At 37.9% G+C, this 121,896-nt stretch overlaps 5 protein-coding genes and 1 pseudogene across 6 annotated transcripts in view; 1 reads left to right on the top strand and 5 right to left on the bottom strand.

Moving 5' to 3' along the window:
* Positions 1-1,088: 1,088 nt before the first annotated feature.
* Positions 1,089-76,908, bottom strand: LOC100915670 (inhibitor of carbonic anhydrase). Its single transcript, XM_031959758.1, is given in 27 exon segments — positions 1,089-3,098; positions 7,380-7,434; positions 8,025-8,161; positions 13,748-13,830; positions 14,968-15,045; positions 15,880-15,974; positions 20,618-20,784; positions 20,786-20,849; positions 29,782-29,795; positions 31,608-31,801; positions 35,384-35,568; positions 39,050-39,117; positions 41,994-42,141; positions 43,874-44,029; positions 48,808-48,864; positions 49,402-49,492; positions 50,574-50,725; positions 52,876-53,047; positions 56,982-57,160; positions 58,531-58,586; positions 60,109-60,253; positions 61,704-61,892; positions 64,189-64,297; positions 68,181-68,344; positions 72,078-72,221; positions 75,958-76,021; positions 76,780-76,908. Coding segments are annotated over 25 exon segments (3,015 nt in total). The 5' UTR covers positions 72,121-72,221; positions 75,958-76,021; positions 76,780-76,908; the 3' UTR covers positions 1,089-2,884.
* Positions 22,963-25,689, bottom strand: NDUFB11 (NADH:ubiquinone oxidoreductase subunit B11). Its single transcript, XM_031957245.1, has 5 exons — positions 25,626-25,689; positions 24,716-24,964; positions 24,371-24,609; positions 23,321-23,451; positions 22,963-23,133 (listed from the first exon to the last, which is right to left on the bottom strand). Exons 1-5 carry the CDS (start codon positions 25,687-25,689, stop codon positions 23,007-23,009), a joined length of 810 nt encoding a protein of 269 aa, XP_031813105.1. The 3' UTR covers positions 22,963-23,006.
* Positions 76,909-78,153: 1,245 nt separating the features above from the next.
* Positions 78,154-81,339, top strand: LOC111719704 (annotated as a pseudogene).
* Positions 81,340-87,804: 6,465 nt separating this feature from the next.
* Positions 87,805-98,995, bottom strand: LOC111719703 (casein kinase II subunit alpha'-interacting protein-like). 2 transcript variants are annotated; one of them, XM_031959755.1, is made up of 4 exons: positions 98,708-98,995; positions 92,011-92,063; positions 88,904-90,367; positions 87,805-88,027 (listed from the first exon to the last, which is right to left on the bottom strand). In XM_031959755.1, the coding sequence occupies exons 2-4, from the start codon at positions 92,042-92,044 to the stop codon at positions 87,849-87,851; spliced, it is 1,677 nt and encodes a 558-aa protein (XP_031815615.1). In that variant the 5' UTR covers positions 92,045-92,063; positions 98,708-98,995; the 3' UTR covers positions 87,805-87,848. The 2 variants fall into 2 exon arrangements, with proteins under 2 accessions (XP_031815615.1, XP_023354862.1); XM_023499094.2 differs by having other exon boundaries at positions 87,805-90,367.
* A 6,713-nt stretch (positions 98,996-105,708) lies between these two features.
* LOC116422380 lies at positions 105,709-116,373 on the bottom strand. Its single transcript, XM_031959739.1, has 3 exons — positions 116,092-116,373; positions 113,098-113,147; positions 105,709-111,462 (listed from the first exon to the last, which is right to left on the bottom strand). Exons 2-3 carry the CDS (start codon positions 113,126-113,128, stop codon positions 105,752-105,754), a joined length of 5,742 nt encoding a protein of 1,913 aa, XP_031815599.1. The 5' UTR covers positions 113,129-113,147; positions 116,092-116,373; the 3' UTR covers positions 105,709-105,751.
* Positions 116,374-120,305: 3,932 nt separating this feature from the next.
* LOC116422382 overlaps positions 120,306-121,896 on the bottom strand; it is a 7,402-nt gene continuing 5,811 nt past the window's right edge. The window contains exon 2 of the mRNA XM_031959754.1: positions 120,306-121,896. This exon is cut by the window's right edge and continues 2,836 nt beyond it. Coding sequence (XP_031815614.1) covers positions 120,798-121,896 — 1,099 coding nt within the window. The 3' untranslated portion in view covers positions 120,306-120,797.

The raw sequence follows: 121,896 nt of genomic DNA, 5'->3' as shown, positions 1-121,896 counted from the left end.
AAGAAAGGGTTGAATACTAAGTAATGTATTAAATGGTATCCTACCCAGACTTCTGATAGAAGTAAAACATTCAGAATTGAGTGAGAATCATATTGAGTAATTTGTTCCATTTGTTTGAATTTTTTTTTAAAAGGGATGTGGATTTAATCTGAACACAAGCAGTTCAATCATGTTCTCTGATTGCAAGAAACCATCTGTTCTCTGTCTTCACTGAGAATAGAACAAGAAAAAATTCATCTGCGTTGAACAATATTCACTTTTATACAAAACTGAGTGCTGACAACCATGGTTGAGAAAATTAGGGAAAGTGTAGCTTCTCCTTTTGTGAAGAATACTATTAATTGTGCACATAACCTTTACAAAAAATAATCTAGCCCTGACTACTTTATACTGATCACGAATTCTTCTATGGAAACATATTACTGCTTAAACCAAATTATGTAATGAAACAAACAGGCACAAGCCACAGGATTTTAAGTCCTATGATCATCTAAAAAAGAATTTATGTAGAGTCTGATGGCTATGAAATTAAATCACAGACTTCAGGAATTTCCTTCATTCATTAACTAAATGGGTATCACTGAAGTTATAAATTGTTGGTCTGCTTGGCTGACAAAGATAACCAAAGATTGCCAAGCCCTTAGCAGAAGGGTTGAAAGAGAAGACAGAAAAGTCAAAGAAACCCTTTGAAAAGAAGGATGAATAGGAGCTAAAGGATGTGGTCCATAGTACCCAATCACCTGCAGTTTGCCAAGTGTCCTCTGGACCAGCTAAAGGCTTCCATTTTGGTAACAGACAAAAATCACAGGCAGAACTTATGATATCTAACAACAATGGGCACCCCCCAATATCTGTTCCCTGTATCATGAACAGCATAGGTGTGAATCTGCACAGTACCCATATGAAGTAGGTCCTCTATACAACAACAGAGGATTGCTTTTATGTAAAATCAGAGAGAGAGAGGGTCAGTCAATGGTATAAGAAACCTGCATCCCAATGGTGAGAAACGTTTCAACCAAAAGCTCCAAAGTTCACAAAAACAAATATGACATTTGGACTGCAATCATACAAAAGTTAACACATCGAAGAAACATTTGAATTCTTTGCTTTTACTTTATGAAAATTGTTTCAAGGGTCCCAAGGACCAAACATCATAACCAGAGGCTGCTCCAAAACAGATAAGTCAATGATACAACATATTTTAACAGCATACTAAAAAGTCTGACTGTTTGATCCTATAGAGATAATTCTGTAAGTCGTTCAATTAATATATTTTATGCTTTCTCCACTGGAAAAATATGAAGATATTTTTAAATTACTGTTTATTAAATGCTTTCAAAATCTCTGTTTGTAAAATCCCTCAAATGACACATTCCTAATGGCAGTATATATTCATTGCAGATTTCCTCTTTCTCCACACTGTGAATTAGTTTATGTCATAAATAGCCAGTTTCTCTGCCCTTCTTTAAACCGCCTTTGTTGTGACATTCTATTACTTCTGTTAAAGGGGTGAAATACTGGCTTAACACATAATTAAAAAAATAAATAAACCAAGAAACAGAATGAAACTAAATGGGAAATTTTGTGGGAAAGAAAACAGACTGAGAAAATATGTCATTTAACAGGTTTTTCAAGTAACTGCTTGAACACCTCCTCCACTTGGGGGTCCATGTTAGGTCACAGTGACTTTTTAATTTGCCAAATTGCACAAACATTAAACAAAGAAGCTATAATGACATACATGACCACATTAAATTTCTTTTTATCAGTTTTTTCCCTACTTTTGTTTCCCTAAGCTGCCTTTACTGCTAGCAAAGGCAATCCATAAGACTAAATATTAGCAGTAGAGACTTTCAAATCAGAATCCTGACATGAGACATAAGAAAAGTCCTTGTCAGTTCCAGGTTTTACTCTTTCACATACAGAGATGGCACTGCTAACCTACAGTAAGGTGTACAGACTGAGCCATTTTTCGAGGCAGTCTGTTAACTGAAAACTAACAAAGGTAACAGAGATCCAACATGACCTTGGGTCTCACCATCCTCTTACATGCCTGCTAAAGTCATGCTGGTCATATTATTTACCAAAAAAATGTATCATTTAAAAACCACAAATGTAAGAAACCAACAATTTCATTACAAAAACATAGATATTCTTTAACACTGTTGAGTTTGCACCCCAAAAAACTTTGCTAGGAATCTGCTATTTGTTCACCACTTAGTTTTAATAAAATTAAGGGATCAGAGTAAGACATAATCTAGTATTCTATGAAAGTGGCTCTGACTGGTTCTGTCACAATGAATTCAGCCAATCTAAGAATCATACTGTCATAGGCTATGAAAAATTGTGAACTGTGAGCACACAGTTGAGATTGCTTAAGAAAAACCAAGGGAGATGAGAGAGAAAAAAAAAAAACAAGAGCAATCTGCAACTAATTAGGCTTCATGAATGGATACATCTGATTCCAGAGTAAAACTACAAGAAAACATCAAATCAGAAAGGATGAAAACTCTTCTTGAAATAAAAATGCTTAATAATAAACCTTTCTATTTGGAGTCTGATGGAGATAGCAAAGTCCTTTATCTTTCCTGAGAGTAAGATCAAACTTTACAATCTCTATTACAGATCCAAGGCAGAAATGAAAACCATTGTACTTGGCAATGGGATGATAAAGAAGAGCTGAATTATTTGAAAAAGAAGCTAGGCGGCCTTTAAAAAACCCCCAAGCTGGTTACAGTACATTTATCCTTAATATCCTCACAATAATTTCTTTCCACAATAAACAAATATTTCAATATATTTTTCACCCCTTTTCAATTCACTACTAACCCACCCCTTTACATGTGTCAGGGTCAGACTTCTGTTCTGTTCCAGCTCTGCCTCTTCAGGCCACCCGAGCCAGCCACTTCTCAAAGTCCTGGATGTCAGCAGAGCCATCGTCCCCCATAGCTCCCTTGGCACTGCACTCCAAAAATTCCACCTTCATCGGCAATTGAGAGAATTCAAATTCTTTGCCCTTCTTTCCAAGCTGAGTGATAACAGCACCTGAGCTCTCCAGTGTGCTGGGGGCAGCAGTACGGGTAACTCGCAAGGTATTACTGTCAGACAAAAGAAAGACATATCAGAAAATGTAAGAAAGCATCCACAGTCTAAATTTATAGCCCTAAAGATCCTTAGAAAACTAGAATATTTCAGACGTCTCTTATAGCATTTATACTCTGTGTACATGATGCTATAATGAAATTTCATTTTGAAACTTTTTTAAATAAAAGAATAATTTTACCAATTATAATTTAACTTTTTCTTTCTGATACAGATGTAAATCTTAAGAAGAATCCTTTACATGTTATTATTCTATTTGCCTTCCCCCCAGAACTTTCACATTTCTCTCTTTGTACAATAATACTATGAGGTAAGAAAGGGGAATAATATTATCTTCATTTTACAAATAAGGAAATTGAGACATGAAAAAAGGTGAAATCACTCATCCACATTTATATTCCTAGTCTTGCCCTTCCCACTAGATTGTACTTGCTCCCCAAATGTACCAAATCATTTTAGTGCCATCTACTGGCTATTAAATGGAAATATACATTGCTCCAAATTATTCCTCTTAGGTGGTAAAGTTGGAGACAAAAAGCTTGTCACTCTTTTTTCTAATGATTTATTTACAACTAAAGTACAGAATAAGAGTTCTGATGAAAAACTCAAGCAATTACAAAAAACTTTCACAAATAGATGAATGAAAAGCATATATTAATGCTATGTGCCAATTGAGCAGTCAAAAATACATTTATTAAGTACGTACTATGTGCCAGTTCCTGTGGCTACTGTGGGAGAAGCACTGGGCATACAAAGAAAGGCAAAAGATAGGCCTTGTCCTCAAGGAGCTAGCTCGCAATCTAATGGGGAAAATAATATGCAAACAACTATGTTCAAATAAGCTATATAGTAGATAGGTTGAAAATAGTCAAAGAAGGAAGGCACCAGAATTAAGGGAAATAAAAGCTTCCTAGAGATGGCAGGGTTTTAGGAGGGAGCTGAAGGAAGCCAGGAGGAAAAGACAAAAAGGGAGAGCATGCCCAGCATAGAGACAGCCGGTGAAGCTGGACTGCAGAGCACGTTGGAGTTGGGGATGGGGGGAGGAAGATGACTGAAAAGATGGGGAAGGAACAGGTTATGAAGGGTTTTGAACACCATGATATTTTACATTTGATGTTCCAGTGACGGTTATTGTAATTTACTGAGTACAGAGGTGACACGGTCATCCACAACCATTAGGAAGATCACTTTGACATCTGGATGAATGCCTGGCACCTGGAGAGTCTTGTGGCAGAGAGACCAGTCCGAATGCCGGGAACACAAATATAAAAATGAGATGGTGCCTTCCCTCAAGGATCTAAATTAAAACTCAAGGAAACAATGTGGAGAAGGGAATAGGAGAGAGCATTTTGCTCTGAAATGTCATAGGGACAGTGGATGACCCATGGAGCAGACACGACAATGAGCCCTTGGTTTAATAATTCCCAGAATGTGTGTGTGTGTGTGTGTGTGTGTGCGCGCGCACGCGCACACGCGCTCGTGCGTGTGTAGGTAGCTGGAATTGGGGCTGCAGGGAAGCTGACAAAAAGACAAGACTGAGAAGATGGCTGATGAATGCAAAGAACAGGCTGTTCTGGGGCTGTTCTGTGAGTTTGCTCTCATTCACTCATTCATAGGGACATATCAGCCCAGAAGTTCCAAAACTGAATGGATTACCTCTGCTAGGACTTGGTCTCTAGAGTTTCAGTTTGGTGGGTATAGAAGCACCCAATTAATTATTTCTGTAGCCATTCTTTAAAGTATCTTGATGAAAAACTCAAGACAAGGCAGTATCTCCTGTCTAGAAACTGAAAGCAGTTTGGTTTAATGAGAGGGAATACCAAATCTAGAGCACAGGGAGGCTCTGTCAGGGAGGCTCTCTCAGGGAGGCATCACTGTCTCAAAATTTAAGAAAGGAAGATTTTATTCCATGTTGGGGGAGGATGGGAAGGGGAGAGAAGATGGAGAAAGGAGAAATTGTCCTTTTCCCACCTAGATGGTATAATCATAGAAAGCAAGGGGAAGATAATAAAAGTTGCAAAGTGTTCATTATGTCAAACTAAGTGTGAAAATATGTCTGTGCCCTATTATCCATCTGCAAAGTGTTAAAGTACAGTCCCTGAACAAATTAGAAAAGTAACCGGCTATGTACAGATTAGCCAAAGTTTGGCCCTGTTCTTGGTGGCCTTTAAAAAGCTAAGCCTGACAGTCCCAAAGGACTCAGAAGCAGGTAGCAGCTGTGTTGGATGCAGGAGAGGGGAGGGTTGTCTTTCCTCTCTGTTCTCAGAGGCCATGATGGCCTCTGCCACCCCACCAGGAGTAGCAGTGAGAGCAAGAGAGACAGGGAAGGTCAGGGATGGATGATCAGGATTTTGGGCAACAAGGAAGAAGCCAATTACAGACTGAAGCCCACTGTGGTGGAGGGAATCATTTAGGACTCACAATGTACCTTGAACCTGATAATAGTAGCTACTCTCTAGTGAACTCAACCCATGAGTATGAACGCTAGGTTTAGAGTAATAAATTTTGCAGACTTTCCTATGTAATTTATAGTTAGACCTATAAATTGCTCATTTAATCAATTAAATCTCCAATCCTCAACTAAAGCACTACTCAAATTACTTATTGTGGCCCAAAGAAAACCTTGCATTTTTGAAGGCCTTTCCAATGGACTGCAAGTTGGGGTGATTAAGGTATTAAGCAGAGCCCAGAGAAAGGCTGCCTCTGTCCTCAAAGTCTAACTTAGAAAAGTACAATTTCAGCACTAGAAGGTTGGGACCCTGCTAATGACTCCTTTGGTTCATTGGTGCTTCAAAAGAATTCATCTGCTAATAAAAGATAAGTCTAAGGGAAGACTACCCAGATTAATACAAACATAAAGAAAAGTAAGTGCATAGTAAAGAAATTGCTTGATTTTTTAATGTTAACATCAGACTCAAGTTTCATGTTAATCTAGATAATAGAGTTAAGGTGAGCTTTAAGACTAAAGATGGTAAGGTGTAGTGAATTTAGAACAAAGATCTCAGTTCAACTCCTGGAGCCTACATTTACCACTGTGTGAATATGGGCTTTAACCTCAGGCTCAATTTCCTTTTTTGTGAAATGGAGATAAAAACATTTGAACTATCTACATAATAGGGTAGATGCATGGAAAGAATCCTGTAAACCATAAAGAAGTATATAAATGTCAGCCATTAGTCTCATTCTTCCCTTAATATTCCAATCCAATCCACTGTAGCACAGTGACTCGGGTGTCATGAAGAGCAGACCAGAAAAGTGACAATTCCACAAAGTTTCCAATATATGTGCTGCCTGAGGACCAGCCTACTAAAGTCTGAAGCACAGCAATAGATTGGCCACAAAACTGATGAATTTTTCAGCTATAGTAATTCTTGAAAACAATCTATGCAGTCTTAGAAAGGATGTAATCTATGTTGGTATAGGAAGTACTGACATTTTTTTAAAAAGCTAGGCCTTTGATTTCATGTATGTGGACCTCCTGGTGTGGAAACTTGCCCTCACAATGCAGATCAGCAAATGATTTATGAATTTGTATTTACTGTGAGAGCTGCCTTGGGCACAGGGATCAAGTGATATTCTCCTGGGTCACACAAATACTTATAATAATAAATCACATCTAAATATATTAAATATAATAAGCAAAGAAGTATGCACAAAATATTTTGTGTTCCAAATGGTAACTTTAGATTTGTTACAGGTTCTAAAAGTATGGCATTTTTTTTCAATCTTTCCAAAAATTTATTTTAGGAAAAAGTTTCTAATGCTTAAAAGTTTCCAAAAATCTCACCTCTAGATTGTTAAAAATGAATCAATTGTTAACATCATTTCTGTACATATAGGATGTTTTTCAAAATGTAAGCTAATTCTTTCCAATCAGAGCAAAAGATTCAACTATACAACACTTAAAATCAGGAAATCCTTTCCACCAACATAGGTGGAGGCTCCAATGTCTCAGCAACAAGCTGAGAAACTCTGGCTAAGTTACCTCTGAGTCTCAATTTCTCTTTCTAAAAAATGAAGATAACAATGTGTTACCTCCCTCATAAGGCTGTTTTGAAAAAAACTCACTATATAAACCTTGAAATTATTTTTATGTATATACACAGAGACAAACTACATATACGTATGCGTATATAGATAGACAGACATATAGGTATATAAATATGTGTATACATAAAAACATGCATAAGTGCATATATCTCAATGATTTAAAGTCTTTATAATATGATACCCAATTTATAAATAAACTTTATTCAAAACTTTAGATCCATACTCACAGTTCTTTTTCTAGCTGCTGTTGAATTAACTTGGCAGATTTTGCCATTGTGAGATCTAGAAAGATGAAGATATTATCATTGGTTTAAATCAGGAATGACATTAGTAATAAGCCCTTCTATACTGAGATACTTTCATGTCTGACCAATCTTTTACAGTTTTCCTTTTGAAAAAGGGTAACTTTTATTTTCTTCCCTTCTCCACCACATATATCTACATCCTACAAGTTGTTTTAAACAAAATTTCTATGCTAGACAAAAGGGGCACAATTTTAAATATAAAGTGAAAAGAATTTAGCAACTCTTAAATGCCTTATTAAAGTAAAAATGATTTACAGACATTTTCCTTTGTTCATCCAAAAAAAAAGGTTAGTAAGACCACTGAGGCAGAGCAAGATCACAAAATGAGATAGTCATAGAGCTAAAATCAAGACTCAAAATTGCTGAATTTACACTGTTATTCATACTTGCTTTCTCTTCTAACATCATTACTAAATGCTCCTCTTAATCACAAAGTTGAATTGGCTTTTGCATCACTCAGGGAACATTGTCAAAATGTACGAAAATGTCAAAGAATGAGAGTAATTATGCCAAAATGGTATCGCATCTGAAGATGTGCCGAGATAATCTTACCAATATGATGATTACCTTGCTTATTGCAGGCTATCAATAAAGATGGTGCATTCTTCAATACCATGCTGTCAATAAGGACCTGATACAGAAATTCAGCTACATCTTTTACCTCCCGCTGGAATGTTGCGCTATCCACCACAAACACAATTGCTCTGAATAAAATGAAAAAACAAAATAAGAGTGAATTGTCAAAATGAACTATGAATTCTGAACTAAATCATCTACAGTATCTTCAAGGCCTATACTATAGGCCTTTATTCCAGGCATGAATCAGTAAAACAAATGAATGCTGCTGGTGAACAAAGATCAGACTCAGGTTTGGCACTCTTATCAGTGTATCTGCAGGTTCTAATCCATAATTATCCTTTTCAGTCACTGAGACTCCTGGAATCCATTGATAAATTTGAAAGCACAATATGAGACCTTCCATAGGACATATTCTCTACTCAACTCAATTCTTACAGATGCTTTCATATTCTCTTTTCTAAAGAATAAAGTATATGAGTGTTAAAGATTCAAAAAGAATGCCTCCAAAATAAAAATCATTAATATCATCCTACCACTTTTTTTAAAAACAAAAATCAACTGAGCAGAAACTGAAATAAATTAAGCAATATTTTAAAAGACTAAAGTTCAAAGTCAAGATAAAAGGCCAGACACCACTACTGTTCACTTAATCTTGACCTTCTCAGCACCAAATCTTGAAATTAAGGAAAATTCAATAAGTAGTAGCTGAGAGTAGTCCTCTACTCCGGATTCCTGAAACCGTCTAGGTGCCAGAAGCTGAGATAATACAAAATACAGGATGCTGGCCTTGGCCCCCAGGATATATAGATAAGAAATAAGGAGATGAAGGTGAATAGCCTTCTCTCAAGGGGAAAAATCAAATGCAATGGCTTTTTCAGTCACACCTTCATTCCCTGAATTCATGATATTGTATATTGTCCTTCACTAGCAAACATTTCTCATGATCCTTGATGGTTTTTGTTTCTAATATTCCTAAGTATAAGCTTTCCCTAATGCTCAATTCTCAAATCAATTCTCTTCTATCCTGATACTATTTTTTCTTAGAGCTCTCATTCTCCCATATCAATAATCATCTTTGTGCAAATAACACCGATTATTTCCATCTCAGTCCTCACTGCTTACTCTCAAACAGCAGTCCTACTTCAGATATCCCAACAACCCCTCAAATTCAACATATCTAAAACAAAATTCCTATGCCCACTGGAGCATGGACCTTTTGACATGTTCCCTAAAGAATACATAAACTCATGGCCAATGTGCGAGTTTCACTTCAATATGCATATTTGTTCTAAGAGTTTTGGTTTTTTCTTTTGAGGTGGAAGAATGATGTCAAAAGGAGATAAAATAAATTATTTTAATTGAAAAATTGAAAAGAATATGAGAACTCAAACTTTTGATTAATGGAAGGGAGAATGGGCAGGATCTATGAGTTCCTGGATTTCTATTAATAACACCAATATTCTCCAAGGGATCCAAGTTAAAAAACTCAATCATTCTTCAGTCCTCCCCCTGCCTCCCTTCAGTGTCTATTAATTCTTCCTTCACAGTCTTTCCACTTATATTATCATCAAATTAGTTCAGGCCTACCTTTACTTGGACTATTACACTGGCTTCCTAACTAATTTTCCTGCCTTCAGTCTCAGTCCCTTTTCCCTAAGGTCTATCTTGTACAAACCACAAGATCAGCTTCTCAAAGTACCCTTTGGATCAAGTTCCTTCTGCTAAGTTTCAAAAGTTTACTACTGGCTACACAGAGCCACAGCATCATAGACTTACAGCTGAAAAGGATCCAGAGACCATTATTTTGCCTAACTCCCTAATATTACAGATGAGAAAATAGAAGTGCAGAGACATGAGAGACTTGCTGAAAGTCATACAGCTAATAAGTGGCAGAGCTGAGATTCAAGCTCCGGTCCAAGTCATGGTAGCATGAATATTACCTGTCATATGCGTTATGTGCCATGGGAGGGATGGTCTCTTCCTTTGATAACCTTCAGTTTATAAGGAGAGTTAAGACACATTCAAGAGTGATAGAAATAAGGTAGGAAGCCTATAAATAGTATAGGAATAAGATGTTCTTGGAGTTCAGGGACCATTTCTGGTAAGGGTAACAAGGAAAAGCTTTGTGGAAGAGAAGGCATTTTTGAAAAATGGTCTTTGAAGAGGGCAGTTTCCACATATAAATGTGGGAGAATGCATCACAAGCAGGAGAAATGTGAGCACATCACCAACATGAGATGAGGCAGGGCCAGGTGTGCTCAGGACAAAGCAGAGCAGTTGGGCTTGGTGTAAGACTGATACAGGAGAACAATGGAAAATAATGCTAAAGAAACTGGGGCCAGGCAGAGGAGAACCCTGAAGCTAGCTAAAGTAAGGTTTGTGAAAATGTGGTACAATGGAAAGAGCAATAGATTTGGAAAAGATTTAAAAAAAAAAAAAAAAAAGATAGAAAAAAGCACAGGAAGATTTCTATGAACTGAAGCAAAACCTAAAAACTACACAATGGCAGTGGAAAGAGTGAATAAGTGACCAATGGCAGTGAAAGAGCAATAAAATGAAGTTGATCACTGTGAGATGAAAATAATCACACTCAGTTCTAAGACCTTAGCCCTTCTTTGCAGAGGTGGGGAATTAGGAATAGAATACTGTATATGCTCTCAGGCTACAGAGGCATCTGATATAGCTTTGTTGAATGGCTTTCGCCCTCCCTCTTTCTATACTGTTAAAAGGAATGGCTCCCTAAGTAGGGAGAAATGAAAGCTATTTATAGAAATAAATGTAATGTAAAAAGCAAAAGACAGCAATAAAAATCTTATAAAAGGGAGCTATTTCTTTGAAAGAACTGAGAGGATTCCTCTTCTATAAAATGAAGAGTATGGACTAGCTAATGTCTGAGACTTCATTAGCTCTGAAATATTATGATCCCAACTCTGAGAGGCAGAGCATAATGAAAAGGAAAGCTAGATCCTGATCTTTAGAGAAGAGACCTTATGAGAAAGAGGCAGGGATGGGTATTGATTTCTGAAAGGGAAGAGGTTAATTTGGCTTAGCACTAACAGCCGATAGTAAATTATACAAATGGATAATTATAGCAGTAGAACAAGACTGTAACTATGTTAAGATATAACTGAAAAACCAAAAAAAGGTAAAACCAAAGATAAAGATTTGAGAAAATATATAAGTGCAAAGTACAATGATTAGAAGGGGGAAAGTGAGACACTGAAAACAAGTCACACAAAAAATATATACATAAAAGGAATGAGATAAACTATTCTAAATTATGGCTAATGCCAACCTCAGTTGTTTTCAATAAGCCAAGGACAAGTTCTAACTAAAGCACTTAAATCAATTCAACCAGCGTTTTTATCAAGCATCTACTCTGTGTAAGGGACTGTGCTAAGATGCAGAGCCAGAAAGACAAAAATTATTTCTTTACTTCACAAAGTTTATAACTCTGTGTGAATACAAGATGGACAGAAGTAAGTCAATATAAGATAGCTGACTAGGAAAAAACATAACAAGCTGTGGTAAGTACAGAGAACAAGGGCAGAGAGGCTTCATGAAACAAGTGGTACCTAAGTTGGGCACTGATTGAAGGGCTTCTGGTTATTAGCAGCGATGGGAGTTGGACTTAAGAGGCTGAGGTGAATTTTTCATTTTAGGCTGATGAATTTTACTTTGAAAACAAGGAGACAATGGAAGATTTGAGACTCAGAAAAGATATGGTTATACTGATCAATAGGTTTTGGGACCTGTGCAAAGGATTGATGGGAAAGTCTGGGAACAGGAAGACCAGTTAGGAGGCCTCCATGAAAAACAGTAAGGGCCTGAAGTACAGTGATGGGTGTGAGGAAGCTTAGAGATCTTCTGAAGATGAAAGTGACAAAACTTGGAGAAAGGGAAGTGCCAATGAGGACTTTAGGCTTCTAAGGCAGGGTGGCTGGAAGAATGGCAGCACCCTCAAGAGAAATAGTAAAGTCTGGAGGAAGAGCAGATGGAGAGGAGGGGTGAACACAATGAATTCTGTTTTGCCAAACAAATACTCGGATTACATTACATACTAGGAGGACATCTATACAAACTGTAACTCCTGGAGTTTGTGTATGAATTCCAGTTACCAGATAAACGCATCAACTTATATGTAACACTTTTCTACAACATTTCTTCTGTGAAACTCCTGTAGCTTTTGTATTTGCATAATGAAATTTTCTATAAGAGTCAAAAATAACAGACAATGAAAGGTCCTGTAAAAATGCTGGGGGGAAAAATTGACAATGACTACTGAAGAGCAAGAAAAAATTTGTGACTAATAAGGTAAATGTGAAGATGTTCTCAAGGTAGTAAAAGACAGGGACCTGAAGAAAGTCATTCCAAATTTCAATATTATGTTATTTGAAATATAGAGCAAGATCTTGCAAGAAACAAAGGGGAAGATGTGATCTGCATAGATGAATTCATACTGATGAGAGAAAAAAATGTAAAAGAAAAGCAGAAGGATGAGTGGCTTCACTGGGTCTCATCACTAGAAAGAATAAAAGAATCAGGAGTAGTGATGGCTATGCAAATATTTCTCTCCTGAAAATCAGGAAAGAACATGAATCTGAAAAGTATAGAGTGGTGTTACTAAAATTTTTTAGTAACTGGTAGAAAAAATTAGATTACCCCAAAGAGTGCATCTAAGTAGCCAGATTCACATCTATATAGGAACTAAATGAAGGAACTAAAACTATTTTCTTCTAGGAATGCACTTTTCTGAAATGAAATCTTTTTCGTTAAAATTAAATTTCATTACTTCTGAAATCTACCCATTTTTTTGTGGAACATAAGATAGGTACATTGTGGCTTCAGCAAACTTCCCTCATTGACTTGATTTGTGCTTCATTTGAGAGCATGAGAATTAGTCATGTGTTTTGTTTTGTTTTTTTATCATTTCACCCAGAGTAAGATGTGTAGGGAATGAATGAAATCCAAGAACAAAGGACAACCACCAACCAATAAACTCTAGAGAACTTACTTGTTAATGATTTTCCTATTTTCCAACTCTAACTTCTGACTTGTACAACAAAACTGGGTTTGTTTTAACAATAATACCACAGGAAAATAGTTTTTAACTGTGACTCTCTTCCTCACAAAACAATGCTTTTTGGAAATTTTTAAAATATCACTCAATAGCCATTCTCTTTCTCCTTGTCATATATTTCCCTTGAAACATACTTGAGGGAAACAAACATACTAGCCATTTCTGACCACACAGACCTCATTCTGGTCCCATGAACCAAAGTGCCTCTAGAGTATGTTTCATTTTCACCTCTAAAGTCAAGACTGGTAACGTCATCCATCAAGAGTACTGATATCTTTCAATGTTATTTTCCTTCACTATACAGTGCTTCAAGAGACATTAGCAGTAAAACAGAATCCTGACATTTTCACAAAGGAAAGAAAAAATCTTATTACTTCTCCCATTGGAGTGTGAGACCTTTCTCATTTCTTAGAGTCTATCCCAAGACTTTTTTTTTTTTGAAGTTTGGCATTCACTGAAATATTTTCATGCAATGAATATAACTAAATAACAAATACTAAATATAGCACTATCAGAAAAGTATTCAATAACAATCACATAAATAAACAAAACCAAAAACAAAACATTACCTAAGTAGGGTCAATTTTTGTATTTTCTATAGGATTATCAATATTACACCTCTTTTACTTACCTGGCTGAAGCCTTAAACCGCTCTAAGAATTGAAGCCTCAAACTCTCATGACCAGGAAGATCAATCAAAGTCAAACTATTACCCTAGAAATTGACAATAACATAAAATTAATGTCCCAACAAAAACACTATTATGGAAATTCCAGATTCAGAAAAGAGTAAATTTATTCAATGAAAAGCAAGTGAGGGCAAAATACCAATATGCTATTTTAGAAGTAACTTATTTTCTCAAATTAGTAATTATTTAATACTTTATTAAATACTTTAAGTATTCAAATTATAATATGTGGGCAAAAGACCAAAAAAATATGTGGAATTAATCAACAGTTATTTATTAAATAACTACTAAGTATTGTTAGGCTCTATGGATAATTTTAAAAGGCAAGGTTCTTCTCTCCTCAAGAAACTTACAATCTAGTTGAGGAGAGAGGGAAAGAAGAATAAAATACATCATGCAACAGAAAACAAGCAAATACTAAGTGTTTGATATAAAGCTCTGAAGGAATTCAGAAGAAAGGGGGATCAGTAAACACTAAGTTAAGAAAGGCTAGTCTACATGGGTCTTTAGATGGCTCTGGGAGAGAAAGGATCTGGATTAGGGGGCAGATTACAGAGGGTAGAAGGGAGAACAGGTAATGGAATCCTACTTGTAAGAACTTGTCTATACTGAAATACTTTAAAAGATTAACAAAAGAGAGGAAAAAAGTTGATTTTTCAAATGGAAGCTACAAAAACATGGAAAACAATACACAACAGTGTAAATGAAAAGATCACCATCAGGAAGTCTAAGAAACTAGAAAATCTTTGTCAAAGAGACAAGAGAAATGAGGGACTAGTAGGGCAGAATATTACATATACTGATATGATGTGGTCACTGCATGGGATATATTATTTATTTTTCAAGTATCACAAAGAAGGTTTCAATCTGAAAGGGAAGAAGGTTCCTTAACTCTAGAAATGAGTGTGATTTAAAGACAAAAAGTATGAATAAAATATTCTTGTATAAAAATAATAAAGTGAAGGCTGGCTTTTGAAAAAGTAAAATAGCTTCCCAAATAGACTCATAAGAACCAAACTGCTCTTTAAAATAGTTTTTATGGAAAAATGAATTCTAAGTTATAAGCAACTGATTTATAACTGAAACCCACTTGTAAGTTGAGGACTCCCACTATGCTCGTGCAAATAATAATATGGATATTCTAGATTTTGATGAATCCTTACCCTGTCATTGTTGACTCGGTACACAGCAGAGCTATCAGTAATAGATGTCTGGGTATTTCTGTAAAGTCCTGTTAACAGCTATAAAACAAGCCAAAAGATAAGATTAAATTAATTCTCAGACTCGCTAAGCATGAAATTCTTTCACCCTCTAACAAGCTAACTAAGTTCAACAAATTGACTAGCGGCAAAATAAAGTATCAAAATTATTCTTCTTTTCAAATGATCAATCCTGCTAGGGATCACTCAAAATAGGACATTTTTGATCCCACACTTCCAAAACAATTTGACACACAACTTTCAGTTCAAGAGAGAAACAAAATTACATTTCAAAAGAAATTAGTATTAATAACTTGAATGTATTCATTTGTCATAAATGCTATTTTTAGTTTTTTCTACTTTTAAAAAGAAATGGAGAAAAGGAAAAATTTTACTATAAGTCTGTAAAATTAACTATGAAACAACTCATTTCAAAAGAAGCCCAATCATTCTAAAATGCCAAAGAGAATAGCTATCATGAGAACAGTCTTACCAATGTTCACTGAGAAGTGTGCCATCTTTATAACTTTTTAACATGATTACTACAATATTTCTGCTCCTTCTACCTCATTAGTTGTCTTAGAATCTTCAGTAATCAGATGAAAAGAGCAAAGAAAACTGCTAAACATATTTTCTAACATCCAGTAAAGAACATTCATATCAGTTCTGGTACCACATGAAAACTGAAGTGCTCAAAAGTTGGCAGCTTATATGCTTTCCAAGATCCCTTTTTCCTACCCAAGAGGGTAAGAATTATTTCCAGATATTTCAGAATTAATGTAAAATTTTCTACAAAGCAACCAATGGCTCAAAAAACAATTGCATATCTCTCATATTTATCACACAACTCTATTACATGACAATAAAAACATTTACCCTGACAAAAAGTAGTGTCTTCCCTGAATCACACAGTCCAACCAGAAGTACAGCCCTTCGACTGCTCTTCCTGCTCCGAATGAGTTTCCAGCATACTGTGAAAGTGAAAAGAAAAGATAACAGAGCCAGGACTAGAACAAGTCTTCTCATTCACACTTTATTCAGACAGTGAGACCTTAAGAATCAGAAAAACCTGACTGAATCCAGACACTCATAAACTGTGTGATCCTAAATCATAACAATAGCACCTACCTCACAGGATGGCTGCGAGAATCAAACGAATCAACATCTGCAAAGTACTTTGCATTTATTATATAAATACTACTATTATTATTTATTGATATATAAATTACTATTATTAATGAACACCAGATAGATAGAAAAGTTTTTTGTAGTGGGGAATGTATACTAAAGATATCTTAATCCACTATATTTATTGTGAAACCAGTATGAAACAATACCTAATATAAAGGTAAATGCAAAATATAAACTAGTAAATACAAAGTAATTTGGGAGTGGGGAAGCACTATCAGCTGGGAGATCAGGAAAGGTTTCAGAAGAAAATGGCACTTAAACTGAGCTCTGATGGGAGCTAAGGGTTCTCAAGAGCAGGGATGGGGGGAAGGAGTGCATCCTCAGCACAGTAATGGTACAAGCATGGGAGATGGGCTGCATATAAAGAAGCAAGCAAGTCAGTGGGCCAGAACACAGAGCAAATGAAGGGGAGTAATATGTAATAAGCTTGGTAGGCAACTATGAATAGATGATGAAGCTGTATTTTGCCATAAAGGCAAAAGGAAGCTACCAGAACAACAGTTCTTAAGCTGGTTCTGTGAACTTGTGTTTTTTAGAAATATTTGAAGCAACCTTTTTTGTAGTGGCAGGGAACTGGAAATTGAGTGGGATGCCCATCAGTTATGGTATATGAATGTAATGGAATATTCTATAAGAAATGATCAGCAGGATGATTTCAGAGCAGCCTGGAGAGACTTAATGAGCTGATGCTAAGTGAAGTGAGCAAAACCAGAAGATCAATGTATATGGCATCAGCAAGATTATACAATGACCAACTCTGATGGACTTGGCTCTTTTCAACAATGAGGTGATTCAAGGCAGTTTCAATAGACTAGTGGTAGAAAGTGCCATTCCCATCCAGAGAGAGAACTATGGATACTGAAAACATATTTTCACCTTTTTTGTTTCTTTCTTTCTCATTTTTTCCCCTTTTGATCTGATTTTTCTTGAGCAGCATGATAAATGTGGAAATATGTTTAGAAAAACTGCAAATGTTCAATCTATCTTGAACTATTTGCTGTCTAGGAGATGGGGGAGATGGAGGAGAAAGAAAACTTTGGAACAAAAGATTTTGCAAACATGGATGTTGAAAACTTTTTTTGCATGTATTTTGAAAAATAAAAAAATTAATAGCTTAATAATAGTATTTTTAATATGATTGGTTTTCTCTGTAATTCTATGTGTTTTACTTTATGTAAAGAGATCCACCAGACTGCCCTAGGGGGCCATGGCATAAAGAGAGATTTAGAATCCAAACACTAAAACTTTCTTAGGAGGGGAATCAGACCCATGCTTTAGGAATATTAATGTGATATGTGTGTAATGGATGTATTGCAGGTAACAAAAATGAGATAGGAAGACTAATCAGGAAGTTATTCCAACATGCCAGAAAAAGGGGATGAAGACCTGAATTAGGATGGTGTTATAGAGAGAAAATGAATGACTTAACAAATGACTGGATATGAAAATAAAAGAGGAGAAGAAGTATGGGCAAATCCAAGTTTTTGAATGTGAGAGACCAGAAGAATAGTGGTGCCTTCAACAATAATGGGTTAAGGAAGAAGACTGGGTTTGGGGAGAAAAATAATAAGTCCTATTTTAGACATGCTATATTTAAGTTTCCTACAGGACCTCCAGTTCAAAATATCTAATAAGATTGCAGTCAAGGTCTCCAGATTCAAAACCAGTGTTTTTTCCTCTGTCTGACATGGATTCAGGGATCAGAGTGGGAGAGTGAAGTTGATTGAGAGAGACAAAAGCAATACCATTGATAGAATTAGAGAAGTCAGAAGAGGGAGCAGTTTCAGACTTGCTGAATCCATGATATCAATGGAACATTCAGGAAATGTTCATAAATAGGCTTAGAATTAAGGTGAAGAGATACCAGAAATAGCTGAATAGATGTCATAGTACAAATCTGCTGGAAGAACAGTGACTGGAATAAGAGGACCTGGGTTTAAATTCCACTTCTGACACTTTCTACTTGTGTGATCTCGACCCTCCTGAGCCGTAAACTTACATAGCTCATGTAAGTCTTTCCAGGTTTTTCTGAAGTCAGCCTGCTCACCATTTCATATAGAACAATAATATTCCATTATTCACATACCATAACTGATGGGCATCCCCTCAATTTCCAGTTCCTTGCCATTACAAAAAAGGCTGCTACAAATATTTTTGCACACATGGGTATTAAACAATTTCTAAATATTTCTTCTGCAGAGGAAGGTATGGAGACCAAAGACAAAATACAATGCTGGGGAATCTTCTGTCAGGATGTGTATCTGAATAGAAGCAGGCAGCCAACCTTCTCCAGTAGAGACCTAAAATCATAAAAAGACTGAAAAATAATCAAGAGATTCAGGGGAAAAAATACAGTATGGTACTACTTCCATGAAGAATGGCACACGAACCCAGTCAGAAGCCTAGGCACCATAGAAAAGAGGGGCACCTCTAGCAAAATCAGCGGTAGCACAGAAAACAAGCTAGAGCCAGACTTCCCACATTCCCAGAGACATGCCAGGAAACCTTATGGGCTGCAAGGCCATATTCTGAGGTGACCAGTGTAGAGGATTCTCCCAACAAAGTCCCAGCATGAAAAGAAACACACATGGTGAAGTGAAGCTCCTAGAAGGGCCAGTGGCCAGTTCAGATGATCAATGTTCAGGCCTGAATACCACAGGCCCAGGGCCATCAAGTCCCTAGAATTCTGTCCATCATATGATACCTGAAAGATCCAGGGGTGCAAAGTTGAGGTCAACATGGATGCTTGAAAACAAGCAGAGCTAACCACCATACTCAAAAGCACAGCAGGAATTGGAAACCTATCCTGTCTGAGGATTTCTAGAAGGGAATGAATAAGGAGGGCAAAAAGATCACACTAGTTCAGAATTGATACCAAGAATAAGAATTAAAAATAAGATTAAAAAAAAAAAAGAGGGGTTACTGACATTTTTAAAAGTATAGCAGCAAGTTCAGAAAAACAGTCATTTCTGAAAATAATCATAATAATTAGGTGCTTTTTGAAAAGTTGTATGGAAAAGATTCATTGATTTATATGTAATTTTCTTTTTTGTGTTCTATTTTGAATGCTCTTTTTTTGTTATTGTAAGGTTCCAAAGGAGAAATATGCTTTAAAAATTCTGAACCTAACAATCCCAAACATATAAATGTATATTCATGTGTCTATTATATATATATATGTTTGCATGTATAAATGGAAAACAGTACAGTACGGTACAGTACTGTTCTAGGAAATTCCGGGTTTGAATTTTATCTCTGACAGTGTGTCAACTGAAAAAAATTTGCCTGGTCTTTGAGCATATTCTTACAATTCTGGTCCTGAGTCCCAATTGTTTGATGTCAAACCTATTAACCGTGAATGTCCTCCAAGGCTCCATCTAAGGCATTTTTTCCTTTTCTCTCTATATTCTGATTTGGTGATCTCATCAACTTCCTTTGGATCAATTATTATCTGTAAACTGATGATTCCTAAACCAATTTATCCAGTTCAAAACTCACTGCAGAGTTCCAGTTGCATCTGGACATTTCAAACCAAATGTTCTGGAGACAATTCAAACTCAACACGGCCAAAACAAAATCCATTATCTTTTCCCCTCAAAAACAGACCCCTTTTTCCAAAATTCACTATTACTGTCAAGGGCACAACCATCCTTCCAATCACTAAGGTACAAAAGTTTTCTTTCATTCTCAAATCCTCACTCTCAATCCCCAACCCCCCCCCCCTCCCCCCATGTATTTCTGCCTTCACAACATCTCTAGCCTAACTCTTCATACAACCACTACCCTAAGGCTGGCCCTCAGAATTTCTTGCGGGAGATAAGAGGGGGAAAGAGAGCTCTGCACGGGGCAAGTGTGAGCAGTCTCCTTGGCTCCAATGGCAGGTGTAAGGCTGGACACAAGTCGGATAAATGTTACGCGAGATAGCTGCGCGGGTCCCGCGGTTCCCAGGAGCCCGCTGTGGGGCCGCTGGCACGCCCTTGGTGCAAGGAGGGTGGGAAAGCCCGCGGCCCCTAGGTACGAGCGCCTCTTCTGCAACGTGGCCAGCAGTGGCACTGGAGGCCTGGAGATCTGCTTCAGGGGGAGGGACTACCCTCCTGGGTAGGACTGGGTCCCTTGGGAGTATGTATACACCCTGTCTTCCTGCCCGAGGGGGGGGGGCGGGGGGGGCGGGGGGGAGGGGCAGCGCGTCAGACTACCTGACCCGTAATTTAGGACAGAATCTGTACAGGGCCGAGGAAAAGGGCAAGCTCCTGGATTTTCAGGAAATGCCAGACTGGGGAACTGGAGAACGTACCGCGCAGATGCGGGGCCCACCAAGAAAGGCGTCCCTCCCTACCAGGCGCCCCCATGCCCCCCAAGCTTGCGCTCTCGAACCCCTCAACAATCCAAGCGGCCCTCCCCGGCCGCTGGGGCCGCCCCTCACCTAGAGTCAGCAGAACGACGAGCAACGCCACGAGCACGGAAAGCATCGCCGGGTCTCTTTGCTGCAGCTCCTGGCGCAGGGAGTCCAGGTACGGTTGGAAGGTACCACCTCCGCCCCCCATCTGCTCAGCTTCCGCCGAGACCATCATTGAAGAGTGGCGCCGCGCTAGAAAGACGTGGCCCTCGAAGCTTTACGCAGTCGTAGGGATGCGGAGCATCATGGGAATCGTAGTCTTCCGGCCTCCTTCCCCAAGCCGGTAGTGGACAAAATGTATTTCCTGAAACGAGCTTTCTGGGAGTCGTAGTTTTTTCTCTTCCTTCCCTTCCCTACATACCCTAAAAGCACCATTTATTTTGGCCGCGAAGTAATTATTAAAGTCGATGAAATGTCCACACTGAGAGAACTTAATTCTAGCCCGTGCTGTCAAAAATCTCAAGTTCTAGGCAAGTAATTCCTATTATTGTACAATCGGTCCCCCAAGTAACAATTCTGCACACTCCATGAAAATTTAACTCGTTAATTCCAGGACTTTCACAAGCTTTTTTACCCTCCCACAAAATGAAGTCTCTCTAAATCTAGGCAAATAGTACTTGGAAAAGCTCGTGTTAATGATCCGAGTTCCCTACAATAGGAAAAGTTTCTCGTGCGGGAGAGGGTCACACATTTCCAAGCTGAAAGAGACTTTCGAGGTGGGGTAAATTGTGTAAAGCCCTGCGCAATCTGAAAGCTCTATATCAATGCTGATGGTGGTGGTGGTGTTAATGAGGATGATGCATGCCTGTGGAAACTAAGACCCAAAGGTTAAGTGACTTTTGTTGCTCAGACCTTCTTCAGTTGTATCCAATTCTTGACAAAAATACTGGAATGGTTTGCCATTTCCTTTTCCAACTTATTTTACAGATGAGGAAACTGAGGGAAAACATGCTTAAGTATCTCACCTAGGGTCACACAACTAGTAACTATCTGAGGCCAGATTTGAATTTAGGAATATTAAGTCCCGACTCCAAGTCTGATCCTCTAACTAGCTGCCTTTTAAGTGACAAAAGTCACCCAAATTTTAAAGTCGTCCAGATGGACCCTTTATACTAAGGTTGATAAATATAACAGGCATAGAAATATAGAGGTATTAAATATCTAAAGCAAAAATATCATGTTTTGTTGAGAAGATGCCTTTAAAACTAGACTTGTCCTACATTACAACATTCCAGCTTCGTTCCAGGAGACAATGGAGTGATTAAGCAAACCCAGTATTAGGGGGTTGGTTTTGGGGGCAACTTTTTAAATTTTACACTTAAAAGAAAAACAACCCAAAACATTGCACATACACAAGAGACCATAGAAAGGATTCAATATAAAACGAATTTCCATTTCAAACAATACTATACATTGTTTTCAAAGCTGCCCAGCTCTTCTTTGCTTCCTTGTTTCTTCTGTTTTTTGCTGTGCACTTTTTACTTTATTTTTTCTCCCTTGCCTCCCCTCCCCATCCTAAAGATTACAATTAAGCATGGATATATATACATACAGTCATGTAATACAAATACATGTACACATATATAAAACAGTACTCTGCTCATTTCCTCCTATTGTTTCTTTGAAGATGGATAGCATCTTTCTAGCCATCCTCCTAATTTTAGAGATGAGAAAACAGGCTCCTACAAGATTAAATGACTTGTTCAAGGTACACAAGTAATAGGCCGTCAAAAGAGAAACTGATTGCAGTGCCCTTGACTCCAAGTCTAGGACTCTTTCCATACTGCTTCCTCCCAAATGAATCTATAAAATTCTCTCATACAACGCCCCCACCTAATCATCCATTAGCAAATAAAGGCACAGATATACTTTATTGCAGATAATCAGCTATAGGGGAAATGAGATGTGTATTTGCAAACTGAAGAATACTAAGAGTTAATCAGGATTTTAGTTTGTGTTACAGTGAAAAAAGAGCAGATATTAGGATTATATAGTTATACTATATAACTATATAATTATATATATATATAGCATATAGATATATATAGTACATATATATAGCTATATAACTATATATAGTTCCCACTGTACTGATATCTAATTGTATGGTCTTGGACAACTTAACCATCTTGTTACTTGAGAATCAGAGAACTAGGGATTCAGAAGCTATCTGTTTTCAAAGTCCTTATTTAAAGTTGAGGAAACTTTACAACCCACTGAAGTTAAATTAAGTGAACCCAAGTGACTTGCCCAGATCTAGTCTTTTTCTGTGAGCTAAAAACAGGAAAAAAACACAGAGACAGAGACAAAGGCAGAGAAAGACCCAGAGATTCTCCTATCCACTTTTAACATTCAATACGCACACCAAAAGGTACTAACAGAATTAGAATCACTTTATTCATTGCTGGGGTTTACTTTAGTCCTCATCCTCAGGTAAAATGATCTTGCTGGGGTCAAAATAGTTGGAATTCAAAAGGGGAAGACCCTGAGCTTCCCGTAGCTTCACCAGGTACTCGGCCTCCCTCCTGGCCCATTCCTTCATCCTGTGGAAGAGGACAATGAAAGGAAAAGAATAGTGAGGACCAGAAGAAGTCACACTGGCACCAGCACCAAACTGCAAGGACAAGATGCAGGTCTGAATCCAGTACCCCACAAGTCAGATAACTAAAGAAGAAGGGACCCCAGACTGACCCCTCCTCCTCATCTTCTTCTGCCCCAATCCATACTCACTTGTGGTCAGGAAGATAGGCCACAAAGGTGGAGCCCAGGACAATGGCAACAGAAATGCCAAAAAAGAACACGAGCCTCATGTTCCACAGGTCTATGAAAGGGTCTTCATCAAAGCCGTGGGACTCCGGATTCTGCGTTTGGAGGATGCAGTCAGTTAGAAGGCACGTACATTTTTCTAAGGCGCATGCTGCACCAAGTGACACAATGCGTGCTATTTTAACCACAAGGCATAGAGACAGGAGGAACATTTTTGAGAGCAAAATTACATCTGCTTATAGTTACATGGATTTAAAGTATATCTGCACATCCTGGGTTATTTCTACCTTCTAAATCCCATTCTCCCTGAGCAACAAGAGAACTGTTCGGTTCTGCACATATATATTGTATCTAAGATCTACTGTAACCTATTTAACATGTATAGGAGTGCTTGCCATCTGGGGGAGGAGTGGAAGGAGGGGGGGAGGGAGGGGGGAAGAAGGGGGGGAGGGGAAAATCGGAACAGAAGTGAGTGCAAGGGATAATGCTGTAAAAAATTACCCTGCACGGGTTCTGGCAATAAAGTTATTTAAAAAAACAAAGTATATCTGCACAAAGAGAAGTGATAGTATATAGCCAGAAGGCATAGACAGGATTGAACATGCTTGCGAGCAAAACGGCATCTGCTTGTAGTTACGTGGATTTAAAGTATAGCTGCAAAGAGAGAAGTGATACTATAGGGCAGTAAAAATCACAAAAATTGTTTGTAAAATTCTTGCATTAATTGACCCGACTGGTCCTTGATTAATTAGTTGATTTTAATGTGGTTGGTCGCTATCACTGTATTAGAGTCGCGTCAGTGTCCGACTATGGCTGATCAGACCAATTGGAGCTTTTAATTTTAGGAAATTAAGGACCCAGGAGGAGGAGGGATGCCCGACAAGGGAGGGCACAAGCCGCGCGTAAAGATCCCGGGGACAGAGTAGGAGAGAAGGCTACAACGGGGACGCTAGCTCTCAGCCGCCTTAGCCCCGCCCCTAGGTCTCCTGCAGCTCCCTAGCCCCGCCCCCTCACCTTCTCATAAAGGTTGACATCTTCTTTATCTGGGTCTTCTTGCCAGTGGACCTCAGATACCCGGGACGGTTTCTCCTCCGCCGGCGGGGCAACCACGGATCCGGGCGTGGTAGAGATCCGGCGGAGAGAAGCGGCGGCCGGCATCCTCCGGGCCGCCCCGAGCAGGCCGCCATGAGCTTTTAATTCTAGGAAATTAAGCCCGAGTAGCCGATCGCGGCCGCCAAGGGAGGAACTAACCGCTAGGACGGGAGAGAGGAGGAAGGAGACGGGAACAGCCTACTGCGCAGGCGCCTTGCGCCCCCGTCACCCACTGTCCCCGCCCACCTCAGGCTCATTTGTCAGCGCGTTTGATGGGCGTGGTCCCGCAACGACGTTGCTCGAGTGGGCTGTAATCATCCGTTCTACGCAAGCTGCGAGAGTCCGTGTCCTTGGAGGGCGAGGGCGTTTTGGCGGAGACTCCGGAAGCCGTGCGCAGAGCTACGTCCGTGCCTCCTGGCCTCCGGGAGCTGCTTCTTCCCGGGGGTCCTTCGGGCGTCCTGGCCAGCGGGCTGGAGGCGGCGCGGGGGTCTCCCTTCTGGGGGCCTTGGCCCTCACCTGTCCCCGCCCCCCGCTCTCCCTTAGGGCGCCAGCCTTCCGATGGGCCTTTATCCCTCCCTCCACCTCGCCTGCCTGGGGCAGCGCTCCTTGCGACTCCGGACCTCCACTCTCCCCTCCCTAGCCCGAGCCTCTTCCCGGTCCTTCCCCTCCGCCCAGCCCTGGCGCCTTCCTCCCAGCTCCCTAGCCCAGCGGGCTCCCTTCGGGCTTCCATTCCCCTCCCCCGCTCCCTAGCCCAGCCTCCTTTCTTCCCTCCCCCCCCCCCTCCCTAGCCCAGCCTCCTTCCCTCCTTCCCCCTCCCCCCCTCCCCTAGCCCAGCCTCCTTTCTTCCCTCCTCCTCCCCCCTCCCTAGCCCACCTCCCTTCCCCCCTCCTCCTCAGCTCTCCCTAGCCCAGCCTCCTTTCTTCCCTCAACTCCTCCCCCTCCCTAGCCCGCCTCCTCTCTTCCCTCCCCTTCCCCCTCCCCTAGCCCAGCCTCCTTTCTTCCCTCCCCTTCCCCCTCCCTGGCCACCTCCTTCCCCCTCCCTCCTAACCCAGCCTCCTTCCCCCTCCCCCCAGCTCCCTAGCCCAGCCTCCTTCCCTCCTTCCCCCTCCCCCCAGCTCTCTAGTCCCGGGCAGCAGAGCCGGGTAGCTGATCCAAGGGGCGTTAATGACGGACTAGCGTGTGCCTTTAGGATGCATGAGCTGGTCATCATCTTCCCGACAGTTGCGCTTACACATCTGCATTCTTTTGGCCGTTCTAACTGGGTTCAGTAGTGGCGGATTCTTTGTGATCCTGTTTTCCTTGCCATTTCCTTCTCTAGCTCATTTTACTGGGCAAACAGGGTTAAGTGACTTGCCCAAGGTCACAGCCATTAAGTGTCTGAAGTAGGATTCGAACTCAGAAAGTGAGTCCCCGAACTCCAGGCCTAGCGCCTGCATCTCCTGTGCCATCCAGCTACCCACACACATGCACATACAAATGAAATGTATGTATATATATATATACACATACATATATATGTATATATATATGGATATATGGATATATATACACATATATAAATATATGTGTATATATATATACACATATATAAATATATGTGTATATATATGTATATATAAACATACATGCACATATATCCATACTTTAATATTTGTATACATTTTTATGTATAAATACTTGCATACATATACTATACTGGGAGGTGTATATCTATATTATACAAATATTAGAAAATGAATAAATACAAATATGTAGAGCGTCCCCAAAGTCTTAATGCAGTTTTAATCACTAAGACTGAAGATATCCAGTAGACAAATAGTTAAATAAGAGGTCAGAAGAAATAGTAGAAACTCCAAGAGGAAAGTATTAATAAATGCCTACTATGTGTCCTATAAGTTCTGGTAATACAAATGCAAAGCTTGAAACTCCACTCTCAAGAATCTTGCATTCTAGTGAGATAATAAATACATATTAAAATATACAGCATAAATATAAATCAAATAAATACAAAAACATAATACAAATAGTTAAATGCAGACTAGTTCGGAAGGAAGGCCCTAGACGTGGCAAAGTATACGAAGCAAAGAAGGGAGCTTGAACACATGTTGAAGGGAGAGGAATTATGATGCGGAGGAGGAGGTTCTGTATTTTAGGCATGAATAATAGTCCAAAGATTTGGACATTAAAGATAATGTACAAGTCTATATACTAGGCTGGTTGTCTGAAAACTAAACAGAGGAGTTTATATTTTTTCCTCCAGGCCATAAGTGGCCCTGGGAATGTATTGAGTAAAAGAATGATCTCCTGCCCTAGCTTATTTCAGAGAGAAAGGGATATTGGGATAAGGATTACCAGACTAAATCAAAAACAATAAATAATGGTAAATGTCATACAGCAAAAGCTCGATAATTAAACTGGTGAATTTATGTTAACTGAGACATAGTAGTAAACTACAAAGGTAGTTTACCTTTGCTTAATTAATAATAGGGTGAATTAGGTTGCAAGAAGGAAGGCTTATTCTATTTCAGAGAAAAACATTTAAGAACTTTGGGCATTAATCAAATAAAATTAAATAAAGTGTCTAATGAGAAAAGTGATTTTTAATAACCGATGATTTGGGAAGATCTAGGGTACCCCCTTTTTCTAAAGTCTTAAAAAGAAACTCAATTGAACTAACTGAAAGTTAAACTAACTTTTTCCTCAATCCTGATCCCATTCAACCTTATAAGGAATCTTATCTAAAATAAATTTCTGCTTAGTTTTTCCAAGACTGGGAGTAGTCTTGGTATAATGATGGTCTCTTTATCCAAGAGTAATGTTTGGGGCAATTGCACCTACCCAAACTGACTACTCAGGAGTCACTCCAAATGATGTACAGAAAGAATTTATTAGAATCTCGAGAAGCGGACCGTCCTGGCCTGTGGGTCTGAAAGGACAGCAAGGATACCCACAGGAGGAGTCTCATTCACTTGAAGATGCTTACAACTTTTATACATTTCAGACAAAGAACCCCCAAAATCCCACCCTCTATAGGTTGTGATTGGTTACATAAACCTTTATCCCCCATTTGGTCAGTGGAATGCAGTGAAAAAGGTGATATATAGACAGCTTCGGCCACTTAATTCCTTCTTTGGACAACGGAATGCAGTCCAGGTCTTATCTAAAATCATGTGACTGGGGCCTATAGGCCTGAGTTACTTTAGTTAACAGTGTCTGATCAATATGTGCTTAATCTGTAAATTCTTCACCTTTCCACAGAGTAACATAATGTCTCTCAATCCCTCATTGGAGTGAGCCTATTTCTCACTGTAATATTCTCTAATTAGTTAACCTTACTTTTTTTCAGGTATATAAACCATGAGACCAGTCACCATGATTTCTTTGACATTGGAGAGTGCTACTGACCTTTTTTTATTACTGAAATGATTACCATTACTAGTAAAATTTTTATTTACTCAGAAATATCTGTCAAAAATGTTAAATATCACATTAATATATGCTAGACATTGTGCTAGACAAGCAAAATTGAATATGTTAATTATTCCTACATTTTTGTTAATGTAGACTGCAAATGATTTACCACATTTATATGGTGACAACTTCTCAGAATCATCCTGAAAAATAAGTGTTATAAATATTATTACTATTGCTTTACATATAAAGAAACTACTTTGTTAGAATACTTTCCCGGCTGGGAGTTCTTGTACTAATGGAAATCATAGGTTTGGACTGAAGTCCAAACTACTAGAAACTACCTATTATTTTATTGTCAAACTTAAATGCAGATGATTTTAGTAAACAAATTAACATTGCCTATGTTGTATTATGTTTTAAATTTATTTTATTAACATTCCACAATTAGATTTTAGTCAAATTTGGGCAGCCATTGAGTTTTGCCTAGAGTACAAATTTAACACCTCTGAATACCATCTCTCAAGAATCACGTAGTTAAGTTTTATGCAGGTGACTTGATTGGGGTACTCTAGCTTCCACTGTAAGGGGTGATGAAGGGAAAAATCCACAAAATTCTGAGGAAGGCCCCAGTTGTACAAAAATATAGAGTTCAGTGTGGGGATTATAGTGGTTTATAGTGGAAAACTTAGAAATGAAGAAACTGTAAAAGATGAAGAGACACACTGAATGATATTCATTTACTTTATTTCTTGCTTAAATGACAGCAGATAAGCATGAAGATTCATGAAGTTAGCCTAGATGCCAATCTGGAATCATCTTTTAACAAGGAGTAAGAGAGAGGCCTCCATCACATTTGTAATGAGGCATTCTGGATTGTAAGCCCATCTGGAAGATTGTCCCACTTTTCTGGTTTCTAAGGATTAATGAACTCGCAGATAGTCAGGAGGTCTGTGGAACAGAAATGGGCAGAATATTATTTATATTATACTATTTGAATACTCTAAAAGTCTTCAAAGAATTAAAGTCATGAGTTACTCAAAGAATAATGGAAAGGAGCTTAGTGGACACTAATGTTACAATATATTATGTATAAACATATATACAACAATTAAGACTTGTACAGTAGAATGAATAAATGAAAACTATTAAGTACCCACAATGTACTATGCATGAAGAAATAGAAAATAGAAAGAGTTTTTGTTCTCAAGGTACTCATTATAATAATAATATATAAAGCAATTTAAAGGATGTCATCAGAAAAAAATATAACTACAAAAAAGAGACGAACTTGTCATGAAATGAGAACAATGAATAACTCAGTTTCATTGGTAATCATAAAATGCCAGGATTCATAGAGGCAACCCCAGCATGATGGGTGAACTCCAAGTTGAAAATTTATAATTAGAGTGGTATAAGAAGGGCAGTTCTATGTCACATGTTGATAGAGCACAAGGTTTGAAATCAGGAAGACTCATTTTCATGAGCTCAAATTCAACCTCAGACACTAATTGTATGATTCTGGGCAAATGACTTAGATCTGTTTGCCTCAGTTTCCTCATGTGCAAAATGAGTTGGAGAAGAAAATGGCAAATCAGTATGTTTGCCAAGAAAATCTTAAATGGGTCACAACGAATCACTTATGACTGAAAAACGACTGAACAAAAAAAGGAGTGATGCAAAATGAGAAGATATTGATGTTTATAGACAGGATATCAATGTAAATCTCCATCTGCCTGATGCCTTTTGTCTCCACAGAGCCAAGGTGATGACGGATAGCAATGTAGACCAGTGGTTCTCAAAGTATGGTCTAGAGAATCCTGGGGATCTCTGAAACCCTTTTAGAGGGCCTACAAATTCAAAAATAGTTTTTATTTCCAATATGGTAAATGTCTATAAATATAATCCAGATAAACAAAAACTCTTTGGAGAGATCCTCAATAATTTTTAATAGGATAAAGATACTGAAAACAAAAATTTGAGAACCACTGATCTAGACTATTGGTGGGATACTCACATCAGTAAGATCACAGGTGCACCAGAGAATAGAAGTCTTCCTTGATTTTATTTTCTGTACCACCCAATTTAGCATTTTTTTATGTATTTTCTTTTATTCCCCTTAATTGTTTCCATTTCTATTGCTTCCTCTACTAATCTACAAAGTTCTTTCAGGCAAAAACCATATAGATAGTCCCCAGTTTGCAAATAGGCTGTGCCCAGAAGTTCATATCAGCTGTTTAGAATTCAGAATACATTTAGTTATTAGTCAATAAACATTTATTAAGAACTTTTTGTGTGCCAGACACTGTGATAAGCCCTACGGACAAAATACAGTCTCTGGCCTCAAGGAGTGCAAAGGAGGAGACAACATGCAAACAACTTTGTTTAAATAAGCTACATATAAGATAAACTGGAGATACTCAAGTAAGGGAAGCACTAGAATTCAAAGAAGTAATGTTTTACATGACTAACTTTGGAGATCAGCCTGAATTAACTTCAGTACTTCTAAAGTATATTCTGCAGTATTTCATATTTTGTGGAACAGTGATTCTAAAGGAAGGTACAATCTAATTTCCAGCTTGGAGTACCAAGAATACTTTCCTTCAACAGTGGAATCTGAGACTCTTTCCCCCTGTCCCTCTTTTGCTGGTCAGTTGTACCAGGATTCTTCCAGCTCTAAGTCATTGGTTTTAGCTTTTATAATTTGGGTAGTGATTCTCGTTGGGTTAAGGCTTGGCCTAAAATGTGTGTATTTGAGTGTGTGCGTGTGTGTGTGTGTGTGTGTGTGTGTGGTTTCAAGAGTAAGTTATAGTCACAAGTATTTTATAAGAAGATAAAACCCAAGGTACCCTTCTATCCAACTCCCACCCAATTAAAACTGGGAAGACTTCTGAACTAACACATCCTTTCCTCTGAAGTCCCCCCAAATCAATCTCCCTTCTTTTCTTTTAGTTGTAACACTTGTGGCTTTTGAATCAAAATTTCTCTTTTTCCCTATCTTACTATTGATAATACATAAACATACAGATCTTTTGAAATTCCCTAAGGATTTTTTTTCCTCTTGATGGTAGTGATGGAGGAAACAAAAAGTAAAGAAAAAGGGAAGTCCCTCCCCTTTTGTTCACTTCTTTATCAGGAAAAGAATCCTGCAGAAACAATAATGAGGATATTTAAGTTCTGAAATAAGTTGTTTACATTTCAGAGGAAAAATTCTGAAATCTATATTTCAGGTTTTCTCTCATTTTCTCTTAGAAGTTTGGAGGTCTTGAGTAAAGAACAGGATGAATCATCTGCATTTGGAGTGTGAGGAAGTGAATGTGAGAAGGAGTTGCCAGCAAAGTCAGTGATGTGGAGATAGGGAATGAATAAAAAAGGCATATCTTTAGAGCTGAGGGGTTGTAACTCACTTTTCTTTCCTATTATCCCTCTTCCTCTATAGCAGTTCTGCCAGTACAAATCCAACTAAAGGACAACCTTAGGGTAAACTGAGAAGCAAGGGTTCAGTAGAATTGCTTATTCAGAAGAATAAGCAAAGGATATGAGGAGGGCCAGTCAATCTCTGTCGTTACCAGGTATTTTCCAAGTATTATATGTAAATTTCCATCTGTTTGTTTTCACTACATCTAATATACTGTTGGGCTCAAAATAAATCTTCAAAATACATTTATTTTGCTTAATGACATCCATGCTCCTTCAGGATCCATTTGTTTGTACATTCCTGATTTTCTCCCTTGAGTTTTCATTCTACTTACCTGAAGTATCTGAGCATTTTCTCAGCGATTCAATGACCTTGATATATTCTGGTCCCAGATATTTTTCATAGGTTCTTTTGTCTGGAACATTGGACAAGCATTCAGTGTTGTCTGTAAACAGGACATCTTTGGTTTTGGATTGGAACATCTGGAACATCTGCCATTCTGTTCCATTGGTCCCAAAGAGGTCCTGTATCAAATGGACATACATATGGGTGAGTGTCCATGGGATTAAACTAATGGGAAATTTCATCTAATGTCTCTCTTAACCTCGTTATAACCTTTTCCCCTTCTCATTCCTACCCAGTTAATTTCAGGTCTTCCTTCTTCATTCATAAGTATGTTGGAGTCTCATGTGATGTCTCTTACTTATAGATACTAAGTCTTCACCCAGTCAGACTTGCCTGCCTTCAATTTTTCTAATTTTAATAATGCATCACTTATAATGCAATCTCAATAATGCAATCTCCATCCTGTCTCTGACAGCCAATCCACCTTTTAAATGAATGCTTATCCCACTCAGAGGCATTTTAACAAGGCTCTCCTAGAGACAAAATACCTTATTCCAAAAGGACTGAATGATAGAATTAGACTGGGCCAACATTATAGCAAAGACTTATTTAGTGCAGAGAGGCTTTTTAGATGATCCTTCAATCATCTCCTGTAAACTGCCCCATATAGTTGGAATATACTCCTCCTTTACTTTCTGCCTCATAGAATCCTTCTTCTCTTTTAAGATGTAACTTAGTATTTTCTTTTGCATGAAGCCTTTCCTAATCCTTGACAGTTGGTGTATACCTCTCCAAATAACCTTGTTTTTAATGACTTTATATATATTTGTATTTATTAGCTAGTTATGCTTTATATATTTTATATGCATTTCCTCCTCCCCAATTAAAATGTAAGTTCCTTGATGTCAAGAATTATTTTATTTTTCATATTTGTATCCTCAGTGCCTAGCATACTGCCTTATAGTGTTTAACAAGAACTTAATTGAAGAATTTATTGATTAATAGGCAGACTGATTGGTTAAATACTCTGAGGTATAAAAACTACTCTTGGATTTTTGATGTAAAAAAATGTTTCAGAGATATAATTTCTGGATAAATTATGGCTAGCAAATAATTAATAAAAGGACTGTTCATTTGTAGCTCTTATGAACCAACAATGGATCATGGCAGCTTCTTGACACTTATATGCCCTTAGAAGAATGAGTTTTCCCAAATGACTTGGTTAACAATGAGAATTATGGATAACATAATAAGAGGTGAACCTATTCTAATGAGAGGCTAGAAGACCTCAGATTATTTCCTTGTTTTTTTCTTCTTTACCCAGACCACCCCAACCTAGTATTCTAGACCAAGGATCTACACCTAACCCCCATTCTCAAGCCTGAATAGAACACAATGGGCTTTCCCTTTGAGTGGGGTTTGAACTAGATTAAGTAAAAAGTTAATACAGTATCATTATCATTAATGTCTGTTCACATGTTGGCTGAATAACCTGCCAAGTGGCTGATTTCTGCATGAGGAAGTAGAACGGGGAAAACAATCCTAACTCAATAATTGGTCATTAATATGAAAGAAATAATCATTTTTTCTCAGAATAGTCGTTCTAATAGTTGTTAAGAAAGATCTCAGATTACAAGGGTTTTAGCTTTTCCATGCTAGAAAAATGTTATCTGCCTATAATTAATTATAATTATATAATTAATATAATTATAATATAATTAATATTATATTAATATAATATAATTATATTATATTAATTACATTAATATAATATAATATATTATAATATATAATATAATATAATTATAATTAGAATATAATATATAATTATAATTAATTATCAATATTAACTATTTGATTAAAAAACAGATCAGAAAGGATAACCACACTTATCACAGCCTCTAGCAAGAAATTAGGCACACTGCCCTCATATATATTGGGGAGGGACCTAATGATTAGAGGGAGACCTTAGATGAATTTTTCAGTCTTCCAGCTAGCTCAAGCCAAGAGAGTGATGGAGATGCAGTGCCCCTCTGCTCTCTAGTTATAAAGGTAATTTTCTCTTTGTACATTTAGAGACAATTGCAATCTTTGTTTTCAGGCTTAAGTAGGGAAAAGTCTATATCATTGGGATTGTGACCTGTTAACTGATTTCAATCTCATTCATTTATAAAGTGGAGGCTGTAAGAAGTTTGCTCCTGAAAAAAAATCAGGAAATGAAGGAATGTCACCTTTTTTTTTTTTTTTTTTTTTTTTTTTTTTTTTTTTTTTTTTTTTTTTTTTGCTGAGGTAGGGGTATATAACATATACTGTCAAACTCAATTGTATAGATTGGTTTTGGTCAACTCATTTTCTCTCTCTTTTGTTTTTTTGTTACATGGGATGACTTGCTGGGCAGGAAAGGGAGAGGAGTATACTAGAAAATGAAGATAATATAATGATATAAATATATATATATATATATTTAATTTTTAGAATATGGGTTGCTGCTGAAGAGAAAGGAAGAACTGCTGAAATAAACATCCTTCCCTGAAACCCATCCCTCTCTATCAACTATGGCCCTAAGTAACATGAGAATTCCAGGGCCCTAGACCTCTCAGAGACTGGAATTGGAGACCTTCTCTTGCCTTCCATTTTTGAAGGATCTACCTATTCCACTTGTAGCATAATATAATGCTTTCCATTAATACCTGAAAAGAATAACTATTCCTCAGTTCTTCATTACCTTCATGCCTTCTAAAATTTACTCCCTTCTCTCCACTAATTAGATATCACCCTAATTCCAGCCCTCATCACCTACTTCTCATTTGAATTATTGTATTAACCTCAGCATTTCAAGTCTCTCCCCTCTCCAATCCATCCTCAACATAAATGTTAAAATGGTCCCCCAAGCTAGAGGCTGGTCATGACACTTTTCTCAAAGACAACTTTCCTTGCTCCGTATTGTTTTGACAATAAAACTATAAATACTTTAGCCTGGCATTAAGGCCCTCTACAACCTTATTCCAACCAGTTATCTTTCGATCTTGTTCTGCTATTTTGCCCTTTAAATATTCTTCATTTGACCCAAATCAGATTCCAGTTTCCCAAACTAAACATTTCATTTTCTTCCTCAGTGCATTACCTTAAGCCACCCCTTATGCTTAGAACATATTTCCTTCTTAACTTTTCCTTTCTGACTCTATATCTTCTTTCAGGGCTCACCTCAGGTACCACCTCTTCTGTGAAGACTTTTCCAAAGACTGGCTAGGACTCAGTCCCTCCATAAAGTACCTTTTACTCATTTGTGTACATATTTTATCTCTTCCCTAAAACAGAATGGAAGCACCTTGAAAGTAAGTGCTAAAATCTTTTTATCTCTAGAAATGAGTACAATGTCTGTCCCACAGAGGGTACCTGATAAATATTTGTTGAATTTAATTGAACCTGAATTTAAGCTGCTAAGTGGTTCAGGGAATAGAGCACTGGACCTGGAATCAGGAAGTACTGAATTCAAATTTGACTTCAGCCACTTACAGGCTGCATCTGGACAAGTAACTTAACCCCCTTTTGCCTCAGTTTCCTAATCTGTAAAATGGGGATAATAATGGCACCTATCTCCCAGGATTGTTACAAAGATAAAATGAGAAAATATTTGTAAAGTGTTTTTCAAACTTTAAATATATGAATATTATTATATATTATGTTATATATACACATTATATAAAAAAAATATTATTCTTATTGTTATTGTTGTTGTTGACACTCTAAATTCCACACACCTGTTGGTTCAACAGTATATGGCGAACAAAGGCTGCCTTGTCTGGCCGTGAGACCACAGCATGATTTGGGACCTGAGCCAGATGGCAGTTTTTAGCCTCTCTCACAGGCTTCCGTTTCCCGTCTAGGCATAATAGCTCAAAGTCCCCACTCTTTAAGTTTTGGGCCCAGCTTTCTTTGTTCTGGCCTGTAGAGAGAATGGAGTTTATGATTAGCAAAAATCTCAGCTCTTGCTCTCTCGAGGAAGGAGTCTATAGGGATGGCATGAGTGATAATCAGTACCTATGCATGGGACATACTGGGCCATAGAAGTCCATATATTTGTGCCAGATCTAAATTGCAAGTTATAGAATAAGAGTTACAAGGAAATAATTTCAGAAGCAATCTCCTCCAACTCTCTCATTAAACAGTTCATTACCAGTAAGTCATCTATCTTTCTACTTCTCCAGTCCCTATATAAGTTTTGTCATCTCAGTAACTTACAGTTTATCTAGTCAGGGGTCCTCAAACTACAGCCTGTGGGCCAGATGGGCAGCTGAGGATGATTATCCCCCTCGCCCAGGGCTATGAAGTTTCTTTATTTAAAGGCCCACAAAACAAAGTTTTTGGTTTTACTCTAGTCCGACCTTCCAGTAGTCTGAAGGACAGTGAACTGGCCCCCTATTTTAAAAGTTTGAGGACCCCTGAAGATCATTGGGGAACTATGAATAGAATTGCTGCTCTTAACTCTCCTTATTGTTCACCCATTTCTTTCCTTCTGTCTTCTAATATACTACACCCTTTACCTTTCTTTCCTCTCCTATCAAAATCATCCCCATACAATTGTTCCCACCTGAAGCTCTTCTGCTCTCCTGAGTTAGAATGTGCATGTGGCTTGCTTAACTGCAGAAATTCCTGGTACTTTCAATAGTACGGGGACATTAGATATGGTTTGAATTGTGTCTGTAGGCCATAGATTCATTGAGCCATGAAAAAGAGAGAGTAAACCTATACCATTATATAGAAGTCTGGTGGGACTGATGGTTGTCTTCAAGTCCCTTCAGGGACCTCATTCAGAAGAGGAATTGTGTAAAATTGTTCTGCTCAGAGGGCACCCTTGGGAACAATGGGTAAATATTTGCAGGGAGGTCAATTTGAGCCTTGTATTGGGAAGAGCTTCCTAATAATAATTAGAAGATTAGAACAAACTGGAGGTCTGTCAGTATATGCTGGGTGATGATTTGTTTAAAGGATGTTTGTTCAGATATGGGTGGGATTGGATAATCTCAGTCCCTTCCAATGCTGAGATTCTGTGTTTGAGAGGCAAGGTGGTATAGTGGATTGAGAGATGGGTTTGAAGTCCTAAATACCTGAATTCAAATCCTGTTTGAGATGCTTACTAGCTGTGATTCTAGGCAAGTCACTTAGTCTCTCCTCGTTTTTAAAATGAAGAGGCTGGAACCTTGAAGGTCTATTTCAGCTTTCAATCTATTCTCCTATGATTCTATGTGGGTGAGTGGTTAGTGCAGTGATGCTAATGATTGTGCTAATTCTCACTTTCATGTATGTCTCTAGAGACTACTAGGTGACATAATCTATAAAGTCCTGAACCTGGAGACAGGAAGACCTGAGTTCAAATGTAGCCTTATATATTTGTTAGCTGTTTAATGCTAGGGCAAATCACTTAACATCTTCCTGCCCAAATTTCCTCATCTATAAAATGAGTAATAATAGGACTTACCTCACAAGGTTGTGAGGATAAAATGAGAGATTTTTAAGGCAGTTATCTGAGTGTCTGCATATAGAAGGCAGTTATCTGAGTGTCTGCATATAGAAGGCACTTTATAAGTATTTCCATCTATCTATCTCTTTCCTAGGCTGGAACTGTATGGGCTACATATCTAATTAGCACAGAAGTTTTACTCTGTTTCTTATCTTAGCTAGTTTACATCTCATAGACAATTTTGTGGTTCATTCCCAGGGATTTACTATTTTGCTACCAAATCTTGTAGTCATATCAAATTTACAAAGCCTACTACCTCAGTTAAGAATTCTCAAGCTCAAGATATTCACCATTTTCAACCTCTCTGGTAGCTAATATTACAAGTATGCACCACCATGCTTGGCTCATTTATGTTTTAACACTCTTCTAGAGTACAAGCTCTAGGAGGAAAAATTTCTTATCCAAGCTTCATACATCATAGAATCATAATATTAATACTAGAAGTGGTATTAAAGATGATCTAGTCCAACCCATTAATTTTATAAATGAGAGATGAAATAATTTGCTCAAAATCATATATAAGTATATAAGAAAATAACAGAGCCAGAATTCAAATCCAAATCCTCTGTCTTTGGTTCCTTTTTTCACTCTATCATACTGTACTCCTTGGGACCTAGGAAAGTGCTCTGTTTAAAGAAGGTATTTAATAAATGCTTGCCAAATAGAATTTTAGAAGTTTCATGTAGACTCATGGAATCACAGAATTTTAGAATTGGTAAAACAACCCACAGTCTAACATGTATATCAGAGAAATTCCTCCTATCACATATCTGCCACATATAGTTTCTACTGGAAGACCTTCAAGGAGAGAGAAACTACCATCTCTCAAATATATTATTCCACTTTTGGGCAGCTCTAATCCTTAGGAACATTTTCCTTAGATCAAATCTAAATTGACCTACTTGCACTTTCTACCTATTGTTCCTAGTTTGGGATCAAGCAGAACAAGTCCACCCATATCCTCTTCCACATGAGACCATTAAAGTTCTTGAAGACAATTATCATGTTTTCCCTGGGTCTCTTCTTCTCCAAGATGAGTATTACTACCTTGAATCAAACCTCATTGGACATAGACTCAAGGCCATTTTTAAATTACTTCCAATTTATCTTATCTCTTATTTGTACATAGTTTTTTGCATGGTGTCCCCCTCATTATACCATGAACTCCTTGAGGTGAAGAACTTTGAGTTTGGGGTATATGTGTATATGTTTTTATGTCTCCCAGTGCTTAATAAATTGTCTATTACATATTAGGCATTTGACTTGGTTTGGCTATCTTGGGTGATCTTTAGGTATTCTTTAGCTGTTTACCAATGTCTTTTTCAAATTGTGGTGTCCAGAACTTACAAGATACTTCAGATATAATCCGATAAGGACAGAGCACAGAGGAGCTATCACCTTCTTAATCCTGGAAATTATGCTACTCTCAGTGCACCCCAAGAATGAGTTAGATTTTTCAACTGCCCCATCATACTACTGATTCATATCGACCTTGAAGTTAACTAAAACTTCTAGCTCCCTTTAGAACAGCTATTGTCTCACAATGTCTCCTTCCTCAATTCTTTATTTGTAAAATTTGCTTTTTGAACTAAAGATAATTAGATTTATCCCAGTGCCCTAGCTCTTCAAGACCTATTTGTATCTTGACTCTAATCTAAGTGTGATAACTATCCTTCTTAGTTTAATCTGTAAATTTGCTGATCTGTAAATAAGATCTATACATTTATTGAACACGTCATCTAGGCTTATTATTGTTTGCTTTTTTCAAGAAAAATGTTGGTGCCTAGAACCACAAAGATGAAGAATTCATGAAACTTTCTCATATACTTAACTGACTTCCACAGAGATCAATATATTTTGGATAATATGATTCTAGGGGCAGGTAAAAGTATAGTCAATGACATACCATCTGTATTTTCCAGGACAGTGCTGTGTTTCACAAAGGCAACATCTCCTTTATTCTCAGCCAGACACCTATAGAAAAAGAAGAGAAGAGAGGGGAGGAGAAAGAAGGAGTGGGGGAAAAAAAGGAAAGTATATTAGAGGAGAGAACAGGAGAGAAGAGAGGAGAGGATCAAGTAAAAGAAAGAGAGAGAAAATCAGTGTTAGGATGTTATTTTCTTTCCTTAAAGAGCAATTCATTTTAGGATCATATACCTTTCATTTAAAGGAACCATTTTGCACATGTAATGCTTTTCATCTTCCTAGCAATAATAAAAACAATCCAAGACTGTCACCAAAAATAAAGATAAAAAGGAAAAGTTTCCATTAAGCTTTTTAGATTTAAAAAAAATTCTAAAATTTTTGCAGTCAGTAACTTATACTTAAATAAAAATTTGAGGTTTATATTTGGCTTTTATATTGAAATCTTTAAAAAATATATCAAAAATGCATTATTTATGACACATTTCTATAATAGTTCATTGTATGCATGATTTCATTTGTTATGAATGCTCACCTCCATCACTGTAGAGAGCAATTTAAGCATAAGTTTTTTTTTAATTTTATGCAACACTTGTCCATGGTCCTTCTATAATTTCTTCACAAGGATTCTGTCCAACTATCTGAAGACTTTCCTCTTGATTTCTTAATATTACATGGAGAACTGATATCATCAGGTCATCAATTGTATTTCATTCTTGTACTTTGCTGGTCCACTACCTTTTCCATCCTTATGTACCCTAGATATCTTTTATGCCTTTCATCATTCATTATATGCTCTATCTTTTTTTTTTCTCCATTATCCTTTGGATAATCTATAGTTTTGATCCTTCAGACACGAGAATTCCATGATTCATAGTCACAGAGCACTTCTAGAGAGCTCTGATACTATAAAATTGTTGGATTTTATTTCAAGAGGAAATTCTTTTGGAAGAGGAGGGGAGTAGGCAGGGTTATCAGAAATACTGCACAATTTCCCAAATGAAAGTACAGTCTCTCTCTTTTCCTCTTAAATTTAATTTTTATAAATCAATATATTACTGATGTTAATTGAGAGACTAAAGGCATATTGTCTGGTTGATTTATAGACTGTGTTAAAGTTTGCAAGAAAAATAGATAACCTAATTCTTAGATTTCTATCAGAATCCCTGTTCCTGTACAATAGTTTTATGAGGAATGAAATGACATTCTTGGTGCTGTTAAAAATTAATATGAGACATAATTCTTAGTTTTTTCTTCTAATAAATGCAGGTTTCATTAGGAGCTATTTTTTGTCATTCTTTCCATTTGAAATATTTATTCAATGACATCTTTACACTACTTTGTGGTAGCCAAAATTCAAAATATATGACCCCTAAGCACTGGGAGATTCTGATTAGTAAAACAAAATCAAATTATGTCTTTTATAGATTTGGTATTAGTTCTGTTTTCATGGCTTCCAATTCTTTAGATTAAGGAATAATATTCTAAAATCAAAGAAGTGGGGATGTTATTCCATGAAACATTGTTCCTTTGTGTGTGGCTATATTTAAGTGTTTAATTTTTATTTCTTCTCGTGCTCTCTCTAGTCTGTATTTTCTTTGTTTCAGTCTCTATGTGTCTGTCTCTCAATGAATTTTGTTTTTTCCATCTCTCTTCCCAACCCTATTTCTTAACTGACCATCACAATGACTGAAGTTATTTTCATTATTTATTATAGTAATTGTAATAAGGACACATCATTTTTTGTTGAAAGAATACTTTCTGTTCTTAATTTAAAAGATTGGTTGCTAAAATGTTTAATATTTATCTCTCAAAAACAACACTGAATGTGTTTGTTTATTTCTTATGTGGGAGCTTTAATGGATTTTTCCTAGGGGTTAATGGACTTCATTTGGGAGAAAGTACAGTAAGACATAGTAGATAGACCACTAGACATACAATTAGAAAAACATGATTCAAATTTATCTTCAAACACTTGTTAGCTAGTTGTATAACCCTAGGCAAGCCATTTACTCCTTCTTAACCTCAGTTTCCTGATCTGTAAAATCAAATAGTTGAACCACATGCCTTCCAATTTTTCTTCTAGCTTTAAATCTGTGATCATATAATTAAAAAAAAAATCCCATCCCTTTTGGAAGACAAAAAACATCTATTCAAAGCTACTTCTATCTTTACAGGTTAAGAAGCAGGTTAAGAAGTTAGCACTGATTTCTCTACATTGTGATAATATAGGCTTCTTGAAATTGGAATAATGACAAGAAAAATAAGATAATTATTAGAAGTATGCCAAGAAAATAAGGAACAGAAACTGTTGCTGTTGGTGATGGTGAAGGAAATGGAATTTGATTTATCAGAGGTAGTGGAGCATAGAGGTGGGATAGTGTGAATTTGGGAAAAGTCAATTGAATTCTCAGTGCTCTAAATCAGGGGTTTCAAATGGATCCTTGCAGGCTACATATTAACTTTAAAAATCACAAGTTGATATTATCTATGATTTATTATTTTTAATTTATTAAATATTTCCCAATTACATTTATAACAGATTCTACTTGCATATAGTTGCATACTTCAAATTTGACACCTCTTCTCTAGATAACTCTTTGACACTAGAAGTACTGACCTGTATTGGCAGAAAAAACTTTCCTCACCTAAAAGTTCCCTATTCTCATGAAACCACAAAACCAGGCCTTAAGAAGAGGTTAAGAACCAGTAGTCTAGATCATATAGAATATATGACTCTAGAAGATATATGAGTCTATATAATATAGAATGGAGGGAACATCCCTTTTCTTCAGGTAATTCTTTATTACTCATTTATTAGAAGAAAGGTATAGAAGAAAGGTCAATGTCTATTGACCTGGTAAAAGGTCAAGAAAGGAAAATAAATAACTTTTTATCTGAACACTAATTTTCTCTGTCACACTTACCTGAAAGCCCCTGTGTAGCCATAATATTTTTCTTTGCTATTAGCAGCACATTTGTTCAAATCCCCTCTCCCTGGACTCCCAACACATAAGGCACAGAGGCTAGAATTAACATCAGCACCAGGAGCACAGGATTCACTGAAGTATTTATCTGTAAAGAGCAAAGATAGTCATTCTACCAGAATTAATATAGAAGTCCTATCCTTTACAAGAGCAAGGGGATGATCAGAGCATTCTTCAGTGGCTTTGATGAGTTTCCCCCAAATTGACCTTGTTAAATTATAAGGGCATGAGTCTTATTTTAGAAACAACTGAGGGACCATTCTCCATGGAGTGTTGGTATTCCTACTAAGGAATGGATAGATTTTGAAGGAGCTATCCTTAGTCCCCCTCCCCACTCCCTCACATATTCTGAGAATACAGACAAGGAAAGAACAGAACAGACCTTAATTTTGGGAGTGGGAGAGACTGTGTTCAGTTTCTTTACTCCGAGGCTCCAAGCAATTAATGACAATTTTGGATCCATCTCCAGACCCTGCCTTTATGCTAGCTGTCCCCCAAACCTAAAATGCTCTCCTACCTTTCCCCTAACTCCTAATTTCCATTACTTTCTTCAAACCTCAAATTGTATCCTTTCTTCAGGAAATCTTCCCTCAGTTTCTCCCACTCTCACCCTCACCCCTGCTAATATCTTCCTCAGAGATTAAATGACCCAAGCAGCATTATCCTGGAATTTAATTTGCTAGCCAGAGAAAACAGATTTCTTACACAGCAGCAACTTTGGGAGATGCTTCCTAGGTAAACTCAATTTTTTTTTTAATAGCCTTTTATTTACAGGATATATGCATGGGTAACTTTACAGCATTAACAATTGCCAGTAGGTAAACTCAATTTTAAGACTTCACAAATTTAAGGATTCTTAAAATTTTAAGAGTTAAGGGATGAGACCTTCAAGATCAGGGTTTCTTAGATTCAAGATTAGGGTTTCTAGAGCCTACAGATCTCTTGGAGATCTGTGAACTTGGATGGGAATTTATTTTCATATCATATATGTTTTTATTTGATGCATTAAAACATTACTCTGGAAAAGATTCCCTCTATAGGAAACTGATAAAGGATTATATGACAGAAAAAAGGTTATGAACCTTTAGACCAGAGAAGTGCAATATGTTTGTTGGAGAATGAAGAGAAACAGTATAGTTCCTAAAGCTCAGTCCTGCTTTGTGATTGCAAAGGCCTGTCCCAGCACAAAAAACAGACAGGAAAAAAAAAAAAGAAAAGAAAAATTTTAAAAGAAAAAAAAGGAAAGTCTACTCCCAGTCAACGGATCATCTTGTGCTACTTACATCCTCTTTATAAAGTACTAGTGAGCACACCTCTACTATGCCCCTTTGATGTCCCCAAAGGTTAAATGGACAACTCATCAAATTGATCTGAGATTCTCCGATCACCCCCTACTCCTCTCACCATGTTACAAATTTCTGTTTTAATCTTCACAATTGTTTAAATTAAGTAGGGGCATATGGTTATAATATTAGAATCTGAAATAAATTTGAAATTTGTAAAGAACCTTTGAAAAGTCTATGAGCAATTAAGGGGTTCAGTTCAGGGAAAGAAAATAAATTTTTAAATTTTTAAAATAAATTTTAAAAAATCTAATCTCCTATATATAGAAAGTTAGCATACAAACTCCACCATCACCCAGGTTCTTTGGTTCTTCAGGAGACTCTTTGTGTCTATTTTAACCTGATTTCATCTGTATAATAAAAATGTTTTGTGTATGGGAGCAGTATGACTTTATACCAAGATTTGCAGACTCTATCCCACTCCTTTTCCAACTCCTAAAAAGCCCTGTTCTTATTTGTTTCAGACAACCACCTTACCAAATTCACAGGAGTTGGTTTGATCATGTATCAGGCTCATAGGAATGTTCCAACCAGCAGCTCTGTTAATCCCTGTATGGCAGGACTTTTTGCCTTGCAGAGAGCCCCACTTGAGATTAGCATCTGATTTCTTAACAACTGCCACAGCATAATAGCCTTGTAAGATACATAGAAAAGCAAATATTAATGCAAGGCCAGGAGAAATCCTTGAGTTAGGTGTTTCATCAGGTGCAACTAGCTTCTGCCTACCCAGGTCTTCTCTTCATTTTGGGGAAAAGCAAGATTTCCCCCAATTCCTATATCTCTTCCCTCCCTTTATAGCTGTCCTCCCTTCCTTTTCACAGGAAGAAATTGAGGATCAGAATTCAAATGATTTACCTGAGGTCACACAACTCTTAGGCTCAGTGTAAGAGACTTGTCAGAGGTACAGGTGGATTGGGTTCCCCTGGGAAGTAGTTGGTTCTCCCTTTATGGAAATCTCCAGCAAGAAATGAAATAACTATTTGTTGAGTAAGTTGCAGGTAATTTTTGCTTAGATAATAAACAGATTATTTTTCAGGTAGGCCTTTTCCCATTATGTTATAATGCCACTCAATTTAGGTATAAGAAACTTACCAAGAACTCCACAGGCTCACTGATGAATGAATGCAAGAAAGATTTATTTTACATTCTTGCAAGAATGTAGACATACCTCTGGTTCTCCAAAGACAGCATTTTATTTTCTGTCCTTAAGTACAAATCCCTCTTCTAATTCCCCATTAACTGGATGTTACAGAAGTTACATAACGTGGATCTCCACCCCTCATCTGCCCACAATGAGTTTACATTCTAGAAGGGGGAAAGTAACAGAGGAGGACTGAGGGCAAAGAACAAAAAATTCTTTTCAAATCTCACATTACCGTCCCTGATTATGAAAGCCAGACCCAGCCCCCAAGGAGCTTACATTCTTTTAGGGGAAGATAAACTCCACCCTTAATTATTCCTTGATGTCCTCTTAGGCTTCAGTTTTCTAATTTAAGTTTAATTTCTCCAATTTAATTTTCATAATTGTGGAAACCAAATGCTCATTCATTTCTCATATAGGTTTTCAAATCTTTTTTATAGCTTCACTTTTTTAAAACACATGGAACAAAAGTTATCATCTGTTTTTCTTAAATAACTACATACTTTAAAGCTTATAGGTTTCTCCTGCTCTAGACCTTTTTTAACAGAATCTTTACTGAGCTGTGGCTGAGCTCCACAATGTGTGCAGACTTTCTCCAGCAATGGATAAAGCTTATTTTGGGTATATGTATCACTAAAGCAGCTGACAATTTTCAAACAGTTTTGGAGCTATTTGGGGTTGCTATAGAATTGTTAAAATGAAGAAATTAAGATTGATTGATATAATATAATTTTATGGTCCCCTGATTTTAGGGGGATTTCTATTCTAACAATAAGTCAGTAATCCTAAATCTTCTAGCTTTGGAATCTGCCTCAAGAAACTCCCACACCCAGCCCTCTTTGTAGTGGCCAGAAATTGGAAACTGAGTAGATGCCCATCAATTGGAGAATGGCTGAATAAATCGTGGTGTATGAATATTATGGAATATTATTGTTCAGTAAGAAATGACTAACAGGATGATTCAGAGAGGCCTGGAGAGACTTATATGAACTGATGCTGAATGAAATCAACAGGACCAGGAGATCATTATATACTTCAACAACAATACTATATGATGATCAATTCTGATGGACCTGGCCATCCTCAGCAATGAGATCAACCAAATCATTTCCAATGGAGCAGTAATGAACTGAACCAGCTACGCCCAGAGAAAGAACTCTGGGAGATGACTAAGAACCACTACACAGAATTCCCAATCCTTATGTTTTTGTCTGCCTGCATTTTTTATTTCCTTCACAGGCTAATTGTACACTATTTCAGAGTCTGATCCCTTTTGTACAGAAAAATAATGGTTTGGACATGTATACTTATTTTGTATTTAAATTATACTTTAACATATTTAACATGTATTGGTCATCCTGCCATCTAAGGGAGGGAGTAGGGGAAGGAGGGGAAAAATTGCAACAAAAGGTTGTCAATTGTCAGTGCTGTAAAACTACCCAGCTGTAAAATTACCCAGCTGTAAAAAAAAAAATTAATCTCAAGGAGCTTAACAATTGTGTTTTTCTTTTCTTTGTATGTACAGGGGTTTGCTCACTGCTTGACACAGTAGGTGCTTTCTGTGTTTTCAGTTTTCAGTTTCATAATTGCCTCTGTCTCTTGTTTAGTTATATCTCCTATCCGAAAGCCACGAGAGGCATATGATCTGCTTCTTTTCTAATTTTTAAAAATAATATGATCTTTAATATTAAGTATGCATAACAATATAGCACTGCATTTGTATAGCACCTACTATGGCCAGGCTTTGGATCAAATGCCTTACAATTATTACCTCATTTGATCCTCACAAGAACTCTGCAAAGTAGGTGTTAATGTTATCCTTATTTTACAAGTGGGGAAACTGAGGGTAAATAAAAATTAAGTGACTTGCCCAGGGTCACATAGCTAGTAAGTGTCTGAGGTCAAATTTGGACTCAGGATTTCTTAAGTCCAGTTCCAGCACTCATCTACTGCACTACCTAGCCTCCTCTAGCAAATGCTTAATATTTATTTACTGTTTTGAATTTAAGGACCTGTTTCCAATGTACCCTTTTAGCCTTATTTTCCTATATTTCCTTTCACATTGTATAAGCCAGACAAAATGGCCTCTTTATTACTATTCACATATAATATTCTGCTTCCCCGTTTTTTCCTGTGTATGTACATGCTTGGAATGCTCTCCTTCTTCAGCTCAGCTCTTCAGTCTCTAGATTCTTTTCAAGCTTAGTTCAAGCCTAGCTTCTAAATGAGGCCTTTCCTGATTGCCCCATCTGATAGTGCCTTTGCTCAAATTTTACTTGTATTTATTTTTTAATCTATTTTTTATTAGAGGTAGCTCTGGTATAAGAGCTGGTTGAGGAACCATGAAGACCTGTGTTCAAATGCTGCCTTTGACACATACTTACCATGTGACCCTGGACAAATTACATAATCTCTAAGTATTCTAGCCTATAGCTTCTTAAACAGCCCCTCGTAGAAATGAATGTGGGGGTCATGAAATTATGATTTATTATCAGTAAATTTGTATTTGTACACCTAATTTATATACTTGGGGTCATGTAAAAGTTTCTTGGGTGAAAAGAGGTAGCAAGTAGAAAAAGATCAAGAAACTCTGCTCCTAGGCAAGTCTCTTAAGATTCTGAATTGCATAGAAGGTGCCAGCTTACATTGGCAGGAGGAGTTTTCTCATGTGGGAGTTCCCTAAATTAGTGAATCTGATCTGATTCAGATACTTTAATATATTCATTTATGTACATTTTTTTCTGCCCCCAGTAGAATATAAGCCCCTTGAGGGCAAGGACCCTTTCCATTTTTATCTTTGTAGTCCTAGAACCTGGAATATAATAGATACTTTAAAAATATTTTTAAAAATTGATTTATTGATCATTGATGGAGCCAGCATGACACAGCACTAAGAGATCCAGAATCATTCTGATTTTGCCACTAATTCACTATATGATTTTTAAAAATCATATGGCCTTTCTGTGCATCTATGTCCAGAAATGAGATTGGCTCTAGAAGTGATTTCTTATTTAGGAAAGGAGTATGGACCAGATGAACTCATATCCCTTCTAATTCTGAGATTCTGGGATTTATGAAGATCCCTTAGTGTACTTAATGCCCTAATAAATGAGTGTTCCAAGGTGTTAGAGCTTTTTCCCTTCAGGATCCTTCCTTCAAGGAATAGTTTGGATGTTTGGGAGAAGTTTTAAAAAAATTAAACCATGATGGCATCTAAAAGAGCTTTTAAGCTGTAAAGTATTGTATCACTCCAGATATTGTTATAATTAGTACTATTATAAGCATAGGGAAATTTATATCTTTTTCTTCAATACACATTCCATTCAACAATCATTTATCTAGTTATTTTTGGTTCTGACCTATGATGTCATCTTTGTAGGGAAATTTTCTTTTTTTCTTTTTTCTTTTTATTTGCATAGGGAAAATTTCAATGAGAAAACTCCTCATTGTTTTCTGGACATTGAGACATTCCCATGTGTTTTGGACCTAGTTATCCTGACTTCAAAACTGGCTCTCTCTTCCCTACACAGGACTGCTTCTTCAACATGCATTCTAAAGCACTTACTACATGCTAGCAGGATAGCTGGGTGGCTCATTAGATAGAGTGTTAGGGTTGGGATCAATAAAATTCATCTTTGCTGAGTTCAAATCTGGTCTCAGACACTTAGTAACTTAGTGGACTTAACAAGTCACTTAACCCTGTTTACCTCAGTTTCCTCATCTGTAAAATGAGCTGGAGAAGGAAATAACAAAACACCTTAGTATCTCTGCCCAAAAAAACCCAAAAGGGATCACAAAAAGTCAGACATGATGGAAAAACAACAACAAATGTACTAGTAAGCTCTTGGGGCACTATGATAGACAGAGGGGGGAATGTACAAATTAAGATGGAAACAACTACTGCGCTCAAGAAGCTTGCATTCTACATTCTTCTCCTTCTACGACTCTGAGAATAATTCATATTTCTTAGAACTAGATATAGTAATTTCATCTGGGCTGGTAGGTTTCATCATAATCAAGAAAATTTCTAAAAAATTATTCATGTATTCTTGATTTTAATCTGACCTTAGGCTAATAATGCATAGTCCCTGACCTCAAGCTATGCCATATCTAGAGAACAATGTCCACAGAAGCAGTCATCTAATGACTCTTGAACATTTTCAAAACTGAACTTGACTTCCTACAGACTCATTGAGTTTCTTTATAGCTTTTTTTCCCCTCAAGTATTAAAAATTTCCTTCCTCTCTCTAAGTTACCAATGTAGACTCACCTTCAATAGGTTTAATGGGACAAAGAGGCCCTTGCCCATGATTGGAATCCTTAGTCTCTGAAAATATAAGGATAAATGAGATGTCATCTTTCATTAGCATTTACTGAGTTAAATATCAGGATTCTTTAATAATAACTGTTTAATGTCATATTCCTTTGTTTTTTCCATAATTTAGCATAAAGTGAATTAAAAAAAAAACTGATTGAATTCAAACAAGGCTCATTTAGCTATTATCTGATTATGTAGCTTGTAGACAATCTTTTTTCTTTTTCCTTTTCCCACCTGTTTTTTTTTTTTTTTTTTCTTTTCCTTGTGGCCATTCTAGCACTTATTAGATCCTCTCTTCTGTGGAGAATGGGCAGGGGTGGAGAGAAGAACTGAAACTTACTCCTTGGTATGATGAAAGAAATTTAAAATAAATGATTAAACTAAGATATTTTGATGAACTCTGAACTTCTGTTGACCCATTCTGTTATCCTTACCATCTCTGAATTCCAACCCTGCAAATAGTCCAATAAAATCTATTTGTAAAATATCATTTTGTCATGAATAAGATGGGAGTCAGTTATCAAGGGAAGATCTCATTCAACTTACTGTAATTCTCTGCCAGGACAATCTCCAGACCACATTTGCCAGCAATATAGATAAATCCTCCATCCAAGCTCATGGCTTCAGCTTCCCCTTTCTACAATGGCAAAACAAATATTAGAGAGAAGAATGGATGGAATAAGTATTTATTAAGTACATACTATGTGGTAGGCACTGTGCAAAGCACTTAACAAATATTATATCATTTGATTATTAGCAAAATAACTGGATCATTTCCTGTCCCATCTTTCTTATAGCTCGCCATAATTTCATTGCATACAAGATGACTGCTGGCAAATGGAGGCCCAGGACTAGATTTTCTGCCAGATACTATTCAGAGAATACGCCATATGGAAGGGAGATGTAGAAAAATAATAACAGTAGTAACTTCTGTCTATATACTGCTTTGTCCATATACACATCTACAAAGCATTCCTATGCAGATCTTTACCACAATGAATGTGTTTTAGTTTGCAAGAAAATGAGCACAATGTTTGTGGGGAGAATATTGGAATTGCTAGTACATTGCAATTTAATTAAATGTCCTTGAGACAAATAGCATGATGGATAGAGAACATTGAGCCCGGAGTCAGAAAGATCTGAGTTCAATTGAGTCCTTAGACACTTCTTACCTGGGTGATCCTGTCCAAGTCATTTAACTTCTGCTTCAGTTTCTTTAATTATTAAATGGGAATCATAGCAACCCTACTTTTCAGGGTTGTTGTAAAAATCAAATAAAATATTTGTAAAATGCTTATTCCTCTCTTCCACCCACTTTGTTATGAATTTAGGGGTTTGTGACTGACTGATAAAAGTAAATATAATTGTAGGTATTTGGGACCAAGTTTTTGAAGAGGACTGGGCCCAGAGTGATCAGGCAGCTACATATTCAACTAATTCATGTGTTAAATCATAGTATTACAACTTAAAGATCATCAGCTTTAATCCCTCTAATTTATAGATGAGGAAACAGGCCCAGAAACATTGTGAGACCCTGAAGTCCACATAAGTGGTAAGAGGCAGAGCTAATTTAAGATTCTAAGGCAAGTCCTCTGACTTTAAATACAGGATTCTCTCTCCTGAACTATCCTGTCTGGTAAGTAGTAGAACTAGGATTCAGATCCTAGGCCTGAAGAACCCAAGAAAGATGATGCAGTTTCAATATGGTGGCTCCGTACCATAATCTTGTCAATGCATTCTTCTGTGGTTTCTGCCACAACACATTCAATGGCTAAACCGCTGACCATACTCCACTCACGGCACTTCACCTCTTCATCTTTGCTCACTGCACACCAGCTCATTCTTCTGGGCATCAGGGGAGAAGTCTTAGCTAGAAGCAAGAAGGAAAGGTCAGAGTTTGTTTGTCTGTTTGTTTTTTAACGCTGTAGGAGGAGAATGCTAATGTTTCTATTGAAACTTGCCAACTTTAAACATAAGCTTCTATCCAGTAGTAGCAGCCATTTAATTTCCTTGAAACATTCTGAGATAATTTCATTCCACTTAACCCTATTAGATGGCTAACACACATTTATTTTGCACCAACTCTGTGTCAGGTACTATGCTTATCACTGGAGAAAAGAAAAAATAGTCCCAACCCTATAGGAATTCGATTGTAATGGAGAAGATAACATATAAATAATTAGGCACATACAAGATATATATAGGCAAGAGAATACTGCTAAATATTTAACAACTCTTTCAGAAAAAAAGTAGTAGGTTCAAATTAAATTTAATTTTGTTATTTATCAGCAGTTTTTCTATCCCTTTCTTAAGTCTAGACAATCTACAACACAGAGAATCAGAGTCTAATTTATAGCCTTTGCTGATTTCTGAGGTGTAAATGCTCACACTGAAAATTTAAAAATCAGTTTTTGTGAGCTGGTTTTAAAAAGGCTACTGCATATCTTTGTGTAGATGAACAGTAACCTGAGAGGGAAAGAGGGAGGAGAAAAAGGTCACAAAAATTTTCCTTGCAGAATGTGAAATTTAAGTCTTAAAACGAAGCCAAAGAAATGAAGAAACAGAGATGAGGTGACAGAGCTCTCTAGGCATTGGGGAACAGATAGGGAAAAGGTGTTTTCATGGAAAGACTCTGTCAGCCTCCTTGTCCACATCTAGAAAACAAAAGGATTGGACCAGATTCTTTCTGTCCCCATCTCTCTGCTTCTGTATCTCTTTGTCTCTGTCTTTCTTTCTCCTTTCATTTGTAAAATGAAGGGTTGAAATAGATGACATGTAAGATTCTTCCCAGTTCTGCATCTATGATCCTATGATCTAGGGTCAAATATTAATGCTGTTACATAGGACCTTAAGCAAGTTATTCAAACTGTCTAGACATCAGTTTCCTCATGTGTAAAATGTGAGTTTTTTTGTGATAATTTCTGAAGTCCCTTATAGGTCTAAGTCAATGAACCCCTGGATTTACAACCAATTTTAACTATCTTACTATCTAATTTCACTATCTGGATCAAACAGTCCAGATTTTCACCAGGGACACAATATCAATGTTAATTCAATATGATGTCAGCATTCAAGCACAACATATTGATGCTAATATCTTGATTCATTTTGATGACACAGATCAACAAAATCCAAAACCATTAATTAAAAAAAAACAAACTCCTTATGATTTTCTAGAAAGGAAATCTAAAAAAGTACCCAGAAATGAATTCCTTTCCTATTCAGCGAGACTCAGAAAGTAGAAACAGCTAGTGAGGGAGAAAGGTTAGTTTAGAATGTTGTATTTCCTCAGTGGTGACAGGTTGAACTGGGAAACAAGAGAGATTTCCTGTTCTGCTAGATTGAAGAAGGAAATTTCACAGCAAGAAATTGGAAGGGATGTTTTGAAAACTGGTGGTGGTGGGAGGCAGCATGAAGACTCAGCATGGAGTTCTTGAAATCTGTGTGCTTGTGTCCTACAATGGTACTAAACTGTCCAGTTCTTAATCTGGGGTCTGTGGGTTGACTGCAGGAGGTCTGGGCATTTCATTTGGAAAAAGAAAAACATCTTTATTTTCACTAATTTCTAGACAAAATCTAGCATTTCCTCCAATTAGAAAATTTTATTTTAAAGCATTTTGAGGAGGGGTATATAAGTTTCACCGGAATGCCAGAGGAGCCCATAAGGCAACATAGATGGAGAAGCTGGTTGTGTCTAGTGATTCTCCAGACTCATAAAAAAGATACTGTACAGATCAAAAATCTGTGAGTCAGGAGTCTGTGAAAACATGCAGGAAAGGGGTCATTTAAATCTCAATGTTAGTTCCCATGGCTGTTTATTTGTCAGAATTAATCTATCTATTTACTTAACTGTCTGTCTGTCTACCTACCTATATATTCATTCATTCATTTTAGGGAAGTGTTTTGGTACAAAATATTAAGATGTCTCTCAATGCCTGCAACGAAACTAAGGTTATTATGGATTGCTCCCATCAGACTTCCCCAGCCCTCTCTGGCGTGATCCATGATCCAGTTGCTTACATATTGTCAAAGTCTTCACAGCCTTCATATGCTTGTAGCCCAAGTACTGTTCGTGATCCATCTTAGCAGGGAGCCTCAGAAACCTGTTAGTTGAGTCTTTAAACAGCAGGTCCTTTCCATGATGGGAACCAAAGAGTTGGAATATCTCTGATTTGCCCTTGCCAAACCTTTTCTATTCAAGGGAAAAGAGAACCATGAGCAAGAACAGATGACTTGGGAGGAAATAAATTAATGTTTAAAAGGACAAGAAAATGATACCACAAAAGGAGAATCCTTGGGGCAAAAGGAAAAAGACCAAAAGGGGAAAGGAATTTTTGAATAAAATAGATCCACAAAAGGAAATATGGATGTGACTGGCTAGAGTGCTCGTGGTGGATTTCTCCTTCGAAGGCCCTCTCATTTGACTGTTCTCAATACCCTTTCAGCGGTCTGTCAGATCAAAACTACTTTCAAAATAATACTAAGATGTCATTTATTTATTAAATATTCCTCCTTTTCCCAACTACGCATCTGTATGAGGCTAGATTTTATTTATATATTTCATTTCAACCAAATGACATGTCACCACAGATTAAGTCCAGAGCAGCAGTGAGAATCCAACTGTCTTCTATTGACACATATTAAAGAGATTTGTAAAAATACATAAAACAATGCCACTCTTCACACTAGTTTTTTTTTTTTTTTTGGAAAATATTTTTTTCTTTTAAAATGTTATTTATGCTAACATGCAACAGGTTTGTTATTTTAAAATGAATTAATAAATAAATATTTTAATTATAATCAGTTTTAATTTCCAGTATAGTAAATATTGATAGATATTAGCTGTGAAAACATATATTTGAGAACGGGATCTTCCATAATTTTTAAGCATATAAAGAGATGCTGAGACCAAAATGCTTGCAAACTACTGCATAACTTAGCACAGGTAACGGGCTTGTGAAATTCTAATCAATGAGTCAGCAATGCAGGAGGTAGCTTTCATGGGCTTTAAGATCTGTAGAGACTCATGAGACACCAATGGCAGATGACATCACTTTTTAAGAGAACCACTGAAGTGATCAAACTTTGGTGACATCTGATATTGAAAGTGAGGCTGAAGAGTTATTGAGATATATAGCCTCTAAAGAACAGTTTTTTCCCCATGGATATATAGAATAGAATGAAATTTGAACAGTTATAATGCTCAGTGGTATTTGGAGGTAAGGATACATTTCTTGACTTGTTTTTCAAAAATTAGTTTTTGTTTTATCTCAACATGATGGGGTTTGAATGCTCTCAATTCCTGGTGGTCAAGAAGTTAGTGGCAATAAAAGAGCTGTTAAATATCCCCTTTAAATGGGCTGAAGGTTTAGGAGTGAAAAAATTCACTCGTTTCTGAATCATTAGTTGCAAAATGAAAGTTTATTGTTGGATAGAAACCAGTTTACCAAGGGGCTGACTTCTATGGTGGCAGAGTTTTATTTGGAAGTGGAGTTTTGGGTGCTGAGAATGCTCAGTGGGCAGGGTCCTAGCAAAGTGCATCTGTAAAGACCTTAGTTGAGGGAAGCTGTTATATTGGGTATCTTGATGGGGGCTGGGACAGCCAGCGCTTATCAGACCAAATTCTTGGTGGGGGCCAGGACTGTCTGAGCTGATGAGATCAGGATTCCTTAATTGAATGAGAATTTAGAATTTCTATGGGAGTTGATTAGCCTCTGAATAATAATAATATTATTATATATAATTATATATATATTATGTATAATATATTATATATATATATATATTATTATTATTATATTGCTTCTCTTATCCTGGGAGAATGGTCCTCTGTCTTACACTCTTTGGAGCCTTGGAGATCCTGATCTCTGAGATCAGAAAAAGGGACACAATCTCTAAGAGTGTTAATCTCAAAGGGAACAGTTCCCCTCCCTCTTCATTTTCACACACACAAATACACACATACATACACACACACACACACACACACACACACACACTCATATACCTATCCTGATCTTGCCTTTTACTTCATGGATTATTGATTTGTTTTAATTAGAGTAATGACACTCCAATTACTTTTGTTTGAGTTATGCTGATTCAGATAAAGACACTTCATACAAGTATTTTGCCTTTGCCAAATATAAACTTGGAGGCAGGACCTATTTCCTTTTTGTCCTTTTGTCCAGTCCCTAGCAAAGTGTATTGCAAATATTCGGTGTTTAATGAATGTCTGCTGACAAAATTAGAAGACCTGGCTTCTACTTCAAGTTCTGCTTATTTTCTAAACCTTGGTTTTCTCATATGTAAACTGGGTGTGATATCAGCACCACCAATCTCACAGGGCTACTGTGGGACTCAAAGGATAAGAATAACTTATAATGAAGTGGCAGAGTCCTTCAAGACCACAAGGCACCGAAGCATCTTATATGCTCTGTTATTATTCCCATTTTAGAGATGAAGAAGTCAATGTGTGCAAAGTGGAATGAAATACTTGAAGCCATTAGAAGGAATGACAGAATTTGAACCCAAGTCTTCAGAATTCCAGTTAGTTTTCCATACTTTTTTTTTTAATAACAATGTAGGGTAGTGCACCTGAAAGAGTCTTATGAATTAGAAAGTGCTTTTTGTAGGTGATGTGTAATTATTTTGTAGTAACAAATATTTTGTTGGAACTCTAAGATACCACTACACACCTGTCAGATTGGCTAAGATGACAGGAAAAAATAATGATGATTGTTGGAGGGGATGCGGGAAAACTGGGACAATAATACATTGTTGGTGGAGTTGTGAACGAATCCAACCATTTTGGAGAGTAGTTTGGAACTATGCTCAAAAAGTTATCAAACTGTGCATACCCTTTGATCCAGCAGTGTCACTACTGGGATTATATCCCAAAGAGATTATAAAGAAGGGAAAGGGACCTGTATGTGCACAAATGTTTGTGGCAGCCCTTTTTGTAGTGGCTAAAAACTGGAAACTGAATGGATGTCCATCAGTTGGAGAATGGCTGAATAAATTGTGGTATATGAATATTATTGTTCGGTAAGAAATGACCAACAGGATGATTTCAGAAAGGCCTGGAGAGACTTACATGAACTGATGCTGAGTGAAATGAGCAGGACCAAGGAGATCATTATATACTTCAACAACAGTACTATATGATGACCAGTTCTGATGGATCAGGCCACCCTCAGCAACGAGATCAACCAAATCATTTCTAATGGAGCAGTAATGAACTGAACTAGCTTTGCCCAGAAAAAGAACTCTGGGAGATGACTAAAAACCATTACATTGAATTCCCAATCCCTATATTTATGCACACCTGCATTTTTGATTTCCTTCACAAGCTAATTGTACAATATTTCAGAGTCTGATTCTTTTTGTACAGCAAAATAACGTTTTGGTCATGTATACTTATTGTGTATCTAATTTATATTTTAATATATTTAACATCTACTGGTCATCCTGCCATCTAGGGGAGTGTGGGGGGGTAAGAGGTGAAAAATTGGAACAAGAGGTTTGGCAATTGTTAATGCTGTAAAGTTACCCATGTATATATCCTGTAAATAAAAGGCTATTAAATAAAAAAAATATATATATATATTTTGTTGGGCAGATTAGAGTCGGGAGAGGTATATTCTAGAATTAAAAAGTATTTAAAGAAGGGAATGTAAGTAGTGCTTTTGATAGAGCACAAACCCTGGAGTCAGGAGGATCTGAGTTGTAGTCACTTAACACTTATTAGCTGTGTGACCCTGGGCAAATCACTTAGCCCTGATTGTATTACCAAAAAACAAAAAGTATTTAAGGGAAGGGGGGAAAAAACATACATTAAGCACCTACTATGTACCTGGTATCTCACTAAGTGGCTCACACATATTTCATTTGATGATCATAACAACCGTGTTATTATTCTCATTTTACAGTTGGAGGCTCTCAGGCAGCTAAAAACCAAATGATTTGTCTACAGTCTCACGGCTGGGAAGTGTCTGAAGCAGGATTTTAATTCAGGTCTTCCTCCTCAGCCGGAATCTACTGTACCATCCAGCTGCTTAAAGAAGGGCAGACAGAAAGAGAAGGAAAAGTCCTCAAGAGCCCAATAAGGAAAACCAGGCAGGGAATACCTGTGCCTCGGAAAGAAGATTCCAAATCAGATCCTCCTTGCTGTTCACTCTCCGGGACACAACAGCATTAGCAGATACCTTGCCTAGGTGACATTTTCTGTATTCATCTATGGGCAGCCTGGTACCATCCTCACAGAGCAGCTCAAATTTGTCCCTTTTAGCTGCAGTTGGGAGTGTCTCTGAAAGAGTTCAAAATAAAACAAAAGCAAAATGAGCACAGTTCTAAGGGAAAAGCCCCCACCCCCCACCCCCCATGTTCTCCGGCCTTCAGTTCAGGTCATGTCTCATGATCTCTTCCTGGGAGGTTAGAACTGACCAGAGCTTGTCAGACCAAATTCACTGGGAGCCAAATTAGTAAAAACAAGAACAATTCCACAAAAAAGCAGCAGATGGCACTGGTGGCTCAGCAGAGAAACTACTTCAGCAAGAAAACCATTCAGCAAGAGCTAGTGATAGGGTGCCTGGGCTCTCAGGCGTCAATTGACAGCTCTGCAGGCAAAAGTATTCTCCCCATGGCAAAAGAAATCTCTTCCCCTCACCTAAATCCAACTCACTTGCAACCCATTGGCGACCAACTGGGACTGGTCAGTTGGGAAACTCCTTCCTCCCTTCCTCCCTCCTTTCTTCCCTTCCTTCCTCCCTCCCTCCCTCCCTTCTTTCTTCCCTTCCTTCTTCCCTTCCTTTCTTCTTTCCTCTCTTCCTTCCTTCCCCCCTCCCTCTCTCTCTCCCTCTCTCTTTCCCTCCCTCTCTCCCTTTCTCTTCCCTCCCTTCTTTCCTTCCTTCCTTTCTTCCTTCCTTCTTTCCTTCCTCCCTTTCTTCCTCCCTTCCTTCTTCCCCCCTCCCTCTCTCCCTCTTTCTTTCCTCCATTCTTTCCTTCCTTCCTTCCTTCCTTCCTTCCTTCCTTCCTTCCTTCCTTCCTTCCTTCCTTCCTTCCTCCCTTCCTACCACTTCTATCTTCTTTTTATGTATTATTTCCTCCTACTAGAATATAAGCTCCTTGAGGACAGGGATTACCTTACTTTCTGTTTGTATTTGTACTCCCAATACAAATTTTAAACATGTACACAGTGTAAATATTTAAATTTTTTTTGACTTGTTGACTTGGCTTTTTGACTTGTTCCCATTGGGATGTGATTCTTGTTGTCTATGTGCATTTCCTCTCCTACCAGTAGCATAGGAATCTATGGGAGGGTATATCCTATGTTAGAGAGAGGAGGGAATTTTTTTTTATATCCTTAATATTGATATTCTGTTTGATTAAATGCCTTTGTTTTGAGTTAACATGTCCCTAGGTATGGTCTGGTAGGAAAAAACTGGATCGGAGCTCATAGCCTATGGTTTTGAATGCTACACTAAAAATTGCTAGGAGCCTGAATATAATTTTCAGAGGAAGAAATCCAGGTTAAACATAACATCATCACGAAGAATTTTTTTCCCTTCCCTGGAGGAAGAACATAAGGATAGGAAACAGGGTGAGTAAGATTGGGGATGGGAAATATTCAAGACTGAGCTCAGAGGTGAGTTGGGATTTCTATTTATGGTAAATTACCTAAAAGGGTTGTATGCTCCATAAAACTCACATCCCCAACACCATCCTTCAGGCACCTAAGGAAAAGGGAAACATAAGAATGGTTAGAGTTTAGCCATCACTAATGCATTTGACCTCCTGCAGTAGTCATAACTGGGGAAGTTCTGATTTGGAAGGGACACCAGAGACCTCTCATTCAATCCTCTTCTGAGGTTCTGAAGAGTAAAGTGAATTTCCTGAGGTCATACGAGTAGTAAATGAAAGAGCTGGGAGCCAGGACTAGGTTGCCTGATTCTAAATCTAGGAGTATTTCCACTATACCATGAAGCTATACCACATAAATCATCACTTTATTATATGTACTAATACTTAGTTTATGGCAGCAAGTGGGCTAGTGGGTACAATTGGATTGGAAATTAGGAAAATTTGAGTTTGAATTCCTCTAGGGACAGTTGTGTGACTCTGGAAAAGTCACATAACTTATCTCAGCCTCAATTTCCTCATCTGTAAAATAACAGCATCTGCTTCACAGATTTGTGAGTTTTAAATGAGATAAAGTCCAAGAGTTGTTTGGTTGTTGTCCTTTGTTCTCAAAGAGCACCAAAATGATCTCACTATGTTGGAGTCAGGTTCCAGGGTCTAACTATGTATGAGCTTAGAAAACTCTGTCGCAGGTGGGGAACACGTGGGGTGGAAATGTCTCTCAATGTGCACTTCTCATGTTTCTTTTGAGCTCCTGCAATTTTGCTTTGCTCATAGATCACAGCGCCTTCTTTAATGTGGACATGTCATGCTGTGCCAGTGTCTCCCATGCCATGCAACTAATTCCAAGTTCTCCAGAGAGACTTTGATAGTTTCCTTGTTTTTGCTTCTTCTGGCTTCCATGTAAGTCCCTTCCTTGAGTGAGTTCTCTATAAAATAATCAAAACTGGCATTTGAACAATTATACCAGTCCATTGGAATGGTGCTTTCTGAAGTAGAGTCTGAATGCTTGACAGTTTGGCTTGAGAAAGGACCTCAGTGTTGGGCACTCTATCTTACTGGGTGATCTTCAGAATCTTTCTGACAATTCAAGTGGAAGTTATTCAGTTTTCTAGGATTCAGAGGATTCACAGCATGCAATAATAGGGTCAGCACAACAGAGTGACTATAACAATGTAAATGGAAAAAACAATGTCATCGTAACAAAATCATAAGGATTAATAGGACTTGGATGAAGAGACTTGAGAAACTCTTGATCTACCACTTGGTGGATGTGGGAGGTCCGTAGGTGTCACACATTGTCTATGTTTTTAGACTTTTTCAATGTAATGATCACTTGTGCTGATTTTTTTTTTTCCTCAAAAAAAAATACTATTTGTCATAAGGGGTGGTTCCGTGGGAGTACTTGGGGTTATTATGATGATTTAAGAAACAGAAAATTAAATAAAAGCTAAAAAGAAGAATAAAAGGGAAGCACAACTTTGTGTTTTCTTTCTCAGTGGGAGAAGATATAGAAAGCTTTCTTGAAGCTAAGATAAGACCAGAATAAATGTATAAGAAATAAAAAAATGTTCACAGGTCCAAAGATGTCTAAATTGCAATTAGAGTCCCACTCACTTGAGAGCTCCTGAGCTGCCAAAGTAAGGTTCTCTGTCTGAGCAGGCACACTGGTCAGGCCCTGCTCCAGTGCAGAGGTGGCACAAACGAGAATCCGTCCAAAAAGCACAAGGCACACAGCTGTCAGAGAAGAATGTGGCTACCTCTGCATAAGGGGAGAACAAGTCGTGAAACAACTGAGGCTGTATGTGCACAGGAAGGCTGGCAGTGTGTGGTGGGAGTATATCCGTGTATACGTGCATGTGTGTGGTGTGAGTATATGTGTGTATGTGCATTGTGTATGAGCTGTGAGTATATATGTGTGCATGTGGTGTGAGCATTCTGCATGTGTGTTGTGAGTATATGCATGTGTGCATGTGTGTATGGTCTGAGTATATTGTGCATGAGCCGTGTGCACATATCTGTGCATGCATGGATGTGGTGTGAGCATGTGTGCATGAGGTGTATGGTTTGAGTATGTGTGTGTGCGTGTGTGCATTGCATATGAGCTGTGAGCACATATGTGTACATGTGTTCATACATGTAGTGTGATCATGCTTATCTGTGTGGTCTGAGTATATTGCATATGATCTGTGAGTACATATATGTGCATTGTACATGCACATTGTGTAAGCATGTGCACATTTATGCATAAGGTGTTAGCACAGGATGCATGCACAATATGGCATGAGCATGTATGCGTGTATGTTGTGAGCATATGTGTACATTGTACATGCATGCATGGTGCGAGTATATGTGTATATTGCATTGTGTGCGACATGAGCACACATGTGTGAATGCATGTAGTGTGAGCATGTGTGCATGGGAGTATGGTGTGAGAATGTGTGTATATCCATTGTGGATATGATGTGAGCATGTGTATATGTGTGTTGTGAGTATATGCATATGTGCATAAGAGTTTGAATAAAAATCCAAAGCTTTAAAAATGCATCTTTTACAAAATAGAACTTTTATTCACTGAAAAGTTCATTGGTTTACTCTCACGGGGCCAACATACATTATGTCCATTGCTTGTTCTTATCTATCTAGAATTTAAAGGTTCTTAAGACTTGTTTTTAAAATATTTTGATCACCATTTTTCACTATTTTAAAACTATTGAGTTTTCTTTGTAATCATATTTTATTTTATGTATTTTAAAGTAGTCTTCTGGGAAGGGTGCACAGATTTCCCCTGACTGCCAAAGAATTCAGCAAACAAAAAAATTCTGAGTCTCTGGTCTAGATAATCTTTTACCTGAATATCTAAGTTCATACATTGCTTATCATGTGTCCAAAGTTCACACACACAAATACAAGTAAAGACTGCTTGCTTCATAAAATGTAATTTTGAAATATATTTGTTTAATATTACAATTCCCCCCAACTATATGTAAACTAATTTTAAAATTTGTTTTTTAAAATTTTGTTTCAAATTCTCTTCCTCTCTCCCCTTCACCCTCATTAAAAAGGCAAGCAATTAGATATAGGTCATACATAGGCAATCATGCAAAATATATTTCCATACTATCATAAAAGCATCATTTTAAAAAATATAGTTTCAGGTCACCAGAAGCTACTCACTGTATTCAGTGCTTTCATTCTGCTTGCCAGCTTACCTTTCTCAATAGGATCATTGGTATTGTTCCAGTTCAACACGCCAAGTTCCACAAGTTTACCAACGGGGATGATCCACCCAGCTGACATGCCCAGGCCAGTGTGGCAGGACTTCTTGCCTTTGAGATCTTTGAGTTGGAAATCAGTTCCTTTCTTCACAACAGCCACAGCAAAGGAGTAAATTTGCTGTTCTGTAAGAAGCAAAAAATTAGGGAAGGTACTCAGGGTAAAAGTCTCAAGGGATAGGGCGATGCCAAAAGATCTTGGAATCTTCACTTTTACCTGATAAGTAATGGGAGAAAGGATCAGGAAACTTTTCCTTGACTTTCAGGACAAAGTTTTGAGGAGTGAGTTCTTAATCTCATTAAAAAGGATCTCCACAATCAGGTGCCAGGCATTTTTATTTATTTTTTTTTAAAGCTTTTTATTTCCAAATCATTTGCATAGATAATTTTTCATCATTAACCCTTGCAAAACCTTGTGTTCCAATTACCCCTCCCTTCCCCCACCCTTTCCCCTAGATGGCAAGTAATCCAATATATGTTAAACGTGGTAAAATATATGTAAATCCAATATATGCATACATATTTATGCAATTATCAAATTCTATAAAATCAAATCAAAAAGGAAAAAAATGGTTCTGCTCATTTCACTTAGCATCAGTTCATGTAAGTCTTCCAGAGAATTTTTAGATTGATTATAGATGACAGAGACAGAGAGATGACACAGTGGACAATAGGGTGCTCCTGCCTGGAGTCAGGAAGATGAGTTCAAACCCAGCTTCAGCTCCTTACTAGCTGTGTGACCCTGGGCAAATCACCTATTTTCTGCCTCAGTTTTCTCATCTATAACATAAAGATGATAATAAGTAAGACCAAAGGGAACTCACTACATGTGTGGTAGGTCTCTACCATCCATGTAGTGAGTCACCTTTGGTCTTACTTGTATATTTTACTCATGAGAGCACCTTCCCCTATGTAAATACAGGTAAGTAACCATAGCCAGGTTATGAGGTTCAAGTGAGATATTTATAAAGTATTTTGCAAATGCTACAAAAATGCTAGCTATTTAAGACACTTTCCCTCACAGCCCCTATGTTCCAGTCAAACTGCTTTACTTTTTATTTTCCATAAATGACATTCTACCTCTTTCCTTCCTACCTTTGCAAAATCTGCTCCATATGCTTAGAATGCTTCCCTCCCCACTACTGCCCCTTAGAATCTCTTCTCCCAACTATTAGTGTTCAGAAGGATCGTCATTTATTTTCTCTGGATCTCAATTTCTTCTTCTGTAAAATAAGAAGGTTAGACTAGATAAACTCAAGATATTTTCTGGTTCTAAATGTATGATTCTATGAAACTATATTAAATGATCAGATATTATTTATTCATCTATGTACATGTTTATACTCTTCTCCCTCTCCCTCCTGCCTTTCTCCAATAGCAAAATGCTAAGAACTGTTGCCTCTGTTTCCCCAGAACCCACGACAATACTCTGAACACAGTAGGTATTTAATACACACTTGTTGAATTTTAGAATGCAAGAGATTTTTTCCCCAAGGCTCCACTTAAACAAATGAAAGAGTTATAAAGTCCTCCAACTGGCAGTTGCATAATCTCTGCAGTCTGTTTTAGGAAATTTTCTGACTAGAATATTTTTTTAATCACTCCCCATGATATCCCTGTGGATTCTTCTCTTTTCCTCTTACTTTTTTAAAGGATATGGAGGGGTCCATTCCCCCTCCCCAAGATAACCATATAAGTTTTATAATTATTGAATCAATCAATCAAAAATATCAACTAAGGGCCAATAAGGTATTAATCAGTTTGCTAAGTGTGAAGTACTTGGATCATTAAGTAAAATCAGGAATGCTACACATTAGAATTATTTGAAAGAATCAGTCTTAGAACTACTTCTGAGACTCTGTGTGTGTGTGTGTGTGTGTGTGTGTATGTGTGTGTGTGTGTGTCTCCAATATTCTAACCAGAGAGAGTATGTATGTATATACATACATATATATATATGTATGTCTCCAATATTCTAGCCAGGGAGTCCAACAAGACAGTCTGAGGATGGTAAGGGAATCATGCTTGGAGGGGTGGGCAAGTATTAATAGAGAAAGAGAGAGAGAGAGAGAGAGAGAGAGAGAGAGAGAGAGAGAGAGAGAAAGAGAGAGAGAGAGAGAGATTTCTATTTTTTTTTTTTGATTCTCTATCATCAAAAATGTGTATCTAATAGGCACAAAGAGGTGGCAATATAGGTGGGTGAAGTTTATTAGTTGCATCAGGGTTTCTGTCCCCCAGGACTTTTCCAGCAATTTAGGAGTATTTTTGGTAGAAACCCCATTCCTTCACTTTCTAAAAGATCTTTCCCGGTGCTAAAGTCAGCCTTGATTTCTGAACAGCCTAGATTTGTTCTATAAACATTCCAACAACCATGAGATCTTCTGACAAGTGAGTCAGTAGTTTCACATTAGAGAAAACCCACCTTTTTCAGAGCCATAGTCTTCAGCTATGATAGGTTTCAGACCAAAGGGGGCTGCAACTGCTTCATAGACTAAGCCACCATCGACACTAATGGCATCAGCTTCGTTTTTCTGCAAGAGATGAGTCCGAAAAGTTGGAATACATGTAAGGTTTGTATTAGATAGAAAATCAGTTTGAGGATGAGAAGAATCTTCATAAGATCATCTAATGCATGGCTCCGTCTTTGGACACAAAGCACATAACCATGGTGGATGGTTCTTTGTCATTAAAGAAGAAAAAAAGGTGACCTTTCTCTTAATCTTCCTTAGTAATTCATTCTAGTGTCTCACAGACCTTATCAATGGAAATGTCTTTCAAGAAAATATAAATCTCCCTTCCTATAAATTCATATAAAAGTTCACCACTAACTATTAGAGTAAGAATCCCTACTCAACAAAACCGCCAGAAAAACTGGAAAGCAACTTGGCAGAAATTAATCTGAGATTAACATTCTATACCTTAGACCATAATAAATTCCAAATGGTTATTTGGCCTAAATATAAAAGATCACATCTTAAAATAATTAAAGGAAAATGGAAAGAGGTATCTCGCATAAGACACAATTAGGAAAAGACTTCCTTACTAACCATGAGATACAAGTGATTATAAAAGAGAAAATGAACAATTTCAATTACATAAAAGTTTTTGCAAGAGCAAAAAAAAAAAAAAAAAAAATAAATCAGTGCTGTTAGAATTAGAGGAAAACTAATTGGGGTAGAATAAAGCTTTACAACAAACATTTCTACTGTCTGTTTTCCAAGATGCATAGGAAATTGATATAAATATATAAGAACAAGAGCCATTCCTTATTTTTATGAGATCAAAAGAAGCAGTTTTACAAAAAGGAATATAAGCTAGCAATAACTCATACTCATTAAATTGGCTAAGATGATAAAAGACAATAAATGTTGGAAGAACTTCAGGGGAAGACAGGCATAGGAATGCGGTAGAGATATAATTTGATTCAACAATTCTATACATAATTTGGATTTATGACTCCAATGTCACTAAACTACTAACCAACATATATACCCTTTGACCCAGTGATACTTCTACCAGGCACATACTCCCAATGAAGTCAAAGACAGAGCAAAATACTATATTCATTTATAGCCATATTTAATATTTTTATGAATAGTTTTTGTTTATATATCCCTACAATTACTACTATATATCCTCTCTGTTTCACAGAAAGCCATTTCTTATAAAAATAAAAAAGAAAAAAAAAACACTTCTTCAAAACTAGTCAACACATCAAAAATTTAAATTTTTTTTGATAAAAATCTAAATTAACTCTTTGATATCCATAGTCCCTCACTTTTGCAAAATAAGAAATGAGTTGCCTTCTCATATTTCTTATTTCAGTCCAATCTTAATCATTATAATTTTGTCTCCATTTCATTTTACATTTTACCCTACTTGCTTTAAAACTCTACCAATATAGTTATAACATATCACACATTTTTCTTTCCTCCTTCTCTCCTTCCTTCCTTCCTTCTTCCCTCTCTCCCTTCTTTTCCTCCCTCCCTCCTTCCTTCTTTCTGTTTTTCTGTCTCTGTGTCTTTGTCTCCATCTCTGTCTCTCTCCTTCCTTCCTTCCCTTCTCTCTTCCTCTCTCTTTTTCTTCCTTCTTTCCTTCCTCCCTCCTGTTGTGCCACAGTTTCCTTTAATTGCCCTGCATCAGTTTCTCTAAATTGTCCTGCCTCAGTTTCCCTAAATTGTTCTGCCTCAATCCCCCTGGTTGCAACGCCCCCCCCATCCTGACCATTAGGACTGATATAACTTAGGGCTAGCTCCTCTAAGGTTATAAATTGTAAATTTCTCTAATCTCTATCTTGCCTCAGTTTCTCCGGCATTACACTCCCTCCCTCCTTTCCTTCCTTCCTTCCTTCCTTCCTTCCTTCCTTCCTTCCTTCCTTCCTTCCTTCTTTCCTTCCTTCCTTTCTTCCTTCCTTCCTTCTTTTTAACAGTCAGCCAAGAAGCTTTTATTAAGCACTTATTATGTTTCAGACAATGTTTTAAGTGCTGAGGATACAAAGACCAAAAAATGCTCTCTGCCTTCAAGGAGCTAGTGATTTAATAGTGGAGACAATATGTAAATAACTAGGTATATACAATATTTATATAGAGTAGATGGAGAGTAATCTCATAGAGGAAGGCACTAGGAGCTGAGGATGCAGATGAATTGAGAAAAATCTACTCCAGAAAGGAGTACTACTAGTTGTGATTTACACAGTGCTTTAAAGTTTGCAAAGTGCTTTATAAAGATTATCTCATTTTATCATCACAACAACTCATTTCACAGAACAGATGGAACAAAGGGAACTTTGTTAAGTGACTTGCTCAGAATCACATAATTATGAAGCATCTGAAGCCAGATATGAACTTGAACTTGGTTTTCTTGGCTCCAGATCCAGAATGCTTATCTGCTGAACCACTTAGGAACTTCATATGAGTATATAGAAAATAAAAGATAGATTTGGTGGGGAGGCACTAGCAACTGGAAATTTTAGGAAAGGCCATCCTATTAAAAGTGACATTAGAGCCAAACTTTGAAGAAAACTAGGTATTCTGATCAATGGAGATAATGAAGGAGTGCACTGAAGACCTGTACAAAGATATGGAGTCAGGGCAGAATATTGTGGATGAAGAATAGCAAGAAGACTAGTTCGGCTGGATTTAGAGGGTGTGAAAGGGAGACCATTCACTCCCCAGGATTTTCTTTTCTCTTAATCTTTTTTCTATCCTATCTCCACCTATTTCCCTTTTGATTTTGTTGTATTTCTACAGCAAACTGTGTTCAACCCTACTTTACCCATTTAAAATAAGTGAGCTTCTTCTAATGTCAATTCCCCTACCCTTTCCTCCATTTTTGTATATTATTTTTCTCATGAATCCCAATTATGTAAGTAGTATGGTCCACCCCATTATTCCTCCTTTCTATTCTAGTTTAGTTCTTCTTTTACTTTCTATCCTCTTCTGTTACAACCTCAGAACAGAGCCAATAAAATCTTCTTTTTCTTTTTTAACTCACAATTTCTTGGAAGATGCTAAGAATCTGAAGGGATGCTTGTTTCTTCTCCCTTTATTTAATCATTAGTAAAATACCATCACATGGCTCCATACAATCATTCAGGCAAATTTACTTTTCTAGGTTTCTCTGAACACTTGTGTTTGTATTTTAAAATTTCCCTGGCCCTTTTATCAGAAATGATTTAAAGTTCTCTATTGCAGTCCACATTCAAAAGCTTTCCATCTTGGGATTCCCTGGCAAAATTTACCCTCCATTCTCAAAGTCTTAATGAGTCCTTCATGCCATAACAAGGCAGCAGAGGAATTTCTATATGCATTTACATTTAAAAACAACATGAAAGCCTTTGCAGTGATTTTTCTGGATTTTAAAAAGTCTTCCATTTTTCTCTACTTTTAAATGTTTTGTTTTTTTTTTTTTGTCTTGGTACTGAATATTCTCAATGCATCATCAATGCTTCCTGTGGGGAGCATAATTTTCTAGAATTATTGAGTATCAGAAATATTCTAAATATTAGGATCATAGATTTAGACCAGAAACAGAAGTTCAAGAATTTTGAGTCCAAGTCTTCTCATTTTAGAGATATGAAAACAGGTTGAGAGATGCTAAGTGATTTGTGTAGGATCAAAAATCTATTAAGTATCTGAGCTAAGACTTGAATTCAGTTCTTCCTGACTCTAAATCCAGAATCCTGTTCACTGCTCAGAGGAAGATATATATTGAAATAGATAGGGATACCAAGTGGTACAGTGGATAAAACACCAACCTGCAAGTCAGGAAGACCTGAATTCAAATCCAGCTTCAGAGACTTGATATTTACTAGCTATGGGATCCTGGACAAGTAAATTAACCCCGATTGCCTCACTCCCCCCAAAACACATGAGAGTGGTGGAATACATCTTCCTTCTCCCCCAAGATGCTTACCCAGATGGCCCTGAAACAGTCCTTGTAGGAAATTTTCTTTACACACGTCAAACTTGGGCTTGTGGTACCTTTCAGGACCTCTTTAAGCTCATTACATTTCTTCTGCTCATTTTCTGATTGGACACACCATCTTACTTGTTGCTCTGCAGTAGCTAGGCACAACTCTAGTGGGAAGAAGGCAGAAGGAGAGAGGGAGGAAGTTAGTGATCCATAATCTTTGTTGAGAGAGATGTTTGCTTGCCACAAAATAAAGCCAGTCAGAACTCTTAGCAGGATCATTTTGAGGAGCACAGCAAGGCAGTTTCCATTTTGATAATCCATAATTACACATAAAACAGGTAGCTGTGCCCCTGTTGGGCTCTGGGAGAAGATGAGTAAGAGGAGACTTTGTTTTATGGTCATGTTTTGATTTTCCAGACTAGTTAATTTTATTCTCCTGACATTTTCCTAGCTCTACTACTCTGCTATGATTCTCTCCTTCCCCCCCCGCCCCTCTCTTTTTAAAACCCATAATTTCTATCTGGGATAAAGAAGGCCAGGGGAATTAAAAAAAAAAAAAAAGAACTTCTTTTATATTAGTTTCTTTTCCACTAGTCTGCTTTTTAAATTACATACTTTTTTAAAACAATTCTTACATTTCACTAAAGAAGGCATCACAAAATCATTCATTTTACAGACATCTTATTACCCTATTGCTGCTAAACTCAGAATTAACAAAGAAATGCAACTCACATTATATTCTTGTCTTTGACAATCCTTGATAATTGATACAGGTTTTAGAAAAGTATATTCTAGGTGGGGCAATTTTCTCTTTCTTAATCTGTTTACACACTGATTTTCCTTAGTTATTTTCCTATTTGATGCTATAGAAATCAAGGATTTCCACTTCATTTACTAAAAATGCAACATGTCTCCCTATTATTCATCTCCAGGCTAGATGAATTATTTATTAAACATTGTTTATTTTTTTAAAGTTATAAGACCTATTTTTCCATATGAATTTGTCTCTTTACATATTTAAAACTCTTTAATATTCTAGGCTTAAAAAAAGTAATTGACTATACTCTTTCTTAAAAAAAATCTGAAATGCTTCATTTTTTCTTTATATTTTCTTTTCTATTACTTTTTTCTTTTTTTATATTCATTTTAAAATTTTGATTTTAAAATTCTCTCCCAAGTCAGGCAAAACATATTCATATTTTGACTATACACTTTATGACTGTCATATAATAATGTCATACCATACCACATCATATCATACCATACCATCTACCATAAACCATGCTTTATCCTATAGTACTTACTATGCTACATTTTTTTATCTATCTATCTATCTATCTATCATCGATTATGAAACTGAGACAGTTAATGATTTTACTAATTACATTGATTTGCTTGATCTCCCTTACTATTTATCCAGAGAAGGCTGAACTGACCTAAGAATCAGAATCAGCCAATCAGGAGACTATTTGAGCATCTCTTAAGTTAAACATAGTAGAGATCCTTTGGAGTGTTAATTTATGAACCCAGAACTCACTCCTCTGTGACACCAGTAATAGAATTGGTTCAGACTGGCTCATGCTCTGACCCACTTCCCTGTACCCAGAGAGTGTCTTATAATTTCTAAGAACAATCCATCTCAGAGGATAAACCCGATTAAGCCATGATGAGATTGTGGAAGGGGTGGGGCCCAACCAGACTTGAAGTTTTGTCTTTATAACCCCTGCTGCCTAACCCCATTCTGCAGTTTTAACTGCAGATCTGCATGTATACAGGCTCACTTGAGAAGAATAAAGTATGCATATTACCTAATTCTTGTTTTTCTTTTTTAGACCAAATTCTGAGGTTGACTGATTCTATCTATCTATTGATCCACTATTTATAATACAGGGTAACAAACAATAAAAAAGGTATAATTACCTCCATCAATTGGGAAATAACTGAAACAAGTTCTAGTGTATGGTTGTAATAGAAAAATGAGCTCATTGATCTTAGAAAGGCATGGAAAAAATTTTCTTGAAATAACAAAGAATGAAGCAAGCAGAACCAAGAGAAACTTGTATAAAGTAACAAAAATGTTGTTTTAAGAGGCAGCTAGTTGGTGTAGTGGATAGAGCACCAGCCCTGAAGTCAGGAAGTCCTGAATTCAAATCTTATCTTAGACATTTAACACTTCCTGGGTGTGTGACCCTGGTCAAGTCACTTAATCCTAATGGCCTTAGGAAAAAAATATTGTTTTAAGAATGACTTTGAGCAACTTTCGATTATTATAAATACTCAAATGAACTACAAAGGACATATGAAAAAAGATGTGATTTGGATCCAGAGAAAGAACTGATAAATAAAAGTATATATAGAATAATTTTGTATCTATCTATCTATCCATCCATCCATCCATCCATCATCCATCTATCTATCTATCTATCTATCTTTGTGTCTAATAGTAGCCATCTTTGGAGAGAGGGAAGGAAAAAAGAAATTCATGTAACTTGTATATTTAAAAGAAATTACAAAATGTACATGGTAGATTTACAGTTACATGTGCAGTCATCTTATTTATTTATTTTTATTGTACATGTTGTAGAAATGCTTGCTTTGTCCCCAAAATCAAAAATGAAATAAGCTTTAAGAAACTAAATAATGTTCTTAACTTGCAGGGTGTACAGAAGCAGGAAAGCAGCAGGCCAGGTTTGGTCTTTGGACAATAGTTTGCAGACCCTTCAAAGTCCAAGCCCCTCATTTTAAGAATGAGGGTCCAAGCATGTTAAATGATTTGCTCAAAGTTATTGGTTGCTAAGGGTCAGAACCCCAGTATGATCCCAGGGCCCCAATTCCAGAGCCAGCAAAATCATAAAGGGCATCATTATTCTTCTCAGATAATCTAAAGAAACTAAAAATTAACTAATCTTTTTTTTAAATGAACAAACTTTAAAAATACAAACTTTGCAAAGAGCTCCTTAAATAAAAATTATCTCCAGATCCTAAATTAGAGAACATGTTCAGCCTTATCTTTTTGGGCAAAAAGGTATGTTTCTAGCTGGAATTTGCCCTCGTGGCCTCATACTCAGTATGAGGGGAGGGAGGAGGAGCTTAAGAATTGGAGGATAGTATTATTGACCTCACATTCTTAAATTGTGCTTCACAACCTCGTGGTTTTATAACTGAATGTAGGGGTTGCGAAATTATGATTGATTATAAGTAAATGTTTGATTTGTAAACCTATTTTATATATTTATATCTCTGGGGTCATGTAAGGATTTCTTGAGTGAAAAGGGGTTGAGAGTGGAAAAGTTTAAGAAGTCCATCTAGAATCTAGATAGAGACCTTTAAAACAGTGGTCAAAGGAGTCAAAGGGGTTTTAAAAAAAAAAAGCTTAGTTGATTTTTCTCCTGACCCAGAAGTAGTCAGTTGGAGCTCTCTGATCAGATAAAAATATAGGAGATAGATAGAAAGACACCAAACAGTCCATCTGACTTCAATTGGAACTGGCTCCAGCACGTAGGGCCTGCAAAGCAGAATATTTATAGCTCTGGCCAATCTGGAAAGATCCTGGAAAGTTTGGAGAAGGATTAGGGCAACCAGGTCATGAGATGTGACTCCTGTATCTTCCCTGACTACCTATTAGCCCCTTTTGAGGAAAGGAAAAAAACAGTTAACGCAGGAAGGAAACCAGCATAGCAACAATGGTGGTGTCTATAGACAATGGGGTTTCCCAGAGGCTGGGAAAGACACTCCTGCCCATAACGGCAGTCCTACCATGCTGTTGGTACATGAGAGCATACCTGGGCACTTCAAGGACACCTCATCGTTCTGCTGCCTATAAGTGATCAGTTATTGCAAAACCATCTTCCCCCGCTTCCCACATGGTTAGCATCCATCCGACCACTGGTTACTTACCTAGTATCCCAAAGGATAACAAGGCAGGGAAGATGAGTTGCATTTCTTTGTTAATTCTGGATTTAACTTCAGCAGGGTGGTAAGGCGTCTATCACTGACTGATCCCTAGAGCTATGGAATGGCTTCTTAGTTGCTCTCCTGGCTCTGTTATGGAGAGACAGGAACGGGGTTAGCACAACTGGTGATTGATGTTTGACCTTCCTTGTTGCTTAATAGTTACTTAACCCTCTTACCCACCCCTCCCCTTCCTTCTTTCCACACATAGATGTCCATACATAGGCACACACCAATAAGTCCATTTTCTGGAAAGTATAGAGTTTGTCACAGCCCTGGAGAGCAGACTTCAGGGGGAGCAGAAGTAAGGAATGTGGATTAATGGGATTGGGGGGGAGAAGAAATAAGGGAAAGGACAAGTCCCAATTCTTTGTGTTTCTTGGATTGACAACTAGGAAACAGTTTAGTATCAACCTGACAAGGATGCTCTTAATTCCATGATAGTTTCTTAGTTGTCTCCTGCCCCTTGGATTAACAGTCTATGTTCGCTATGATGACCAACTCAACAGTTTGTCAGTGTCTATCCTTCCCTCCTTGTTGTCTTATATTCCATCTTTTCATCCCCACCCTGCCCCACATTCCTTCTTACTCCACACTCCCACCCAGTCTGACCATTTTCAGTAATGAAAAGGCACTAGTACCTATTGTAGCAATGGGGGGTAGCAATAGAAAGGAATGCTGATTTCTAGAGTCAGATAAGAAAAAGAATAAAGAAAAGGCAGCAAGTGCTTACTGAGGTCCTAATGTGTACACTTGTCCCTGAAAGTCAGCTTCTCCTGGCTGAAAAGAATGCTAGATTTGAAGTTGAAAGATCTGGACTTGAATAGCAACTGCAAGACTTTGAGTATCACTTAAGGCTTTAGTTCCTTCATCTATAAAATGAAGGGATTGGATTTGGGCAAAAATATTAATAGTGGGTCTTTCTGAAATAGCATAAAAACTGAAAACTAAAGGGCTACCTTTCACTATAAATGAATTCTGGTATGTAAATGTAAGGAAATATTATTGTGTCATAAAAAATAATGAAACGGACAGTTTTTGAAAAAAATTAGGGAGATCAGATGATCTGATGCAGAAGAAAATGAGCAGAACCAGGAGGGTAGTTTATTAACAGCAAAAATATAATAAAGAAAAACAAATGTGAAAGCCTTAAGAACTCAATCAGTGTAATGAAAATACAGGATTCCAAAGGACCTCCTGACAGAGTGGTAAATGGCTTAAGATGCAGAACAAAAAATGTATTTTGTATATAGTCATTTTGGACATGGGAATTTGTTTTGTTTGAGTATACACATTTGTTATGAAGATTTCATTTTTTTCTTTTCTTTTTTGCCCAACTGTGTGAGGGGAGGGGGGAAAGAGGGAGGGTGGGAAGGAGAGTAAACAAATTCTTGTTAACTGAAAAAAGGTAAAATAAAATTCGAACAGTAAAATGAAGGAGTTGTATTAGACAGCCTCTAGCTTGTGCCTCTAAATTTAAGTCTGATAAAGGAGAACATGGAATAATGGGAAGCACACTTTCTTAGGAAGCAGAGAATCTGAGGCTTGAAGCCTGATTCTACCACTTTGTAAAGGGGCAGAAATCTATTCTGTCTGAATTACACCAATTGTAGGGTGGTGATCTCTCCAAGTGAATGCTGAGATACCAAAGAAAGAGGATCTCATATCAGCTTGGTTATTAATAGATTTTTAGGGCTAATTAGATAAATGAGAGGAGTTTATTCACAAGAGACCAGTTATCCTGGGAGGCAGCAGGACAAAGTAATGTCATGGATTCCTATACCAACCTTAGGCTGGGCTGGTGAATGTAAATGAGAGACTTAGAATTAGGAAGATTCATCTTCCCGAGTTCAAATTTGGCCTCAGACAATAACTAGCTTCCTGACCCCGGAAAAGTCACTTAATCCTGTGTGCCTCAGTTTCCTCATCTGCAAAATGAGCTGGAAAAGAAAATGGCAAATTGCTCCAGTATGTCTGCCAAAAAGTCACAAAGAATTGGAGGTAATTGAACAGCAAGAACAACAACATAAACAAGTGTTACAAAGAGGCCTTTGTAAAAAGCTTTTTCTATTGCTTATTGAGATAATATAAAATCCTCTTTTAAGTATTCACAAATTTTCACAACTTGCTACTCCACTATTGTCTTCCTAGTCTTCATACCTCCAATTTCTCCCTACATACTCTGTGATCCATTGATATTAGCCCCTTTGCTATTTAAGTAAAATATTTCTTATCCCTCCTCTAAGCATTTTCTTTGTCTCCCATACCTAAAATACTCTCTGCCTTCTGATTTCCTTCAAGTTTAGCTAAAATCCAATCTTCAAGAATTGTTTTTCTTTGTATTTCCAGCACTTAACCTAGTGCCTTGAACATAATATGCACTTAATAAATGTTTATTGACCAACTGATAATTATATAGTTTGGAGTGTTTTTGCTTTTAATCTGATAATTATGTTAATTGTTTTCCTATTTTGAATCATCCTTGCATCCTTGGTATAAATCCTGTTTAGTCATAATGAATTATTTCTTAGATGAATCACTATAGCTTGATAGGATTATATTTTTAATTTTTGAGTTAATGTTTATGAATTATATTGATTTATAGTTCTCTGTGCTTAATCCTTCTCTAATTTAGGGATTAGAATTATATTTGTCTCACAAAAGCAATTTGGTAGAGTGCTTTCTTTCTCAATTTTTGAGAAAAATTTGTGTAATATTGTTACTAATTTCTCTTCAGAAGTTCTAATAAAATTCTCCTGTGAATCAATCAAGACCAAGGCTTTTTTTTCCTCATTCTTTAGCAAAGCTTGTATTTCCTTTTCAGAGTTTGGAAGATTGCATTATCTATGATTTTACTTGGGTTTGGATAGTTTATATTTTTGAAGACATTCATCTGTGCTTTTTATGTTTTTAGTTATATTAATTAGTACATACATATCTGCACAATAAGTTCTAATCATTCTTTTTATTTTTACTAATTTGTTTTGATTTCAATTTTTGTTTACTATTTTGATAATTTGATTTATTTGGATCTATGTCTTTTGTTTGTGCTCCTTTGATTGTTCTTTTTATTTCATTAAGGTATAAAAAAGAAATATTTACTATTTCTTTAGTAAGACTACTCATCACTAAAACAAGATTTCCTCTTGTTTTTCTTCTGTTTATTCCCCCATTTGCCTTTTCACTCATTCTCCTGTGGGTCTTCTTCTTGAGCAGCTTCAGGAATGACTTTCTCTTTATTAGTAATCTTTAACTTGAATGATAAAATCAAACATATGTCACTTCTATCTTCTTTCTCTCCTTTGATGTACCATTACATTTTTCAACTTAATTCCCTCTGCTCTACATTGATAAACTTTTAGGCAGAATATCATGTTTCAGACCTGTTTTCCCATCATTTCTTCTTCTAGTTGACTTTTACAACCTGCTTTCTTTCTGTACTTTAAAAAGAAGTCTCAATAGTCTCCCTGTTGTTCTTTTGTTGAAGTTGTTTGTCCCTGGGTGTAATATTTACTTTTCTTTTCTATATTTTTGTTATCTAGGTTAATCCAGATCTTCTGAATTCAAATGTAACAATGACTACCCTGGCCCCCAACAACTGAAAGCAAGGTGTATTACATTTTACCCCAACTTCAGGTTCTCTGATACCCTTCAGAGGGATTGAGGGGGAAATGGCTCTAGAAAATGGCCCCAGCACCAGCCAATGGTATTCCCTCAAATGTAGAGGGTGCCCCCTGAATCAAATTTCATTTTCTCTCTAATAGTCAGATTCACTTTTATAAGGAAATATTCAACCAAAGATATAACCACAAATATACAAACTTACCCTCTTACCTGCCTGAGGTATAATGTCGCTCTTCTCCCCCAAGCTCTCTTTACCACTTTAGTTTCTGGGAAGGAGAAAGGCATTAGATAGTAGGGATTAAGTTCATAGTTAAGTACAGTTCCTTTAGAATACACAGTGCCAGTTAAAAGTTCAAACCCTCCTCGTTCTAGGGTCCCAGGCTTCTCTGGGCTTCCCTGCCACACTGACTGCATCACTTTGGCTGTAATCCCGATTCCAACGTCACTAGGGCTCAAACTCCCGAGTCAAATGGGAATGATCACCACCCCAGGAAATAGAGAAACTGAAGACAAATGGTAACAAGAAGTCCCTGCTCTTGGGTCCATTTCTCTAAGTGGGGCAAAAGAAGAGCAGGAAATCACAGTCTTCCTTTCTCACTGGTTCTGTTCATGGCACTGGGATAGCACTGCAGGTAAACTGGGATCTTCACCCTCTGGACAAAGTAGAAAGGAACTTGAAGAAAAAGTCTGTCGTAGAAAGAGGGTGGCTGATCTCAGTCTCACCAATTTTAAAGACACAGCTTTTAATCAAAAACTGCTAGAAACAACTACCCATTTGGTAGGGGGCCAAGAGTGCCCCTTTCTTAGAGGATCTAGGGATGCCCCAGCAAAGCCTTCTAAGGAGTGCCTTCTTATTAAGTAATCTGAACATATTTAGACTCAAATAATTATTTTTTATTAGCACAAATAATACACCAGCTGTTTCTCATCATACATGGTACAGACCTTGAAGTTTGGTCTTGATTCTACTAAAGAGTTCAGGTTACATAGTGAGGAAATGTCATAAAGCATGTAAAAAACTGACCTCTTCCAGGAGCATGCCATCCTCACTGAATTCTTCACCTCTGATTGACTTCTTGCCAGCAAAGACAAAGTTTCTGCCCAGTAAGAAGGAAAACATTTGGAGAAGATTGTACATCCTGAGAGGACTAATGACATCATGGGGGATGTCTTAACTTGTGCAATTAGTGAGCATTAGCCAGAGTCATCAGAGTATGGGTTTTTATCTACCCATTCCATCCACGGAAACTTTCATGTTTCTACACCCAGATGGTTAGAGTAACTGTGGTGTTTGAAAGAAAGATAAGAGAATTTTTGTAAAACTCTGGGGGAGGAGGTGGAAATGTTGTTTTGTTTTGTTTTGTTTTTTGTTGAAAGAAGTTGTTTTTAAGAGCTAAAAGTGATCTTTCCAGAGTTGTCATAAGTAATTCCATTTTGTTCTGTATTTGTCATTTTTGCTTTTTGATGTTTCAGCATCCACTGAAGAGACAGTTGAAAGCAAAATGTCACTGTCAATACTGTATCTCCATTCCTTCTAATCATTGTATAAGAGGACTCAAGAAGACTTTGATAGTATGAGAAAGTTGTTCCCTTCTCTTTACTTATTTGGTAAAACATGAAGTAGATACTTCACGTTTATTGATGAACTGATTTTTTAAAAAAAGATGCAAAGTTTTTTTTGGTCTAATAAAAATGGCTGTGCTGGCAATGACATATTTTTTTCTTTCCTATCAAGCGATTAGACATTCTCTTTTCCCCCCCCAGTTCAAATCTGGGCCAAGGCACAGGGCAAATTACTTAACTTCTATTTCCCTCAATTTCTATATCTAAAAAAAATGGGAATAATAATAACACCTCCTAGTGTTGTTGTAAGGATCAAATGAGATGATATTTGTAACATACTTAGGACAGTGTCTGGCACATAGTAAGTGGTATATAAAAGTTAGTTTCTGTTATTAGCTATGATTATTTTTCTAAGTGTTATACCTGCTTTGACCAGAAGTAATTTCTCTCTCTTTCTCTCTTGATCTCTTTCTATATCTATCTTTATGTGTATATATATATATATATATATATATATATTACATAATACATATATACATATGTAATATACACATAGCTATTATCTACTGAATTACCAGACACACATTTGTATGTGTGTTGACTCTTGAGTGAATAAAGGTTCCCCTGTGTCTGTATCCTGTGCTGGCTTCTTTACTAACTATAGCAACTCAGAACTCAAAGACAATTTATGGAACTTTAAAAAAATTAAATAGAAATGATAGGAGGTAGAAAGAGTGTCAGACAGCAGGAAAACTGTGGTTTATAGCAATCAAAATTTAGCTATCTACATGTATCCTCAAGAAGATAAGACTATATTGTCTTAAATTTTAGCATTATGTGCAGCTTTGAGAAGAAGAGGGCTACAGGCACAAAATCAAGTTCACGAATGTGGAGGTCAGTCAGTCAATAAGCTTTTATTAAGACATTACTCTTTGTGATTATTATTATATATTATTATTGGGATACAATGAAAGGAAACATGTCTCTGTCTTCAAGAAGCTCACATTTCAATGCAGGGAGACAGTATGTAAATCTTTAGGCACATACAAGACATATACAACAAAGGGATACCCTCTCCCATGATACCTTAGGACAAATCTATTTGTTCAATCATTTTTCAGTCTTGTCCAACTCTTCATGACCTTATTTGGGGTTTGCATGGCAAAGATACTGGAATGGTTTGCTATTTCTTTTTGTAGCTTATTTTTTATAGATAAGAAATTGAGGCAAACAGGGTTAAGTGATTTGCCAGGGTCATATAGCTAATAAGCGTTTGAAGAGAGATTTGAATTTATGATGATTAATCTTCCTGATTTGATGTCCAGTATTCTTTCTACTGCACCACCTAGTTGTATAACCTCCAGATAAGTGCCTTTTCTTAGTTTGCAGTGGGATTTTCTAACTGCAATGATGCTCAATATAAAGGTTTCATTCTTCTTTGAATTCATAGAAATTTTCTTTGACTTTCTAATTCACTAAGCAAACAAACATGGGTTTGCTCTACAGCCTGGAAATATAATTTGTCTCCCCTGTCTGGGACAACAAGGTACTGCATCTTTCAAGTTTCACTTTGCTGACTGATGATTTTGATCTGTTTTTAAAATGGATGGGACGATCCATGAGGCAAAAACAATAGATTTTGGGATTGGGGAACTGGAGCACAGCTCTGCCATTTACCACTAGTATGATTGTGATCATGATCAAGTCACTTTAACTTTCTTTAGACTCATTTTCCTATCTGGACAATGATGAGGTTGGACTAGAATAAGGGTTTCTTTAAACATTTTCCACTTGTGATCCTTCTTTGCTTGAGACATTTTTATGTGACCTCAGAGAGATAGATATATAAAATATATATACAAACCAAAAACTTACTAATCCCCACATTCAGTTATAAGACCCCATATAGGGTCATGAACTACATTTTTAAGAAGCTGGGGAAGAGATGGCCTCTGAGGTCTCTTCCAGAGTTAAACCAATTCTATGAGATCTCACATACACAAGGATGAGGGGAATCCAACAATTCCATGCTATTTCTCAAGGCCTACTATATATAAAACACTGAACTTGGTGTTAGAGGTGACAAAGTTAAAAAAATATACCTGGAACTTGGGGAGATGGGACTAGATGATTTTAAGTCTTCTAGCTTTAATTTTTGAGAACTTTTTTCTAGAACTATAGAATGTCCAACAGGAAGAATTTTTTTACCTTTGAAACAGGTAAATATTCCTATTCTTAAATAAATGCTTGTTGACTGACTGATTGGATGGACACAAAAGATAACTTTCAATTACAAAGCTATTGAGATTCCTCCTCACAGAACATAAATTTCAGATTTCATCAATGTCTTGTAAAGTCTTGTGAAGAGTGCAAGGGATAATGTTGTAAAAAGATTACCCAGGCATGGATTTTGTCAATAAAAAGTTATAATTATGAAAAAAAATGAAGTCTTGCAAAGGAATGACTCTAGAATGTCTATATTCTATGTTTTAAGAGGGACAGTTAAGTGATGCAATAGATAGTGTTGGGCATGGAGTCTGGAAGACTCATTGAGTTCAAAATTGGTCTCAAACACTTTACTAGCTGTGTGACCCTGGACAAGTCATTTAACTCTGCCATCTCTTTCCCATCTGAAAATCAGCTGGAGGAGGAAATGGCAAACCCCCCAACTCTAGGGGATTATACCTCCTCTGTGATGCAAAGACAATCATGAAATCATTCCTGTCCTCAAGAAATTTTCATTCTTCTGAAGTAGTCAACACACACACACACACACACACACATACATACATATATATTTATGCTATATAAATAAATGAAACATATATGTAAAATAATTACTATTCCCATTTTATAGACAAGGAAACCAAAGCATGAAAAGGTTACATGATTTTTCTGGGACAAAGGTGGTTTGTCTTTTCTAAGGAGATGGGAAAATCCTTGATACTTTATTTAGTTACAGATGCTTTGCAGTATCCACTTTTCCATGAGGAAAAGAAAACCGACTAGGATTTCAGCTTGAGGTATTTGAGATAGTTAGGGAGTCGTACAGACACTATAAATCCAGCAGAGCAGCATTCAAGAAAGTTGATTGGTGGTTGTCCTTCATTCTGGAAGAGGATTAAAATAATATCACTGTGTTAAGGATTGAGTTACAATGTGTCGGGGCTGCGGCTGATCAGGCCAATATGAGCTCGGAATGCTCTGTCCCAGGTCTGTAGCAAATAGTCCTTGGTGGCTTCTGTATTCGTTGGGCGAGGAGTGAGAAGGCGCTGATTTTCAAAATCAGCCTCAGACCCTTACAAGCTGTGAGACGCTGGGCAAATTAGTGCCATTCACTCACTGCGGAGGCAGCGGCTCGGAAGGTGTGTCCTGGGGCGCAGGGAGCCATCTCCAGGTGGACAGAGAGGAACATGGCACAAAAAACTTAATCATAACCAAGTGCTGGGGCTTTGTTCCACTGACTGTAGATTTTATGAAAACCTCGGACAAATGGCATATATTCGGTATGATATAAAGCACATCTTCAAAGACAGAATAATAGTAATAAGTAATACAGTAATAATAATAACATAACAAGTAATAGTAATGATATCCTACTTGCAACTTTTGTCAGTAGTCTGTCAGAATTTAATGTTGATTTGATTCTATATCTTCCCCATCTATACAGCCATGCCCCATCTCAAATCAATCACTTTTAACAGACTCTGTAGCACCTACCCTAGTGGAAAGTATGTCTGTGGACAAAGCCTTCCCTGAGACAGACTATCTGCAAATTTTAGTATCATACAGTGATAGCAGCCCTCTGAAGAGCAAAACAAGTCACTCGACAAACCAAACAAACAAAAAACCTCACTGTTTAATGTGCAGGGAGAAAGTGGGACTGCCAGTTTTAAAATGTGGTGTGCACCTATATTCAGATGTAAACAATTGCTCTTACAATTACAAAGTTGATGCTACTGAGAAAACCAGGAAAAGAAAATCCGGTAGTTGTGTTAAGGAAAAGATCCAGAAGATTTGAATTCGTGCTGGATCACAAAAATCCTTCTGATCATCTGCAAACTAAATTGACTTGAGTTTCCTGCTTTTCTGCCCCCTTTTCTCTCCTCCATCTCTTTATTGGGAACTTCGAGCAAAGGTCTTGCATAGAATTTTTAATCATGCGTGTCATCAGAAGATGATTTTATTTTTGTTTTGAAAATGACTTGGAACATTTTTTGTAGTTTGTGTACAAGTTTCAGCTGTGTAGCTGAAAAGACAAGCAAATTTTACAATTATAATTCTTTTAAGATCATTTTGATTTTAGTTGAGTGCAGAAGGATCTTATAGCAAGCATGACTGTGCTTTTCCAGAGTTAAACATGCATATGTTAACCTCGCAGAAGTTTATTTTTTTCACTGCAGCATTTTCTCTGCAGCATAATTTCTCTTTGGATAATGCCCTTTTTGGTACAACTAGATATCATTAGTTGAATGTATTTTAATCATTGTGGATACTTCTGTTTTTTATTAACAGAGGTTATACATGTTAACATATCTTCTTTGCATCCACGAACTATTTATATATGAATCATTTGTAATAGGACAGTATGTGCTAACTTTAAAAAAATTTAATTTTTTTAATTTAATTTTTTTAAAATGTGAGTTTCACTTCGTTTAAGTTCATCAGTCTGTATTTGCACAGATATGAAGAATTATCTGAAGTAATTGTGCTGTATTTATGTTTATTCACCAGTCTTAACTTTGATTAAATTAGAGGGGGAAAAGATAAACAACTACCATTTTGTTTCAGCATTTTTCAGACACACTACCAGCTGATTTTGACTCATCTCTGAGTCTGAATTTTTTTAATGCAAGGGATGACAGATAACAGATAACCAGCTGGAACAACGATGTCTTAACATGGCTTTATTCGACTAGCCAAGTGACTGAAAATTCAAATAAAATGAAATTAGTGCTTAAAAAAAGAAAGCCTCAAATGGGGTCACATAGAATGAGATAACTGTAATATCTGAACAACAATAATCCACAGTGCACAGTATCTAGAACATAATTAGTAACTTAATATTTGTAGAGTGAATATATAAATCCTCCATATCTACTGAACCTATATTAATTAGGTGAGACAGACAGCAAAGCAAGTAGGTTGCTTTGGGAGCCTGTTGTGCTTTTTTTTCTTTTAAGGTCCTAGGGGACTCATATAGGAAGTATTGATGGAAGGCTTCATAGTTCCCCTTTTAAATTCTCTTCACAATAATGTTATGTATGAATTGAGAGACTAAAAACACTTCTTTTTCCCTGATGGATTTTACTACAATAATATTTAAAAGAGCAATGAAAAATATGATTCTTGGAATTTTCTGTCAGTATTTTTATTTTTGCACAAGTGATGAAATTATAATTATGAAAAATCTTTCAAAATTATGTTCCTGTCCCATTTAAAAATGATTATTTTCTTATTGGAGTCATTTTCTCTTTAGAAATACAAACTATAAGCACTGTTTTCTGTTTTTCTGACTATAGAAATAACTATACAGCAATGTTTTCTATTTTGTAACATGATAATCAAGGTTTAAAAACATGAGCGAGACAGTGGAACATTCTGAACCAAAAAAAATTAAATTATACCCAGCAGAGTTTTTTGGTATTGTCTATTTTTATTGCACTCAAGAACTTCAGCTTAACAATTAACCCCAAAACCAAAAGATGGAGCTGTTACTCCACGAAAGGGTAAGCCTCTAAGTCATGGGCATGTCTGTTTGTGTTGTTTTTTCTATGTCCATGTCTGTTTTTGTATATCTTTTTTTCTGCTTTATTCTCTCCCTCCCTTTCCCTCATTCCTTCTTTTCCTAATTTTTCCCTCTCTCCCTCCCTCCCTCTCTCTTCTTTTCTTCCTCCCTCTTTCCGTCCCTCCCTCTCTTCTTTCTATTTCTGTCTCCCTCCCCTTTCCCCCGCCTCATGCTTTTTGTATTGTCTTTCTGTTTGCCCAGAACGTAGAACTGAGATACAGTTTCACACACACATGCATATGTATTATATATAATCTTCATTTTAAAAACTATATTTTTTCAATAAAAATTTTTATTACCACAGAAAATTATATTTCCTCTTCTTTAGTGGAAATATTTAACATTCAATATTGGCAGCTAGGTTGTACAATGAATAGAGTGCTGAACCAGGAATCAGGAAGACAAATTCAAACCCAGTCTCATTCACTGGCTTAGTTATGTGATCCATCTGCCTCAGTTTCCTGGTCTGTAAACCTCTCAGGATTATTATGAGAATAACGTGAGATGCTATTTGTATTTTTTTTTTTTTTTAACAAACCTTAAATTGCCATATACATGCTAGCTCTTAGTAACAATGCAACCCAGGAGCCCAGGTGCATTTCCATAAACTGGCCAGGTCAAATGAAAAGAGTAAATTCTGGGGGTTTTGTTTTATTTTTATAGAAACATTGACTTTCACAAAAGGGAGGAACCTTGGAGGCTATCCAGTTCAACCTGTACCTGAAAAACAAAAAACGATCCCCTCTACTAAGCCATACCTTTAAAAAGATTCCCTCTTTAACATACTTAACAAATGAACGTCCAGCCTTGACTAACAGGCCACTTGTGAAAGTGAATTCATCACCTTCTGGGATTACCTATTTCAATTTTGGACAACTCTAATTGTTGGATAGTTTTCCCTAATTTCAAACCTAAATTCATCTTTTTGCTACTTTTACCTGTTGATTCTAGTTTCATCTTTTGGGACCCTGGTTTTTCATTCCTATACTTGAATATATTTGTGAAGACTAAGTTTTCTCTCCTCTAAGCTAAAGATCTTTAATTTCTTCCTTCCTCATTTGACATTCATATGGCATGAACTCAAGAACCTTCATGGCTCTGGTTCCTTTCCATGGATATTTTTATTTTATTATCATCCTTCTGAAAAGTGGATGATTATAAATTATAAATGAACAGAGCATTCCAGATGTAGTCTGACCAGAGTAGATAAAATACAGTAAGATCATATATCGCCTTTTTCTTCCTGGGTGCTATGCCTCTTTTATAATGATGTAGTCCAAGATTACATAATCTTTCTCACCTGCCAGAGCACATATGTTTATTTTTTAAACTCATATTGAATTTTGGGCTCAAAGCTTCAGCTTTTTTTTTTCTTACACATTGCCATTGTTTGTAAAAAAAATTATTTACATGTGTTTGTTTAAACCCAAGTATATTTCATATTAATTTCATCTCATTTGATTTGGCCTGATGTTCTGTCTACTCAACATCTTTTTGAATCCCGATTTGTCATCTAGTATGTTATCTGGCTTTTACTCTTTTGTGTCACTGGAAAATTTGTTAAATGTAGCCCCCTCACCTTTAGGGAAGAGAATGTGGTGGAGGAGTGCTGTAGTGGGAATAAGGGAACAAATATTAAGCATCTTCTTCCTCAATCCAGTTGAGGAAACTGAAGCAGATGGTGACTTTCTCAGCTACTGAGTGCCTGAAATGAGTCTTTCTGAAGTCCCAGGATCAGTATTGTATCCACTATGCCACCTAGATGCCTCTAGCTAGTCCACTCTCCAACTCATATGGTGGGTTTTTCTAATAAGGTTACCTCCAAATTCACATTAAATCTCTGGCCCACTGCTCCCTAAGAAGTTCCACCAATGTCTTCAACTTTGATAGTCAGCAGGGGGCTGCATGATAGAGAATTCTGAACCCCAAAATGTAACCAAATGAACCAGTTAACCTGAAAGGTCTCCAGTGTACTAATCCACTTGTTTCAATTTGACTTGACTTTAACAATGACTTGGATTTCAGAATAAATAGCATGTAGCTAAATCCTAGTTCACGAATCCCATGTTGTGAACACCTTTAATAGTCAGCCAGAGACAGCATGGCACAATTAACTTATAAGAGTACATAGTACTGTATCTCCAGCTGATATCATTTTCTATAACTGCAGAACCCAGGGAGCTGTTGTTCCGAAGTTCTTCAGATTTTATTTTCAAAGAACTAGAATTCCATGAGACATACCTGGAAGAGGATAGCTCCAGAGTGAAAATGAAAAAAAAAAAAAAATCTAAAGAAGCAAAGAGGAACCCAGACTAGATGTTGTAGATCCAAGATTCTTATGCAGAGTAGTAAAAGGAAGAAGGACCAGAGAACTTGGGGCTAAGAAACAAAAAGGAGAGTCTTTCTCTCTTTCTAAAGAAGAGAAAGCTGTACATTAGGAACAAGAACCATCTGCTTTTTACTCCATGGGATGATATGTGAATCTATTCATAGGTACACTCAAGCAACAGATCATCCACTAAATGTCAGAGGAAGAAGAGATGAATAGAGCTGGTTTGGGGGATTTAGACTGCTGTATCATACTTGTAGAGAAGTGTCTTCTTGGAGAATGTATCCAAGATTTGATAGCAACCTCCCAAATCTTGCCAAATCAATGACTACTACTACTTCTGATGGTTCATGTAGGTATAAATGATATTGTCAGAAGAAAGGTAGAACATTACCAAAAATTACAGTCTTTGACCTTCAACCAAAAATTCAGGGCAGAAGCATTATTTTCCTTACCCTTGCAGATGAAAAGCAATTGAGGAAAAAAGAGAGGGAAATGAACATCTAGTTAAAAAATGTCCGATTAGAAATTGAGGGGATGCCCATCAGTTGGGGAATGGCTGAATAACATGTAATATGAATGTGATGAAATTCTATTGTGTTATAAGAAATGATAAGCAAGCAAATTTCAGAAAAACATGGACGGACTTACATGAACTGATGAGTGAAATAAGAACCAAGAAAACATTGTAAATAACAATAGTAACATTGTGCCATGATAAACTATGATGGATTCAACTCTTCTCAGCTACACAGTGTTCCAAGAAAATTCTAAAAGATTAATTATGAAAAATACTATCCATCCAGAAAAAGAAGTGGAATCTGAATTGCATAGCAAAGCATACTAATTTCACTTTCTTGGCATATTTTTTCCTTTTGTTCTATTGCTTCATAACATGAAAAATGTAGAAATATATTTTACATGGTTTTACATGCATAACCTATTATCAGATTGCTTGCTACCTTGGGGATGGGGTAGGAGAGAAGGAGGAAAAAATGGAACTCAAAATCTTATAAAAATGAATGTTGAAAACTGTCTTTATATGTAATTAGGAAAATAAAATACTATTAAAGTATTAAAGTAATGTATTACTTTACTTAAAGTAAAGTAAAGTATTAAAAAAATGGTGTCTGGACCATGGCTTAAAATATAAAAATAGCAGACTTCTGGGTAAGGATGAAATATACCTAACAAGGATTAATAAAATTGATTTACCTCAATTTTTGTAAATCTGACCAAAAGGAATTTAAAAATTAGAACAGAGGAAGAGGAAAAATTGTTTATGCATTCTCACTAAATTAAATGCTGTAGAGAATAGGTACAGTGTTGGAAGAATGGAAGTTGCAACACTTAGGAGGCCACAAAACACAAAATCCAGGAAATAAGATTCATATAAAACCTATGACCTTAAAGTACAGCTAATAAGGAAAATGAACCAGACATACTAAATATAGAGACAAATTTGACTTCATGAATATCATTGAGATTTGGTGACATGAGATGTAACTGAAATATGTCTCCAGAAGAGTCATATTCATATTATGAATTTTTTTAAACATTGAAATATGGAATTTGTTCTTTGAAGTTGAGGTTTGGGTGAAGAAGAGGGAAGAGAATAAAAAGGATTGTGGATACCAGGTGTACTTTATCAATACTAATGGGATGGTGAAAGACACATTGAGCCACTTTCATATAGAATGAAGGGAAGACAGAAAAAAAAACCTATTTCGTTCTATGGAGAGTAAGTCAGGGTAGAAGCTATTTTACCAGAGGTTAGATTGTGGCATGAGAGGAAGAAGAAAACAAAACTTTTTCTCCTTGAATGCCCAGGAGAGATACTAACTGAAATTTTCTTACTGTCTGATATATTTTAAGAGAGAGACAGAGAGAGACAGAGAGAGACAGAGAAAGAGAGGTACAAGAGGGAGGGGGAAGAGAGAGAGAGAGAAAAGGGAGACAGAGACAGAAAGAAAGACACAGACTGAAACAGAGAGAGCTACAGAGCCAGGGGTCCTCAAACTTTTTAAATAGGGGGCCAGTTCATTGTCCCTCAGACTGTTGGAGGGCTGGACTATAGTAAAAACAAAAACTTTGTTTTGTGGGCCTTTAAATAAAGAAACTTCATAGCCCTGGGTGAGGGGGATAATCATCCTCAGCTGCCACATCTGGCCCTCGGGCCGTAGTTTGAGGACCCCTGCTACAGACAGACAGAGAAATGCAGATGGGGGGCAGACAGAGACAAAGAGAGAGAGAAAGACATACACAAAGAGATAGGCAGAGAGAGAAAATCAGAAAAAGACAGACAGAAGGAAAGATAAAGACAGAGACAGACAGAGACAGAGAACACAGGTTTCAAATATATACAGGGTAGAGGTTTTCAGTTCATTTTTTTTCAAAGAGAAAAAAAGATTATTTAATTTCCTCTTTGTCTTAATCCTTTTGGCCCTTCTCTGTTGCTCCTACGCCTCTTCCTGGGCATTTCTTTAATGCATGGCTGTCGGCTTCTAATTGTGGTTTCTCCCCTTAGGTGGTGATTCTTGCCAAGGATGAAATGAAGCCACTTTTTCTTTGCAGCCTCAGAGAGTACCGGGTCTGAATGGGAAGATGTGGGAAAAACTGGCGAGCGGTGTAAGGGCCTTTGAAAACAATAATGGGTATATGGGAGGCTGAAAATGTTGCATGCTATTGTCTGGGGCACTTGGAAGATAAATTTCACATTTAGCTTTTGCTTAGAACCAGGCAGCAGCATTGGTATGGCCAGTAATTGTATGACACATGGATATTTTGTTTTTTGAACATGGGGACAGCCATATGGGATCCAGGAGACACAAATTAAACAGACCAAGTAATTACTGGAAAAGAATTGACCAGGCCAATGAGATGGAGAATTCCCAATCCTCCATAAGTGAATCTGCTTGCTGATGTCATTTTTTATTTGCTCTTGAGGGATGGAATTGATGATGGCATGAACAATTTTAGCAGGCACAGATCCTCCCTCAATAATGTATGGTTTGATGTAGTTAAAACCCCGTGGACCTTGTTTTTTTGGTACAGTGTGGCCCTGATGTTGGGGCCCGTTTCGGGCTGGTCCTTGATGGTTAGGATCTAGTGCCATTAGAATCTCATTCTGATGGCTAGGAATTGGTAGAGATCTAGTCCTATAACTGGGTCTTGCCTGAGGTGTTTTATGATTATTCAGCCTAATTGGAGGTGTGTGATTCAGACGGAAATTTCTGGAGCCTGACACAGACTTATTCTGGTTTTTATGGTGGGCTAGAGTGTTGGGGCTAGGTGTGAAGTGGTGTACTGAACCCCCTGATTTTGTGTGGGATGATGGAAAGGAAGCCTGCGTGTTAGGGCGTGGAGCACTTTCCAAGTGATGGACACCGCGGGATGGACTTGGTGCCTGGTGGAAGCCAGGCAGACTTGTATTCTGTGAGGTTGCGCTCCTAACAGGTGTTCTCTTACCATTCTGGTCTAGAATTGTGCTCTGGTGGTCTTTTTCTACTGAAGTTGTTTTCCAGCACGTTTCTGTCTGAGTTGAGACACTGGCTTTGCTTTGAGATATCAGGGTTACTATATCCCTAGCCTGGTGGTTCAGGCTGATTTGAGTTATGGTCTCATGGCTGGAGGCAGATAGAGTCTTTTTCTCTGTGTCTAGTGGAGCTAGTACAGATGCTTTCCCATGGTCTGGACCTCTTCGTGCGGCAGCCTGGTGGCTTGTTCTTGGTGATGTGACCTTGTTCACTTGAGAGGTCTCCAGGTGGTCAAGTCCCTCAGGTAAAGCTTTATCCTGGAGATGTAAGGCTTCCTGATCCTGACCTCTTAGAACTGCAGCCTGATGGTCTGTCTTTGGTGATGTCATTTCCCAGCATTCTACCTCCATTGGAAATGAGGCTTGGGTGGTGGGGACCGGTAGTAGATGCTCAGCCTGCTCTTCAGGGCTGGGGGTTAGTGCAACTCTAGTTCTTTGATCCGGATGGGACGGCATTACACCCAGCGCCTTGGACATCGGATGTTCACCACATCTTAACGGTGATGTTGTTTCCCTAGGGCACAGGTTAGTGTGTGAAGTCTTAGAATGTTGAGCTTCATTTGGTGATTCAAAAGCTGTGGCCCAAGAATAGGACTGGTTATCACAGGATGGTATGATTATGACGTGCTTCAAGTTGGTAACACTCGGACTGGACTTCTGCGAAGTCTCATCCTGGTTCTCGAGGCTCTCTGCCTCTGGTGGGTCCTGCTCCGGGGGTTCAGGGTCTGGACTAGGGATATCTGATTCAGCCTCGGACGTGGGATCCTCGTTCCTGTGATCTTCCCAGGATGGAACCTCAGGGGATTGGCAGTCGGGGGGTGGTGGGCTTGGGGACTTCTGGTCGTAGCTTGGAAGCTTCTCAGGTGGTTGGTTACAGCTTTGGTTAATCTTGGAAACATGACAGGAAGGGCTTGGAGAATTTGCTGTTTGGTGATTGGGGTGCAATGGAGACTCAGGCTGATGTTTGGAGCTAGGTCCCAGCACAAGTTGTTGTTTATCAGCTTTTAATGACACATCAGTTTTCCTGGTCCTGGTAGTGGGCCGAGGAAAAGGCTTGGCTGAGGCCCGTGGATGCCCTCTGTGAAGTGTGGATGATTTAGCTGTAGCCTGGTGATGAAGATGGCCTAATGGCGCTACCACTGTTTTGGGATAGGTATGAGGCACCTGTGGAGCTGTAACTAGACGCTGGAACCATGGGGAGGGTGTGTTTTTGGTCCAGGAGCAGGGAGGGGGTGTTTGCTTAATGATTCTGGTCAAGTGGTTGATGCGAGACATCTGCTTTATGCTGGACCTGTTGTTTTGTTTCCAGAGTGGTGGAATCCGGTGTGGGGGACATGGTGAGAGCGTCTGGGGAGCCTGGTAACAGGGGCTTTTTCTAGATGTTGATACAGGAGAAACTGTGAATAAGGGAAACAAAATATTACATAAATATGTGTGAATGTGTTTATTTTATATAGTTATACACACATACACATGTTTTACATATTTATACACATATATTTTATGTTCATATGAATACACACATATTTATATATTCATATATGTGTTTATATACTTACATATTTTATGTGTGCACACATAGTATATTTTTTATTCATACACATGCATATACTCTTATGTATTTATATACATATGAATATATTTACATATTCATACATGTGCATATCCCTTTACAGATTTACACACATATATTATACATACATGCATCTATTTCATATATACAAATGCATATAGTTTATATATTTATGTACACATGCATGTTTTATAGATTTATTCATGTGTGTATTTCATATACACATGTTTATTTTATAGATTTATATATATGCATATATTTCATATATTTGTACACATATATTTTATATCATGCAATGTATTTTTATAGTTTATACATCTACACATATGTATATATGTATATGCATGTGTATATTTCATATATTTATACATGTTTTATAGATTTATGCATATAAATGTATATATTTTCTATATTTATGATACATATGTGTGTTTATATACATGTACATCCACACATGCATGGGGAGTCTACAGGGGGGTCTACAGAACATTGAGCTGTGGAAGAAATAACTTACATTTGCTATAGAAACAGAATTTTTTTTAACATATCCTCTTTTTTCCATATAGGAGCCTCATTGAACTTAAGGAAAATATGGAGGCAAAGAAAGCAACCATTTATATAATAATACTTTTCCTCTAAAAACAAAAATTTTAACCAATTATAACCAAATGAACAAAAAACTTGTTTTCCCAGTTCTACAAAGCAGAAATTACAAGTATTTTTTTCTTTGTTATTTTGCAGATAGGAAAACTGGGATCTAGAGGGCTTGAGCAATTTGCTCTAAGTTCCATGTACATCTAATAAATGGTGCACAGACAAGAAGGGAAATATAGAAAATTGAATTTCAGAGCATTTAAGTGACTTAATAATAACTAGCATTTATAGCACTTTGAGATTTGCAGATATCTTATTTCATCTTACTACAAAAGTTTTATTTGATCCTCACAACAATTCTGAGAAATAGGTATTATTATTATCCCCATTTAAACAGGAGAAAATGTGCAGACAGAAAGATTAGTTAAATAACTTGCTCAGGACCACATTTCTAATAAATGCTAGTTTGAGCTCAAATTGTTTCTGTTTTACTTGACCAAAGTACACATGGCTAATAAGTGGCAGCAGCTGCATTAGAATTCAGGTTTTTAGATTGTTTAAACCATTATTTTTTCCACTATAATGTTATATCTAAAATTTACAGCTTCTAGAATAATTAGATGAGCCACACAAGAAATTGTTGAGACATTCCATCTTGAGTGGAAAGGGACCTTGGAAACCATCTTGTCCACTTCTTTCCATTTTACATGTGAGTAAATTGAAGTCCTGAGAGGCTAAGCAAAGTAAAATGAGAGAGGTAAAAGGTGAATCCAGACCCCGTGATTCCATTTGCAATGCTCTTTTCATTTAACTAAGGTAAGTTCTCTTTGTGATGGTAGCCTCGTTGAAATGCCTGAAAACTAAAGTTCTTACCTTTCAGAGGTATCCTGGCCCTTCTGACCTCCATTCTTCCTCTAAAGGGCTTCCTTGAGAAAACAACATATTAATGAAGGAATATAAAGTTCTCTCTCTGATTCTTAAAATGGCTACTAAAGACTGATGACACTTTCAGGGACTTCCTTCTTTCCTTTCTTTCTTTTTCTTTCTTTCCTTCCTTCCTTCCTTTCTTTTTCTTTCTTCCTTCCTTTCCTCTTTCTTTCTTTCTCTTCCCTTCCTTCCTTCCTTCTTTCCTTCTTTCCTACCTCCTTTTTCCTTCCTTCCTTCTTTCCTCCCTCCTTTTCCTTTTTTCCTTCCTTCCTCCTTTTTCCTTCCTTCCTCTCTTCTTGCCTCCCTCCCTCCTCCTTTTCCCTCCTTGCTTCCTTGCTTCTTTCCTTCCTTGCTTCCTTCCTTCTTTCCTTCCTTCTAAATAGGCACCTCTGAATCCTTCCAAGATATCTTGGAATTTATCGTCTAGATTTCTTTCTAAAGGACCAGGCCTTAAACCAAAACCATTCTGATTCTAATTGGCCACCAATAGGTCTTTAGCCAAACCCCATTTGGTATTTATTTAAGTCCTGATTGACTCAGATTGAATGTAAATAGCAATTATTTCTGATTTGATCAGAAACCTTGAAGGCCTTTTCAGATTCATTTATTTAGATTTTTTTTTTCTTTTGACTAGGTGAAAGGGGAGATTCTTTGCCTCAATTGCAATCTAGTCTTAATCACTGAATAGGAATTGCCTCAGACAAACTGAGACCTTGGAAAGACTTTAGCTTAAAAAGGCCAAGTTCTCCTATTGCATCCAGGGCCATTTTCAGTCATCCTGATCTATATCTGGCCACTGGAGCCAGATGGCTCTGGAGGGAAGAGTGAAGCAGATGATCTTGTACAGCCCTCCCTAACTTAAATCCAGTTTACTTTCATGCCATAGTATCACCTCCCTGCTGTCATGATCTTCTTCCAGAACTAAGGAGAAACAACTGGCCCAAATCTAGCACATAACACACAGTAAGCAACTGGAAAACTAGGCTTAAATTGACTTAGAAATTACTTGAAATTATTTTGGTTCTACTATCTTGAAATTAAAATCCTTATTTTGTCAATATCTTGGACAATCCCTAAAATATTAAACTGAAGTTACTTTGGAATACCACATCCATACTTTGTATCTTTGGCCTAGGTCATCTAGTCTTTCCTTTTAAATTAGAGATTTTTAAACTGAGGTCCAGGAACTTGAAAAAAATTAATAACTATATTTCAATATAATTGGTTTCCTTTGTAAACTTACATATTTTATTGTATACATTTAAAAACTTTATTCTGGGCTTCATTAAACTACCAAAGCGGTCGTTTACATAGCAAAATAGGCTAAGAACCCCCATTCTAAACTCTCTTAACCCAGTCTTCTTGATTCCATTCCAATATCTCCTCTCTTCCATCATGAAAATCCATTCAGAATTTAGCCTGGTCCTGAATTGTCCATAAGTCAAAAGCAAGCTGCACTATAAGGTCCAGGAACCGGAACCTGAGATTTGCCCCTGAGCTGACTATCTATTGATGTTATTGAAGATGGAACCCCAAAACTCTGAAAATCCTTAAAAGAGAAAATCTCCTTCAACTCTGCCTCAGTGAGGGGACTCCACCCCAAGCACAAACAGTTTCATCCTTGTTATTTGGGTGGGATCGGCTCAGCCCTAAAACCCATTGAATTCAATTCAAATTCTATCCTTAGCTGAAACACAGTGAGGAGCCAACCTGGGACTCCACCCACCAGCCCCCTTCAGCTTGTAGCCAAAGCCCCCTATTATAAAAGAGCCAAACTAAAACCCTTTCTTTGCAACTATGCCATGCTTGGCATCCCAAGAACTCTGCCCACTGGAACACTGTTTCCAGTGTCATACTCTCTTTACCTTCACCTATGTCCTTAACCAGAACCTTACTTCCAATCCCCATAATAAACCTCTTTTATCAATCTAGGTTTTCGGGTCTGTAAATTCCTTTACAGGGGACCTCTACGACGCCAGAGAGGGAATCCTCAGAACCCCCTACTCTTGCACCGCCACTAGACCTTATTTAACTCCCTGACCACCAGAAATCCTAATTTCATTTGGGAACCCCAAATCTAAATCTTATCACTATGGTTCCCTGACCGGAAAAATCCATGAAAACTAGATATAATTTGGCGACCAAATGGATCCCCAAGTTTTTGAGTTGTTGATGCAGTATTCTTCCTGGAAGAATTCCTTCTTTTGTCTTACCCTATCTCTAAGGGTAGTGAGTACCCAGACCGGGTCTGTGCTGTCGGCCTTATTCCCCTAGAGGGAGTGGGGATGGGAGGCTATTTGCATTTTCTGACAAAAAAGGCCTCTTTTTGTCACACTCTATTTTTAGGGATGGTGGGACCAGGATAACCTCCTCCAGAGACAAAGGACCTTCTTTTGCATCTCAATGCATTTCTAATCTTTTTTTCTCTCTCACCAGAAAGCCCTGCGCTCAGGCAGTCTCTTGAACACCCCCCCCCCCCCAGACCAAGGAGACACATGGCCGTTCTGGGGACCCCACCCCTCTCAGGAGTCCCAGGCCAGCGCTCTCTTTGATCTGTTCTGGGGAGATAACCAGAGAAACTTAAGAGGAGCCGTGTTTGGGTCCTTCTCCCACTTCACTGTTAAAAACAATGGAGTCTCTAATGTTCAGGCTGTGCCTCGAGGAGAAAGGTCACTGAATTGGGGTGAGCCTGGAGACATGTCTCTACCCATGGCTGCTACTCCCTGGACAGGGGTGAGTGGTCTCTCCTTCAGGTCTTGCTCTCCCAGCAAGATTTGGGGGTTTAGATGAGCTACCCCGCCCTCAAGTTCCAGTGTGGACATTAGAGCCCTCACTATTCGGGTAAGTTCTCCCCCACCCTTGAAGGGTACCTCTGACCTTTCCTCCCCCTTCTTCCATGGAATGGGGATCACAGAGGAACTCAAGGCCTGTTTCAGACCTCTCCCAGGTGGTTTGGCAACCTGCCATTTAAATGCTCCTATCCTGTCCCCTTCTTGGGGTACTGTACAGTGGGGAGATTGGGGACTCAATCTTAATCTTCTCAAATCTCCGGAAAAGTTTCCTATCAATTTTTAAAACGGAACTTTGCTAGCAATCTGGACAAGCAGGCCCTGCTCCTCCCAGACCTTTGCCTGGTTCTTAAATGAGCAGCAGCTTCCAGCCCTCAGGAAGCAAGCTCATCCCATACATTTTAAAAAGGGACTTGAGTCTGTTATGTATATGAATTTTGATTCACTCTTGGGATTTATACGTGGAATGGTAATCTGATAATTTCTTTTCCATGTAAAAAGGGAGGAAGGAAACTGAAACTGGTCAGGAAATTTCATTACTTCAGATTGAATTGGAAATTATTTAACTCCTTGCTTAAAATTTACTGGACTATGATTTGCTGGGTTATGTTTTAACTCTGAATTCCCTTATTCTGCTGGAATTGACCTGGAAGACTCAGTTTTGGGGATTATTTTTCAGAAACAACCAGAAATCAGACACCTGTCCTGGGACTGGCAGTCTCTCTGCTCTGTTTCTCCACTCCTGTTAGTTACCCCAGGTCCGTAATGACTATTTCAGCATTTTGATATCAGGACTCTAATAGTTTGGGGTTGCCTGTCTTGGTCTAACTACATAATTTGCTCAGAAATTTGTCTCCATAGAGAGAGGACAGGTGGAACTACTCCAGCCCCCACTTTTTCTCTCTTTTGGAGACCCTGACAGACTGGGGTGCTCCTCTTAGGGCAGCAGGACTGTCTTGAGCGCTGCTACTTAGCAGAGGCTGAGTTTAATACACAAATGACCACAGACCTCAAACTGTCCATCTCTGGCTGAGATGCTCCCCAACTGCAGAGGACCTGAACAGAGAGGCCTGTGTGTCTCCCTAAATGATGAATGCTTCTTGATCCTAATAATTCTGGGGTTATCAGAGAAAAACTGGTCCTTGCCAAAAGTCCTTGCATTTTTCTAGTTTTAGTTTTATTGTCCTAACTCAGTTTCCCTAATTATCCTGACCCAGTCCTGCCTCGGTTTCCTTGCTTCTCAGTTGTGCAAAACCTCCCCTCCCTCCTTAACAGAATACTTGATAAGGATAAAAGATTTTATGTATCAGAACTCTCCCCATCCCAAGCTACCAAAATGTCTGATACTATCTTATCAAGATGCCTCTCCCCTTGTCTCCGGTGCCTCCCCCTGATTATGTCATCCCCTCTCCAGAAGCTCACCTCACCCTGTCAGAGTCCCATTCCCGTATTCAGTGCCCTGACTCCTCCTCTGCCTCTCAGTCTAAGGATTTCAGTCTTTCTGATTTCCCATTTGGTGACTGTTCATGAGGGTTTTTTTTTTTTTTTTCCAGTAAGCCACCACCCCATCCTTTCTATAGCAAGGTGGGACAGCTCCACATCCTGAATATGGTTGACATTGTTCTGGAGCTCTAACGCTCAGCAGAGTATTTCCCATAGAGACATCTTCTGTGAAATTGACAAAAATTAAGGTTTTTGTCATATCTTTCTCTCTTTTAGGGATGCCTATAGAGAATGAAAAGCTATGGAATTGGGGTGCTTGGGACCTGTTCCCCTATCTTTAGGCTGTCTCTCACACTTGGCTGGAAAAAAGAAAAATGCCTCAACCTCAAAAACACTGATGAGATTAGCTGAAAGGGATCCACCCACCAACTCTTTAGAGCCCTTGAAAGGAGCCTCCTTTGCATTTTAACACTTCTGCACTCAGACAAAAAGCAAGTAGCCCAATACACCCAGCAGACTAGTCTCTTTCAAAGCTGAAAAACTCCCAGCCTAATGAGACCTGGGACCCACTCACCCCCTCAGCCCTCAAAACGGCTGTTGGTTTTTTCTTTAACTCTCTAGCCTGAGACTCTCAGCTCTTTTCTTCTCAGGGCAACTTCTGCCTCCTGAAAAGACACTCAGAGTGGAGGTATCCTTTTAATAGAAATCTTTCCCAGACTTAGGCCTGTAGGTGCCAAGGGAACTGTCTGAGGAGACCTCAGTCTCTGTCCTAAGTTCAAGCAGGAGGAACACTGGAGGAACTGCCTTTCCAACATGTCAGCAAACACTACAGGGGTTGAACTGGCCCCCCAGTGTCCTGCTCTCTAGTAGGAATTTGGGGTCTGGTCCTGTTTCTCCTTTTATCCCAGGACAATCCAAACACCTCAGGGGCTTACCAGCTGGGTAGGCAGTGCTGATACTTTGCATTTCCTCTGAGGGGAATAGGAGGGAAGGCTCAGGATCTTTGCTTATTTTTCTGGTACAATTGAGGAACCAACTTTAGATTATTTTTTTAAAAAGCAGCCAGACAGTTAAAAGATTTCTAAGAGCTTAAACTGCATTCGTATCTTGATCTGCAGCCCTGACAAGCGGGGATATGTCCATCCCTAGACCCTGCCTCATAAAAATATCATTGGCTTATTAAATCTACTAGATATCAAGGCCTCCTGCCTACTCTGACTCTGTGAGTCCATACCCTTAAAATCCCAACCCCAGGAGAAATTAGTTTTCCTGGAAATTAAGAGTGAAAGGGCTAAACTCTAGGCTACTTAACACTTTTTACTATAGACAAAGAATCTTTTGCTCCCAGCATTTTCTCCTACTTCTCTTTGATAATTAGAAGGGCCATCAGCATTCTTACAGGCAGCCCACAGAAGGGACCTGATGCATTTCCTGCTAAAGGCCCCATTCCTGAATGTCACCATCTCCACCCTGGATGACACCCCAGTTTTAACCTGCTCCCAAGATCTGTTTTCTCTGGGCTTCAATCTTTGGATTTTCAACTGCCCTCCAGCCTGGAGAACATGGGACGACTGACTGGGGATGACTGACCAGGACAAACACCCCTTAGAATCTCTGCTGCCATCCTCGAAGCAGTTAAGAGGAGATTGTCACCCCTTTATCCCAAATGCATTTGAAGGTGACTATTTGAGGGGGAATGAAGAAGGAACCCCAAAGCTCTGAAAATCCTTAAAGGAGAAAATCTCCTTCAACTCTGCCTCAGTAAGGGACCCTGCCCCAAAGTACACACAGTTTCATTTTTGTTATCTGGGTGGGATTGGCTCAGCCCTGAAATTCATTGAATTCAATTCAAATTCCAGCCCTAGCTGAAACCCAGTGAGGAGCCAACCTGGGACTTCACCCACGAACCCCCTTCAACTTGTAGCCAAAGACCCTTATTATAAAAGCGTCAAACTAAAACCCTCTCTTTGCAGAGGTTCCAAACATGCCAACTCCATGCTTGGCACGCCAAGGGCCTCTGCCCACTAAAATACTGTTTCCAGTGCCTTCTTCTCTTTACACTCACCTATTTCCTTAACCAGAACCTTACTTCCAATCCCTATAATAAACCCTTTTATTAATCTAGGTTTTCGGATTTATAAATTCCTTTAAAGAGGATCTCTGTACCGCCAGAAAGGGAATCCTCAGAACTCCCTATCCTTGCGCCGCCACTAGACTTTATTTAATTCCCTGACCACCAGAAACCCTAATTTCATTTGGGTACCCCAAATCTAAACCTCATCATTATGTTCTCACTGTTGAACACCGATTTCCGTCCCTTTCCTTTTGCCCCACAAGACTACATATCACATTTGTCCCTGGGGGAAAAGTTCCTCCATAATCAAGTCAGTTCTAGAGGACCAAGATCTTACCATTAGGAACTTCCAAGAAGAGCAGGGTGTTTCAAATGTTCTAATGATTAGCAGTCTCAGCCAGCCTGATTCTTGCTTGTGGTTCTTTGTGGTTACAAGATTTTCCAATAGGGAAAGGCTTACTTAGTTAGGGACTGGTTCTGTAGAATTATGAAGTAACTAAAATAAAAATCCAGTCATTTCAAAAGAGTAAGCACTCTCTCTGGAGAGGACCGTGTGCTGGGATACAAAGAAAAGTAGATGTTTTTTCCTTACATACTTAGTGCAGCACTGAAGCCTTTGCTCTCTTATCCCAGCCAGAGGACCTAAAGTGGCCTTGACATCATAAAGCACCTCTTGTCCTTTGTCCTCTTACAGGCAGAGCTGCTCTCCTGTTCATATTTAGGGGACTAATCAGTGCAGGCAGGTCAGGGGCCCTCAGAGAACCATGGAGCTGTGAGGAGATACTGGATGCGAGCAATATTCTGTTTTGGCTCTATATAAAACACTCATTTTCCTTTTGGTTCTCATCAATTAGCTGCCCTCCTCCTTATTCATAGCTCCTTTCAAATCATTTAATAAGCCTTTATTAAAGTACCTATTATGTACCAATACTATGCTAAGTGCTGGCAGTGAAGAAAGTCAAAGGACTGACTATTTCTTCAAGCACTGAGACATGTGAGATAGAAGAGAAAAAGTTCATCCATGCACGGATATGGCTCTTTTTTTAGTAGGACATTGAATCCACGTATCCAATTTCCCATGTCCCTTTCTACCAACCATTTATTTATTCAAAAATATTTATCTAGTACTAAGCAGCACAATGGATAGAGTGCCAGGCCTGAAGTTAGGAAGTCTTATCTTTTCGAATTCAAATCTAGCCTCAGATATTTCCTAGCCATGTGATCTTGGGCAAGTCACTTAACCCTGTCTGCCTCAGTAAAATGAGCTGGAGAAGGAAATGACAATCCACTCCATTGTCTTTGCCAAGAAAACCCCAAATGAGGTCCCAGAGAGTCAGATACAACTGAACAATAATAATCTCTTATACAATTCCAAATAAACACTCCTCATCATCCTAGCTTCTGAGGAGACAAGACCTTATTGCACTCTACTGGAGGAATTATATGAACTCATATTGTTGTGCCACAGTTCTCTTCTAATTGTCCTGACTCAGTTTCCCTAAATTGGTTCTGCCTCAGTTCGCTTAATTGTTCTGCCTCAATCCCCTTAGTGGCAAACCCCCACTCTGGTTCATGAAGACTGATATAACTCAGGGTTATTTGCTCTAAGTTATAAATTGTCAGTGTGTAAACTCAGAAAGGGGGACTCCAGACTTTGTGTCTGGAGTCTGACACTTTCTTAACTCCCAGCTTGTTAGAGTTTGGACTCCATCCCCTGCCTTTGTTTAGCTACTGTGTATAAATATGTCATGGAGAACTTGCATTGGCTGCTGGATGCTGGCTGGATGCTGGATTCTTGGAGATGATAGTCTCATTCAGCGCTGGGACCAAACCATGGATCCTAATTTGGTCCCAGTAAATCTCTCCCTTTCAAATAAAATATTAAAAACTCTCTAATCTCTATCTTGCCTCAGTTTCTCTGGCATTACAATATCATTAAATGCAAAATATTAGGAAGTTTCCTTACAACGTTATTTCAGGATTGACACCATCAACCAGAATTGTAGGCGTTGACTTGAGCTGAACTTTGAAGGAAGATAAGGATTCCAAAGTATAGGGGCACTCTATATTTCTGCTACTCAAACCCCCTGAACAAATTTATATATCATCATTTTGTATCTGACAACTTCACTAGAAAATCTGACAATTTGACACTACCCCAAGCTTATAAGTCATTGACAAAAATTCCAGAAGAACATTGCAAGGGGAACAGTCTTTTCAGAGGACCCAACTATTGCATGTTGAACTCAATTGTCCACATTTGGGAGTCTTTTGGAACTAGAGCCACAAGTGAAGTAATAGCCACAGAAATTCTCATAGTAGACTATCTCAGCTGGACCTAGAATAATAGTGATCCCAAGGTAGCTCCCACATGTACTTTATATTGTTTTCCACTCTGTGGACCTGAATGACCTGGGTTCCAACTGAAGAGACTTTGACAATCCACCTTGCATGTTTGCCCCCATTCTTTCTGGAAACCAGCAATTTCTGAAGTTAATTAGATTTTCAGTTGCTTATTATGTTAATTAAAACAACTGAAACAACCAACAAGTATGCATTATGTGTCAGGCACCATGTACCAGACAAAGAATTGAAACTGAATCAATAAACCTTTCATTAGGACACAAATACTAAAATAATGAAAATAATATTAGCCATATTCTGGAGTGAGTACAACTATCTCTTCCCAGCAGAGTTATTTGGACTTCTTACATGATTGGAAGGTCCCTGCAGATGAAGATTTCAATAAACTGTTGAACTGTCTAAGATTATCAGGATCTCGATAATCCTTTTGCTCATCCTTTTGAATAAATCAACAAACATGATGAATTAGGAAGGAGGAGGGATATAAAAGAGCTCACAAATGTGAAAGTTGACAAGGAGTTTCATGTGATAAACATTTTAAGGCTCTGCCTATCGTTGTCAGGAGTCTGTGGTGGAGGATTTTTTTTGTTTGTTTGTTATAGATCGACAAGTTTTGGCATATTCACTGACAATATTATATAGATTGTTTTGTACTTCCCAGTTCATAATTTGGGTTTTCAGTAGCTTCTTTAATTTGTCCTGCAAAAATAAAAATATAAAGGAGGAGGACTGAAAAGTACTATTCTTTACATATCACATGTGTTAGGGGCACAGTGTCTCTGTGATTTAGAAAATCTGTGAAAAATGTTCCCTTTGTACCAGAAAAGCCTGAATTATCATGGAATCATTATCATTCCATTATCATGGAATTAAAAAATAAAATATGTTGATTTTTTTACAATATTATAAAGATATTTTATTCATTTCTGATTTTCTAATCTTTTTCTGTGTTGTCTGTTGGCCTTCATGTGTCATCTCCAGCTTCTGCAAAACTCCTGCCCTGCAAATTCCCATTTAATTTCTTTCTTTTTTGCAAGACAAATTGAGATTAAGTGACTTGCCCAAAGTTGCATAGCTGGTATGTGTTGAGTGTCTAAGGCTAGATTTGAACTCAAGTCCTCCTGACTTCAGGCTGGCACTCTATGTACTGCATCTCTCTCCCCCCAAATTTAATTTCTTACACCAACCTGCAATATGTTGAAATTATGATGGGGAAAATCATATTGTTGAAGGGATAGCTGAATCTTCTAGGGAAACTGTTCCTACAATCTTTCCTTGACTTCAGGGACTATTTCTTTCTGGTTTTTGTATCTCTACCACTTAGCCCAGTATCTGGCACATAACATGAATGTTTTTTCCCCAAAACAAAAAACTGAATCGATTTTCTTTCAGAGCAACTAATCAAAAACTGAACTTTCATTGTGCATTTTTCCTTTCTCTGTGATTAAAAAAAAAAAAAAAAAAAGATAAATAGGGTCAGATTTTGTTATTCAATCATTTCAGTTGTGCCTGACTCTTTGTGAGCGCATTTAGGGTTGTCTTGGCAAAGGTATTGGAGTGACTTGCTATTTCATTCTCTAGTTCATTTTTACAGATGAGGAAATTGAGGAAGACAGAGTAAATGAATTATCCATGATTACACAGCTAGGAAGCATCTGAGGTCAGAATTGAATTTAGGAAGAGGAATCATCCTCACTTCAGGTTTGGTGCTCTATAATTACTGTGTCAATCCAGCTGCCCCTAAAATTAGATTACCTTTGTTCTAAGACATAACATCAGAAATTCTCAATATCAGATAAGATAAAAAGGGAAGAAAAAAAACATCTGGAAGCCTTAGCCTAAGATAAAAGAATTTCAAATGTGAGAAAAATATTTTGATTTTGTATGGGCTTTGGAATATTATGTTCCTCTCTTCAGGTAAACAGATAATAAACAAACAAAATTGATAAACCTCTTGTTTATCAATAGAAGATCTTTTCTTTCAGAATATGAAGTTATTTCCTTGTGGATTAAGACAAGGGGTGAATTCATACTCCTTAAACTCTCTAATTTGGGGAGGAGGGTTTATAAATGCAACCAGAAATGTCCTGGGATTTGCCCAGTAGAGATGAATAATTGAGCAGCTAGATGGAGTCATAGTGCAGAGAATGCTCAATCTGAAGTCAGAAAGACTTATTTTCCTGAGTTCAAATTTGACCTCAAGAAACTTAGTAGCTATGTGACCCTGGGAAAATCACTTAACGCTGTTTGGTTCAGTTTCCTACCTGTAAAATGGACTTGGGGGAAAAATGGCAAATCATTTAAATCATTCTAGTGTCTTTGCCAAGAAAGTTCCAAATGGCATCACCAAGAATGTTACACAACTAAAAATGACTGAATAATAACAACAGGAATGAATATAGTTTGTCCAATAATATGTCTCTATGGGACAGACAGTTCAGATGAACAATGAATTGAACCCAGAGTTTGACAGGAATAAAAGCATAGGCTGGATTGTTTTGAGGAAATTGCAAAACTCCTTTGATGACCACAATCTTCCTGTGACAACAATTTCCCCAGTATTAATATAGGATAATGGTATTTGGATCACTATTTCCTCCAAAGAACTAAAAATGGTTATCACATTGAGGGATGATGGAGAGGCACATGGGTGTGTGAGCAGGCTGCAACATTTTACCCTAGAGAAAGATGAATAAACAGGAATAAAGAACGAGTAAGAAATCATATGGTAGGAAGAGAAGATGGAAAAAACAAAGGATGGAAAGGTAGACATCCACTGGCATTTTGTCATTGTTGGAAGAACTAGAGGAAGGATATGAGAATTTTGGGTGTATTCCTTATAGGAAACTTTTGGAAGTACAGGGAGAGATAAAGCATAGACAGGTATAAATGGATTATGAGGAAGGGAATTCCTGAACTGATAAGATCAGATATCCATTTGACTATTTGTATATGAATAAAACTATATCTAAAGACTTGGTATTTTATCAAGGTTTATGGGAAGATGATGCTTTTGGGGAGGATAAAGAGGTGTGCTAGAGCCAGTTCAAATCAGCTCGCAAGCCAAATGTTAAACTTTTGTTAACATTTACTCCTCAGAAATTGAGAGAAAATGCTAATTATGCAAATTAATCTTAAAAGCATATCATTCATACTTCTATTTTTTTTTTTACAAGTGGTACAATTTAAAGCACACTCCTGATATGGGGAGCCAATTCATGCAACCAGATTTTTGCTTTGAGATACATTCATTTTCTGTTTTGTTTTTTATTAATAGTCTTTTATTTTTCCCAATACATCAAAGATAATTTTCAACATTCACCTTTCCAAAATTTGTGTTCCAATTTTTTCTCCCTCTCTCAAACCCTCCTCCTTTCCCAAGATAGCAAACAATCTAATACAGGTTAAACATATGCAATTTTTCTAAACATATTTCCATATTTGTCATGCTGTGCAAGAAAAAATCACATCAAAAGGGAAAAAAACGAGAAAGAAAAAACAAAACATAAAAGATGAAAATGCTACGCTTTGATCCACATTCAGTCTCCATAGTTCTCTCTCTGCATATGGATGGCATTTTCCATCACTTGGAATTGCTTTGAATCACCTCACTATTGAAAAGAGCCAAGTCCATCACAGTTGATCACAAAATGTTGTTGTGTAAAATGTTTTACTCATTTCATTTATATTAGTTCATGTAAGGCTTTTCTGATTATTTCTTATAGAACAACAATAATATTCCATTCTATTCCATTCCATGACCTACTTATTTAGTTATTCCCAATTAATGGGCATCCACTCAATTTCCAGTTTCTTGCCTCTACCAAAAAAAAAAAAAAAAAAGAAAGAAAGAAAAGCTGCTACAAACATTTACACACATATAGATCCTTTTCCCTTTTTGTATGACCTCTTTGGGATACAGGCCCAATAGATCCTCTGCCTCTGCTGAATCAAAGGGTATGCACAATTTTATAGCCCTCTGGGCATAGTTCTAAATTGCTTTCCAGAATAGTTGGCTCAGTTCACACCTCCATCAACAATGTCTTATTTATCCCAGTATTCTCACATTCCCTCCAACTTTAATCATCTTTTCCTATTATTTTAGCCAATCTGAGAAGTGTGAATTGGTACTTTAGAATTGTCTTAATTTTCATTTTTCTAATCAATAGTTATTTAAAGCATTTTTCACATGACTAAAAATGGCTTTAATTTTTTTTTCTTTTTTTTTTTTTGGCCAGGCAATTGGGGTTAAGTGACTTGCATAGGATACTTAGATGGCCTCTGTCTGAGGCCAGATTTGAATTGAGGTCCTCTTGACTTGAAGGCTGGTGCTCCATACACTGTATCATCTAGCTGCCCAAAATGACTTTAATTTTTCATCTGAAAATTATCTGTTCATATCCTTTGACAATTTATCAATTGAGGAATGACTTGTATTCTTATAAATTTGAGTCAATTCTCTATTTTAGAAATGAAGCCTTTGTCAGAAATACTGGCTATAAGATTTTTTTCCCTAGCTTCCTGCTTCCAAAACAATGACTGCATTGTTTTGTTTGTGCAAAAATGAAATATATTCATTTTGAGTATAATTTGACTAGAGGCTAGACCAGTGGTCCTCAAAGTGTTACTGGGGTCTCTGAAAACCTTTCAGAGGGTCTACAAATTCAAAATCATTTTTTATTTCTAATATAGAAAATAGCTATAAATATAACCCATGTGAACAAAAACTCTTTGAACAGATCCTCGATAGTTTTTTTTTTAACAACATGAAGATACTGAGAACAAAAGTTTGAGAACTACTGGCTCAGCAATAGCATAAGAGGTTGTAAAGAACATGAAGTTTTTCTCACTCTCATAATTAAGAGAGTTCTAAATTGAGCTGCTTCTAAATTAAAAAGATGGCTTTATCCTCAACTTATCCAACCACATATTTTTTTAAAAGTGAGATACAAAATAAAATACAAATGTCAAATATACACAGAGAGTCAATTCCTTTCAAAGAGGAAAAGTTAGCCATTTAATTTACTTTTTGCCTCAACTGAAATCTCTCTAGCAGAGACTTGAAAAATATCGGATGTTTCTTTGGATCATCTTCTCTGCTGCTGCACTTCATGGGTTTTATGCCTGGGGGTGACTGTTGGCTTCTAAACGTGGCTTTCCCCACTGGCTGGTTATACTTGTCCATTATAAAGCTGAGAGTCTTTAGCCCTTCAGGGACAGGGGATGGCACCGTGGTTTGATGTTTCAAGGGTAAAGGGACCCTCACAGATTCATCTGAATGTGAAGATGAAGAGTATGCTGAATGGTGTGAGGATGCTTGTGAAATGTAATGCATTTCTGGGAGAACAAATGTAAAGCGTTTGGTCTGGGGTGTTTGAAAGACAAATCTCACACCCATATCCTCCTTAGTATTAGACAGAGGGGTTGGTATGGCCAGCAGTTGCGCCTCACAAGGATATTTCATGTTCTGAACGTGGGGACAGTCATCTGGAATCCAGGAGGCACAGATCAAACAAACCGGATAACTAGAGGAGATCTGTTGACCACTTTGAACAGATGAAGATACTTTCATCCTTTTTAGGAGAATCTGTTTTGAGATATCATTTTTTATTCTTTCTAGAGGGATAGAACTAATGATGGTTTGCATAACTTCAGTAGGAATAGCTGTTCCATCAACAGTGTATGGTTCGATATATTTGAAACACCATGGATTCTGCTTACCTTGCTTGGGCTTGAGGTTGGTAATGAATTTGGGCATGACTTTGTGATTTAAATTAATTGATAATTTTGGCAAGTGATGGTCGTTTGAGTTAGCTGTGACATGGGTGTGGAGATCGGAAGCAACCTCTGTCTTTTGGTTAGGGTTGATTGGAGGAGCAATGGCCTGGTGATTAGAGCTAGATTGATTTGGATACCAGGAAACTGAGCCCAGTGGAAATGCTGGCCCATTAACCTGACTCACGTGATTTGCCACCTGATAGTCTCCTCTTAGTAGCATTGTTTCCTTGTACTTTGGATCAGTTGTAAATGAGATATGGGCATTGGAGTTTTGCACAGGCACCATTATCTGGTCGGGGATGAATTTCCTTGTGTCCTGGAGCTTGAGGGCAGATAGAGTTTTGCCCTGGGAGTCTAAGCTTAGGAAAGGTATTGGCCCATTACCTTGGCCTTTGACAGTTGTGTCCTGATAGTGGTTTATTCTTGGTGGCAGTGTTTCCCAATTCTTTGGCTCTTTTTCCAGGAAGATGTGAACAACGGGCCTTTGTATATCCCCTACCTGCTGGTCAGGACTGAGCATATTTGTGTCTTGGTAATTGGAGTCAAGTAGAGATGTCTTCTGGGAATCTAAACTTACTGGAAGTATTGGAGCCTTGGGAGTTGTGGTCTGGCTGTCCATACCAGGTGGAATTGTTTCCCAGAGTTCTGGGTCAGTTTGAAGTGAAATATGGACCATAGGCCTTTGTATATCCCCTGTCTGCTCACAGGGATTAATTGAAGGTATGGCCTGGAGCCTGGGGTCAGTATCCTGGTCTAAACTTGCAAGAGGTGTCGCCTCATGATCCAGGTCTCTCTGTGCTTTGACCTGGGGATCTTTTTTTGCTGGCATCATTTTCCAAAGGTCTTGCTCTGTTTGAGTTGAGGCATGGACGCTAGATGCTGACTTACCCTCAGACTGATGGTCAGGACTGGTTAAACAGATGAGATGATAGAGAGCTGACTGCCCTTTATCTTCCTGAAAGTCTGTTGCAGGTGTTGTGTCAGGATCTTGGGCTGTTGGTGCTTTTTCCAAGGGCTCTTGTACCATCTGAGGACAGACGTGAATAACAGAGTTTGAGGTGTCTTTGGCTGAATGTTCAGGCCTGGTTTGAGGAATGGCTTTATGGTCAGGGAGTAGTAGAGTTTGATCCTGTAGGCCCAAGGCCCGTAGAGGTATTTCCTGGCTTGTAGGAGTTATCGTCTTGGGTTCTATTCCTTGTGGTATCGATTCCCTTTGGTCTTGTTCTGACTGAGGTGAAACCAGTGCTTTAGGATATTGCGTATCCTTAACTTGACAGGAAGCACTGGGTGCATGTATGTTCCAGTTGTCAAGGTCAGGTCGAGTTCTTTCTTGGTTATCTAGATCCAAGAAAGGAGGTGAGTCTGAGAAATCCTCAACTACTAGATTTATATGATTGAGATCTTTTTCCTGTGATATTTCCCAGTGGTTAAGATCTGCCTGAAGCTTGCCATGGGCAGTTTGGTCTATGACCATTTTATCCTGTTGGTTAGGGCTGTATCGAGATGATGCCCAATGGTCAAAACCCACAGGACTTGAATCCACTGGAGATGTCCTATAATCTTGGTGGTCTGTTCTTGGTGGTATTGTTTTGAGGAGCTCTTGTTCTGTTTGAATTAAGATTTCAGGGTCATGGTTTGGTGTGTCGTTGAGCTGGTGGTGAGGTGGTGGTGGTGGGGACAGTTGCTGGTCAATCTCCAACAGAGTAGCAAGTAGAGGTACAGTCCCACGAACTTGGCTTTTTAATATTGTGTTCTGGTTATTTGTTCCTGCAGGTATTGGGTCCTGAGGATCTTGTTCTGTTTTCAATGAGGCCTGGAGAGTCTGGCCTTGGGGATCTCCAACTAGTTGATAAGGATATACTAGAGGTTTGATACCATTTTCAGGCTTAAATTGGGTTTTATCCATTGGAGGTGTTTTATCATAATTTTGACCTGTCAGAGCGGAACTCTGCCTGTCAGGGCCACGGATGGATTTATCCTGGGTGTCTAAATGCATTGGAACTGTCATGGCCTGGTGGTCTTTTCTCTGTGGCAGTGTTTCCCAAGGCTCTTGTCCTGTTTGAATGAAGTCTTTGGTGACAGGACTTTGTGCATCCTCCACCTGCTGGTCAAGCTCAGACAGGGTTTTGTTCTGTGGTCCTGAGGTGAGTGAAGATGTGGTTTCATGATCCTGGCCTCTCAGAGTTGTGGTATGGGGAGCAGAGGCAGATAAATTTTTGTCTTGCGAGTCTAAGTTCCTTGGTGTTATTATCCCCCAACTCTGGTCTACTAGCATTGGGGTTTGGTGGTGTGCTTTCTGCACCACTTCTCCCAAGGAGGCCGATTGCTCTTGGACTGTGAATTGGACTTTGGGATCTGGTATATTCCAAACCTGGTGGGCAGAGCCAAGTGGAAATGTGGCCTGGTGGTCAAGGCTAGGTGAAAGGGTACCCTGGGTGTCTAAGACCAGCAGAGGCACTGTTACCTTATGAACTTGGCTTCTTAAAGTCGTGGCCTGCTGGTCTGTCCTTCTTGACATTGTTTGGTCTCGGGTTGGAACTGAGATTTTAAGAAGGTGGCCTTGAATAGCGTGGTTTAAGTGATGAGGGCTTGTTAGAACCATGGGGCACTGAGCAGCTTCAGAGGTTTTGTTCTGTGGGTCTAAGGGTAGCGCAACTGATGGAGTTGTGACCCAGTGGTCAGAGACAGGTAAAGATTTATTCTGGGGGTCTAAGTTGAAAGGAAAAGTTGCCCCAGGCCCTTGGTCTGTCACCAAAGTGGTTTGATAGTGTGTTCTCAGTGCCATTTCTTGTTCTTCCTGAAACATAAGTTGGATATCTAATGCTGATAAATCCTCAGCCCGATTGTCAGGGCTGGGTGGATACATAGGCTGATGGTCAAGACCAGGTTGAGGTGTATCTTTGGAATCTAAGCCTTGTGAAAATGCTGTACCACAGTCCCGCTCTATTAGAACTGTAGCCTGCTGATATGTTTTTGGCATTTTATCCCAGGGTTTGTGTGCTTTTTGAACTGAAACACAGGCCAGATGACCGTGTGTCTCTTTAGTTAAGTTGTAAGCATTTGTTAGAGATGTAGTGTGTTGGCCAGATTTAGGTAGTTTTTTCTGTGGGCCTGAGACCATTGGAGGTATTGTCCCAGGATCCTGACTCGTCTGTATTGTAGCTTGGTAGTCTAAGCCAAGTAGAGTTTTGTCCTGAGGGTCTAAATCCATTGGCCTGTGATCCTCCTTGATGAAAAATGTGACCTGCTCTACGTCTATTTCTTGCTCCATTTCCTCCAGTGCATCTCGCTCTGCTTGAAGTGTGAGAGGAGGATTGATGTCTACCATATTTCCAGTCAGCTGGTAGACTGGGCTCTGTGGGGCTGTGGGATGGTGATTGAGACCAGAGACTGTCATCTTGGGATTTAAGTCCAACGGAGATGTTGCCCCATGAGCTGAGCCTACGCAAGTTGTGGCCTGATGATTTATTCCCAATAGCATGGTTTGCCACATCCCTTCTTCGGTCTGAACTGAGGCATGGAGCAGAGAGGTTTGATCTGTTTGGACAGAGACATTGACAAAGAGGCGTTGTGTGGCTTCCGTCTGGTGAGAAGGGCTTGGGACAAGCTTGACCCACCGGTCAGATGAGCCATCTTGCGGGGCTGAGAGCAGGTGCATTTTCTCGTGATGTCGGCTTGCTGGGGTTATTGCCTGGTATTCCATTTTCTCTGTCATTTTTTCCCGTAGGTCTTGTTCTGCTCGAAGTATAAAAGGAATATTTGGATCTGGTAAATCTTTAGCCTTAGAGACTGCATTCGGTGTGTCCCAGAATTCTGAGTTGACCTGATTCAGCAGAGGCGCCGTGTCATGATCTTTGTCTGGTACCGATGTGGTCTGGTCATCTGTCAGCGGCATTGCTGATTCTTCCCAGGACTCCACCTCCCTCAGAAATGTAGCGTGATGGCTAGGACTCGGGGCACTAGTCCCTTTGTTCTTCTGCTGGGGATGTGACGAGGAGAGAGTCAGCGTTCTGGCCTCGGATTTAGTGTATTCTGCCAGAGATACCATATTCCTGGGGCAAAGGTCAGAATGTGATTTTTTCAACACTTTGGCCAAATCTGGTGGTTTCAAACTTTTGGCCTTGGACCAGTCTTTAAGACAGTGAGAAGAGGTTGAAGCTGTAGGTCTGTCTCCCTTCTTGTTAAATCCTAACAACAGAGTGGCAGTTCTAACCTGGCTTCGTCTGTGCCTTAAGGAAGGTTTAGTTGGTTGGGCAGGGGTTGTTGGCCCGGATTTGCTTCCTGTCTGGGAGTCTAAGTGGGCTCTGCTGGCAGGTCCTGTTCTGGTCTTGTCACCCTCGCCTAAGGGAATGTCAGCCTTGTGAGCAGAAGTTGATGGAGATGTACCCTTTTGGTCAGGGTGTGGGATGATCTCAGTCCGGTTTTTGTAGCCTGGGAAAATTTTAGGAAAGTGGTTAGGGCTTGAGTGAGTCAAAATATGGTGGTCAGAGTCTAGTAGACAGCCAGGCTCGTTTCTGTGACCAGGTGAAGGCATTATACTTGGTTCGTCAGCCATTAATTTCAGAGAACTTTTCTTGACCCTAACGTTAGACCTTGGAAAAGGCATAACTGAAGCCAGAGCCCGGTGTTTATACCGAGGGGGTTGTTTAGCCAGACTTCGGTGGTGGAGACAGGGTAAAAGGACAGCCATCGTCTTGTGATCAGTGTGGGACAGATGGGAGGACATGGCCAGCTGCCTGAGCAGTGGTGTTGAGGATACTCTCTCAGCATTCCTGAACGTGGGGGCTGATGGCATTTCAGTGACTTTGGCTTGGTAGCTGAGGTGGGGTATCTGCTCAGCCCTGGACTTACAGCGATGTTCCCATAGAGGGGAAACCCGATGTGGGGGACACGGTAACAATACTGATGGAGTCTTGTTCTGGTGGCCTTTCCGAGGGAAATGGACCAGTTCTGTTGGTAAGGAAGATAATAGGTATAAAGGCAACAAAATACTTTTCCCCCACTGTCATATGGGAAAAGCAACTAAGCATTCGATAGTCATTTCTAAATGACTATTTGACCAAAATATTTCGCCCTCTTGAGAAGCTCCAATAACTTCCTTACTGTTCTAAGATAACACACAAACACCCTCCCACCTCCCCCCCACTACCATTTTTTGAGGCAATTGGGGTTAAGTGAAGTATTAAGTCTCTGAGGCTGGATTTGAACTCAGGTGCTCCTGAATCCAGTGCTCATTCTTAAATGCTTTTCTTTTTGTCATTTAAAGCACTTCACAATCTGGCTGATTACCTTACTCTCCCCTGCCCTCCACCCTCTTCATATTCTACTTCCCAGTCAAGATGATCAGCTTGTTATTGCTGATGCACTCACCCAAGTCTCTCATGCCTTTTGGGCAACCTGGGCCCTCTATCTGCAATGCTCTCCCTTTAGATCTCCACTTCTTGCAATCCCTAACCCTATCCAAGGCTTAACTCATCTACCACTTATTACATAGGCCAGATTCTCCCATTTGTTAATGTTCCTCCTTTTCTACTTTCCCCTCCTCAGCTCCTTCAGCCCCTTTTCACTCTGCTGGAAATTTGACTTTACATATATTTTATATTTCCCCAACTGTATACACGTTGTTTCCTCCTAAACAGAAAATACAGGGGCAGCAAGATGGTGCAGTGGATAGAGCACTGGCCATGAAGTCTGGAGGACCTGAGTTTAAATCTGGCTTCAGACACGTAACACTTCCTAGCTGTTGTGACCCTGAGCAAGTCACTTAACCCCAATTGCCTGCAAAAAAAAAAAGTACAAATTCTCTTTCTAAATAGCCTACTTTGTATGTAGTCAACTTAACACAGTGCTAGAATACTTTTCAAAGTATTTAGTAAATTGAAAAGAAATGAGTGAGATACACATATACACATACACCTAAAATATAGGTATATTATGTATATATGTATTTGTATATATTATTATATTTTATATAATATATGCATGTATCTTTATCTATAAAATCATCATAACACTTGAAGTTTTTGTGTCTTCTTTTAAATCAGGAAGATTTTGCTTCCTGGTCTGCTAAACTGCTAAGCTTATGGGACAAGGCATATATCACTATTTCAATATTATAGATGAGGAAAGAAAAGGCATTTAGGTGCTTTACTTTATACTTTATCATTTAATATGCTTTATTATATCATATAAAATAACTATAATTTATTATATTATATTCTGTCTTTAAAATTCTTTATAAGAAGTTACTCTCATTTATTCAAAGTTTTTATGGATAGTAAATGATAGGTAGCTGGGACTCAGACCTAGGAAATAGAAATTCAGAACATTTAAAATGACTGGGCCAAGGCTATATGGCTAATATCCAACACAAAGCTGGAACAAGATGTTCAGGTCTCCTGTTTTTTTCAGTCAGTGGTCTTCCTGCTACATTAAGTTTTATTGTGCATATTCCTATAAGAGCATGGTAAGATGGATGGATGAACAAGCTCGCTCTATCCTCCCCCCCCCCCAAAAAAAAAAATAGTAGTGAAGGAAAGATGTGATGGGAACCTAGTTAGGATGACTGAAAACCTAAATTCTCACCTTTTGGAAAAATCTTGGGTCTTCTCTCCATTCTTCTTCTAAAAGGTCTCCTTGAGAAACAAAGTATTAATAGAAAGTGTCAGTTATAAGGCTAGCTGGAAGGATGACTCACTTCACCTTTGCTTCTAAACCCTACCCCTGTCTGCCTGGGAACATATGTTGTAGCAGCTGTTTGGGGACAGTGTTTCTAGCCTTATCTTACCATTCACAGGGATAGAATGGGTAAAACTGGCTAAAGCAGAACTCTCTGTTTTTATTTCTCTTTGTCTCAGGTTCTTTCTCTGTCTCTATCTCTTCCTCCCTCCTTCCTTTCTTCTTCCCTTTCGTTTCTTCTGTCTCTCCTCTGTCTGTTTCTATCTATTTCTCTGTTGTCTGTGTCTCTGTCTCTGACTCTATCTCTGTCTCTCTTACATACACACATTCTCTTATTGCTTTCTAAGTCTTTCAAACTTTAGATTAAGGGTCAAATCCCATCCCTCTCCTCAACCCAGGGTGACCTCCTCCCCCAATTTCCAATAATAGTTCCTCTAAAGGAAAGGTCCAAGAAACTCACTTGTATAATTATACAAAACTCACTGAGAAATGAAGAAAGCTATCCTCTTTTCAGGGGGCACTTTTTAGCAAGACAAAATTTCAAGGCAGAGATTTCTTATTCAGCCTCCTTTGATGTCAGGTGTCATTTTTCTTGGCCCAATATTTCTTTTCCCAGCCTCAGAGAAATCAACTTACTCAGAATCAGGAGAATGTCATATACTGCCCAAAGGCTAGCTCAGGCTGAAATTCCTTAAATCACCCCTCCATGCCTAATGAGGTTGTGTTTTTTGTTTCTTGTTTTCAAGGCAGTTGGGGTTAAGTGACTTGTCCAGGGTCACAGAGCTAGGAAGTGTTAAATGTTTCAGGTTGTATTCAAACTCAGGTCTTCCTGACTCCAGGGGCCGTCCTCTATCCACTGTGTATCTAGCTGCCCCACGGAGTTTTCCTGTATGTATTCATATTCTTATGTCCCACAGTGATGAATACATCTTATTTTATTTTTAAAAATATTTATTGATTTAAAATTAAATACAAAATAGAAAGAGAAAGACAGAAAAGGGAAATTAAAAAAAAATGTTATATGCCTAGCAGAACATCAGGGAAGAATTACAATATGTAACAATAAATTTACACTTAAAGAAAGCATATATAATAATAAAAAATTATTTTCATGACTTTCCCATCGTTGCTTCCTTATTGGTTATTCTTTTGTTCTCTGCTGTGCACTTTTTACTTTATTCTTTTCCCCCCTTTCATCTCCCTCACCTTTCCCAAGAATATATATATATATATATATATATATATATATATAATCATGGATCGTTCCCTTATCTTCTCCCCTGCCCCTTTCCCTCTAATTTGATTCCCTTCCCATTAATCTACACATTTTGTCTCACTGCCATAAATCTATACAGCCTTCTCTATCCTACCTTATCTTATTGCCTACCCCCTTATTTCTTTATAAATTGTGGAGGATGATATAACCCATATGGGGTGTGTGTGTGTGTGTGTGTGTGTGTGTGTGTGTGTGTGTGTTTGTGTATATGTGTGTGTATTGTTCCCTATTAATTTATTCCTCATGTGAGTAGGTTTTCGGGATTACCAAGCTCTCCTTCTCCCCTAATAATGCTTTGTTTTTTCTCTGTATCTTATTCATTTAGCATTATTATTATTATTACCTTTTCCTAGACAGTTTTGCTTTTTAGTCAACTCATAGTCAGCTTTGCCCAATCATTCTTTTGAACTACCCCATTACTGATGTCAATTTTAAACATATGGTTTACATTTCTGAATACATTTTATTTTGAAGTTGAAAAAAATTTTAGGATATCTTTCTCAAACTATTTTATTATATATACAGTTAGAGCTAAAATAGGCAGGAGATCTTTTCTTTTCAAAACTCCCATTTTCTTCTCTTAATCATCTTAGTGACCTCACACTCAATTCATCCCTCCCCAGGTCACTTTTCCCCCTTCTTCAGCATTTTTCGACAATAGAATCTGCAGGAACAGGAAGCAGGGTATTCCAAATTCCCTAAATGACAATGAACTTGAGAACAGTATAATTTCAAGGAGTCCTTGGGGGTTCCGTTTTTTTTTTTTTTTTTAATTTATAGAGTTTTAAAAATCAACATGTAAAATGAATTAAGAAAATAAAAATAAGCTACACATACACACACACACACACACCTACACACACACATTACTCCTGAGAACATTAGATCCCAAGAGACACAGAAAACTAAGCGGACAGTGTTTTGGGTCCCTTTCAGGACCCTTAGTACTATGGTTCCAGCTGCTCTGGGGGCCTGAGATCCTGACATCACAAAATACTAGTAAGAGTCCATTGTCCATATGGATATTTTCAGGTCAGGGTGATTTAAGATCCCTTTACATTGGCAGGCTCCTCCAGAGACACAAAAACAAAAAGCTTGACCTTCTAGCTCCATGAAAAATAAAAATGGAATGTTATGTTTGTCCTTGGTTGCCCAACATATTCATTCACTGAGTTAGTAACTCATTCAATAAGAACCAAGAGTATGAATAGCCCTGTCCCTTTTGTTATCATAATTACTATAATAAATAGTGTGAACAGGCAGTGACTTTTTTCATTATTTTGCCTGATGTCACACAAACTCAGTGCCTCACACAAAACTATTTGGTTATATTTTATATGAAAATAAATGACTAAAATAGCTGTGTTTCCCCCTTAGTTTGAAAATAGAATATATTTGTGGTTAAGGGGGTCATGTTAGACTATGAGGGTTTCATTCAAAACAACAAAAAAAATATCTCTCTGGGTTTGAACAGAGTGTTTAGTGAAGGAAATCTACAACCTAGCCTAAATTGTCTCAATATAAGGTTGCTATAATAATTGGTGGCATTTACCTAGTGCTTTAAAGGCATGCAAAGCACTTTACTAGATATATTCAGAGGGAGTATCATAGGACCAAGATCTTACCAGTAAGAACTTCCAAGATGAGCAGGGTATTTCAAATGTTCTAATACTCAGCAATTTTGTCAGCCCAATTCTTGCTTGTGATTCTTGTTGGTGACAAGTTTTCCACAGTAATAAAGCCTTTGGGGACAGCATCCACAACAAATATAAAGTAATTAAAAGCAAAATCTAGTTTTGTTTTTTTTTTCAAGAAAGATAAGCACTCTCTCCCAAGAGGACTGTCATGGGATTCAGTGAAAACTAGATGTGTTTTTCCTCAGACACCCAAAGCAAGACTAAACTTTAGTGCATTTGTCCCACATAGAGGATCTGAGGGGGCCTTGACATCATAAAGCACCAATTTTCCCCTTGTCCTCCTTTACTCAAGCTGCCCCACCCCATTTTCAGGGGACCAGTTATTGCTACAAGCAAGGGTACTCAGAGACGTTGACGATGGTGTCCCATGGAGCCAGTGAGAATAAGCAGCCTAACTTTAAACTGAATCAAATACTTTAATTTCCTCAATTACATGCTTTTATCTCTCCCTAATCTATAGGACAGAGTCATAGAAGCCATTGAGAAGAGTTCTTTGAGAAGGAAACAAATTCTTGCTGAAGCCCTACGAGGCATCCTTATACTGAATGACATAATCCCCAATACTAATAAGACATATATTGGACAGTCACATGAGAATTATATCACCAATTGTAATGAACAAAATACCCAGATCTGGTGGAGTAAAGATGCTGTGGAGGAAAAAAAGACATTCCTTGAGATTCTACAATATTCCAGGTTGCTGCTTTCCTGAATCTATTTCTCCTAAGGCAGCTAGAGGTGATCCTGATTTTAATCAGAAATTCTTTTTTTTTTTTTTAAGCTTTCAATATTTTATTTTTCCAAATATATGTAAAGATGATTTTCAGCATTCATTTTTCTAAGACTTGGTGTTCCAAATTTTTCTACCTCCCTCCCTTTACCTCTTCCCTCCTATGACTGCAATATGGTATAGGTTAAATATGTGCAAGTCTTTTAGACATATTTCCATAGTTATGTTGTGCAAGAAAAATCAGATCAAAAGAAAAAAAAAAAAAAAACATGAGAAAGCAAACAAACCAAAAGATGAAAGTGCTACTCTTTGATTCACATTCAGCCTCCATAGTTCTTTCTGGATTCAGATGGCATTTTTCCATTCCAAGTTTATTGGAATTGCCTTGAATTACCACATTGTTGAGAAGAGCCAAACCCATCACATAATCTTGTTACTGTGAACAATGTTATCTCAGTTTTGTTCACTTTATTCAGAATCAGTTCATGGAGGTCTTTTCATGCTTTTCTGAAATCAGCTTGGCTCATCTCATAGAACAATAACACCATAACTTATCCACCCATTCCCCACCTGATATACAACCACTCAGTTTCTAGTTCCTTGACATTATAAAAAGGATTGCTAAAAACATTTTTACATATGTAAGTCTTTTATCCTCTTTTATTATTTTTTGGGGATACAGATCTAGAAGTGAGAGTGCTGGATTAAAAAGTATGCATAGCTCTAAATTGCTCTCCAGAATGGTTGGGTCATGTCACAACTCCATCAACAATGTGCTAGTGTCATTTTTTCCCACATTCCCTCCAACATTTATCATTACCTTTTCCTGTCATCTTAGCCAATCTGAGAGGTATGAAATGGTACCTCAGAACTGTCTTAATTTGTATTTCTCTAATCAAGAGTGATTTAAATATTTTTTCATATGAGTAGAAATGGTTTAAATTTCTTTTTCTGAAAATTGTTCATATCTTTGACCACTTATCAATTGGGGTAATGACTTTTAGTCTTATAAATTTAAGTCAATTATCTATATATGAGAAATGAGGTCTATCAGAAACACTGGCTGTAAAAATTTTTTTCTCAGCTTTCTTCTTCCCTTCTAATCTTGGCTGCCTTGGTTTTGTTTATGCAAGACCTTTTTGATTTAATGTAATTAAATTATCCATTTTATATTTTATAATGTTCTCCAGTTCTTTGACCATAAATTCCTTCCTTCTCCACAGAGCTGATCCTAATTTGCTTATAGGATCATCCTTTATGCCTAAATTATATTTTGACCTTATTTTGATATGGATGTGAGATATAGGTCTATACCAAGTTTCTGACATATTGTTTTTCCAGTGTTCCCAGAAATTTTTTGTCACATAGTAAGCTCTTATTTCAGAAACTGGAGTCTTTGGGTTTATCAAATAGTAGATTACTGTGTTCATTGATTATTGTGTCTTGTGAACCTAATCTATTCCACTCTATTTCTTAACCAGTAACAAATGGCTTTGATGATCACTGCTTTAAGACTGGTATGATTAGGCCAATTTCCTTTGCATTTAAAAAAAATTTAATTCTCTTGATATTCTGGACCTTTTGTTCTTCCAGATGAATTTTGTTTTTTCTAGTTCAACAAAAAATTATTTTTTCAATTTGTTAATCAGAAATTCTTGAGGAGGGTTTGGTTCTCTTATATCAGAAAAAAGTTGGCATTGTTCTATTTTAAACATTATTATTAGTCAGAAGTATATCAGCACTATTAAACATTTACTATGTGCTACATACTGTACTGTGAGATAAGGGAAACAAAAGCAAAATGATTTATATCAATTGGACAAAGCAACAAGCATTAAAAAAAACACAAAGCACATACAGGTTAAAGAAAAGTTAATGTTGAGGAAGGCACAAGCATCTGAGGTGAAATGAGGAGGATGGATCAGAGGTTTTATGCTTGAGCTTGAGAACCAGAGGCAAGGTGGAAGGGTACTAGTCCAAGCCTGTGAAAAGGTACAAAGATGGCAGATGGCATGCCAAGTGTAAGGGACAATAAGGGGGACAGTTTTGCTGAACTACAGGGTAAACAAAAGGTATCGTGGAAGCTAAAAAAGTAGGTTGGATCCACGAAGTAGGGCTCAGTCTCCTTGATTTTTCCAGTCAGTATCACATTGTAGCAGATGTTTTTTCTGCAAATGATATTTGAAGACCTGAGAGAATAGTAGATACACTCATTTTGTAAATTTAGACCCACAGGGCTATTCATATTTTCTGTCTCCCAGATGACAAGGCCTGCAGTAAAATCCTACTCTGATGTCACATCATGGAGTTGAGTGCAGATCTGGAAAACTCTGCTAGTTTTGGCAAGTCCTATGAAACCAGAAGAGGAACTATGTGATGCCATTGAGTGCCAGGCCTTGAATCAAGACACCCCTTTCTGTGTGCAGATGTGACCTGTGACTTCCTAGCTGTGTGACCCTGGGTAAGTCACTTAACCCTGTTTGCCTCTGTTTCCTCATGTGTGAAGTGAACTGGAGAAGAAAATGACTAACCATTCAAGTATTTCTGCCAAGAAAAGCTCAAATGGGATCATGATGAGTCAGACATCACTGAAAAAGACCACCACCAAACTGGAAAGACTTCCAACACTGGACCTAGAGAAGTGTTCTTATTACTGATTAGAGGGACATTACTAAAAGAGAAAAACAGATGATGGAATTTTAAAAAACTTTTTAATATTTTGTTTTTCCAAATAACACACAAGATAATTTTTAATATTCACTCTTGCAAGATCTTGTGTTCCAAATTTTTCTCCCTCTCTTCTCTTCCCTCTTCCCCAATTCAGTAGACAATCTGAAATAGGTTAAAATGGCACTTCTAAACAAATTTTCATATTCATATGTTGTGGGAAAATGGACTTTTTAAAAAACCTTACTAGAAGATAAGAATGATCGACTAAAGTTTCACAAATAAACTGTTTGATGCTCCCAGAAGTCAGATCACATTCCATCAACCTCCCTCAGGCAAACTTCTAAGACATCTTTCTACTTGTATTTGTATTCCTAATGTTTAGCATGGTGCCTGACATGTAAGTGCTTTAAAAATCTGTTGACTGAACTCTGTTTTGTCCTCCAAAGGGTTTCACTAAGTCTCACAGGATATTTCCGTCAGGTTGTGGCTTCCTGATTGAAGTTTTAAGAGACTTTGATCATCAATATAAGATTAAATTGAGATTTAATCAGGTTCATTCTAGGTTCTAACAATAAGTCTTACCTTAATTTCCCCCTCAGTGGTATATATTTTAATGTTATTTAAATATCAGAGAAACTTTTCTGTCTCTCTCCCACCTCTTACCATCCTTCCCCCCCCCCCCCCCCCCCCCCCCCCCCCCCCCCCCAGCAAATTCTGCTGTTGGACCCTAGCTAGAATCTGACTGATCTCATCAGGTGGCACAGTTGGCTCTTGTCCTGATGATTATAGATTCTTTCTTGAAGCCTCTATCTATTAGCTAGTGAGGAGATTGTGGATCTTTTGAAATATAACTTTGTAGAACCAAGAACACAATTTCCTTGGAAGCCAATATATGACTAAGAAATTAGATACTACAGTATGCCATACTGAGGTTTATAGGGACAAAAATATTTATCAATGTGCTATAAAATAAAAATGAAGAGGCAGGTTTTTCTGATCTATTTTGGGTCGGGTCTGTCTGCCCTCTGAGGTTAGACTGGGGCATGAGTAAGAGAGAAGAACATGCAAATCTTTCTCCTGGCGTGCCCAACAGTGTCTTTAATTGGACCTTACCATGAACTGAAAAGAAGACAAGTCTCCCTTTCCTACTACACTAAAACAAAAATAAAACATGCAAGAAATTAGATCCAAATAAACTCAAGGAAGCAATTGCTTTCAAAGAAAAAATGATAATTTAATGTCTCTTTTGCTTCATTTGAAATATCTCTCGAAGAGACTTGAAAAGTATCCTAGTGGGCTTCAGGCCCTCTCCTTTGCTGCTCTTTCTCTTCATTTCCCCTCCATGAAGGGATCGCCCTTTGGATGAGTTCCTCCCCATTAGATGTGGATCCTTACTAAGCATATATTGAAGCAATCTTTCCTTAGCTGGTGAAAGGGGAGGGGAAGAACAATGTAGTGGGTGGCCCGATGGATGGTACAAGGGTCTGTATGATTTGCTGTGAGTGTTTTGTTGTTTGTGGACAGGAAATTTGCCCTTGGGTACTTGGAGAACAAATCTCACCCCGAGCTCCTCCTTAGGACCAGGCAGAGGGGTTGGTATGGCCAAAAGTCGTGCCTCACAAGGGTGTCTCATGTCTTGCATGTGTGAACAGCCATTTGGTACCCAGGAGGTACAGATTAAACAGACTGTATAAGTGGTGAAAAGTCTTCCGTCTTTATGAAAAAGGGGAGACACCCTCATCCTTCGCAGAAGAATCTGCTTACAGATGTCATTTTTAATTTCCTGCTGAGGAATGGAATTGATGATGGTCTGAATGATTCTATTAGGGACAAATCCCCCCTCGACATTGTATGGTTTGATGTAATTTAAGCACCATGGAATTCTTCTGTTTCTTACTATCTGGGTTTGGGATTGGAATCTAGTCTGAAGCTGATCTTGATGCTTAGAGCTCAGTTCGACTTTATTCTGATAGCTTTGGCTTTTTGAAGGCTCACTCTGGTGGCCAGCCCCCAGTGGAGGTGTGAGCCTATAGTTAGCACCTGGTAAGGTCTTGTGGGTATGAAACAGACTTCTTGGAAGTTTGCTGTGGATCTTCGTAGAATGGAAAGTGGTTTCAGTTTGTTTTTCAGAGCTGCATGGAAGAAAGACTTGGGACTTGGGTGTGGATAGAGTAACTTTATGGTCTAACTCCACTGATAATATTTGGAAGTCTGAAAGAGGTGTGGCTTGGGTTTGGGAGTCTGAAGCATCCTTCAATTTGTGGTCAACAGTGGGTAAAGATATGGCACGGCATTTGAGCACATCTAGATTTGTGTCCTGGGGATCTGAATGC

The sequence above is a fragment of the Sarcophilus harrisii genome, chromosome 3 (genome assembly GCF_902635505.1).
Source record: "Sarcophilus harrisii chromosome 3, mSarHar1.11, whole genome shotgun sequence".
NCBI classification, from domain to species: domain Eukaryota; kingdom Metazoa; phylum Chordata; class Mammalia; order Dasyuromorphia; family Dasyuridae; genus Sarcophilus; species Sarcophilus harrisii.
The sequence above is the reverse complement of the archived record's forward strand: the minus strand, read 5'-3'. Positions and strand labels throughout refer to the sequence as shown.

Excerpts from the sequence above, each read along its gene's own strand:
- LOC116422380 (XM_031959739.1), bottom strand. The coding sequence starts at position 113,128 with ATGGAGAGAAGACCCAAGATTTTTCCAAAAG. Across the intron at positions 111,463-113,097 it reads ACCCAAGATTTTTCCAAAAG|AACTGGTCCATTTCCCTCGG; the intron begins GTGAGAATTTAG and ends CCTTACCAACAG.
- NDUFB11 (XM_031957245.1), bottom strand. The coding sequence starts at position 25,689 with ATGCAGATGTGTAAGCGCAACTGTCGGGAAGATGATGACCAGCTCATG. Across the intron at positions 24,965-25,625 it reads CATGCATCCTAAAGGCACAC|GTGAGGGCCAAGGCCCCCAG; the intron begins GCTAGTCCGTCA and ends GGGCGGGGACAG. Across the intron at positions 23,134-23,320 it reads GCCTATCTTCCTGACCACAA|GATGAAGGAATGGGCCAGGA; the intron begins GTGAGTATGGAT and ends CCTCTTCCACAG.
- LOC111719703 (XM_023499094.2), bottom strand. The coding sequence starts at position 92,044 with ATGGAGGTCAGAAGGGCCAGGATACCTCTGAAAG. Across the intron at positions 90,368-92,010 it reads GGCCAGGATACCTCTGAAAG|TTTCTCCTGTATCAACATCT; the intron begins GTAAGAACTTTA and ends CCTTATTCACAG.